Source organism: Gallinula chloropus, assembly GCF_964237585.1.
Source record: "Gallinula chloropus genome assembly, chromosome: 4".
Classification (NCBI taxonomy): domain Eukaryota; kingdom Metazoa; phylum Chordata; class Aves; order Gruiformes; family Rallidae; genus Gallinula; species Gallinula chloropus.
The window spans coordinates 26,835,526-26,979,704 of NC_140088.1; the positions used below are offsets into that span (position 1 = coordinate 26,835,526).

Genomic DNA, 144,179 nt, shown 5'->3' on the forward strand with positions numbered 1-144,179 from the left:
GATATGAAACTCTTCTGGTTTTCATCTTTCTTCTTGTCTGTAGAAGCCTCAGTAAATGGGCATGCTCAAGAAGTATGCAGCTTAGTACCAGGAGATAGGATCTCCCTCCTGCAGCTGCCTCTCATGGTAATGCCCCTGCCTGGCGGTGAAGCACACTGCTCTGGGGTGGGCCTGACTAGAAAGGAGGTCTGTTGAGTCCAGTGCCTGATGCTGCTCAAGAAAGCAGTAAATTACCTTATCCACATGGATATGAGAGAAGTCTTCCTTAAAGGTAAATCTCACTTTGACTTCTGGAAAACATTTAAATTCTGGTTTCTGGCTTTAAAACAAAATAGCCTCTCAAAGGTTTATGACCGTGAAGACTATGGTAACATTTCTGTTTTCTGTTAAGTGTGCCATCTTCTGTTGAGTCTCGCTGGCTTCCTGGCCCCAGCCATGCTCTGCAGTAGTGAACTCGACCAGTTACGTCTCCTGCGGTCTGTTCTCAATTTGCTAAACAGAGTCCTTAAACAAAACCTAAAAAGAAAGTTCTGCTGCTCTGCTCTGTTGTTTCTAGACACTTGCATTGAAAGTCCACATCTCTGTTTTTTTCACTCTCAGCTCAGATGTGCACCTTCCTGCAGCCTAATCATTCATCCTCCCGTAGGATTCCGCAGTACCTTGCCATGAGATAACCTGTCCCATCCCTTTCTGCATGAGTTCACACCTTCAAGCAGAAGGCCAACGTTGCAATTTGGGGAAGGCTTAGGAGGTCAGAGCTTCCCGTATTTGTCACATAGGTGTCCATCTTGGGCTTTCCAGGATACTGTGGGTGCCACATGTAACTCTTTGGTGGTTTATTCCACAATGTCCATTCTGTGCGAAAAGGTGACTTCAGCTACCTCCCAGCAGCCTTTTGAGTATCTCCTCCATACACAGTACAAATGCTACCTACAACAAAACTTCTCAGATACCAGGGGCCACACTGCCATCATTCAAAGCAAATAATGGTTACTTTTCCATTAATCCTTATCTTTCACTAATTCCGTCAGGTCTTGGGGGTTTTTTTTCCAAAAACCAGGAACTGTTTCTACAAGCGTGTAGCCTGACAAGGGCTAATGGTGGGAGGAGGAGGGATTTACAAGGTAAATGGTTTAAATGGCCTTTACTTTGGCTGTAGAGCTGGTCAGAAGACATCTGGGTAGTGACCGCTGGGCTCTGGTCTTGACCAGCCTCCTCAGCCTTGCACCCCAGCAGAGCTACTGGTGCTGACAGCCATTCCAGGGCAGCAGAGGTAGGCTTGGCCACAGCGTCCCAGGGGCTCTGCCATCCCAGGGCCGTGACAGGCTGGTTCCATGTCAGCAAACACAAACCTTGATTTTTCCCTTCAGGGCTGCTGCGCTAGACCCCAGGCCGTGGCTGGTCAGCCATTCTGGGTCAAGTTATTGGAATGTCAGGGCTCGGCTGGTAGGGCTGGGCTGGGCTGACCTCTCCTCGCACCTCTTCCTTGCCTCAGCCGGCTGCTGGGGCTGCTCGGCAGCCGCCCGCCGCGGGGGCGACGCGACCCGACCCGAGCCGTTCCCAGTCCTCGCCGGCCGCGGCGCTCCGCACATGCCCAGTGGCGGCGCGGCTGACGGGGCAGGGGCGGGCCCGGCGCGGCGAGCGGCTTGGCCCGGCCCGCCTCGCCCGGGTGATGCCTCAGCGCGGCGGCGACGGGGGGGTGGTGGTGAGCGGGTAGCGGCAACGGGGACGCGGCGCTGCTGCCCTGCCTTTCCCTGCCCGTCGCTGGCCCTTCCTCCGCCCCCTCCCGCGTCCCCCCTCCCCCGCTCCGGTACCCGTCTCAGCCACCGCTCCGGGCAGGGAGGAAGGGCTGGGAGCCGCCTCCCGCTGCCCCCGGCCGTCCCCCTCCCCATGCAGCCCGGCCCGCCGCTCGGAGCCCTCCCCGGGGGGATGTTTCTGCGGCCGTTGCCGGGATAACCGGCGCGCCGAACGCCCCCGCCCCGGACGGAGGATGCTGCCCGCGCCGTGGCGGGTTCCGACTCGGGCAGCAGCGGCCGCGTCCCCCTCCTCGGCTCTGGGCAGCGTCGCCGGGGAGAGATGACTTCAAGGCACCAGGCGGACTGGATCCCTTACAGGTAGGGAGGACCCCCGCCGGGTTGGGCGGCGGATAAAGCGGTGCAGGCGCGGCCGGAGGAACTGGGGCTGCGTCTGGGCTGGAGCCGCTGCCCCTCCGAGGGCTCGGGAGGTCGCCGCCGGAGCCTGTGCCTCGGCGGCAGGGCCGGGGCGCGGGCGGGGAGGCGGTGGGTCCCGCCTGGGGGAGCGGGTCGCGGGCTGGAGATCGCTCTCGGAGGGGGACCCGGGTTCCGCCTCCCAACTTTGGGCCGGTCCCGCTTGGCGAAGTTGAGACGCCGGTCTCCGGGGAGAGCTGTCAGGCCCCCGGCGAGCGGGAGAGCCGCTGGGAGCGGGGGAGCCGCGCTCGCCCCGCGGCGGGAGGGTTTTCCTCCCCGCCTCCGCCGCGGGGACCTCTCGGCCGCGGCGACCCTGGCCCCGCCGCGCGCTGGCGGGCGCTCGCCGCCCCTTCCTCTGGGCGCCACCGCGAGCCGGGCGGGGGGCGGCGGCACGGGCAACGCGCGGGCGCGGCCACCGCTTCCTCGCAGCGCGGGGCGCCCGTGGCCGGCGGTGCCGCCATGGCGAGGAGCGGGATCGCCATGGCAGCGCCCGGCGGAAGGCTGCTATTGGCTCCGCCGTTGCCATAAGCTACGGGAGCCGCCGCGCGGCGGCAGCCGCCCGAGAGCTCCGTGCGTCAGCGGGCGGTGGCGGCGGCTCGGCGCTGCGGGGGTCGGCCCCGGACCCCGGCCGTGCGGAGCCCCGCTCGCGCTGCGGAGGGGGCCGCTCCGCCCTCCTTCGCCCTGCAGCGCCGGGGTCGGCTCGGCGGAGCCTGGTCCGTGCGTGCCCCGAGCCGCCCGGCTGCGGAGCGGGAGCGTTTGCCGCCGGAACACGGGAACAGTTTGTTTCTGGCTTGCCGGTACGAGAGGAAAGCGAGCCCGAACGGCGGCCCGTGCCGAGCCGTGCCGCGCGGCGGTAACGGAGCCAACCCCGAGCCTGTCGCGGAGGGTGTTAGTTGCCATTAAAGTCTGTTCCTGAAACCGAATTGCCCTAGAAATCGATCACGGGCGAGTTAGGGAGGTGGTGTGGGCGCGGCGGCCTCGGTGTCTTGGTTGGCTTGGCCGTGAATACAGCGGGTGGACACAGTAACGTGAACTTCTTTCGTGAGGGTGTCGTGAGACCGAGACTGTTTACGGGGAGCATTTAAAGCCGAAGGTAGCTGTTTAGGTGGGTGGTTTGCCCCGTTCCAACTGGCAGTATTTGTAGCGACCATATGCTGCGGCGTAAGTGTGGATTGCTCCCTGATACGGAGAGGGGGAAAGCCGAAAGCCAAGCCGGGGGATGCGTGAGCGGCTCTCTGCCGTGGCAGTCAGTGTGCGTGATAGTTCTGATCAACAGAATAATCAGGGGTAAAGAAATCTGATTACGATGAACCCAAGAATATCGCCTTTTTCCCTCCGACAGCTCCTTCGGACCACGTGTTCGAAAAGACGTAAGGAATTGGCAGTCAGGCTTAAAAAATGACTAGCGGATGCCTTCTGATGCAATTTGAAGCCTGGTAATGAAGGCAGAAATACCAGAAGAGCAGCTGTTCGTGGCGCGTCCCAGCAGCGGAGGAACTGTTTCTGCGCTCCCTCGCAGGACGTGGCTCTGCGGAGGCCGCTGCCAAAAGTTTGTGGAGGGGTTTCGTAGCACCGGACTTGCAGGAGTAAATAAAACATCTCTCCTGTTTCTGCTCAGTGCGGTTCTGAGAAGCAAAGGTAGACAAAGCAGTAGATCATCAGAGAAACACAGATCTGGTGGTGCTCGTGCCTGTCATAATACTTGAATTGTGCTTGAATGTTAGCTGTATGTTTATGGCCACAAACCGCTGAGGACTGCCCCAAACCAAAAGTCAAACAAAACGCACTCCTGCTTGGAGGTGTCTTTGGTTTGACTTCTCACGTAGAGTTCTCTCAAGGAGCCAATTTATTTTTTGGTCTTGGGAGCTAAGTCCCGAGTTAGAGGGGTATCATTGCAAATCTCATGGAACTCCGTTGTTTAAGGCACCCTCCAGCGTCCCCTAACACACCAGGAAAAGCATAGTCTCTGAATGTGTGTGTGCTGGTATCACACATGAAATCACTGCGTTAGTTGATTAGGTCAAAGTATGATTTTGTACGCAAGGAGAGGCCTCATATGCACCCCTTGGAGTAGTTCATCTTCTCTCTGAGAGTAAAATGCCCCTTGCTTATCTGCTCCATTGTTTCAGGTTCTTGTTTGCTGTCATGAGTTTGATGGTTGCTGACTCTCAAAGCTTGGAGGCATGTTCCCCACCTTCTTCACGGTCTGGGGTGGCATGTGACAGGCAGCAATGTCACTGCTGCTAGCATGGGGGGCAAAACATGGGCTGCTGAGTGTGCTGTGAAGATGTATGGGAGATGTAGCCTGCGACTTGACTGTGTGCGAGCAAATCCTGCAAGCCCTTCTCTGGGCATGGCAAAGCTGTTTCAACTTTGGCACGGACTTTAAAATAGTAGCATGACTCCTGAACCTGTGTTGTTCCTCCTAGCAATTGAACACGTGTGCATCTGTATACCTGAATTAATTCAAGCAATGCTGTTGGTTTTTTTGTCCTTTGGTAAAATGTCATATTTTCCTTACAAGTGAAATGAGCCAGAGGGAAGCAGTTCTGCATGTGTCGTGCACAGCTCATTAAGTAATCTACCTGTGTGCCCGAAACTCACAAAATAGATTCTGCTTCCAAGTTTAAGAATCTGAGAACATTTTGAGTGAATTAAAAAAAAAAGAAAGTAGGCAGTTCTTTCAGTGCCAGCACTAGTTTTGTCACACTGAAGTAGATAAAACATTCATGTTATTTGTGACTTTGCAATTTCAGCATTTTGCCCTCAGTGTCTTTTTTTTTTCTGATGTATTCTGATTTTGAGACACTTAACAGCCATAGGCTGAAGAGATTTGAGTTTGCTAATGTTTTCAAATACAATCAAGGAAATTATTTTTAAAAAGTAAATATTTTGCATTTGTTTTCATGAAACTATTTCATGGATAGAAACTTGAGCATGTGATTAAGTGCTTACTCATATGAAGCTCATACCAGGTAAAACAAGCTAGGAATTCTTTTAAAAATTGAACCAATTTTTAACAACATTTCCATCCATTACTACAAAGCATCAAAATAGCTTTGGCTTAAGTAAAAAAAACCAGTTGTGGTTCATGTAGCTGCCCCCCGGTTCCTGACGGTGCTGAAGAGTGAGATGTAGCTTCTTGCAGAATTATGTTCTCAAGCACAGGGGTGTTTTCCTCTGGTACCCTTTACCAGCTCTGGGTAGAAAATACAAAGCAGAAACAGCTGGAATCATTAGAGAGTCACGGGATTTTTTGTTTTGTTTTGTTCAAAGGTAGGTTTTGGTTTCATGTCTTTTTTTTCCCCTAAACTATTTTTACAGGATTTCTGAAATTAACATATTGATTTTTATTTTATGCTGGTGTGTCTTGAATAAGTTGAGCACGTTCCTTGTACTACATAGCTACAGCTTAGTGAAACTGCTGCTAGCCAAGGTAAAAGCTCATTCACAGCAAGGACCTGCTCCCTGTTATTATTACTTATATGTTCAACTGCTTCTCTAACAATAAATCTTAATACTGTAGCTTAAAAAGGGGCACTTACAGTGCCATCTAGCCCGTTTAACAAATGTCAGCCCCAAAGCGCGATCCGCATAGGAATACCTTTGCTGCAAGTTCCTTGGAATTCTTTGTAAAGAGTCTGTGCTCTTCTCCTGAGACTTGGTTTGGGGGGATCAACCTGCTGTAGTCCAAGGGGGGCCCATGAATTGTGCTGCAGGGGTTGGGGTCCGGCACTTTGCACCAGGGAGCTCTATAAAGCAGATAGCACAGCATGCCTTTGCAATGGTGTAATAGGTCTTGATATGTACATGATGGTGGTAATAATATACATCATTTCACTGGTGATTTTTTTTATTCTGCTCACTCTTTTGTAGCTTTTATGAATTTGCTCTGGAGTTTTAGGGCTGTGCTTAGATATTGTAGCTATAAACGCTCCATAGCTATTTATTTGCAAAGCTGGGTGAGAATTGTGGAGCAGAGCTGTGCTGTAAATTCATGAATCATGGCAATTAGAGCAGATAAGAAGAAGATTTCTGGAAGTGTGACATGTAAACAAGTCCTGGAACAGGAATGGGCTTGAAGACCAAGGGTGTCCCACACTTGTTTCTAACACACTGACACCTCAGATAAATGCACATCTACCTTTTAGCCTCAGCTTTCCAAGGGCAGCAGTGCAGGTAGAGTGCTTGCCCCGCTGCAAGGTATGGTTGGCAACGGAGCGCATCGCAGTGCAGGCTGTAGGGAACAGCACTGGGAATTTATGAGAGCTGCTTTCTCTAAAGAAAAAGGTACAAAGAGTGTGCATTTCCTCTGCTCTAAATGAAGACATGTTGTCTCAGCTTATTGTGATGTATAAAATTAGCCTAGTCGGGTCCTTTTAAAATGTTTATGTTAGAGCTCTGCCTTAATGGGGGTCTGTGCTCTCCTATCAGTTTTGCACCCTGTAGTGCTCGGAGGCTCCAGCTGAGATCAAAGTCCTTTTGTGCCCAGCATCAGTGTTAGGGAGCTATACAAGCAGGTTGTCGGAGGCAATTGCTACCCTGAAGCTGATAGCCTGACTCAACCAGGCAGAAAAAAGAGGAGAGGAAAATAAAGCATCACTTCAGCTTTACCAGAGAGGGAAATAGAGACCGGTGGAAGTTGGCTTAAATGGAAATGGGACAAGGCTCTAGGGAGATCAGCAGCAGAGCTGGGAGTGAAACCTTGTCGTCCTGTGCTTTGCAGTGTGACAGAGGTGGATTTAAGTAAGGGGCTGGAGGGGCTTTGCTGCCTCTTGCATGGTCATATGGCAGATAAGAATCTGTGCCATCCTAGAGCATTGGGATCCTGGACCACCTTTGTGATACCACTATCCAGATGAGGACTGAACCTCATTTCAGTGTAGGCCAGTGGCTTTCTGTCAGTAGCAATCATTTGCAGGCTTCTGGCAGTGACAATCATTTGCAAGTCATCTCTGCCAGATTTGGAACCCAGCCAGAAAGTGGGTATGAAATGTTAGGTCTCCTCTAGCAGTTCCCTCAGTTGTCTTATGCCCAAGGGGTTTTGAACTTTCCTTAGAGCTGCATCCACTGAGACATGCGTGCAGCAGCCTTTCTGGAAAGTGGTACTTCTTAGTAGTAATTAAAAATTGTCATTCTAGAGAGCTGGAACCTTGTTACACCTCCTCCTTGTACCTCTTCCCCTCACAGTAATTCATGACTTGTTTTCTAATTCATGCTTTTCTGTTCTTTCTCTTTATGAACAGATTTCTTATTGCCACTTGTCCCCGTGCCTTGCTCCCTGTTCCTCTTTCTGTGCCTTCTTTTCTCCTTCCCTCTGAGATTATTCATGAAAATAGGATTCTGGTTTGCTGGCTGTATGATATCTTTCCCTGTAAACGTTTACTCTTTAACTTGTATTTTATTTTTTGTAATTGAATAAACCTCTCCCAGCTTCTCATTGTATTACGTAAGTAGTTAGCACTGTTCTCAGTTTTTTAAAGATGACTTTTTTTTACCCCAGATTATCCAGAATTAATTTCAGTATTTGCAGCAGATTATGCAAAGATTATTGCTTTAAACTTGGGTGTTATAAAACAAACGCTGATCTTATCTCACTTCTAGGTGATGGTTTTGTTACGGCAGTCTGTGAAGGCGGGTAACTGGGATTGGGAGATGCCCTTCTCGATGACAGTCTGGATCCTGTCAGTGGGGACTGGTGGGGAACTAAAAAAACTCCTCTTGTGCAGTTCTGCAATCTCTTTTGTCATGATGTAGTGGCAGGATGATACCAGTGAGTTCTGAGGGCTCTCAGCTGAGAATGTAACACCTCTCTGGGCTCTGTTATCATTTGTATGATGCTAATAGCATGCAGGTGTACAGCAAGGCAGGCTGGAGACTTTTCAGTTTAGAAGATAAGTACAAAAGAAGGGCACAAGCTAGGAGTGGAAAGATCGGGGTGGTTGTTGGCATATATCTTGTTGCCTGCATTTCTGTTACAGATGTATCATTACCAGCTTCTTTTGGCTATCCTGTGTTTAAGAAAATGGGAAGGAAAGGGATAGTGGCTGTGGTGGGTTGACCTTGGCTGTACGCTGGGTACCCGCCAAACAACTCTATCACTCCCCTCCTCAGCTGAACAGGGAGAGGAGAAAAGAAAGATGGAAGAAAACTCATTGGTCAAGATAAAAGCAGTTTAATAAAGCAGAAGGCTGTGCATAGAAGCAAAAGAAAAACAAAAGGTTTATTCTCTACTTCCCATCTGCAGGTGATGTCTGGCTGCTTCCTAGGAAGCATGGCTTCAGTGCCTGTAGCAGTTGCTCCAGAAGAGAGATGTAAAAAATGAATGCATGAATGCCTGTCCCTTCCTACTCCTTTCTCATAGGATTTTTTTTCCTCTTTTTGATTTTTTTTTTTAAGGCAGATGTCATATATTATGTCCCCTCCCAAAATCTTGTCTCCATCTGCCTACTGGTGAAGGGGGAAGTGTTGGAGAGCCTCCAGCTTTGATGCTGTGGGAACACTGCTTAACACTTAGCCAAAATCCTAGTGTGTTATCAACACCTCACTAGCTACTAATACCCAGCACAGCTCTGTGAGATCTGCTACGGGGAAAATTAACTCCATCTCAGCCAGGCCCAATACAGTGTCTTAACTAGACAAGGAAATGTGCTCAGAGAAGGGTGTACAGAGCGTGCAAAGGTAGCTACAGGAGAAGGTGGAAAGATTGGAGTAATTATTTTGGAACAGTTGAGTATACATGATAAAAGATGAAACCATTTTTTTTCCTGACATAGCTGGTTTACACCAGCTTGTTTTATCTCATACGTGATGGTAATGTGACTTTTTTGTTTTCTACACGTTCTGTAACCATGGACGTGCTGTAGGTCGTCTACTGAATAATTTTAGCTTCTCTCTACTTTGTGGCATTTAGGAAGGTCTTTAAATGCTCGCTTTGCACTGTAATTAAATTATTTACTAGATGTATTTGTATTTGCCTGTTTTACTTTAATAAGAAGCTAAAATATATCTTTACTTTCCCTCTCAGCAGTTACAGCAGAAGTAGCTTTCATACTTTTGGATTGCTAATAAGTTGGGAGATGACAGATTGATCTATTATTTATCCTTAAAGGGAAAAAGTGACCCAATTTAAAGCACTCCCTCTGGTGAGATGCAGCAGGGCCTTATACAGCAGAGGATAGGAACTGCTTCAGCCAGTACAAGAACGCTGCAGGTCTCGGTTGCCGCTTCTGTGCGGTCAGACTGCTCCCCGTACACCTGGAGGTAGGGATGCCGCAGTGTCCAGCACCACGCTCTGCCTTACGTGTAGTTGTGTGGCTGCTTGCAGGAAGCAGTCACAAAGAGGCGCCATGAGAGCCTTTCTATTGACCTGAAAGGGAGCTGGATTGGCTCCATGACCTTTCTCTGAGCTCATGTTTTAGCTGAGCAAATAATGGCAAGCGGTCTATAATGCATTAATACGACTGTGCGAGTGCACTTTGTTTCTGAGCGACAGGCTTATCTTGCTCTCCAACAATGCAAGTGCCTGAGTCATTCTTTCATGAAGCTGAGTTTTATCTTGAGTTCTCAGTGGTTTGCCAAAATTTCAGATTTCAGTGGAAACCTCGTGGTTCCTGTTGAGAAGCATGTTAACACAAGCCTGTGAATATCATAATTTGTAATTAATATAACTCATTTGACACAGGTAATGAAACCACAGCATGAAGTTTTTAATGGTAATTTTAATTGTAATCACAGTTCTGACTACCTGCAGGTGAGGAATTACAAGATGATGAAATTCCTTGATTAACTTAAAATGATGACTAAGTTGGAAATTGTGTCTGCAAGTGAAATACGGATACGTCAGTATTTGATCCATGTTTAGGGATGGGATTGAAGCAGGTCTGTCTTTCAAGTTTAGTATCAGTTGGAAAGCAAAATGGGTGAAGTTAAAAGCTCGATATTTCTATTAATGGTACTTGTGCCACAGCAAGAAGCATAAGGAAAATTGGTCCCTGTTTCTTCCAGAGCAGGTTGTTGCTAACCAGTACTATTACAGAAGCATTTTCATTTGTCTGTGGTAACAAAAAACCCTCCACATTGCATTTTGTTGCAGTTCTCTCTTCTGAAATTTTCAGGAAATTATCTGGCATATTGCAGAAAGTAAAGAATAGATAACTTGTCTGGACAATGACTTGAACTAATGGCTCAGGCCAGGTTGAGTGGCAGTTGGAAGGCTAAGACTTACTGTACCTTGGAATGCATCCCACTATTTTTGGCAGATATAAATCCCAAGACTCAAGCCAGGAGTGTGAATTTCCATTAAACAATTTTTTGCAGACGCAGGGATTGTGTGAATTCTTCCATGCCTGCCTAAAACTTTAGGTCAGTTATGTGGGTAAATAATGCATCTTTTGGGACACTACACCTGTAGAGCAACGTTAAATAACACTCAAGATGTCTCTATGTACCTGTGAGTCAGACCTTGATAATTGATTTTTCCAAGTTACTGAATTTTAAATTATTTCACTGGCTGTTGCAGCAGCTTTAGGAGATGAAGTACAGTGTTTTAGGGAAAGCTTCTGTGCTTGTGCTAGAATAACACCAGCTTTGTTTTATTGCCTGTCTTTAAGGCAGAGCTCAAGTGCCTCTGAACGTTGTGTATGGTTAAATCTGTGCAGCGATGGAGATGCAGAGAACCCTGTAGCTTTGCTCGGTGTTGAATTGGTTAAATTCTTTCCTTCTGTATTTGATCTCTGTGGTATGTCCATGCTGCATACTGCAGTGCAGTAGAGAGACACTTGGGCAAGCTGCATATGAGCTAACACAGATACTGAAAGTCATACAACAACATCAACAACGCAGAGGTGATTTACTCCTTTGAGGAGTAGTGCACTTCAGTCTGTGAGGAGCTATACACTACCCTAGTTAAGCTGTTTCTGGTATATGGGTTAAGCTTGTTTGCAGCTAGCTGGCTATCTGTCATAGCACAGGTCAGAATGTGAATGTAACTTTTAATTTAAAATTCATTATTTGGTCTGCAATTAATGTTTGGCACTTAAGAGCACTAGCCACCCATGAGCAACCTAATCTAGGCGCAGGCTTTTCAGAATGGTGCAGTAATTCTTCTTGGATATGCCTGATATGGTAATTACAGAATACTGTATTATTATCCAGAGAAACTGGGCCTTAGTATCAGTGCAAAAAGATGATGACATTGCAAGAAGTTTGAGACATCCTGGAAGGTGCCTCTCAAATGTTAGCTACTTCAAATGATGAGATAATGCAGCTTTCTGGCACTATTGATGCAGCTTGAAAAATAGTTAATTACTTCCTTGGGACTTGAATATCACTCACAGATTTTAAAGATCAAGAAAAACCAGGACAGGATAAATTTAAATGAAATGAAAGGTCATTCCTTCCTTCCTTCCCTCCTTCCTTCCCTTTCTCATGCCTGTTCTGATTCTCAGGCACCTTCTGTTATTTATTCATTTAATGCTATGTGCTTTAGGCTTTGCAAGATAGAGGTTGTTCTGAGTAGTATGGAAAGGAAAAAAGTTTTCCTATCGTGTGCACCCTGTGTCAGAATGTTTTCCAGATTATTCTCCTGGAAAATATGTGAAATTACGTCTGCCTAGCCTGCAAAGTGGGATGTTCAAGTCTCTGCTCTGTGTGTGGTGTTCCTTAGGAAGGTATTTCTAATACCTCAGATAATTTGTTGGTGTGGGCTCCACTGCCCTGGAATTGTATCTGGGAGCTCTGGAGGTCACTGAGTTTACAAGATTTGGATTTGATAAATTCAGATTTTGAAACAGGAGATTCAAGAACATGTGCAGAAGAGTGGTGGGCTGGTATGGGCCTTTCAAAGGATGGGACGCAGTGGTGCACAGGCAGCCTCCACGAGTCTACGGCTGGATTTCCAAGAGTGCTCAGGGTCACTGATTCTCTTCCTAATCATGAGCCCCTTTGAAAACCTGAAGCTTCTGTTGAAAATATTAATGTGTTGGGGAGAGAAGGGAGGGGAATGACTATTGTGCTGCCTAGTCAAAATGACAAACAGCATCTAACACGTTGCAGTTTTTATGTGTTCTTTGGCAAGAACAACTCATTCTCATCTGAAAAAAGCTTATTCTGAAGAAAAATGTAAGATACATTAAAGGCATAGAACTTTTCACTGCATTGCATGATGAATTGTAAATACGCCCAGCTGACAGTGTGAGGAGTCCTCGAAGTATTTCCCTGTGCATTGGGATGAAAATTCCACCCAGGGGGGTTTAGTTCACAGCCAGCTCTGCAATGTTGCATTTACTGTAGACTTGGATTAACAATGCCAAAGGTGACTCTGTATTGCAGTAAATAGTGCATAGAAAGATGATGTTGTGTGACTTCGCTTTGCACTTTGCACTTGATGATTTCTATCTTGCTGCTATTTTTTCATCAAAATGTCTGTGATACTGTTTCTGTATTTTACTCCATTAGAATAGTTCTAACAAGGATTGATTCACTATTAGTAATTCCCTGAAGTAAATACTTTGTGATGCGGAAAACATTTGGGTTTTTTTAATGTCATAAAATACCTTGATACTCAATACTTTAGGAAACGTACTCGTTTCTGTGGTTCTTTCCCTTTTTGTGTAAGTTCTCTGTATCTGGAAATTTGCTCTGCAGCATGCTGTCAAATGGCTGATGTTGGTTTTGGGGAGGACTGCTGTGAGAGTACCTGAGCATAACATGGGTTGAGTTAAATTTGTAACTCATCTGCAGTATTTCCTTATTATCTTCTGTCTCTTCTTAAATGAAATCTTTTAATAATCACAAAGCAGAGAAATATTTAATTGAGACTTCAGGTCTGTGCTCCCATCCAGGAAGTGACATCAAAAGTCTCTCTGAAGTAGACTTCAGATTCAAGTGAAGGTCCTTCTATCAGCATGTGGGAGCAGGGGAGAGCAGCTGTGCCCCATGAGGTGCAACATGGTTCATGAGCACACATAACTTCAGTGGTGAGGGAGAGCAGTCTGATTTCCCCTGTGTCACCAATGAGATGCTGGTGGTTCATTGAAGCACACTATGTGCCCCCAGCTCGCTGTGGATAAAATGATAAACACTTTGGAATGGTCATGTAGAGGAACCTGTTGCTCTAGCTTGCTTCTGCCAGCCAGATTTCTTTCCATAATTCCTGGGCTGAGCTCTTGCTCATCCTGTTCCAGTTTTGGCTAGGTCCTGAAAAAGAGAGAAAAAGAAGCCCTCTGATTCTGAAGGAATGAAGCTGACTGGTATCCAGTGGCTGATCCTGTGGGCTGAGCGTCTTTCCTTGTATCCCACAATAAACACAAACTCATGGGCTTTGCATTGAAATATTAGAGCAATGAAAAATGTACAAATAACAGTGATTGTGTGCTACATCAATTAGGACATTTTGTGCAGTGGGCAATTAGTGTTCAATAAAGAAACCAGAAGATACACAGTCATATGTATTTATCTGAGAGGAGTAGAAAAACATCTGCTGGTGTGTGAGTGTTGATTAGACCCAAAGGGGGATTTATTTTCAATCTTTTTTAATGGTCCAATAGCTAAAATGATACTTTCTGCCTTACTCAAATGCATTTGGAAATGTGTTCCCACAGTGCCAGAAGTGCTTTAATTATATCTGATACAGTTGAAAGGGGTCTCCTGCTTTGCCTGATGCTGCTTTGTCTATCTAAGACTAGGTCTGTCTGCTTATTAATGTTGTTATTCCTACTGTTGTCTCCTTTCCTGATGCACGGAGTGGCCACAGCTTGAGAGCTCAGTGTGAGAGGTCCCTTGGTGGTCTGGATGTACCTTGATGTGGTGCTGCAGTGCACTGCCCAACTTGTTTCTCGCCCTCACATGCTGCAGTTTGTGTGGATTTCTGGGAGCCGTTGCAGAGGTGTATTGCCCCTGTAATGCATTGAAAGCATGGCTTTTCCAGGATAAAAACTCAGTAGTGAGATCAGGGAAGGAATTATATATGTTTTATTGCCTACTTCCATCCTTATTGCCTTTGAAACAGATCATCTGTTTCATTTCTTTTGTATTTCTGTTCATCTGCTTATAAGATATCAAAATTAAGATAAGGCCTATGCATATGTAGACAAGAAAAAATGACCCAGTAAACTTTCTCCACAATGTGTTGGGGCTGAAAGTGATCTTCTCTGGATACCTTTAAGAAGGGATCCAAGGATCAGCACAGCTTTTGAAGCCAGAATTCCTAGAGCTATCATTCATCATGTTTCCCAGTGTGGATTTTCATTAATAGTATTATTGACCTGAGTCTGAAACCTTCCTTTCCACAGAGAGGCTGTTTAAGGTCTTTGTTGCTACCCAGCCACCTCTTTCATCATTAAATCTCTTGGACTTAGAAAGATTTACCCCTCTTTAATTTTATTTGCAATTAATCAACTGAAGAAAAAAAGTACAGCCTGGAATGGGCTGCCCAGGGAAGCCACTGTGTCCCTTTATTAAAAAGACGTGTAGATGTGGCATTTAGGGACATGGTTTACTGGTGGACTTGTGCTAGGTTAATGGCTGGACTTGATAATCTTAAGGGTCTTTTCCAACCTAAACAATTCTGTCATTCTCAGAACGCCCAAGTCTGTCTTTCTTAAGAAACCAGGCAAGCCCCGTCATTGCACAGGCACTGATTGTCAGCGAAAGAATTGGAAGTTTGAGTGCTCTGGTCAGTTTTTACTACAGCCCCCCTGTGAAGGAGAATTCTTCTCGACAGGTGCAGAGGTACATTTGTTCGCCGCTTTGTCTGGTGCTCTTAGCGCAAGATGCAGCATTCACAGACAGGTTCCACGTGAGGCAGAGAAGAAAGCGTAAATACTTCTCTGACAAAGACCTAAATGTTTTGAATTTAATTTTACTTGCATGGTATGATTTGCTTCCTGTTCTAGAAAAATAAAAATCAACAACCAGTCTGATGATCACACGTTTCTAATTCACATTTTACTCACTTTTTAAATTGAAACTGTTTGATCAGAGGGCAGCCTCAGGCTTGGAAGGTGCCTGCGGGCAGGGCTGGGTAGGGTGCTCCGGTCCCGGGTAGAGACTGTTTCTGCTAGAGTTGTTGCCAACAGGCATCAGAGCAGGTGAGGTAGAATAATTAAAGTGGCAACTTCAGACACAAGTTTAAAAGAAAAACAAAACCAAAAAAGGATGGTGACAAGCCCTTTCCTGTAATGGTTTGTCACTGATGGCACAGCACCTGAACAGCTGTTTGTTCAGTGAAAACTCTTTACTTCCTATTCTTCCAGCCTTCACTTTGCAACAAGTTAAACACAAGCTTCAGCCAGCCTCCTGACAAATAGATCTGTGTGTTTTACTGTGCTGCTGTATCCACAAAAAGTGCTGATAAACTTTGCTGTACTGTTGGTCAACACATAGCAGGTAATCTGATCTACTTCAGCTGCGATCCGTTTAGACACACAAAACCAAAGATGGTTTATCTCTAGACTGCTTAAGACACATTGGAGCAAATTAAATTATGCTTGATTTCATTTTTGAAAAATAGAAAGCACAAAATCCAAGACCTGTAATATCTTGAATTACCTCAGGACCTGTTTCTGCCCTGCTTAAACAAATCTGCTGCAAAGAGTGTGGCTCTCAGCGGCGATGCCTCTCTAAAGCTGCTTCAGCTTCCACATGAGAACTGGAGGTGGGTTTATACAGACTTGTAAAGTTTTATTATTAAAACATTCAGGACGGTAAACAGTTTGCACTTTTTCTAAATACATGTAAAGTGATATTTACAAAAAGCTTGATTCTGGTTGTTCTTTCTGTCTTGAAGCTCTTTATGTCAAGTTGTAAACACATAGTACTTCTCATAATATAACTGAGTGTTGAAGATATGCTTAAACTCTGTGGGTTGCACCCAAGGGTTCAGCATGAGGCCATCGTTCATTTATCCTTTAGAAAAGAAATAAGGGAATAAGAAAAACAAAAACCCCAAACCCAGTGATACCCATTCTTCTGTACATCGGAATTATGTTTTATAAAGGAGAGTTTATCTAGGCTATGCAGTAAGTAGAGACTCAGTAGATTTTTCCTGTATTATTTCTAGCCAATTAACTTATCTTTGTCTTTCTGTGGTTTCATAATATGTGCCAATCTTCAAGAAAAGCAAAGAAAAAGACAAGAGAAACAATTTTGGTCTTAATTGGTAAATGAACTGCAGTGTTCTCAGTATCTGCATTTAGCATGAAAACAGCCATTAGAATTGCAGATTTTGCTATCCATTTTGTTTCGGTGAACTGACAAATGGACGGTTTGTAATCCTATACAATTATAATCCGATTCTAAAGAACTGTAATTTCTACTGATATCTAAAAGTATATCATTTGAGTGTAAATTTTCAGCACGCTCTGTGCAGGGATTAATGGCACAGCCTTAATGAGAATTAAGGATTCTGCTTAAATCCTTAGATACCGTGCTGTGATTCTCTCTTTCCTCTATTTTGAAAGGTCAAATTACACTGAAAATCTGTAGTAGTAAATGACTGGCAAAGAATGCTGCATTGCTGTGTGACAGCTCTTCTTTGGTTTATAAAACATGGAACCCTGTTTGCTTAGCAATTGTCACATTGAGGGAGAAGAATAATACTTAACTCAAGTAAGATCAGTTTAAAAAAACAGTAGGTTGGATAAATGCTGGGGGATTTTTTGTGGGGTTTTTTTTTTTTGTTTTTAATCTAACACCTTTGGATTTTTTGTTACAGTTAGGGATGGCAGCTGCTTGCCAATTTCAGAAAAAAACTCAGCCCTAACGTCTACACATATTTTTAAATCTAATTATCTTCTGCATGCTTTATTTTAAAGAAAAGCTTGCTCTTTTGCATGTAAAATATTTGTGCAAATCCTAGGAGTTTTCAAATCCATCAGAAAAAGCATCTTACTCCTTTTGTCCTCTTTCTTTTTTTCTTTTTTTTTTTCTTTCTCCTTGTTTACTATTTGATGGAACCAGTAAATATTTGACAAGCCGTTTAAAAAACAAAGATAAAAGTAATGTCTTGTCATTAGCCTTTTCTTTTGGCATTCACGATTTCACATGTTAAAGCTTTAATTTTGCAGATACTTAGCCAATTGAGCGATCCACCTGCTCAAATGGCAGTATTCATAGCCAGCAATAGGTTTATATTAGTTTGTTCAGGATCAGAACCCTAAAAATTAGGTGGCTTGCTTGTATAAGACTGGTTTCTGCTTTCTTGTAGTGAATGTAGTGAAAATATATTTCTAGTCTGTAATCTATTGCATGGAGGACCACTGGGGGGTCTCATATGGTACCATGCGGTCTGTTCATGGGAAGATGCTTTTTGGTAAAGGTAGTTGCAGTTAGAAATATGAATCAGTTGGGTCATGATAATTAGCTCTTAATTTTCCAGTTATTTGATAACCATGTCAACTCTAAGTTGTATTAAATGTTTTTTTTTCTATTTTTCCATTTATCTATCACTACAGTAAGTCGTATCACACAGCTCTTTGTAGCTTCATACATATATTACAAAGTATTGAGAGAGCAATCCAGAGTAGTAATTATTAAGCTAACATTGGAGGTGGCTTGACCAGAACCAAAGACACTTGTTAATCTTAATCAGTTAGAGGTTGCATTGCCAGGTTAGTTTGGGTTTCACATTTGCTGAAATAGTAATGGCTTATACTGCATCTGGAACAACACTGGGGGAGAATCCCAAGGTGCAACCCCTTCTCTGTATTGCATGTACTCTACCTTCCATAGTTTTGAATAATTTCCCATTTCTGATGTACACGTGCTTTCTGGTTGCTGCCCTTGTGAACTAAGAATTTTTCAAGTGTGCTGCATTGCCATGAGATTCTGATGGAAGATTTGATTAAAGACTTCCTGGCTTAACATATTAGCTTGATAGTTGATTTCAACTTAAAATTTTACCCATCAGGTAGGTAAGTTTGTGTGTTTTCACGATTCGTGCCAGGACCGGTCATCCTAGTTCCTGGGATCTTTCTTACATCAAGACAGACAGTTGCAACCTTGGGAACTAAAGCTTTGTGTGAGGATGTAACAGAAATGGAGTAGAAAGATCACAGGGTACATTTCCAGTAACTGCTAGAGTTTTCTGAGTGGACAGGCATTGTTTTGCACTGTATTATTGTGACAGAATTTTGATGACAGAAATAGGCAATTTGAATGGCTGTAGTCTTGCTATTGTGTGGCACAGGAAGAGCCCAGGCCTGTTTTAACTTCCTAATATCATTTCCTCCAGCATGCTTACTTGGGTAAAAGGTGCTTTGTGATTGTCAGATGTAACAGAAACAGTCACCATGTAGTCCAGAAGAAGTTAACAGTCAAGACTGTGGTGATTCATAATGAAGACGGAAATAAAAATATTCTGATAACAAATATTCGATCTGTTTTACATTTGACTAATTTATTTGAAATACTTAGAGCTGATATGCTAAACTAGGTAGATAAATTCAAATTGGTGAGCACAGTGAATATGTATGAAAATAACAAATAATTAAAATTAATGCAATGTACATATCTCTGTTGCTTACTAAGAACATTGCATAACAGTACTGAGATAGTTACTTGATGTGACATTTCCAAGTATTTAGAAATGCAGTGAATGCATGTTATTATTAAAAGGACTATTTTTTTGCCAATTTGAAATGCAGAAATGTATGCCAGCATATTTGGGGTTAAATAAAGTATGGCCAGAATACAGAGGTGTGGTATAATGGCACAAGTTTTTTCCTAAAATGTGTTCAAAAGTAGTATTTGTTCATTTTCCTAATCTGTTTTATGACATGAGATTCTACATAGTATTATTCCTTGTTAAGCTTTTCCATCCTCCTGCTTATTTTCTCTCTCCCACTTTTTTTTTTTTAAACTAGAGAAAGTTGGAAACTGGCATAGGCTGATATTTGCAAGGAGGAGCTCAGCTTCCTTGGCTGATAAATGTGCAGAGATGGAGGAAAATCCCTTCTTGTTGCAAAAAGGGGGGAAAAAAGGCTGATATGAGAGATATGGATTTGATGTATAGACTGCTTGATGGATTGAGGGGCTGGATGGTTGCATCTTGAGAGTAGTGGTCAATGGCTGTGATGAGTGGTGTTCCTCAGGTCTGTATGGGGACTAGTGTTCTTCAGCATCTTTACCAGCGACAGAGGCAGTGGGATCGAGTGCACCCTCAGCAAGTTTGCAGATCACACCAAGCTGTGTGGTGCAGTTGACATGCCTGAGGGATGGAACACCATGCACAAGAACTTGGACAACCCCAAGGACTGGGCCCATATAAACCTCATGAGGTTTAGCAAGGTCAAAGGCAAGGTCTTCCATGAGGGTTGGGGCAACCCCCAGTATCAAGACAGGCTGGGGGATAAGGGAAATGAGAGCAGCCCTGAGGAGCAGGACTTGGGGGTACTGGTAGATGAAAAGCTGGACATGAGCATGAGCACATGGCAATGTGCACTTGCAACCCAGAAAGCCAATTGTATCCTGGGCTGCATCAAAAGAAGTGTGGCTGGCACGTCAAGGGCCTCTCTCCTCTGTTGTGGTGGGTCCCCACCTGCAGTACTGTGTCCAGCTCGGAGATCCTTAGTGCAAGACATGGACCTATTGGAGTAGACCCAGAGGAGGGCTGCAAAAATGAAGACAGGCTGAGGACACTCCAGGGAGACCTTATTGTGGCCTTTCTTTTGCTTTAAAGGGAGATGATGAGAAAGACAGGGACTTTTTGTAGGGCCTGTAGTGATAGGACAAGGAGTAAGGGTGTTAAACTGAAAAGGTAGAAGATTCAGGCTGGGTATAAGGAAGGAACATTTTATGGTGAGGGTGGTGAAACATTGGAACAGTATCCAGAGAGGTTGTAGATGCTCTATCCCTGGAAACAAACATTCTGTTACAATGTATACCTTTCTCCTCTGCCCATAGAGAATAATATATAATGGAGATAATTTTACCAGCTGTGTCCTAGAACTGTTGGACTTTGCCTGACAGTAGTTTCACTTGTGTTGCCTCCTTTCCAAAGCTGCACTCTTCCATCACAGTGCCTGGACTGAATAATATCTTTGAAAGGGAATTGCTTGCAGGGAAGAAAGGTCTTCTTATGGCTGAAGGGAGGAATTTTATTTCTTAATAATCTCAAACATCCAGAAAATCTAACAAGGGTTAGAGACTTTATTTGCTGTACTGTAGTTTCAGCAGTTTCCTATAATAATATATAGTAATATTGACATAATATTATCACCCGGTTATTTTGCATACTGCTAGTGAAGGGAAGGGGGAGAGATTTCATTATAATTTTCTGATTTATCGCCTGAAAATAATTCATGAAGAAAACTGAATCCTAGAAAAGTTTTATCAGGCAGAATTCCTCAGGGAAGTTCTTCGGTTGCTTACCCACCTAGCCCCACAGCAGCCTCCACAATGGAAGACCCATCTCATGGGCTTCTCACTCTGTATTCTGTAGCCGCCAATGCTCCTGGGACCTTCCATGTCACCGATTTTGGCAGTCAGGCAAGTGGACAGGCATAGGATTAGAGATGCCAAGGCTGCTGGGGCTCAGTTCTGATAGGTGTCTTTTCTATTCTACAGAAAAATCTATTGCTTTTTGTTTTCTTTCTGATTTATAGATTATGTGAATTTTAGGATGTCAGATTTCAAAACCCTGGGGGCTGATCAATATAATGGAATTATTTTTCTCTGACCAGCCCTGCCATTGTCACAGGCAGGAGCCTGTAGCGGTGATCTGCCACAGCTTTATGGGGTAGAGCCCCCTCCAGTTCTCCAAAGACCAGAATTATTGAGTGGAGGCCAAGAGTATAGGATGGGTTCAATAGTCTCATTGGTGTTTGCTGTGCCAAGAAACCTCTGAGTATGGATGCCAGTCCTCGAGTGGTTTCCTACATACTGGATCATGTACCATAAAGGAATCATTTACTGTGCAGCACCATCCAATTACCTGTCTTCAGGAGTTTATCATTAGAAATTTCCACCTCAAAGGGTTTAGTGGGAATACTTTTATGAGACTGAATTAACATGGTTGGGGATCAGGACTCATGTGTGCAGATCATACTCTGTGGAATACCTTGTCTGCATAAAGCGCTGTTAGGAATAATGACGTAGTTGTAATTACTAGGTACAAAATCTAGGGCAAATGGTGTTTGCAACTTTTGCCAATCTTGAGACCCTTATCATCTACTCAGGCCCCAGGATCTGACAAACTCATCTTTCCACTGCAAATGTTGCCCACCGTTGTCAGAATTTGCTACTTCTATAGAAGGTAACTGCAGAGAATGAGCTCAAACTGAAATTAAGTATCTGCTTTCTTCAGTTCCAGCAAAAGAGTACTAGATTGGACTGTAAAGATGGTGTGTGTGGGGGGAAAGTGACAAAATATTTTGTTTCAGGGTTAGTATTTATCATGAAATGACACATCTTCCCTTAGAAACTATATTCCATAGAAACTGTAAAATCACCTGTAAAAAGGAAAAGTGAGCTTGGCTGTTTAACTTCACTAGCATTTCCCATCAGAGTTGTAATTCTTACTGTATTTTTCTTCACATTTGATTGCTCTAGCAGCTAAGGGAGACTAGGTAATCTCTTCCACCTTTACATTTTCAATAAATTGCTATCTTAATTTTACTGTTCCTTTAAAAAATCCAATAAATACAAGTGTATCTTTATCCTATCCTCTCCTAAATGCATAGGTAGGCAGTAGGATCTGATAGTAAGTTGCTGCACTAGAGAACTACCTCAGATACCATCTGTTTCTGCAGCAGTGTATTTGATATACGCATTTGTGCCTGTGTTTACACGCCTTCTGCAGGGAGAAGCCTGGCTGAACACCTGCGTTGGGATCAGTGTTTTGTTTATTAAATACTTCACAATAATACTATTTCTTTAAAGGCCAGCATTGTTTTTAGGTTAGCTACTGTACCTGCAATGCTTCATTCTTGCATCACGAAGGTGTTTCAAAGAGGAGTTAAGACTTGTTTGTTAATCTCATTTTACAGGTGTCTTGGAAGGTTGTAGTGTTGGATGTGGAACAGGTCCGGTAGGCTGCCAGCTGGACAAAACCATGTGTCATAGAACAGGTGTGAGAGAGGGAGGGAAAGGAGCCAGCAGCCGCCTTATGCAGGTTTTCTCTTGGTTGCAGTGGTTCACAGTCTTTTCCACATAAGAATTGCAGAGGTCTGCTCTAGGTGACACCTTTTACCAGCGGAATGGAAGAGTCGTCGTGGTCCTCTGAGGTCTAGGTGCAGAACTCATTGTGCAGTGTATGTGCAAGTGCGCTCTCCTTATCCAGGAAACACTTTTCCTTAGTTTCTGCTTATTTAATTTACTGTTTGTGGTGGTCAGATGCTCTCTACATTAATGGCTTGGTGCTTGTGCATGTATTTTGCTGTCTTAATGGTTGAGTTCAGTCAAATTTTGGTGCTGAAGGAGAAATCAAACTGACTGTTAGGGCTGGATCTTCCCTGTGGCTGGCAGCAGCGCCTTCTCAATAACCGCACTTCCTGAAAGTCAAGTCATTTGTCATCTGGATCCATCTGCATTGCAGGTAGTGTATCTCCAGGTCAGGGTTTGTTTTTTCCTTCCCAATTCGCTCCTATTCAGGCACTTCTCATCGATCTACTTTAAATACAACATTAGCATAGCTCACTTAATACCCAAAGGCTATCGTGTGTTTGTGCTCCATCATTCCTGTTTATTAAATTCACCTTTCTCTTCTGGAACATAGATTTTCTTTCTAATGTTGTGTTCAGTTTGTGTCTATTGAGGGAGGGCAAGAAATAGCTTGTCCATCCACCCTTCCCTTAGGTGTTATTTTCATTACCTGCAATTTACTGCTTTGTCTTATCTTATTTACCTCTGTGTAATTGCAGAGAATGAATCTATACAAACATTAGTTCAGCTGATCTTTCCAGGGCCATAGTGGCAGCTCTGTAGTTCAGGTTGTTGTTTTAAACGTGCAGAGTTCTTTAGAAAACAGTTTTGCTCCTCTTCTCGTTAGATCTCTTCTAGACCATCTTTGCTGAAAGCTGTCAGCCTGGACACTTCAGGTCCTAAATTGTAGTTTCTTTTTCCCAGCAACTTCAGTTTTGTTACTGGAAAATGAATAACGGTTTTCTGATTGAACTTAAGGCTGGATCTCATTAACACAAAGCAGATCTACGTTATCAGTAGAGCTCCTGTTGTTCTCTTCAGCGCTGAGAGTCTGTTGGGCTGTTTGTTCTTGGTGAGTGCTTGCTGTATATATCCTGTAATACACATCTTCCAATATATTTGAACTCGACTCTGATGATATTTTAAATAACGTATTATGAGTGAAACATTTAGAAGACTTGATTTGTACCATTTCTGTTGGTTTCTTGTACCCCTGAAGTTGTAGCAACTGGAGATCTGTTTTGGTGAACTGGGCTAATTAAAATGGAGCAAAAATACAGTTACATGGTCATGATGAAGATTTGGTGGAAGTTTAGCTCAATATTTATGCAGAATTAACTAAAAATTATGAATCTGTGTTCCTGTTACATTTTCTTTTACTTAATCCACTTGTATAATCTGCCACCTAGCTCGGTTGGGGCACTGATGTTTAAGTTCCATGTGACATCCGAAAGGAGAACATTGTTCACAGAATCTGGAAGAGGACTCTGGAGTTTTTCAGTGCAATGTCCTGTTCACAGCACGGTCAGTTTGGAGGTCAGGCCAGGCTGCACAGGACTGTATTCATCTGGGTCTTGAAAATGCCAAGGACAGAGACTGCACAACCTTTCCAGACCGTCTGGTATTTGAATGCTGTCTTTCCAAAGCTATCCCTTTTCCAGGCTGAACAAGACCAGCTCCCTCACCCTCTCCTCACAGGAGAACAACTCCAGCTCCCAGACCTCCTTGCTTGCCCCCCTTTGGGCTTGTCTCCAGATGATCAACATCTTTCTTGTACCAAAGGACACAAAGCTGGGTGTAGTTTTCGATACGGGGTCTCACAAGTGCAGAGAAAAGGAAGGATGTTAAATCAGTTCCCTTGACCTAATGGCCATGCTCCTGTCAGTACAGGCCAGGTTGCTGTTGGCTGCCTCTGCTGCCAGGACACACTGCTGGCTCATGTCCAGCTTGCTGTCTGCCAAGAACCCGGGTCCTCTTTGGCCAGGCAATCCCCAGCCTGTATCATTGCAGGGGAGTCTTCCTTCCTAAGTGCAGGGCTTTGTGTTTGCCCCTGCTCAGTCCCACAAGGCTCCTCCTGTTGGCCTGTCCCTCCAGCCTGTCAGAGTCCCTCTGGACAACAGCCCTGCCCCTAGAACATTCACTAACCCTCTCCCAACTTCTCATCTCTGCAAATGTGATAAGGGGGATCTTAGTTGTCTCCTCCAGGTCCTTGAGAAGGATGTTCTGTCTTGACAAGGTACAAGTACTTAACCGTATGACAGAGGAGAGATGGAAGAGAAAAATACCAACAAAGACTGTCTGCGTTGACTTACTGGAAAAATAAGTGCTTAAAAGGTGCAGTTTTTTTGTTCTTTTTAAATCCCCAAAACAGAGCTGTTGAACAGACCTGAGTGGCATAGATCTTAGTTTACAAAGGACATTTAGACAAAACTTACTGAAGCAAATAGGACTGGGAAGGTCTCATTCATTTACTGACTTTTAAGCTACTTTGCCAACCAGGATTTGAAAAGAAAATAAAGCACTTGGTTCTGTAATTATTTGTGTAGCTACAAATTCAGCCTCTGCTTTTAGCCATCTACCCTGCAGGCATTGCTTTTAGTGCTGTTTGGATCGCTGGCACAACGTGTGATCCTCTCTGTCTTCCTGGGTTTTGTGGCTGGCTCGATGCTGATAATTCTGATACAAATATCTGGGTTCATACTCCTGCCTTCCTCCATCCTAATTCTTTCTAAGGGTCTTCAGAGCAGCTGCATGGGCAGGAGAAGCAAGCTGTGTTCCTGTACAGGCGTGCTTCCATTTACTATGTAAAGTAGGAGTGATTTGGAAATGAAGAATTTCCCTCTGGTTGAGGTAGGGGAGGTCCAGGAGTGGCTCAAAGGGATTAATGCACAGAAATCCATGGGCCCAGATGGGATGCATCCACGTGTGCTGAGGGATCTGGCGGAGGTGATTGCTGAGCCGCTCGCTATCATCTTCAACAGGTCTTGGAGAACAGGAGAAGTGCCTGAAGACTGGAGGATAGCCAATGTCACCCCGGTCTTTAAAAAGGGCAAGAAGGAGGAACCTAGTAACTATAGGCCAGTCAGCCTCACTTCTGTCCCTGGAAAGGTGATGGAACAGCTTGTTCTGGACGCCATCTCTAAGCAATTGGAAGAGAAGAAGGTCATGAGGAGTAGTCAGCATGGATTCACCAAGGGGAAATCGTGCTCGACCAATCTCATAGCCTTCTATGATCTCATCACCAGCTGGGTAGATGGAGGGAGAGCAGTGGTTGTCATCTACCTTGACTTCAGCAAGGCCTTTGATACTGTCTCCCATGACATCCTGATAGCAAAGCTGAGAGAGCATGGGATAGATGAGTGGACAGTGAGGTGGGTTGAGAATTGGCTGTCAGACTGAACCCAGAGGGTTGTGATTCGTGGAGCAGAATCTGACTGTAGACCTGTGACTAGCGGTGTTCCCCAGGGCTCAATGTTGGGTCCAGTCCTGTTCAATATCTTCATTGACGACCTTGATGAGGGAATAGCATCCACCCTCAGCAAGTACACTGATGATACAAAGCTGGGAGGAGTGGCTGACATGCAGGAACACTGTGCTGCCATCCAGACAGACCTGGACAGGCTGGAGGGCTGGGAAGGGAGAAATCAGATGAGATTCAACAAAAGCAAGTGTAGAGTCTTGTATCTGGGAAGGAATGACTGCTTGTATCAGTACAGGCTGGGGGATGACCTGCTGGAGGAGAGCTCAGTGGAGAAGGACGTGGGGGTCCTGGTTGATGACAGGTTGGCCATGAGCCAGCAGTGTGTCCTGGGGGCTAAGAGAGCCAATGGGATCCTGGGGTGCATCCGCAGGAGTGTAGCCAGCAGGTCAAAGAAGGTGATCCTCCCCCTCTACTCTGCCCTGGTCAGGCCCCACCTGGAGTATTGTGTCCAGTTCTGGGCTCCCTGGTATAAAAAGGACAGGGATCTCCTGGAGAGAGCCCAGAGAAGGGCTACGAAGATGATTAAGGGCCTGGAGCATCTCCCCTATGAGGAAAGGCTGAGTAAATTGGGACTGTTCAGCCTTGAGAAGAGAAGACTAAGGGGGCACCTAATTAAAGTCTATAATTATCTTAAGCAGGGGTTGCAGGGGGAAATGGCCAGCCCCTTTTCAGTGGTCTGTGGAGGCAGGACAAGGGGCAATGGCTGCAAGTTGGAGCACAGGAAGTTCTGCACCAACATGTGGAAGAACTTTTTCCCAGTGAGGGTGACAGAGCCCTGGGACAGGCTGCCCAGGGAGGTGGTGGAGTCTCCTTCTCTGGAGATATTCAAGACCCGCCTGGACACCTATCTGTGCAATATGAGCTGGGGAGCTGCTTTGGCAGGGGGGTTGGACCCGATGATCTCTGGAGGTCCCTTCCAACCCCTACAATTCTATGATTCTATGATTCACAGGGAAACAGTTTTATTCCTCTGAAGCTTCACATGAAGAAATGCAGTAGTTGAGGTGCCTGTACTGTGCTGGTCAGCTTAGGGGTAACTGATGGGTGTACCAGTAGTGGCAGGCTGTTCTGTTATTGTCTCCATGATACGAATATGGTGTGGGAAAAAATCCATGAGTTTCTGCTGTTGGCAGAAGAAAGGCAATGTCCTTGAGCTGCTCCTCAGTGATGGCACAGGAAAGTAAGTTATTTTACCATAAAGATAGTAACTGCACATTTTGCTCTAAATCAGATGACTGAGCAATTGCTTTGGGATCAGAAAACCTTCATGATTCCTAGCATGAGGGGAGCCCTCGCAGTCTTTCAGAGCAATTTAATTTAAAAGTCTTTGATTAGAGTGTGTGTCTGATATAATAATGTTCTCCCAAGAGGCTTCTGGTGAGCTCAGCATATGGTGCATGTGGGGGAGCTGACTTCATTTTATGTGGGGACTTGCATGTGGTGGTGCTTTATAGAGACTGCTGGCTTTGCTGGTGAGGAATTGGTTGAATTTCTCGTTTGAAGAACCTGTGTGTCATTCCCTGAGGAGCATGACTTCAGCCTGCAGGGCTCTGACACTGTTACTGGGCTTTTACAGGAGCGTTTCATCAGTGCTGCTGGAAAGCTTGTTCCTAGCAGCTTAACAGTAACATTATCCAGAGCACGTTAGCTTTATGGAACTACAGAGATTTTATGTAAGTATAGAGATTATAGGGAAGTGTAATTGGGTGAATATGACAGATGGTATCCAGTAAGCCAAGTGCTATCTCTGCAGGAATTTTATTTCGTATGTTTTTAGAGACTTTGTAATGTTCAAAAGGCACATTACACCCATTCTTGTCCTTTTGATTCAGCCTTGTTCTAAAAGATCCTGTAACCCCCTTCTACTGATAGAGCAACATACCAACTTTCTTTAGAGCAGAAAGTGCATGGAAAAGATCTGAGTTATCTTGAAGCCTGGTCTGGTATGGTGTATTTTATTATTTTTTCCTATCTGGTTTGGTCATCTACTGTTTCTGAATTGCAGCTGACAAAATGGCAGAAGAAACTTGAGATGAACATATCTCTTCTAATTTTCCATTGCATCTGGTTTAGTGTTTTAAATGGAAGTTATGTTTTCTTATCCAATTCCTCATCTTTTTATAACGCATACAATTTTCCCTGACTCTGTAAATTCAAAGTGGTTTAGCTCCAGCCGGCAGCGAAGCACCACGCAGCAGTGAGAGGGGGAGGAGAATTAGAAGGAAGAAAAGGTAAAACTCATGGGCTGGGACAGGGACAGTTTGCTGAAGCAGCAAAGGAGGAGGAAAACAACATGAGTACTTACAAAAGACTATACAAAGCGGATGATACACATCGCAGTTTGCTCACCACTCAGAGCCTGATGCCCATCCAGTCCCCTTTCTATACTAAGCGTGATGTGATATGGTATGGAATACGCCTTTGGCTAGTTGGGGTCAGCTGTCCTGGCTGTGTCCTCTCCCAGCTGCTTGTGAAAATTAACTCTATCCCAGCCAAAAACCTGGACAGAAAGTTTAGTGGTAGCATATGTCTGTCTTTGATCAGGAACACTTCTTAGTGCAACTACTGCTGGGCTGCAGAGTGGTGATAGATGTGATTTTGGACCTTTGTCCTGGCAAAAAAAAGTTATTGGCATGAAAAATGTTCCTTTATGAAGCCATGTCAGGAAGGAAAAAAACATTGTCCTATTTGTCAGCAGAGACAATAGAACCGCTTTTCTGTGTCAGGCTTTTTCTTTTAAAAAAACAGATAAAATCAGTGACTACATGCATCATGCACATCCTAATTAAAAACTTTTCTTCTTAATTCTTTTTTCTTGCAAGGGTTTACTGAAGTGTGAGCAGTTTGTGTGTTCGAAGAGTAAAGGTGAAGTACTTGCTGTGAAATGTGTTATTTGAATTAAGGCCTTTCTGATTTTACTTAAATTGAAATCAGTCCACATGGTGTTACAGTAAAATGTAGGAAGATGTTGATTTACAGAAGCTCCTGCCTTCATCTCAGAAGTAAGTTGTAGAGCTGCCTGTAATCATGAATCTTTGTCTTTAAAGCCCGATTGGTCTTGGGTTTCTCCCTAAATGATTTTTAAGGAATAAAAATTATGAAGAGCTTAAAATACTAAAATGCTTGCTTACATTTTTGTCTTGATAACAGTATAGAAGGCCTGGTTATATTTCTGTAAATTGAATTTAATGTTGAAACTGTCTCTGTAAAACAGATTTTGTGTTTTTTAAAAGGTGGTATGAAAAGCAATACTTTGGCAAAAAGTTGATTGTTCATTTAATGTATTTCCCTTTAGAAAACAGGAGATGGGATATTTGAATCAAATCATATGTATAAAATGTGAAAATAATGCTACCTAAATTTAATATGAAAGTCTCTGTTGGCATTGCTCCAAGCTGTTAGTATGAATCTCTAAGGTATATAACTATAGGTTTAAGTCCAACATCCAGTAAACTCTGAGGAGTGGGTTTCTCAAGTTGTGCATAGATCTGTGGGTCTTCCTTGGATAATTATCTGCAAGGAAGTATGCACCAGCTCTGGTTTGTTAAATGAATTTGGGCTGGACTCGCTCTCTATGAGATTATCTGCTGTGGTGGTCCTGCCATGGTACAGCTGTAGTTTTTCTACTGTGCTGGGCCTTTGGTCTCTGACCATCCCAGTTATTTGGACCGCTGAGTAACAAAACCATGTCCACCTCTGAAACTATGCAGAATAGGCTGGTTCCTCTACATTTACTCAGCTCTTCCAGAGGAAAGAGCAATTGATATCTGTTCCTTTCAATGACCAGGAAATGCAAAAGGTGCACTTCTGCTCCTAGACTTTTGTGTTTTCCAAAGAAATAAAAGGAGGATTCTCTGCATTCAACTCTTGAACCCAGGAGCATCTGCCAGGGCGCACAGACTGCCAGATGCTGTGGCAAGATTGTCTGCTGCCTCTTCCTGCAAGCCTTCACTCAAGTTGAGAAGGGGTCAGAAGGATCAGTGGTGATAACACACTTGCATCTCAGACCCTGCTGCAGATGTTTTCTTGAGGCAGTGAGAGTCAGGACCTGATGGATTGCTGTGGAAACAAAGCTCATTATTTTCATTATTTGTTTATTTCCAATGTGATAGCCATTTATGGCACATCTTGGGACTCACCCAGTCTCCAGAGAGCTCTTCCATCGAAAGTCAGGGAATGTGAAGTACTGGCTGCCAATCAGCAACTCCAAGGTCTTCCAATCCCGTAGAAAACATGAGCAAAGCACACACAGTCTGGAATTAGAGTGCTCTGCTATTCCAGCAGAAGAGTACACAGGCTAACTTGGACCCTTGTGTAACAATTATTTAGGTGTGAAGAAAGGACCAACCTGCAGCTTTTCACTGATACTGTCATTGCGTAGCTGTTAAAATAGACAGAGTTGGTGCTAATCAGATTACTTTTAAGGCCATTTTTACACTGTGAAGGATTAATGAGTGTGGTGTATCTGTCTGGTGGGAGTAAGGCCATCTAGTACCAGACCAGTAATCTAGAGGGGGCGAGAGTTGTTGAAGTAACTGTATTCATCTGAACCTTGGTATCAGTGAAGAAAGCTGGAGTTCAATTTTAGCTGTTGAATGTTATGGCTTAAATAATGCAAGGCTTGTAGCTAATGCATATTTACAAAAGGATTGTGGAAAACAACTGAGAACTTTATAAAATATGAAGTGAGAGAATGAAGAGCCTGGAAGTTCCAGACAAGCTTGTCAGACGGTTTTCAAGACATGCTGCTTTTGGTGTCAGCTTTGATTGCATATATTCAGAGGCTTTACAAACAACGTCTTGCAGTAGAAGGGCAATATGGAGAGGTGTTTTAGCATTACAGCACCCGAGTTTTTTGGATGGAGGTTCATTTTTTGGCGGTCCTTTGGCACGTCTGATAGTTTTGCATTCGTGGTGTGCTGAATCAATGCAAGTCACGCCCTTCCTTTGCCTGGTGTTTGCTGTGATGTTACTTAAACAGCCACATTTACCATGGTAAGGTTGGATATAAAGAGACCTGAGGGAGCTCTGCTTCTTTACCTGAATCTGAATTTAGCTGTTTGTGGCTTCCTAGGGAGTCACAGAGAAGGTTTAGACCCGACCGAGGACGGTTCCCTGCTCCCTTGTTCCACGCAGTGTTATGCCAGAATACGATGTGGTGGGAAAGCAGAGGAAGAGCCACACGTGGAGCAAACCATGTTGTGATACAGAATTTAGAATTATAGCCAATCCATCATCATGCTGAAAACCATTATATCTATGTAAAGATAATTACTGAACTGGTGGTTTATGGGTATGTCTGAGAAGTGCAGATATATGGCTCGTATAACATCTGAGGGAGTCAGGATAGTTGATTTATACAGCAGAAGATGGGAAGAGATCAGAGTTTTCTCCTTCCCTCTGCAAATGACTGTTGGAGTGAAGCAATATTGGGTCCTGAGCTCTCTGGGTAATAAGGCTGTATATGTGTTGCTGCCTCTGTATTGGCATTGTTTTGTGGCTTTGGCTTTCTTAAAACCTTGTCTTAGCTGAGGATCTGTTCAGGCCATTACTTGGACATCTTCTACTTGCTCGATTCTTCGACCAAAGATACCCTTTTGGGTAGTTTTACTTTCTAGCAGTGAGGCTGATAGGTATTGCAGTTGCAGTGAAGCACTCTTGAAAAAACCCAATATTGTATGCTGTGGGGGAATGTGTCTACTTTTTATAACTTGTTTCTGTAATTCATCAAATGAAGAATGCTTGGTGTAAAGCAGCACATTTTTCTGAGTGTGAGGGCTTTGGTTTTAGTTGGACTTTCTTTTTTTGACTTCGAGTACTGCATTACCTAAGGTACTTGTACTGCATAGTTTAATTCTGTGGAACATCTGCCTTTTGGAACACCCAACCTGAATATAAATTATAAAAGGCTGATGCTACCAATAATGCCTAATTAGGCCTTTGATAATGCTAGCATTGGAAAGGTGCCTGCATTTATTAGCTGTCCTCTCTAACTCTACTGTAAAGTCACTGTCTCCTAAAGAGAATGTGTTAATACATGGGAAGTCACAGTCTTTATGGCATTTCCATTGCAATACAGTTTGGTTGTATGTAGGTCAGAATCCAGGTTCGCTTGTCCTAGATTTTTTCTTTTTTTCCTCTAGATTGTTAAGAGTGATTATAAGAAAGGGGCTAATCTTTTCTAAAAATGTGTTGCAAGGGAGAGAAAATTAATTCTACTTGCAAGAGGCTATTTTATTTTCTATAGCACTATTTTCCTTGTAGATGATATATTACAGTTTAACAGATTTAATTATCTATGTTCAGTGCTTAACCATAATGTTCTTATAATAGAGACCTTTGTTCTCCAGAAAAATAAAGTATAGTCAGTAGTCTGATAAAATACTTCACAAAAATAATTTTCTGATGTTGATGTCATTAGTTTTTAACATCTAATTAATGAAAATGATTGAATTTGCAGGAGCTAATCTCCGAACTAGCAACAATTAGCTGACAGAAATATGTCAGTGTGCAATACTGTTTGCCTTGCTGGTCTCCAAAAGCTGCAGTGCGTGGCCGTCAGTGTGACTTTTCAGATAGTCAGGAATAAATTCTTGTTTTCAGTGTGCAAAAGATTAGACAATTAATTTTCCTAAGGTAATTTTAAATACTGCTGAGTTGCTAAGCAGCTCTCTTACACTCCTCACTTTTTATTTGCTTTATATGCAAATTTTTAATCAACCTCCTGCTGTTTACATTGACATTTTGCACTAGAAGACAGTGGAGAACATGAGCTTGCAGACCAGGGATTTCACATTTCTTTGTGAATTGGCCAAATATATATTTTTATTGAAGATATGTAAACCTGAGTTGTGCAGTGTTTTGTGGGCAGCATTTAATTTCTCTTGAGACAGCTTCTGCAGGTTAGGGCAGGTAAACTTCCATGGATCATGGTGGGAGTTTTGTATAAGTGACTCACTGGAAGAGTTTGCTCCAGTGCTTGCTGCTAGGTGTTATTTTGAGTGATGAATTTGTCCCAATTATGTACTCTTTGTTTTGCAGTGTTCTGGACGATGAGGGGAGCAGCCTGCGTCAGCAGAAGCTTGACAGGCAGGTAAGATTTTGGAGAGGGACCTTCTTGCTCTCTGAAGTCTACATCTTGGAGTAATTAAATCACTGATGTATATCTTGTAATTGATATAATATTACATCTTCTGATTAGGGAATGCGAAAGAGATGTCTGTGAAGGTTATGGCTTACTTTGAGGCATATCTTCCATTGAAATTTTTCTTACGACTCTCTTTTGAGTGATTCTCATTTCCAGTGCTTTGGACTTGTTTTAAGCTGACTTACTATCTATTTGTTACCCCTCTGAGGGACCAGAAAGAAGGTTCTAGCAGACATGCCACGAAGTTTTTTTTTATATCTTTTCCTTTTAGGTCCACGGATTTAGCCCTTGTGGCTGTAAACTTAGTGCCATTATGTTCTGTGTTGCCTATTTTGCTACTGTATGCTATATAACTTGTACAAGGAAGTGATTCGGAATCTCCTCCATGAAGTCTTACAGAATTTTGCCATCAAGTTTTAATGGTGTTTGAGGTTTTTCACTTTCCCTTTGATTTTTCTTTAGTCCCTTTTCACAAAACTTTTTTGTGTTTATAGCTAAATCTTGAGAGTTTAATTTTATGTTGTTCTATACGTTTGTTCTCCCGTGTCTGCCAGCATCTCATTTTCAAATTCAAATACTTTCTGTTTATGATATAATCTTGTAGTTGATTCTGATTGTTTTGAAGTGATGTTGAGGTGTTCCACACAACATACAGAGCTGCAAGAGCTCTCTCACCATTCTTCCACTTCAGTTTTAGTGCATCTCCTTCTAAAACAAACAAAAAAAAAATCACTGTGTGGGAGCACGGAGGTGGTAAGGTAATGGGTAATTACAATTAGCAGTTCAGTTCTCTGAGGCTGTGGAAGAGGGCACAAGGAGAGAGGTACCTATGGTGCCATAAGATGCTGACGGTTTTGATATTCAGCAGGTCTAGCTGAGAAATTCAAGTGTTTAATTAATGTTCATCTTGTGTAGTTGTTAAATTAGGCTTGTGTCCAGCCTCATCACTTAATTCTATTTTTCAGATTACCTGATCTTAATTTACAGAAATTTAAATTGGCATCTCTGCCTCATGCCCTTGCTTTACCCTCCCATTGCTTCACAGCCACCGCTCTCACACTCTTGTTTTCTCAAGCAAGATTTGAAAACTGGCCGTGTGCTCAGAAAGATCTATTTTAATTATTTGCTGTTTTCAGCAGAAGGTTTTTTAGCAGTGCGTTGGTTGGGGTGGGGTTTTTTTTGAAAGATTTCCTGTAACCCAATATCCCACTTGCCAACTGCTACCACTGGAAAACTAGAGCAGGTGTAAAGATACCCATTGTTTTTCATCACAGCTTGCTGCTGTTTGGAGTCCAGTAACAGATGCTTTTCTCTGTGTTTTCCTCAGCGCGCGCTGCTGGAGCAGAAGCAGAAGAAGAAGCGCCAGGACCCGTTAATGGTTCAGTCCAATGTGGACAGTCGCACAAGGACACGCAGAGCGAAACATTCGGAAGAACAAGCGCCCTTGGTGGAATCGTATCTCAACAGCAACAGCAGCACCATATATCATGGTATATGAGCGTGATCTGTTGCATGTGTAGTGCCTGCAAATCACAGGATGTTGCTCTCCTGGTTAATGCTAATGAGAACAAAGGTGGTTGGTTTGGGTTTTTTTAGGAAATAACTGGGGACCTGGGGACAAAGCCATCAGAACTTGGGATGCTAACCTAACAGGAGGGAGTGAGGTAACTGCCTGCTGTTTCAGTGCTGTGGGGAAGAGTGAGTGGCTTGTCCCTTCTGCCATGAATATGAATATTTAAGCATCTTCAGCCTTGGTTCCAACTGGAGTAAAGCATACGCTGTTCTACTCTGTGTGTTCCTCCATATGTAGTTTTGCTTAAACCTGACAGTGTTGATAAATTTAAAACCTGTTAACTAATTTCAGCTGAATTTCAATATAATAATTTCAAAAATACTGTGTTCTGCAAGGTGAGTGGGTAGAGAACATTTCAAGCTTGTACAACATGGTCCACACTTAAAGATTACAGAATTCAGAAAGAACAGAGGCACTTCAGGTATCACAGCCATAGGGAAAATATTACAGTGCCATTTCTGTATTGTTAGACTTAAGATAATTTAATCATCAGAAATAAATCCTAAGGAAACCAGTCATTATTTAGGTCTGTGTCCATAAGGCCCATGCTTTTTGGCCCTCTAATGAGGGTAGGTGCATTTTTTTTCTTCCCTCAGATTTTCCCTGAGGGAAGCTTGGGTAACCCTTGATCTGTACTGTGTGTCTTGTAGGTTTCATTCCAGGTTGTCGGGGAACTATAGAGGATGGTAGTTTTCAAAGTTTCTTGTTTTGCAGATCATTAGGACAAATTTGATTTGTGAGGGATTCATAAGCCTAAGCAGCAAAAGGTTTCCTTTCTCTGAGTATTGATGGGTATGTGCTACATGGAATTGGTATAAAGAAAAAAACATGTGGAAAGCATGAGCTGAAATCTACTGGTAGTGGGAATGCAGTTGGCTGTCTTCAGATTGCAGATTCTACTAGGAGACAGAGTTCTTCAGGTTCAATGTGTAAAACCCCAAACCTAAGATGTTTTTGTGATTCTACATCTGAAAAATACCCAAGCCAACCAGTATCCTAGTTTCAAACAAGCAAAAACTTAATTCATCATTCAGTTCAGCTCTCTGTGTAGTATGCTGCTCGTGCTCTAATTTTCTTTTGCCCTGTCATTTCACTTTCGGTTGGCAGTCACATCTTTCAATAAGTTGATGGCAGGTATTTTCTGGACTAAGGACTCATACTGTGAGCAGTGCAGGTTTCAGAGTCTCTAGCCCAGTTTGCAGTTGGTAGAAATTTTTGGTGTGGTTGCAGCTACAGAATTTATTGTTGGAAACTGGAAATAATACCAATTAAATGTTAAGGCTTCATTAATAATGGACTTTTTAAATCTTGTTTCTACAAGCAGGTAGGCTATCATAAGTGATTTCAGATGGAGAATTGTTTTTTCTTTTAGTTTTCTTTTAATTATGTTTTTCTAGTAAATATTAAAAACATTAGTAATATTTCTTTCTCTTCTGTCTTTCTTGCAAGGTCTGGGAAGAAAAACACTTTAAAATGAAACTAAATTTTTTTCCAGTCTGACCTAAAAAAATTGATTTATCATAGGATTTTGTTTGGGTTTTTTTTTTTTGTTGTTGTTGGTTGGTTGGTTTTGTTTGGTTTTTTAATGAATTAACCTGTATTACCAGTTGATAAAGATTTTAATTTTAACAGATCAGAGAAAAACACATTATCTTCTCTTAAACGACAGCAAATTTCATATCTGCATTGACTGAGATAAATTTTGCCACATTTTGCACCAGAGTGGACTTTCTGATTTAAGTGAGATTAACTGTGCTCTTAAGGTAAAAGTGACCTTTCCTGTAATGTTATACCACACCGTTTACTGGAATACTTACTAACTTATACTCCTTAACGCAATTTGTTCTAAATTTGTCTCTGAAACCCTTTCAATATTTCACAAGGTTTCAGAGAAGCAAAAAAAGATACAGTAATGTTTCTCAAATTCAGCCCAGAGTTTGTTAATCCCTGGGGACAGCTGTCCTCGTAGTAAACTGTGCAGTTAGCAAAAGCCAATTTAGGAGAATTTAATAACCTAGTAAAGTGTTTTATTGCCTTGTAAAATCCTTTGCTAGGAACGTTGCTTTTGAAAATATTATAAAAACTACAGAAGTGTCCTTTTTTGGTGTGGTCTTCTCTGGGAATGTGCTCAGTGTCTTAGGTAACACTGTTTGCGTGGTACACAGCTAGGTTTTGATGGCCTTTTTTAATTACAGGATTCAGCTTCAGGGGTGGCACTTCTTTTCCCCTTCAATGAAAACATTTGTATGTGGGAGTGTCGGATGCATGAGACAGCTGGGCTGTTTCTAAAGAACTATTCTGCTCTTTTCCGTTCATTTGTTTCTGTTACAGGCATGCTGATTTTAAGTTAAGAATGACTCTTTGATGGGAGTTGACGGTCTGCTGAATGAACTGCAGTGCTTGGATGAGCATGGTGGTGAAATCAATTCCTGTACTGCAAAAAGCTACAAAAAGAACACTTCTTTCCACCTATCGTCCTCTAGTCTCTTTTTTCCCTTGTACTAATTCTGTGTAGCACAAAACTACTTGTTGATTTCAACAAATAATTGGATGCCTGTGTGGAGATATGTCTATGGTACTTTGAGCAAAGTAGGTCAGCGATAACATCTCAGTGTTTCTGAGGTACTAGGCTTTCTGCATTGGGAATTTTTCTTTCATATGCTGCTATAGCTTATTCTGATGCAGCTATCTCTGCTGCAGTGATTCCCTGATGGGCATCTCTGTTCTGGAATAAAAAACTGATAAAAACTCAGAATAACTGTTGAAGTGTGGAGTAAAAAGTCAAAGTAACTTCTGCTCTGGAATAGAACCTGGTCCAGTGAGCTGTTTGTAGATGGATATAATGGAGCAGAGTATCTTGCTAGTTAAGCTGCTAGTTAAATTTTCCCATATAAGCCCATTCCTTGGCTGCTTTTGAACCTCTGCAGGGAGCTGCATGATCATTGCTGCTAGTCCTCTGGCTGCAGGTGGGTATTGCTGCTTCCAGCTTGGAGCCAAAGGGACAAACAAATAAATCGGAGATGCAGTAGGACGGAGGGATGTTAAACAAGGGCCGTGACTGAGATCAGTTGGGGCAGCTCACAAAGGGGATAATGCAGACATGGCTTTCCCGTACTTACGTTGTTCAGGATTGAAGGTTCTGGGAATGAAACTCAGAATGAAATTGAGCAGGTATACAGGAGTCTTGAGGGGTTTTCTTTTGTTAGTTTAGTAAATTACAAAATAGCTTTGTTGAAAGCAGAGTAAGGAAGAATATTGCCAGGATTGCCGTACTTTTTCCTAAATACCCTCAAAACGTTGGGGTGACACATTGATAGGATGAAATGGTGTCCCTGCCAAGTGTTACCAGCAATTCCTCTGGGTGCTGTGAGACTTTTAAGGAGATGGGTGCCCTTCCCCTGAGGAAACGGCTCTGCAGAATTCACCATGCAGAAATCTCCAGACAGATCATTTTGTCTCAGTTCCTGTCCATGTTCCAGCTACTGTAGCTTGTGAACGACTTCCATGTAATATATATATTTTAAAGCCTTTTTTTTTTTGTTGGCATTATGCTTAATTAACTCATAACAGCAAAGGTATTTGAGTTATCTGTGGCAACTGACATGAATTAGGTTGAGCAGGCCACCCTGAGAAGGAAGGAATCCTTGGCACTCCAGTCCATGAGTGGTTGGTTGAGTATTTGCGCAACGCTCACCGTCAGCATCTATAGGTCAGGTGATACCAAGCATGCAGGAGATTGCTTTTGTTACTTGCAAAGGATTATGGAGATGTATGTAGTGGGAACAGGACCTCTTGTTCTGCACATCAAGGAACTCAGGCACGGTAGCTGGAGAAATAGATTCGTGCCAGCATTTCTAGAAAAGTCTGGGGCAAAGCTGAGTATATGGAGGTATATGAGAAAAGTATTTATGCAAAATGATGAGCGCAGTGTCCTCCCCCCGTCAATTCTCCCCCCCCCCCCCCCCAAAAAAAATAAAAATGGAGTCATTAATTTAGTTTCAGGACCACACTTGTAGATTAGACCCTACATTATCTGCCTGCTGTTTCAAGCAGTAGGTATCCTCCCGTTAACTTCCACAATTTTGGTTTCAGTTGTTACTGTTACAAATAATGCCCCTCTCTCTTGTAACACCAAGCACAACTTCGTTGCTATTTCATCATAAATAGTAAAATAAGAACCAATAACAACATTTTGTATTGCTATTGCATTTACATTGTATATAAAAGACATCAGAGTCACTGGAATAAATTTAATCCTTTTGTGTAGGAGAGATCACTTACAAATTGCTTTGTCTTTGCTTTTTCTATATTGCTTATTTTTGATTTGGTGTCCTTCATAAGGACATACTGCTATCTGTTTGTTTATAAAGATTTTATTAAATTTTGGTTGCCATTCAGTAATGCCTCACAGTACCATCTGCAGGGTTGTTTTCATGTACCACTTTCTTCGTGAAGTTGTTTGAAAACCTGGACAAACATTTTGGCCTGATTATGACATTGCAAAATTCTGCTGTGAGCATAGTTCTTTTGAGTCTGGATTGCAAACACATATTGAGCGTTCCTGGAGCCAAGTAGCATGCAGAGATACACTAGTTACTGCAACAATTTAATTACTTTATTTGATTACATTTAATGCAAATGATGAAAGCCCGTTTTTACGGAGAAGAGTAATTTTACTTCTGTGAAAATGGTGAATTTCCATCGGGGAGTGATTTTTCTTTTCACAGCACTGAGAAAGGCAGAGATTTGAATGAGTGCCAGATATGCTTTCATTAATATTGCCATACTTTGTTGCAGCTGTGGCTTTTTTTTTTTAAGACATAAAATTAAAAATGTTTTCAATTAGATACTCTCAGGGTAATTTTCATGGCAACTTCCAATTTAGAGATTTAGATTAACCATGTGTAAAATGACAAAATTACTTTCTTACTTTCCTCCTTTGACATTTGGCAGCACATCTAGATGTAATGGTTGTGTGGTGTGTTGATCAGACTTCTGATGACAAGTCATAGCTCTGGATTGTTAAATTTGATGTGCCGTTCTGCTCCGTACCGTGAATGATGGGGGAGAGTTCTCTGATGACTACCAGGCTGTCAACTTTGTAAGATGACATCAGTTGACTTGCAAATATATGGCTTTTTTAAATGAAAGGTTCATCAAACCAGCATCTCGCCATCCCTGTTTTCCACTGACCTTGAAATGAGAAGGTATTAGTTTATTTTTTGAAGATAGCAAGGAATGTTCTGTGCACAAGACTATTAATACTGAGAGATCAGGCAGCACTCCAAGTATCATGTGGGCAAAATACTTAACTTCCAATAAGCATATATTCTGAAATCTCCCTTTCAGCCGCAGCTTCTTCACCTTAAAGCATCTTTGATTTATCAGCAATCCTTACTGTGCTAGGACATTTCCAACGTAAACAAACTAACCCAGCAGCAAGGATCAGAGAGCAGCGGGTAGCAAGTGGCTTAAAGGCCTTTTTGTGCTTCTTGGTACTGAAAGATTTGAGAAGGAATGTTAGGGGCAATTGCTCAAAATTGCTTGAAAAACTCTCTCTGCTATAACGTTCTAGTTGAGGTATCTTTACTTTCAGTTACTACTTCACAACTAGCCATTATTTTCTGCCCACAACCATCTTGGTGCCTGGGAGCAGCAGGCGCCAGGAGGTGCAGCTGCCCCAGCACAGGCAGTGCCCGCGCAGACAGAGCACCATCCCACATCTCTCAACATGGCGGACAGAGCCACACACTGATAATGGGATCCTTGGCAGTCCCAGATGCAGTGACGGATGAACCGGGTCCGGGCCCCTCCAGGGTGCTGCTCCAGGTAGAAAGGAGATGGGGCCAGGAGACATGGCTGCAGTGTGTACACATGGGGGTCCATCAAGCAAACAAAGTACCTACAGCATATAAGCTTCCCCTGGGTTAGACACAGCCAATGCCGGTCGGCTCAAAGATCGGACCTGCTGCTGACCAAGGCCCAGACAATCAGTGACAGTCGTGGTGCCTCTGGGATAACGTACTTAAAACAGGGGTGGGGGAGGAAAGGGCAGGGGGCTGACATCCCCCTGTGCTGCTGGGGGTGAGTAGGTAGGGAGACCTGGAGTAAAGCTTAGCCCAGGAAGAAGAGACAGGTGGAGGGAGGTGTTTTAAGATTTGATTTTATTTCTCATTGCTCTGCTCGGTTTTGCTTGGGTAACAGATGATTTTTTTTGTTGAGTTTGTTTTGCCTGTGACATTAATTGCTGAATGATTTCTCCTTGTCCTTATCTCTACCCAAGAGCATTTTGGTGTATGTTCTCTCCCCTGTTCAGCTGAGGATTGACAGTGATAGAGCAGCTTTGGGGGCATGTGGCCTTCAGACAGGGCCAACCCACCACAGGCAGTGTGTGGGTGGAAGCCCCCAGGGAGCTCATCAGGGCAATTGAAACCTACTTGTGCCCTTAGGGCCCCAATACACAAAATAATTAAAGAGGGTTTTCATGGGTAATTTTAGCTTTCCTTATTAGTTGTCTGCTTTCCCAGAGAGTCTAATGCATTGCTATTGACCCTTCATTTCACATGCTCGGTTTCCTTTCCCCGTCAGACGGCAGATATCTGGGGGTTAAGCAGACTCTCTTGTTTAATTCGTTCCTTTGTTCTTTGAGATCTCCATAGAGCAGAGAGCTTTTGCTGATGCCCTTAAGCAGCACCAGGTTCTCGCAGACACGTGCTTCCTTTTCCTCAGCTCACTCCCATTCAGTTCCACTTAGGGGTATTTTCATCTTTGCAAAATCGGCCTGATCAACACATCCGTGTTAGGTACAGAAACTGCAAGAAACCATAGGGAACTTATGGGCAATATAATATTTTGGGAATCTGGAATCTGACTGTATGTTTCTAGTTGCGGGCATAATACTTTTGATTATAAGCATTTTGAAGCAGAATTTGAATCTTCATATGGGATTAAATAGCACCTAATGTACCAGGATCTTTGCACTAATTCAGGTCCTGGTATTTAACTAACTTTATTTAAAGCTAATAAAAATGCTTCGTTACATTGTACAATATATGCTGGGCTTGCCCAGAATATTTCAGAACACTGCTTCAGAATGTTTCTAATACAATCCAGTGTCTTTTAGATGATTGTAAAAGTGCCAGGCTGGTTCAGAATCTAAGCTGATTAAATAAAAGTGAGAATGAACAAAAGCCCCAACAAGCAGCAACATTCACTAAGGCTAGAACTTCACAGAGTAAAACAGCAAGCTGCTCTTACAGTGATACACAACAGCGTCTTGTGCAACAGTGAAAAAGAAAACCAGTTTCTGTTGGTTTGTTGAGGTACACCCTGACAGCACTGCAGTTTGTCTTTCTTTGCGTGATACACATTCTGGATATCAGTTCTACTGTTGAGAAGGTGTTGGTAACAAGAATTAATATTTGCTTTATACAGCCGAGCCGATGATTGCATCACATACCTCCTCATCGGGTTCAGCCTCTTTCTACTTGAGATGTTTTCCAGACAGACTGCACACATTTTTAATGTATCCATTCAATTATTTATTTTGGGGGTAATTTTTCACTCGCTTCATTCTTCGCATAATGTACTGTTCAAAACCACTTCTTTTAGCACATGGCATTTCTAAGTGATAGGGATAGTGAAGGGATGATTCATGGAATACTTTTTTGTTGTTTTGTGTTTCTTCCCCTAGGATCATAGGAGTGTGCGACCTCTGCTATAAATAAAAATGGCCATGGAAATGGAACAAAAAATGTTCTGCACTTTCATGGCATGCTACTTTGAAACTAATTCCCCCTGTGAACATCTCATCTTGCAGGCTAGATGGACAGCATGCTTTCACTCAAATACGTGGGGAGAACTTGCGTTCAGTAATTTTTTCAATTCTGTATTGTCAGCATCACAAACTATTCAGTTACTGACAAACTGCCTCCTGTCCTTTGATTGTGAGTTGTAGCTTCGTCCTTGTAACGTGCAGCATTGTCCAATGCAGAGCTGGTTCATGGAGAGACTCCTTTTTCCTGCTTCGGGCAGTCAGACTGTGGGCGATGCGAGGCAAAGACAGGACATTGCTCTTCAATGCTTTGATGCAGCTGCTTTTACAATTGTACTATATTAGAAGACCGCTTGTTTGTTGTTCATCTTTTTGCTCAGATCCCAAGCTAAATAGTGTAATCTGTGCTGTTTTCTGTCTCCCCAAAAGTCTTTTTTTATAATACCATATTGAGGTTAGTAATCGGTACTTGATTTAATGAACATGGATGAATAACACTGAAATTAAAATCATGTAATCGTTTTAATTGAAAGCTTTCCATTTATCACAAAACTATTCCTTATAATTTCTGAGTCCAAATAAGAATGAAAAGTCAGATCTGAGAGCCCATTGTTATTTGCTGTTTGGACTTGTGTCTCAGCGCAACACATACTTCTCCATTTGTGTCTTGTCTGAATGCAAATTCTGGTACAAACAAGTAATTCTTGCAGAGAAGGAAAATATGTTGGCTTTTTTAAGTGAAGGTTTTCATATCTTGTGCTGGGGCATACAGAGTATGCGTCCAGATTTTCAGGTGTAGTCTCCTCTTGGCTAAGATAACAATCAATGGGCATTTTTAAAGTTACCTAGATTTATTTTTGCAGTGAAATGAACGCACTTTTGAGTGGCAGTCTTTGAAATGCCATCCCTGTATAGGGTTCTTAATGTATTTGTCTTGTAGTACTGCTATCACTGCTTTTAACTGTTCAGCATCCAACCAAGGACGTAATCATATTGTCCTATCAGGGAATATTATCTAGGGCGGTCAGTTTATCTCATTTTCTCTATTCGCACATTCTTGTGGGGAGCTATAAATTGCTTCATGGCCCATCTAGAGTCTGGGGAGAATGAAGGTGAGAGTTTGCCTCAAGGTTCCCATCCTGCTGAGAAAGGAAATTCCAGTCAGACTGTTACCTTGTGATCCAAAGGTGTGGCATGGGCAGAGAGGAGGACATTTGGGTTCCTGAGGACATGGTGGGGGACAAACATTGCCTCTATGAATTGTTTCATCTCCACAGAGACAGACTAGCTGGAGTGCTGGTTGGGTAAGTGCAGAGCCAGTACAGGGAGTGTCAGCAGTGATCCCTCTACAGCTCTCCAGGGCAGGAGAAAGCACCACAAACAGAGAACAGAAATTTTCACTTTGCCCCATAGCTAAATTTGTTGGACCCACTGAGGAAGGTAGGTCCCCAGAGCCCTCTCTGTAGGGCAGCAGGCTTCAGAAGGCAGCCCGCTGCCCATGCCTCTGCAAGGACCAACAGGACTGACCTGGTAGGCAGGAACCACCGTGCTGCGTTAACTTCAGCTCCTGCCACGCTGCAGCAGGCAGCACTTGGGCGTGCAGCATGCAGGGCGGTTAGTGCTTAGGGGCAGGGGAAGGCCAGTGCCTACCCTGTGCACGTATGTACCTACAAGGGCATAGCCAAATCCCCTGGAATTCGGTGCTGTCCTGTAACGAGTCTGTACAGTCAGCAGCAAAACAACATGATTTCTTTGATATGTGCAGGTAGAGGAGAAAACGTTAGTGAGCGGGTGAGCCTTAGCCAATGTCTGCTATTTGCTGAACAGTTAATAGCTAAGAACAAGATGGTGGGGTTTTGTGGCAGAGATGATATTTTGGGACTTGATTTGGATTTATTTTAGAGGTAGTGCTTTAAATATAATGCTAAAGCTCAGAAGAGCATCCTTTGGAAACAGGAAACTCTGCTCCAATTCCTTTCATGAATCTGGTTGCACTATCTGCACATTGCTGGTTTAAATCTTATTTTGCAATGTCCACTTATGTCTAAAAGTCCTTTGTAGCGCAGAGAGCAGCAGTGGTAAATGCTCAGAATTGCTACTGGGCTGGTTCTCTGCCTTATAAAGCAGTGGGAATGTTTCCCTCTCTGTCCTTCAGAGCTCCATCACTGTACTCATCACCAGATACCCTTACAGAAAGTTATGAGACAAAAGTAATTCAAAAAGCTTCAGTCTTTTGTTTGTTAGATCAAAGGATGGCTGGCAAGTTGGTGAAGATAAGCCTTTAACTTTTCAATTAACAATGTGGGAATGTTTCATACTTTGTTGATTGTTTCTTTGGACCAAGTAAATGTTGCAAATGATGTAAATGAGTGAATACACTGTGTTTTAAAGGATTTAGATAAATATCTGGTCATTTAATGTAGGTGACTTATGAAGTACTAAATTTAATTATAATGGAGATTATCATCTTTAGAACAATGGAAAAAGCACACCCTAGCTTTTAAAGAGCGGCTGTGCTACAGATACAGGATAGGTTGCTGGGTTGGCAAATCACAGCTACTTAAAGACTGGGGGGACTATTTGGTCCCCTGCTTAGTGTGGGGCAGCCATGCCTGTGGAAGTAGGACCCAGCATACTGCTTGTTGTGCACCATTTTCCCTGGCATCCTGTGCACTCTCTCTGTTGGCTATGTCATCTTAATTTCCAGTGCTCCATAACACTCGGCAAAGGGACTCCAGTCTTGTGACCAGCACAGTCTTGTGACAGGCATGAGGAGCTGCCTTTGACAAGCTGTTTCTCTGAGCTTTTAGTCACACACTCCTCTACTAATTTAATGTATATTGTCTGTGAAACCTGAACTCTTCCTCTGCGTAATGAGAGAGGGAGTGTGTGTTTACTGAGTGCCTCAGATGCTCTCTGTGTTGGGAATGTTCACCACAGATTGCTGTGCTGGGGAGGGTAGCTCTGGTGTGAAAGCTGCAAGCCAGACATGGTTAAATCTGTTTCATCTCCCTTCTCTGAGAATCTCCTTGAAGTTTCTATTGCTATTCATGTGCATGTCAAATTTGCTGAACGGGACCAGAAGCCTAAGGAGAGTCTCATCTTCAGAGAGAGGTTGCTGGCAGTCCGCATGTCACTGAGCATCACTTGCTCTTTTAGGGGTCTATGAAGTTTGTCGGGATATTTTTAAAGTAATATTGTGGGCAACCAGTTCTTTCCAGTAAGGCTCCTCACTGCCTTTTAAAGAAAGTACTTCAGTTTGGGGAAAAAGAGATGGTAGGAAGCACCAAGGGCCAAGGTGATACTCCTCCAGGATAAACTGGAGTTACCACATGAAGCTGGTGGGACTCAGCAGATCACAGTGACCAGCAGCTGGCACCAAAATCTTTTAGAGCCACCTATGAGTGTGAAGTTTGACAATTCTGTTCTCGATTTCAGAAAGGTACTTGCTTTTATCCCTTTGTAAACTCAGTATGGTTTCACTTCAAGGCTTGGTCTGGCCAGAAAAAGGAGTTACTGTCTGTTTTGCTTTCATATATTCTAATAGTGATCTCAAAGTATGTCATGCTTTTAGAAAATTATAAAGCCTCATTTTACTTTGAAAGCAACTAGCATTGCATGAATTATGTTGACATTCACAGTTCATAATGCATTGAGACTTCTAAAGAATTAATTAATTAGTATATCTTACAAGTTAAGGGGAGTTTTTCATTTCAGCTTGGGTATAGTTTCAGGATAAAACGCATGGCTTTTCTACTTATCATATCATGATATATGTGATGGTGCAAGAGGTGGTTTCAAAAACCTTCCCCTGATTCCTTGTTTACAGGTGTAGTGTTAAGCATAGGCACTGCAAAGTTGAAGTAAATTTTTTGTGCCTTCATGCTGCCATTGTTGGTTATCAGTCTGTCAGAGCATCAGTATGAGGAAAAGTGCTTCCTACAATAGCTCAACAACACATTAATACTCTGATGTCACTTTTGGCCTGAAAGTTAGGACCTGATTAATATTGGAAGGAGGGAAAAAAGTTAGGAAATACATCCCAGCTAACCCAATGCTTTCAGGTTTTTACTGTAGCTTTGCAAATGCTGGTTTATTTGACTCTCCTCTGCATGAATTGTCTGCAATACCAAACTCTGCCGTGCCTGCTTACTCTTTTATGCCTTCACAGAGTTCTGAATTCATTCTCTCCTCTCTCTCTCTGTTTCTCTCTCCCCTCTCTCTCTCTGTTTCTCTTTATGACTGGGTACCCTGAATCTCTCAAGCAGTGCAGGAGGCCGAACAGGAAGATGTAAAGGTGGTAGTGGATGCCCAAGCTCCGAAACCAACTAAAAAAACCAAGGCAGCAGCTGCGAGCTGTCAGACTGGCAGCGCCAGAAAGGAGAAAAAAGGGAAGCACAAAGGTTAGCTGCATGCGGCTGAATGCCAGATGTTGAATTGACTGCAAAATACCTTTTTATTATTATTATTATTTCTTTGGATTTCTGAAAATTGCCTAAAAGTAATTTCTTGAAATTTTGATGAGGTTGAAAGATGTGGGTGACTTGGTCCCGTCTCAGCATGTACAACTGGGGAGTGAAGGAGAGCTAAAATGTGCAAACTCAATCTTTTCCGAAGGAGTGTGCTTGTTCAAATTGCAGAGGAGGGAAAAAAGTACTGATGGAAAGATCTTGGTGTTTTCCTGCAGTGGTAAAGAAATGAGAATCATCTTGCACCCATGTGTATTTTTTAGGCTATCTGCATGTAATGTAATTTGGAGAAACAACCTTAAATTGCAGTCATTTCTGTCAAGACTCTTCCTGAGGTTTCAACTCTGTAAAAACTACAGGTTAAGTGGGGCTTTTGAAAATCAATTTAACAAAACCGAGATAACATCCTCAAAGGGGTTCTTCAAGTTGTTACTTCTATGTTCCTCTGTCCCACCTGGCTGACCTACAGGAGGTGTTCACATGAAAAACTTTTCTGCAACAACATTGGGTAAGATCAGGTAGACAAAAAAAAGAACCCAGCGCAATTGATAACAACAGAAGGGTAGGTAGAAATGATGTTGCCATCACTAGATTTACTATTTGAGCTTTGTAGAATAGATTATAGAAGTAACATGAACTACTTTGGAGGTATGCAGATTTATATATATATATACACACACACATACAGAAAAAGAGAGATACTTTTGTATCAGAATGTACAGGGTTTTTTTTATTTGATGGTGAATGACTAATGAAATTAATAAACAGCTTTCCAATAATTTGCAGCTCTTGGATGACTCCACTGTAACTCTGTCGTGGACTGTACTGTATTCCTGTCCTGTATATGTGTCTCTATTGCTTCTTAAGTGAGATAATAGTCTAGATACTTGACAAGTCTGTTTAAAGATAGCAATGACTAATAAGGGTAATTATTGAGGTCAGAGTATTGAGGCTTATCTATAGGGATTTTGCAGGAGTTGAGCCTGCCTTATCAAAATCCTTTACACCATATCACAGCTTAATTCTTGAGATTTGAATCTGCAGCTTCTCTCTCTGTAGTCCCTCTGGCTGTTAAAGAAGCCCTAGGTTAGGCAGGTTTTAGTCTAGTCCTAAGGTAAAGACTTTATTTGTATATTTTTAACAAAAAAAAGAAGATGGTGTGTGTCAAAACTTAATAAGTGAAAGTGAAAGGTAAAATTTACTGAATGTAAAAATTGCTGGCAAAACAAGTGAACAGAAAGGTGATGTTTCTGAAATGATGGCAGAAAGCAATGCTGCTCCAACATAGTAATGCAGAAGCCAAATTTTATTTGGATGTGCATCTTGCTATAGAGTAAAAATTCATTTACTGGTTTAAAAGAAGACCTGCCTTTGTGATGTAACTGAGCATTGTGCAGGGTAGCACTTAAATCAGGGTTACTGCACAGCCTCGAGGTTCTGCTTCATCTCACCCAGCGCCTGTTTTCCTTCACGTGGTGTCAGAACTCACAACACCGTGCTGGCCACTCACTGTGGGTTTGACTTGACGACTCTGCGCTGTGTCACCCCAACGCGTGCGTACATCTGCATGATTTCTAGGCGGCTTTCTGATGAGTTCTTGGCCCAAATATTCCATGAAGAAACTCCTGGCCGCAGAGCTGGCGAGGCACGTAGCAAGAACCAGTCGTCGTTGGAGTGTGGGTTCCCAGGGCTGCTCTGCGGACACGGGGCAGTGCGAGCCGGGGCTGCGGTGGTTGGGTAGTGCGCTCTGAACTTACCTCCTAGATCTGGGCAAGCCTGTGCTGACTCTGAAGGAGTTATGGAGCTTTTTTATTATCTCAGAGCAAGTAACGCTTGGTATTCTTCTTGTGTGTCAGTACTCGTTTTATTCATTTCCTGAACAATTCCCCAAACAGGAGAATGTTGGCACGTTTCAATGGAAGCAGGTTGTGTCGGTAAAAGTAATGTCACTACATGTAGACTGAGAACTTCTGCATTCTGATCCTGCTCTAGGTGTTGGAAAGGGATACTGTCAGTTACAGAAACTGCTGCTGCTGTTCCTAGTGCTCATCCTGCTGTGCTATGCATGGCCTGCCCTGGCATTCAGCATTTGCCCATCGTTTCCATCTTATGCATGTGTTTCCATGGAGCAGATGTGTTATCATTTATACTAAAGAAATGTTTTAGTGCCTCCTCTCCTCGAGTTTATGTTGATGATTAGTAACAAAAATCAACTAAATATCCCTGTCAGTTAGAGTGGGCTCTGAGTGTACACATAGCACCTTCTCATTCAGCTCATCTACTTTTCGTTGCACACCTGTATTTAACTGTTCAGACATGTATAATTTCACCCTTGGAGTCCTGTCTACATTACTTTTGATAGCATTGTAAATTTGGAGTGCTTGCAGGGGGTTATATCTGGATTTTCCTTCTCAAAGCTGAAAAATATTTTGTGATCAGATGAAAAATAAAACTGAATGTGACTTTCAAATTCAGAAGGGATTTTACTGGTCAAACCACTACAGACATAACTAATTTGTGTTAGGAATGAAGAAAATGCAAGTGGTAGCAGAACCTTGCAGTGGAACTTGTATCATTTTTCAGCTACTTTTAAGAGTAAGTGTGAGTCTTCAGATTTTTCTAATAATGTTGAATTGATTTGTTAATAACTTCATAGCTCCCTAATGAAGATTGATGAAGTTTATACCATTTTGTGGCACAAGAGATTTTGTTAGAGGAAATTCACTGGTAATTAGGCCAAATCTTGGAAGTTTTAGATTCTTTTTAGCTTTGCAGTTGCTTCTGGTTTTGTCTCCACTCTGACTGGTCTGTTACCTTTGTACAGTCCTATAAACAAGCAGGCTGAATGCACTTTGCTTAAAATAGCATTTTAAAGGTTTCTCTTAGTATTTAGCTACAGTGAGTGTTACCTTTCCAAGCATAGCCAAGTTCTTTGTGCTTTAAGAAAAAAGAACCTTTAGACCAGATCCTATGAATAATAAGCTAATTCAGAAGAAAAAAAATTGTTGAATTATACATGAATAGCTCTTGAAGCTGTAGAGTAATGATCATACTCTGGTCTTAGATGTGTAATGCTTTTTTAAGTGGCTCGTAGAATGCTGAAACTATGATCAGAACAATGTCCTAAAGACAAATGCAAGGGAAATATTAAGTTTAATGAGGTTATGCTGAGATAAGGCAAGAAAAGAATGTGGCTAATTGCTCATGTAGAGCTGATTGTGCCTCTCAAGTTAGGGGTCAGTACATTTTGTAATTCCATGATGGGTAGTATGGTATTCAGCAATTTTTTCTAAATCTGTGATTATTACTGGCATTTCATTCTTAATGACAGTATCTAGTATATATGCCTATTTAAAAAAAAAAAATCAATTTGTAAGAGCCTGTAAATGCAGTAAATTGATGACATTTTGCTTCGCTCATTAAGCTAGTATATTTGAAAGCTTTAGTCTCCCAGTTTATTGTCTGACCTGATACTCAGTATTGGGGGAAAAACCCCAATGAAAAAGTAACAAATGAGAATGTAAGAGGGTTGTCTTTCCAGTGGAGGTTATGGATCAAATTCGGGTTTGATTTGGGATGGTAGCAAACAGTGATTAAGGAAATTGGTGAACCTGCTGTACAGTATCAATAGATAAAAAATATTGAATATATCAATTGATAGAAAAACATTGCAAATGGCTGAAAATAGTTGCAGCAGGAACCTATGAAAAGTGTGTACCCTGCAGAATAATGCAAATACAAAACCAGAGCATCTTTTGATATCAAGATACTTTAAAAGTGGTGATTCCTGAAAGTAATACAGGTACATAGTGTGGTGAGGTTTTCTGTGTGGTGTTTCCCCCCCCAGCCCCTGCCCCGATACAGGTTTATGCAGAAGTTGGAGAGAGATATGTGTATATATAGACACACACTCAGGCACATGGGATAAAGTGCATAAAGCACTTTGGCCGTGTGCAGTGAATGAGGCAAAAACAAATTGGGGAGATAAAATGGAACCTTTAAAAACTCCAGCAATCCTTGCAAATCCAGAAGCTAATTCCAAGAGAAAACTGATTATGAAAATCCAGGAATCATTCAGTGAAAAGCTGTGGGGGTTGTTTTTTTTGGGTTTTTGTTGTTGGTTGGTTGGTTAGTTTAGGTTCTTCGCTAGCACTCTTGCGCTTACGGCATGTGAGTAGATTTTAGGAAAACTCTGCTCTGAACTGCACTGGTTCCCTCACGGCCGTGGCAATATAAAAGATGATTTTTGACACTGAAATCGGGAATCTGGATGTGTTTAAAATGTTTAAATAAACAAAGCCTTCCCAGCAAGGTTTCTTTTATGCTGTACATTAAATGTATATCTCATGTTGGGTATTCCCTGCTGTTTTAGTGAGAGTCAGAAAGCAAACGAGCTGCTGTGACGCACAGCGCTTTTTCTGCCAGGGTGGCTATTTCATCTCGTGATTGGGCTTGCTTCTTCCCTGTTTCTTTTCTGTCTTTCACGCCTGCCTGTCTGTTTTGATCTGTGCATCCTGTCCCATTTTTATATGTAACAAGCAACAGTGTTAATGCTGTCTAAGAAAGCCAGCACCATTTGTCGGGTAAGAAGCATGGATTCTCACTGTAACACTTCCTTTCTGATGGGGGGGGGGGGAGGGAGATTCATGTAGAGTGAGCTTGGCTTCCCTGTGCATTAAAGAGAAAGGGTGGGAGGAACAGCGAGTGAGTTTCCACCAAGAAACATCCTGTAATTTCCAGATCTGACAAACCTTTCAGGCTATGCTTTGGCAACACGTGAACTTGATTGTGAAGAAGTCCTCAGGGCAGAGATTTATAAAGTACAGTTCCTGCTAGAGTTTTCTAGATTTCAGCAAGGAGAGCATACAGCTTGGTGCTCAAGCACTCACTTTTAGTGACCAGATCTGGTGTTGGCAGCAGTCTTCCTCCTGATGGAAGTTTGGACTAAATCACTTCTAGAGGTCCTTTCCTAAAAAAAAATTAAATATGTTCAATTTGGCACCTTTCCCTATAAACAAACCCCTCTGTGAGTTTTGCACCACTCTGGAAGTAAACGTTGACAGCCTCAGTGGTCACTTCTTAATGAATGCAGATTTCAGAAATATAACCAACTGTTGTTTTGTCTTTTTAATTTAAAGTGTGGATCACTTGAGCAGGGTTTGCTTTAAGCCAAAGACAGACACTCCTATTAGTTTTGGTGTCAGTCTCCTAAGGACGGATTTCTCTAAGGATTGACTCACTGTCTTTGATCTGGGAGGAGGCCAGCAGGCCTTTGAAGGGTTCTGCTGCCATCTCTGAATTGGAGGGAACAGCTTCTCTGCAGCATTCTTGAAGAGGAATTGCAATAGCAGTGGTGCTGCTGCCCCCACAGCCTTTTTGAGAGTGTTTTAAGTGGATATAACTCCTCTGTCTGGACAGTGGTTTATGTCAACCTGGTACCTTGCCTTTGAAAGCACATTTGAAAAAATAAGAGGGAGGAAGTTTACTAGTGTGCTGGTGTTTGCCATCAGCATGTTTGTAGAGGAGGGACGTGCTTGTTGTAGATCCACATGGGCTTCAGGGTATTCCAAAAACTTAGGCTGTCACCAGTGTGCCTGACTTCCTATGTTGAGTTTGTGCCTTAAATGCTTTATAAATGAGAATAAGAAATTCTTATTCTTAGTTCCTAATTTATAAAGTAGGTACAGAAACACTTATTTTCTATGCTACGTTCCCCTCCTTGTTTGCCATTCAGTCACTGAGCCCAATTAGTTCTCTCTGATGTACTATACTGTTCTTTTTTGAGTTTCTTTCTTAGTTTGCAAATGTCCTGTGAAGAAATTCTTAATTTATTATAGCAGTTATTTTCAAATAACTTAGAAATCTGTCTTTGCTGCACTTAGGACACCATGAAAAGACTCTGTAAATAGTCAGTTAATCGTTCTTTCCTGTATTTACAGCTTCATGTAAAAGAACCAAGAGGAAATAACATTTGCTGAAAATCCTTTCACAGCAAAGTGTTTGCATGTATAAATTCATGCAGAGAGGAACATGATGTATGTAAATGCAATTAGATTCTTTTCCTGCAAGATCCCATTACTGGGGATTCATGTAGTAGGTAGTCAAATACTTGAGTAATGTTTTTGAGAGCTGACTCACTGTGCTGATGCCTGAAATCCGCTGCTGGGTAGTTTGTCACATATTTTATCTGTAGCTATTTTTTTTCCAGACTACCATTGTGCATCGTGCACTATTGTCAGGTAGCAAAATCTTTCCTCCTCTTGGTCTTGTGCTCATCTGTAAGTGGTGGCCACGTCTGTCAGCTGCCCCTCTGAACTTCCCCTGGTCAAACGTAGCTTGGTAGTTACATAGTCATTTCCTCCCATTTGACCTTCGCCCCTCACCCTGCCACCCCCTAAAAATTTTAAATACTCTTGTTATCTCTTAAAATCTTGGTTCTGGCCTATCCTCTTTAATTTGATTTCTGCTGTGATATTGTAATGTCATTAGACTGTGATGACTTGAGAATTTCTCTGATAGGGTGTCTAGCAATGCTTAATTGCAGTCCAGTTTTGAGAGGAAGTTCTGCTCAGATAGATTCTGGGCTTATACAGGAGAATTCAACAGACTAATCTAAGCCAAGTGTTCAGCATGAATATTCCCTTAGTTTTCCACTTGCAAGTAGGGTTAGGAAGTGTGTTTCTTCTCTGCAAAATCATTTTAAAGATTGTGAAGCTGAAATAAAAATGCATAAGGCTCAAACTAATACCCACAACTGCACTTGTAATGCTCGACTAGTGCTGCTGTTGCGGGGTGAGTGTGTGGAAAACCCATCCCCAGACAACCTCTAGGTCTGTGGGGCCAAAGAGGAGGGATATATTTCAAGACCTATAGTCTCCACCCCACAAAGCCTGTACTTGCTTACTTTGTCAGAAAGATATTTGATAGCTGCACCTGGTGGAACCAAGACAGAGCATCTGTAACCATTCTAGCATCTTTCTATCAAAATGGTAGGAAACTGTTCAGCAGAAAGCTGCTGGGGATGTAGGATAGAGGAACATATGCCTGGTGACCCTCTGGTAAAGAGATTTCCTTTAATCGCTTGATTGGAACAATAAACCAAGGTCACAGCTTCACATCAGTGAAATGTATTGTCATCACTCCAGTGAGACTGAATGGATTTGGGGTTGTTGGTTCAACCTCTACAGGCTGAAGTTTCAAACAGGCATAATGTGGTATCATACCATGCACAAAAGCTTAGATTTGTTCCCCATACATCATGAACACTCAGGAGATTTTGCCACTTTGTTCCTTTCCTGAGGCTTTCAGTACCAGTTCTCTTTGTTATTTATTTCATTCCTTTTTCTTTCTGCCTGCGTTCTAGACCTGGATCTTGTAAACTTTTTGTGTAGATAGTAAATGATGAGTATTTAAAGAAAATGAAAATATTAAACCTATGTAAAAATCCCATACCTGAGATGAAGGTTAAGTGCATGTCTACCCAATGTATTTTGAATTTCTTAGAATTTGGATTAATTCAGGTTATTAAACATTCTATGTGTTTAGCTTATCAGCTTTTAAGAGCATGCTGTTGTCTCTTTGTAAATATTGTCTAGAAGACAGAATAGAAAATGTTCAGTTGAAAGGTTGTCTAGTCCAACTGGAAAATTTTATGTGCTAACAGAACACAGGCATCAATAAATAGTAGTTCATAGGATGGAAATGCCAGGGAATGCCAATTTTCTGTTACATTTTTTTCCTTATCTCTTTGTTTAATTTCTGGTACCTCTGGGTTTCATCTCAGACACGACCATATCAAAGTTAAACAGAAGGTCTTTTCTGTAGAGATTGGTGTCTGGGGGTTGCTTCAGTCTTCCTCTTTGCTCCCTGCCCTCCTTCACGGTTGCCTCTCAACAATTCCTGGTTTTAGCAGGTATTTAAGGAGATCTCCACCAGGTTTTTTTCCTACCTGTTTTTTGGGAAAAGCTATAGAAAACGCTGACCGCAGCAATGAAGATGTTCCTTTGGCACAGCTCACTCAGCTCCATTGCCTGTTTTGACCTTGTCCTTAAACTAGGAAGCTTGTAGACATGAATGGTTTGTTTTATTGCACAGTGAACCATCCTTCCACTAAGTGGGTGGAAAGGAGTCGGTGAGGGAAAGAAAGCGAGAACGCAGGGAGGGATCCAGGGTTACACAAGCTTGGGAAGTGTTTTTCTAGACGTGAGGTAGGTGATGGTAAAGGCAGCTGCCTTTTGAACAATGACTTAAAAAGGTTTATATCTCATGATATAAAAGAAATGTGTGTGTATGCTTGCATTTAATGCCATTTTACAGGTGCAGATACAGCTACAAAAACGTGTGCACACAGACCAGTATTAAATAGTGAATGCTGCATTTGCCACAAGCCCTAACAGTACAGTATTCTAACGCAGCAGAGGTTCTTATTTTTTCCCCTCTCTGGCCACATCTTCCATTCCCTTAAATAGGGTCACCAGTGGAACCATTCCTATAGCATAGTAACACACTCTACCAACTCTTCAGAATACTGAAATGGATTTTTCTTCTCTAAAAGTGGTGACCTGCCAGTGCAGCCTTCGTCCTGACCCCTAATGACATGCGCTGCTCCTGACAGGATGGGATGGGAGTGCAGATGTTCTGCGGACACCGGGAGAAAGCAGCCTCAGTGCAGTGTGAAATGCTCTCAAAGGCATTTCCGTTGCTGCAGATCAACGTCTGCTTTGAAGTAGAATAATCAAGGCGTGTTGTTCCTTTTGAAATGGGTCCTCAAAATTAGGTTTGTATCATCCAAAGCTTAATTAGGGGCAGATGCGTGAAGCATCTTGTTAAATTTGTAGATGCTTTGGAAATTCAGATTGTCAAGGTAAGAACCTAACGTGAGGCAGCCACTTTAATGATGATGGTTAATATGGTTAAAGCTGTTACAAATACCACAGTGGATCTGAACAGCTGCCTGTCTGTTCTAGAGCACCTTTGCTGTAGTGCTTATCCGGAGATAACTTGTAGGAAAAAAAGCTCTTCTGTTCGCTGCTGTATTATACCTGCAATGTAGGACATTATGCTGTTCTGTTCGTTCTGCAGAGCTCCTCTCTGAAACTGTCATCCTGCCGAGACCAGAGAAACATTTTCATGGACTTTATTTAGTCCTTGAAGGTTGGATGGACAGGCTGTTCATTTGCTGTTAGTTGTTGTTACTTTTACTGTAAATAAATCAGAATTTATAGGCCTGGTGCTGAAATTTCCAGGTGGGGTTCTGTGTGATGCAGATGAGTCAGTAGTTCCTTGTGATCTTGAACTATCTGTGAATTTAATACCTCTGCAGCATGGGACTGCACCTCGTTAGGTAGCTGCACAGCCACTGCTGTTCCTGAGGGTGTGGACCGCTCTCTTCTCCACTTAGGCTTTGCATTGCGGTGGCATTGGCAGCAGGTATGGCAAAGTACAGCTAAGCGTGCTGAACGTATAATCCAGTTACCTTTTAATGCGAGGTGACAGCTGCTGGCAGAGGGGGTTGAAATGGTATTCTTGGAGACTTCTGCTGCAGATCACAGTCTGAAAAAATCCCAGTCCCTACAGCTCCTTCTGACACGATTTATTCAGCTCTGTTTGGTGTGAGAAGCACCACAGTCTCTATTGAACTAGCTCATTGCGATGCTTGCTCAGTCTCCACAGTGTTGCTTGCTTATTAACAAAAATTTCTCAACAGCAACAGTATACAGGCTTGTGTTATGTACTCCATCTATAAAAGATAATATTACCGGTTTTATTGGTGCAAAAGGTAATTTCTATATAGCTAATTTAGTAGCATCTACCAGCACCAAGTCTTAACTAAGAACTAAAGTACATTTGCAGTCTGATGTTTTAACTTGCTGTCCTGCAGAAAAAAAGAACAAAGTTAGCTTGTGGTAAGACCACACCACACACCACATTTTCATTTTTCATTCTCCGGAGGCAATTTCCAGCTGTAAGGATGTAAATAGTTTCTGGCTGTCATCAGAAGGTGCAGAGTCCCAGCCTGGCTGAGGCTGGAAGGTGCCTCAGGGTACTTACTGTCCCCATGCCCCTGATCACAGGAGGTTGCCCAAGACTCTGCCTGGTCCTAATGTGAGCATCTCAAAGGACGGAGGTTCCAGGGACTATGTATTATCTTTATAGATTCACTCTGAGGTTTTAACTGTGTAGCAATTTACTAATTTAGTAGGCACATTCAGGCTTGTTAACTCGCTGCTCTCCCTGTTGTATACGCTGCTAGATTGACCTGGGAATTATCCAGGTTCCAGAAACTTTGAAGCATCAGTTCATGTTACAATGTTGTTTATGAGAGTATATGGCATAATCTGGGACTCAAGCTTATCTGTTTCTGGTCTAGTTGTGTGTCCTTATGAAAGCTGCATCTGCTTCTCTGTTAGTCCTCTCCAGGGAATTTTTTTTCCCCTTTACATTATGGTGCACAGATGGGCGTGCTTTGGGGATTAGGAGGGCAACAGGGAAATCCTGGAGATCCTCTGGTGTGATGTGTGGGAAGTAAGATGTTTGCCTCGGAGGCTAGCTTAGTCTTCTTTAAGCACAGAAATATTATTGAATACAAACTTCTGATCTCTGTTTCTTAGAAAAGATACTTTTTGTGAGCATGCAATTCTCTTTTCAGTAACTTCTTGACACACAGACAACTCAGGCTTTTGTTGTTGTCTAACAGGGATTGATGGCCCAGCTGCTTTTCAAGATGATGTTCAGAAGATAGGAAGTCAAGTGCAGATCCTCACTATTGGGCAGTCTAGCCATGATGAAGATGATGGAGAGAAAGTGGCTAGTGGCCAACAACAGCAAAGCAAACAAGATCTTAGAACAGCAATGCAGAAAAAAGGTAAGTCGACAGAGCTGCCTTCATGCTTGCTTTATGTGTTTTGATTTTTTTGCCTTTTCTGACTCTCAGCCCTAACCTAAGAAGAGATTGTCACTCTGTGTAAGCCTGTTAGACTCTCTTCTATTATCTCAAAACAAGAAAAAAAGAAATTTTTCTCTCATCCCAAGGAAAGGAGCTCTCCAGGCTCTCAGGGATGTGGCTTTCCCATCTGCAGCGCAGTGCTGCTGTTACGGTACCAGGCAGATGCTATTGCTCACATCCATCTGTTCACATTTCTACATTGTACAACTCCAGAATTCACTGAGTTGCAGGTTAAAAAAAAAAGAGTACAGAAGAACAACATCCAAACTAGGTTATTAATTTCAGTTGCGTTGTCAGTTAAGCATTTTTCATGTCTTCACAATGTGTGTTCATGCTTGTGGAGGTGAAATTTACAGCACCGTATATTTCGCAGCATTTCCCATGCATTCCACTTCCTCAGATGCTCTAGAATGTTCGTTTGTTGGGTTTTTTTATTTTTCTAGAGGCATGCATGATTTGGGAGATAAGTTGTGTATGTACACGTTCGGGCATCCGTCTCTTCCTTCCTGCACTGTTCTTATTTCTCATGAGATTTTAACTGTAGGAAGGGGGACAAAAATATTCTAAAACTCTCACAAAGCTTTTTCTGAAGGCATTTGCTTGGGAGTTCTTCTTCAGTGTACAGCTTGTGAAGCAAAGATGGCTCAGGCCAAAATGCTCTGATGCTTTAAGAATAAACCCTTTGTGCATAAAGAGAAAAATGTAAGTGCAAACTTGACTCATCTAGAATAGGCTATTCATACCTAAATGCCCCTCTCTTGTCTGAGGAGAAGTTCTCACTAAGATTCATTTTTTCTGGGACGTTACTCTGCAGATGTGAGCAACTTCAACTGAAATGGGCAGATTTTCTCCAAGTGTTGGCATTTCCTGGGCATTTGAGTCGGAGGGATGTTGGCATGACTAACAAGTTCCGATCTGTGTGGCGATTGTGTTGCCTTAGACCGTGGCTCAGAATATTTAATCATCAGGCACGCTACTTAACTAAAGCTGATTGACTTAAAAACTATCAAGAGACTTCTCAAATTAGGTCAGAGCACTCAGATGTTTACTCTGGGTGGAGCGGGGGAGGGGGGCACATTTCTATTTTTGATGATTTTCCAGGTTAAGATGTATTTTTATTCTCTCCAATTTTTTGTTTATTGTTTAATAGAAGCAGTGGGTGGATTTTTTTTTGTGTTTTGATTTGATTTTGTTTTGCTTTGTTGCTTTATATTCTTATATATATGATACAACCTGGTTTTTACCCGGGTCTGAGCATGCTCCTGATCAGAACAGACACTGCTTAGAGCAGTGCTTCAAATCTGGTCAGGGAGGCTTGCTTTTTTAATGGGAATTAACAACAGAGCTGTGCTCTGAGAGGCAAAGTATCAAGACCAGACTGCAACCACCAGCATCTCCATAAAATATTTTTACCGTGCTTGGATGGTTTGCCACTTGATACTGACAGAGGAAGCTTTTTAGAAAGTTTTGAGCATGAGCAGGAGTTCATGGGAAACTTTCTGTAGAGCTAAGGCTTTTCAGGTGGATTCCCACTGCTGCTTGACTGCTTCTGTCATGTCCTTACTGGCATGTCCCCGTTGGTCTGGAAAGCATTTGTAACTGCTGTCTCCCATCCAACCTTCTCTTACATGGAATAGGAGCCAAAGGAGAAGAACACAGAGATAAATGCTAACTGGCCTAATCAGGAAGGCTGAGCCCCATTAGATTTGCATAGCCCTGATGTGTGTCCATCCTGGTCTTTGACTCTAACTTTGTGGAGAGAAGCCTCTCTCAGCATGTGTCTGCTGCCCCAGCAAGTCGGGTTCTGTTACAAGAGGGTATAGGCTACTGGAGCGTGAAAGGAATATGCTGCTTGCAGGAAAGTGCCAAATACTTCATTTGATTTCCCCATCTGTTGGAAACTGCCATACTACCATACCTCCTGCAGGAGGAATGCCATTCGCCCTTCCGATTTTGAAATCTTAATACGTAGAGATCCTCTCTGGCAAACGAGTCACGAGGGCAGAGCCAGACTTCCTTCAGCTTTAACAACGAATAATGAACATTCAGTCTTTGTGTATATCAGTTTCCCGTACGTCTCCATAAAAAAGACTCGGAGTGAGCAATTGGGTCTTAGTTCTTCTTCCCCACCTGAGTTTGCAACTGCTTTGACATTTAGGGAAGGGATAGATCTGATTTCCGGGTTCAAAACCAAACCAGGACATCTCTGAAGCATTCTTCCCTACAGGTCTCAAGTGCAGACTTTCTAAGGCTGGCACAGAATTCTCACCACTGACATATCGGTGGTGCAGTAGCGAGCAGGGATGTGGAAATGAACTGATTATGTCTGTGTGGTGCCACTGTGACATTACTGCACAGCAGCCAGTTGAGGAGATGGATCGTCTCTATCACCCTGCGTGGCTCACTAGAACGTGGCTGTCATTATTAAGAAATAATGCTGGTGATTAATGAGCGTGTGATTAATCATGAGTGAGTTCACAGGTCAACAGATACTTTCAAAGCCTGTAGAACTCTGGCTTCCCTTGTGTAACCAGGCCCTATTGAAGCATTTTGCTGTGTGCTGTGTGGCGTGTGCCCGGGCTGGGGGAACTGCAGAAGTGGGGAATGAGACCGATCACAGTGCAGCTCAATGCAGTGCAAGCTTTGCATACGCCTTGGTTTTACTTTCTGCACCCACTCCTACTGCTCTGGTGGTGTTTCGTTATCCCAATTCTGGTGTCAAAAACTATTTTTAAAAAATATTGAAGTTTTACTGGAAACAGCAATAACATAAAAAGTATTATGATGGTTTTTTTGGTGTCTTTTTTTTTTTTTTCCTCATGCCATTCCAAAATTTGAGCTGAAGAAAACCATTACTGATGCTATCTCTAACGCTTATGTTTCTTTACGTTAGTGTGGTTCAGTCTCTGCTTGCTGCAGACCAAGCTCTCATTCCCAAAACCTCCCATGCAGGGCACATGGTGCACAGAAGGGTTCGTGGCACAGCCGTTTAGTATGGATGAAGTTTTCTGAAGCTTCAGCTCTGTGATCCAGAGCTTCTTGACTTTATTCAAAGCACTAAAAAAGAAGGTGACAACAGATATAAGTAGGTAGAAGGTGAATTTGATTGTGCAGAAAGTTGAAATGTCTATAATTGAGAATTCTGACAGCATCATTATGGCCCCATCCAGTAAACCTTTAGCCCTGTATGGAGTCCTGTTGAGAAGTTAGGCTTGTTCACTCAATTAAGGGTTTGCAGAATCAAGCCCGTGGATTTTTTCCTTTCCCAGATCCCCATGCAAATACATCCTGGTCCTCTTCCACCTCCCAATCCAGTCTTGTCGCCCTGGATCATGTTCCTGGTAAGTACAGAAGGAAAAAGTTAATTATGCCCATGCTGCTTGGCTCTGGAAGTCTTTGCATTTCATTTATCCTTCTGCATTGAACTTACCGATAGTGGAAATGCTGGACCAAGTGTTTGGGGTTCTTTGGTTGGTTTATTTTTTCCATTTTTAGGAAGATATACCAGGTAGTTAGCCTCTAATATGTGGAATTTAGAGTTTGAGCCTGAGTACAGGGTGGCTTCATCTGCATGATACTCCTTGAAAAACTAGGCCTGGCAAATGTCCCACAGTTGATGCTTTCTGCTAAGTCCTATTTTATGTTCAAAGCTGTTGTTTCCCTTTGAAATGTCTGAGGTTTTGAGTTCTTGTAAAGTCAGACTTCTAGCTGCTCTAAGGCAGTTCCTTTGGCCGAGGCTGATGCTGGTTTTTTACATGAAATAAATATACATGAGAACATTTCCTTGATGTGACTGTTTCTCCCCAGCTTAAGATCTGCTCTTCTTCATATCACACAGGAGCAGTTGAAAGTGTGCTGTAGAAGGGCTCTTATTTTTAATTGTTAATGTTTCCAAATGGCTGTGATAGGTTGTCTGCTCAACTCCAATTTCAGGTTTAAGATTTTGTGTTGTGTTTGAAGTACTTGATTGGATTAAGAAGATCTGAATTTAATTCCTAACTGGATATTGCTCCTGTATCACTGGGTAACTGTCCTTTTTGTGGAATGGAAACCACGATATTTCCTTTCCCATTTGCTGAAATGTTTTGGGTGCTCAGGGCAGGTACTGTCTCACCCACGTTTGTACGATGCCTTGCACTGTGAACCCCCCTCAAACACACCCTCTCTCACCCCTGAGCCTAAGGATGCAACAGTATGATTAAGAGATGTTGTACAGCATGTATGGGCAGCCTTAATGTGCTTGTGTTTCATGTAAATGCACTACTTTCTCTTCAGGCATTTCAAGCAGCATGAATTTTGATGAGGAAGAGGATGAGGAAGATGAAGATAGCTCCAGTTCTTCACAGCTAAACAGCAACACCCGGCCTGGTTCTGCCACGAGCAAGAAATCCAACAAGGTAAGGGATGAGTGCCAAAGGAGCACACGGGCTGCTGTATTTGGTCAGAGCAGGCCTGGCTTTCTCATTTTTAATATGCACTAGAGTATCTCCAAGGTGATTTACTGTGTGTGGTAGCTCTCAGGGTTCACAGGAGCAAGCCATGTAAATAATGACTTGGAGAAAAGAATAACAAATATTGCCTGAACTTGAATGAAGAGCAAGGTAAACAGTAAATATTTACCTTACTCCCTCTTGCAGGTGGTCAGAAGGATTGTTTGTTTCTATTGTCTTTTTCTGAGCATCTTCCCAGCCCTATCTCACTGCTACCTTCCGAACATAAAATAAGACTTCGGCTTGTTCATGTATTTTTAAATATGCCATATCACAAGCTCTTGCTAAAGATGTTGATGGTGACCCATTATAAACTGCACCGACTTCTCCTCTCTGTTATATCTCTATGTAGCTTAATCTATCTGTCCCCAGACACTTCTCCTTTCATCAAAGACCATCGCTGTCCTTGAGTGTGGCCTTTCTGAAGAGAGAAGCGTGCTGAGGTGGGAAGGTGTGAGACAGGGTTTGACCTGTAGCAGCACTGCAGCATGCTGCTTGTGCAGCTGCCCTGTTTGGCTTGGCCAGCCGTGTCTGTACATTAGGTATCAGCGGCAGAGGGAACGGCTCCCAGGTCTTAAGTGGCCAGGAACTTGACCAGTTGGGTGGGGAGAGATCTTAGCTTGATAAGCTGCCTTCAAAGCTGCTGAGGAATCAGAACAGGGCAGACAATATGTCCCCTGAGTGTTTTGGGGTTTTTTGGGGGGGTTTTTTAAGTGCAACTTCCATCAAATGTGATTCCTTTGTACTTATGACCTCATAAATCAAAGCTGATTAAACCTAAGTTTTGCTTACTGTTTTAGGAAGCGGCCTCAGCCCCCAGTCCTTCCACAAATGAGCCTCTCATAGCTGTCGATGACCTCGAGGAATTTGCTGTAAGACCTGCTCCTCAGGGTGTCACTGTCAAATGCAGAATCACAAGAGACAAGAAGGGAATGGACCGAGGGATGTACCCTACTTATTACCTCCACTTGGAAAGGGAGCATGGTAAAAAGGTCATAAAATAACTTGAATGGCATACCAATTGAATATTAAATAACTATTAAGAGTCTGAAGAAGTCTTACAAAGAAAATATAATCTTAGATTTTAGATACATTTTCACTTTCACTGATATCTGTCCTGCAGTCTGCCAAAAGCAAAACAATTGTATCACTTTGTTCTGCTGCCTTTCATATGTCTGATCTTTGGTTGTAAATAACCCGTGCATGGCACCTTTGTGCGACAGTCAGCAGTTGGGGCGCTCTGCGTTCTGTGGCTGGAAAAGCATCTATTTTCAATTCAGCTGGAACAGCCAGAGCGACTTAGAATGAAACATTTAACAAAATAGATCAAATTTAATTATTTAAACCATAAATAATGGAATGAATGTTTGAGAAGTCACTTTCCCTTTCCGGATTATCTGGTTTTGCTAAGTCCCAGGAGACCTTTGGTTACTTGGCTAGTGATGCTGGAAGACAGAAAAATTGCCTATGCCTTCCTTACCTCAAAGCAGGAAGTGGTGTGTCCTAACCCCTTTGGCATTCTAGAATATGTTTTTTTGCACTGCTTAGGTGTTTCTGTTAGCTGGAAGGAAACGAAAGAAGAGTAAAACCTCAAATTACCTCATCTCCATAGACCCAACTGACCTGTCTCGGGGTGGAGAGAGTTTTATTGGAAAACTGAGGTAAACGCTGATACATCTAAGAATTTCTTTATGTAATATAAAGCTTGTTTGGAATTAAAGAAACCACTATGACTTCTTAATCAGAGGCTTGGCTACATCTTGTGATAATGGTCCACAGTTCACTAGTATCCAAGGCATGTTTCCAAAATGTCTTAAGAAGTTATAAGTTCACATTTTATTGGAAATCAGCAAGACTGAAGCTCTTAAATGCTCAAAGGCCATATTCTCAAGGGTGTATGAGCACAATTTAGCTTAGCAGGGTTTCGTAAGTGCATGAGTAGATTGCATCTAGCCCCTGTTGTTATAAATACTTTGGAAAGTAAGCTCCATCTGATTGGTGATCTGAAAACCTCTTTAGCTTTGTCAAGATCTTAAGATCCAAATTAGAATTATTTACAAGTTGTGGTATTCATTCAGAACCACTCATTTCATTTCTGCCTGTCACCCCATCATACACCGTTCTGTTATTGATACCTGTGTGGAGCCTCTCAGTGTGCACTTAGGAAGGGGCTGGTGCTGCTGATGGACATTTGGCCCTGTGGGTCTCAGAATTGATATGCTATTTCTTGCAGTGCAAATGCAGAATGAGGTTTTAGTACGTTCTGAGCAGCATTTTGCACTCCTCGGTGTGATTTCCATTTGAATAGGAAAGAAAGGTCTTACTGATAACTCTATGAAAGTCACTCTCTGTATTTATCTAATAGAGTTAGGTGTCAGGTAAGAAAGCAGATGGTTTGCTAGAGAGTAAGTATATTTCAGAAACCAAGCAAACAAACAAAATAGCCTCACTCCAGTGCGTCCTTATTGATTTCTTGAGTAAACAGTTTGCAAGATGGCCTGAGAAGTCTCCAGTGTAATGATAAGGGCTCTTTAGCATGCTCTGCTGTACTGTGCCTTTACTGTTCTGTTCTGGCCTTTAATCCAGGAGTTGCCATTTAGTTGGGATTAGAATTAACAACTATTTGTTTTCTGTATTATCCGTCTTTGTTTTGGGGCTGCAGCGCAGGATAGATGTCCCAGGCACCATCATTGACAAACGGTGATTGAATTTTCCTTTTTCTGATTTATTTTTTTTTGACAGATCAAATCTTATGGGAACTAAGTTTACAGTTTATGACAATGGAGTAAATCCAATGAAAACAACATCAAGCCTGGAGGCGAGTATCCTGCGTCAGGAGCTAGCTGCTATTTGTTATGTAAGTACTGCTTACAGGCAGAATATGCAAGAAAGGACAGTTCAGTTTCTGAAATAGCATGCTGGATTTCCTTCTCACTTATGATTATGTAAATCAGTATTCATACTTTGATGTAATCAAACAGCTGATGCTCACTAGAGAAACCAGGAAATTCGGTGGAAAAAGGAGATAAAAAACACAGTACCATGGAACCCGGTTGCCCGGTTGTACTTCTGATCAGAAGGTGTTGGGAGTTTTTATGTAACCCCCTGAAAGAGCTTGGCTGCTGAAGAGCCTGCAGGCACTGTCCAGGGGTTCCTGAACTGGAACGAGTTGCGCACATGGAATTACTGCACCAGAGTATGAGTGTTTGTTATGGCATTTTGAAGGAGGCTTCTCTGATCCAAAGCACAGGTAGCTGGAAAGCAAGGTCTGCAGCTTTGGCTGAGATGCTGCAATAAAAACTCTAAACCCTTTTTCCAGGGAAGAAACCCAAACAGACCCCAAACAAAATCCAAAGTTCAGCTAAATGCGAGAAGCCAGCCTTTGATAGGCCAGTGAATAGCATTTGTGTGGGGCAATGCAGACAGTCAAGACATGAAGTGCAGGTGGTGGTGTTCCGTGATTACTGTATGAGTGACTCTTGTGGTGAGGGTGTTCTTTCTGTCCAGAAATCTCTGGGCCCAAGAAGCTCTTCCATTCAAAATTGGTGCATACACTGCTGCAGAAAGTTTTTTGTTCTCACAAAACAACAACTTCTTACAAAAATACCCAAGAACTGCTTTTCCACTTTTCTGAAAAGCTCCTGCCCAGCTCTTACCAAGGATGCCTGGAGCTCCGTCAGATGGAGATCCAGCCATCCCAGCATATGCCCTGCGCATGCACAGAGTGTGCTTCTGGAAAGATTGGCCTCATGATGCGTGGGGAGCAATGCATCAGGAAGGTTTTGGCACATGAAAAGGAAAGCAGAGACCAATCCTTTATGTGCGAAGTGCTGAGAGTGCTGAGGGCTGGCAGTATTAACTGCTAACATGTTCTTTTCCTGTTGCTTAGGATGCAGCTTTTTGTGGATGTAGTATAAATAATGTGTTTCTTCGCTCATGCTGTTGTTATTCAGGCACGAGGCCTGTGACTGCAAACAGACAGACACACACCACCACCACTCCACCTCCCACACCCATTCCTGTTGGATTTGAAACTCTCTGAGCTGTATTTTCTGAAATTCTAACAGGATTGACCAAGAAAGTCTGGGACTTGATATCAGTTTAAAGCCTGAGAAGAATTTCCATACTTAATAATAGGGTTTTTTACTGGTTAATATAGGAGGGCATTCCCTGGAGTTGGACAACTAGTCTTCCAGTGCAAACTGGAAGTGCAAGGTGAAAACAAAAAAATGGTTTAAAAGAAAAAAAAGGTTTGTATATTAAAAAAAATAGGCATTGCTTGTGTAATTCAGCAGCAATGAGCCATTAACATTACCAAATATACAGCTTGGTTATGGTCAGCAGAGGTAATTAGGAGCATGAGTGAACAGAACCATGGCCACTGTTTGGAGAACGTGGTCAGATCAGCTGCTGCTGGTTGAGAGATTAGCAGTTTAAAGCTTGTATATCTGTATGAGAAAAGGACTCATTCCCTTGATATTTCGATAATGGTGGAGGAAGGCAGCAGGCTTGCAGGTGTGCTATGGCCCAGAGGACTAAAGGAGGTCAGAATGGTATCTCATTACTTGCCAGGTTTGTTAAAGTGAGATTGTTGCTCCTGGCTGCGGCAGAACCCCAGCAAAGGATGCCAGAAAGAGCACTCCTGAAACACCCTTGTCCTAGGGTAACCTTTCAATGCCTGCCTCGAGATTTTTCCTGCAGCAAAAACTATAATAAACAATACTTGGAAATCACCACTGCGCCTCTCACTGTCTCTCAGCTCGTCTGATGGAACAACCACCCGTCTGAAGAACAGCCGTACCCACTCCCACCAACTTACCAAGCCCAACCTGCTGAATCATCTCAGCAGGTCTAGTTTATCCAGGGAGAAGCCAGCGCTGTGTGTCTTGTTAACTGTGGCAGAAACGTGTTGAAAACTCCTGTTCTAGTTTTTATCGGGTGCCCTTAACCATGTTTGCTCTCCTGGCTGATGGCAGGCTGGTGGATTAATAAACCTGCAGCAGCACCTAATGGCTGATTTCAGAATCGCTTGGCAGAATTTACTGAGAAGCGGGGAGAAGCTTTGTGCCGGGGTTATCTGTGCTGGGTTCCTTTATGTCCGTAGTGCCTCACAGTGCAGTTTGCGTCAGATTCTGCAGGCTGATGCGCTGAGGTGTTACTTTGGTCTCGGTAAAGCAATCAAATGCCGTGTTTCTACACTGGCCGCAGTCACTTGCAGTGTGCTCTGGTGTACTGGGTCCGTGGTTAGGGCTTTTGGTGGCACGATAGTTTCTACAGGATGTGTTAGGGCCAGGGCACAGCTGTGCGAATCAACTACAGCAGGAGAAGCGGCTCAGGGAAAATGGGAGTAATTAAATCACCAGTCCCCTGGGAGCTGTTGGGATATGGGCCTTGCAGCTCTGATCACCACAGTGAAATGCTTACGTAATTTCATGAAAGTGTGTGAGATTTTAAAAGCAACCCAGGGGGGAGGTTGGGTGCTTTTCCAGCCGGGTTTGTTGCGATGCACGCTGCCGGACAGCTTCCAGGCAGGGCTGAGGCAGAGTGCAGCTTCAGTGAAATGCTGGGCCAAGATTTAAATCCCTGGAGTGCTGGTTGATCCAAAAGGGCTCTGCCAGCAAATAACCCTTATTTTGAGCCATAAAACAAGGCCATCAATGGCACTAAAATGGTGTGAAACCAGAATCTGCCCCATGTTTTCCTAATAATGCCATTTGTACCCTTGAATTTACACACACAGCATTGCAGAAGAGAGGAAAAAAGAAGCAGGGCATGAGATAGGAGATAAGGGGAATTAATTTTATTTGGATGCAGGTAAATTGGAAAGGCCTGCTATTAATTAAAGCTCCTCTTCTGTCCCTACTGTTTTCCTCAGAAAACATGTATTTAAACTGTGTACCTTGATTTTAGCAAAAGGGTATGGGTGCCTGATGTAATGTGCAACTAGAAACCGTTCCTGTATCATTTAGCAGGAGTATTGATTTTAGTGTTTCTGAGCAAATCCAAAGACTATAGTCCTGTTCTTTCAGAGTGATAATACCACTTGTTGGTGGGGGGAAGTGATTCAGCGCTCTTATTGAATTTTACCTCAAACAATGTCTTCAGCCAGTCAGCACCTAAATGAATTGCATGTAGCATAGCTGTGGCTTGATGAGAAGAAAAGCTCGGAAGGCATCGCGGAGAAGACCAAAATTGTCAGTAGTTAGTGGAAAATAAGCATAGGCATGAATCTTTTCTTAGAAATTGCCCTCTGCTGTGCTGAGTCTCTCTAGTGTATAAAGTCTGCTGGCAGTCGTTTTGGTTTGAGTCTCACCGTGATGCAGAACCAGCTGGTTTACCCTGCCAAAGGCCACGATCGAAGCAGTTCAGGAAAGAGGTAGAATCTTCCCGTTAATGTGTATAGTTATGCAGATATATGAGTAGACCTGGATTGCTTCAAGAGTGTTTAGTAAAATAACTCCTGCATGCATGAAAACCTCTAATGACTTCTTTAAAATCTCCAGGTGTTTTGCTGAAACAATAAAGTTATTTCAGAGGTCTGATGGGTGACAAAACTTGTGCACGAGTAAATTTTAGGGGGGTATTTCCAGATGTTTCCAGTGAGTTGAGATGTATTTTTGCTCATAAAAGTAGAGATGTTTTTGAAAGTTTAATGTTCCTTAAAATCAGGACACTTTTATTAAATATGTAAAACCAGAGACTGAATATGTTGCTTCTGAATGTCCCAGTGGTAGAGCCACACAAGCTGGAGCCTGGAGGTGTCCAGTCCTTGGCATCTTGCAATACACTGCTGGGAATAGCGCCAATGGGAATTTCCTTCCTGTGATTCCTTATAGGGTGACCACAGCCTTTCACCTGGGAAAGGTAGAGAGAAAAAAATTGCACAGAGCTAGGAGGGGGAAAAAAAATATAAAAAAAGAGAAAAGTAGCCTAGAAGATGAAGAGATGGACTTTCGGAGGTGGCACTGCTTCATTTGCTGGAGTGAATGCTGAAATGGGCAATCAGGTTTTACTGAGTGGGTTAGACAATACCGCCCTTCACTACTTCTGTTTCAAAAGTAGACGATGACTTCCTGAAATATTTGGCCCCAGTTTCTTCAGTGGAATATAGAGCACCTCAGATACAGATAAGGTTTAGGCCTACCTAGATGTTACGGGTTGTGTTTTGAGAGGAGAGGGCAATACTGGTGTGCTGGTGTGCAGAGCTGGTCAGAGGGGCATCAAGTTTTGCTTAATGGAAGGAAATGTGTTTTCCACAGATTTTTCTGCCCTGCTTTTATAGCTCAGAAATTTGCATTCATACCAATGTGTTTGGTTCTCTACCATGCTCCTCTCTAAGCATAACGTATCTGAAGACTTTGAAACTCACAGCACTGCTAGCAGATGCTCTTACTGGCAGCTCTGTCTTGTTTGCTTTTGTGCTGGCTCTGGAATAAATGGAGTTGGTCCCATGTATTTAATTTTGTCTCTCATCAAAATGTGTGACTACGTTTTATGATTTTTAAATTACAGCTATTTTATTTTGGGATCTAGCAGTAGCCAAGCAATCTGGTTAGTTCATATCCTTTTTTAACAAAGGGATTTATTCCTTTTTAAATTGTATTATGGTTGCTGGCAGCCAAATGCTAGGAGTGGTTTTGGAAACCTCTCTATTTTAATTTTTCCTGTTGTCGGAGCTTCTAGGACAAAGCTAGAATGTTTGGTGGTGCCAGTGAAGGTAGGGATTTCAAGATGTTTTTTGAGTTGACTAAGAAATAAGTTCCCAGAGCTGCCACTGTGTCTCCCTGTTGAAGAAATTAACGTTAAAAATATGGAATGTGATGAACTCTTTTCTAAATATTTTTAGGAAACAAATGTCTTGGGGTTTAAAGGACCTCGTAAAATGAGTGTGATCATACCAGGAATGAATATGGACCACGAAAGAGTTTCCATCAGACCACGAAATGTAAGTCATACCGTCAGTCAACCATAAAAATTACTTGAATTCTTTGTCAATTAGAGTGGGTTTTTTTGCATTTCTGAAGGTCTAGAAGTTAAAAAACCCAGTATTTAAACAATTGCAGAACAATGGGATGAGTGAATAGTTCTGTCACTCACAAAAGCACTACAGCTTATAATATATTTTGATAACAAAAGATACAGCTAACCTTTTCTGAGCTGTGCAAAGGACTCAGATTCACTCAGAGTTCTGTTTGATTCATGAGAGTTGAGGGTGAGGGTTTAGTCTTTGGGCAAGGATTTATGAATGCCTTTTTCTTCTGTGAACTTATTTTCTGTCTTGAGTGCGAAGCTGAAGTGTGTATCTGTGGTGTGTGCAGGAACATGAGACGCTTCTTGCAAGATGGCAGAACAAAAATACAGAGAGTGTCATTGAGCTGCACAACAAAACACCAGTCTGGAATGATGACACCCAGTCCTATGTTTTGAATTTCCATGGTCGAGTCACACAGGCCTCGGTGAAAAACTTCCAGATCATTCATGATAATGATCGTAAGTATAGCTCTCTGCCTGCCCTCTATAGAAACAGCACCCTGTACACAGCCTGCAGGGATTCCACCATTACTGTTGGTACCTGAACAAATTCAGTTTGGTCATGTGGGTCGGGCTTAATGCTGCTCTGCCTTGTGGCTGTGACGCTGATGCAGGCATGGTGTTTAAATGCTCGTGCTTGAGACCAGTGGTTCTGCTGTGTGCTTCCTTAGTTTTCTCCCTTGGCTGCCCAGCTTGTGAGCTGAGCATCAGTTTAGAGTTGGTTCTGCTCTCAGAGCTGCGCTATGTCCAGGCAGCAGGACGTGGGGCAATGTCACTGTACTCAAGCACATGTATCACACAATCCTTCCTTGGGGGTTTTTTTCTCCCTCTGGTCTCCATATGCTGCCCAGCTGGAGCTGGTGGCAGTCAGACCCGTCCCCCTGCATACCCGCTTTGCCATTAACTATGGCTTTTTTAGCATTAGCCCTACAGAAATGTGCTGCTTGCTGCTGGCAATGTACAGCCCCCTTTTTTCTCAGGCAGAGGTACAGTTTTCTGGAGCAAGGATGAACATAAGCACTCGAGTGGAGCCATGTTGCCCCACTTTAGGCAGGCATAGTCACTAGGCGCTGAGGCGCGCTGGGCTAAACCAGAGCCATGCTCGGACTGCGGGGAAGAGTGGAAAGGAACTGGTGAAAGTTGCTGTGCCAGTCCTGGAGAGCAGTACTGAGTTTGAAGCATTGGTGTATGCATTTGCTGCATTTTATTTGTTACAACGATTCCACCTGCTTCTGCAGTGAAATATTTTGGACTGTGAATGAGGCTGAGATTTCCTGGTGTTGTCAAGGAGTACGACAGGCAAAAAATGCTGAGGAAGAATTTCTGAGTATGATATAACAGAGAGACATGATTAGGTCTAGAACACAATTATGCCTTCTCTTCCCTCATTAACTTTCCATAAGTTAGGTAGTAATTGAATTAATTGGTTCTTGGTACATGTGAAACTCAGTGCCAGCTCTGTATAAGAGGATCAAGCATTCTATACGAAAGCAATTTTCTCTCCATAATTGCAAAAAACCATTTTATCTGTGTAATTTTTTTTTGAAGACAGTAACGAGTCTTGCAATCCTTTATCACTCGGCTGGTCCTCACTCCATATATCCATATGTCCATATATGTGCGTGCATAAGCGTTGTGAAGTCTGCTGAGAAAGCATGTTTTGTGGGTACTTTGTTAAGCTGGGCCAGACGATGCTGCTGAATGCATGCTTCTCTTAGTAAGGGCTGCAAACAGAAATAACACGACTTCTTGTGACCTCTCTTGCAGCTGACTACATAGTGATGCAGTTTGGCCGCGTGGCTGAGGACGTGTTCACCATGGACTACAACTACCCAATGTGCGCGCTACAAGCCTTTGCTATTGCCCTCTCAAGTTTTGACAGCAAGCTGGCTTGTGAGTAAAGGGGCATGGGTGAGAATCCTCTCAAGGGAAGAAGTTTGCCATGTGATTCCCAGTTCCTGCTGGTGTCGCTTATGGTCCATACTAAACAGGTCAGGGAAAACGCGGTTTCAGAGGACGACTCTGTTGCTGAAGAGAAAGTAAAAGGAATCCTCTAAAAATTCAGGACATTCAGGAAATCATGTTTTCCTTTTGTTCTTTTTTTTTTTTTTCCTGTCATATTTTTCTGGAAGTGTCATCAAGTTTGTGTAAATAGGAGTTCTATCTCATGTCCTTGGTTATGTTACGGAGATGTGCCATGATGTACTGTTCCGTGGCTCTAGTAGCACCATTCTAACGGTGTCTTTTTTAAATCCAGAAAGGGCGTGCACGCTCGAAAAATTCCTTTTTAAATGTGAGAGTTACTCCCAGGCTGCAATCGTACCTCAAGGTTGCATTCCTACATCGACTAATCCGAGCTTCACATCATACGGCGTAGAAGAAAGATCACAAAAAAGATGCACTTCTTTGCTTTTGCAAGGATCTCCTGTAGTGCAAAGCCAAGTCTGAGGCTTGACAACCTGTACTGGACCGAACGTGATGCGTTGCTGTTGTGTACGTAGAAGGGCATGATTAATTTTAATTGCAGTAGGAAGAAACGGAGAAGTAGAAAGCACAAAACAATGTTGCACAAGTCACTTGAATTCTAAGCTGTCATTCTGTTTTAACATCTACATGCTTTTAAATTTGTTTCAAATGAAAATGTATTTGGAGTATGGAAAAGGAAAACGTCTAGGTGCCAGGAAAGCATAACTTATGTTGAATTTGGCATGTCGTGTGTTGGGAATTTATATCCTTGTATTGCTGTGGTAATTCAACCACATATTTTGTATGAAGTGATATAAACAGTTGGATAAAAGGCTCTCCACAGAGAAGCTTAATATTTTGAACAGGCTGTGTAAAGCTGAGGAAGGTAAATGGAAATATTTTATTAAATTTGTCTGGCCTTTTGCGATTTTACAAATTTGTTGACTGCATTTTTTGAACTTTCAGCAACGACCACTTTCCATATTTATTTCCCATTGTAAGAATGCTTGAAATCGATTGAAACTGTGTATGATGTTCTCTAATGTAAACGTGCCAGCTACTGAGCTAAATCCTTCTAGGCAAATCTAGTGTATGCTGCATACAAATGAGACACTGGCAGGACACGGAGTAGCTTAAAATAGTATGGAGTTTTTGTTTCTTTTTCTTCTGATTTATCTGGAACATATAAACAAATACCATTTCAAAACACAAGCCAAGAACAAGCCTTTCTCCCTCTTCTTTCTTTCTGCCTCTCTCCCTCTTCTTTCTGCCTTTCTGCCTTTCTCCCTCTTCTTTCTGCCCTTCTCCCTCTTCTCCCAAAAGCCAAGAGCTGCCATTGAAAGCACACTGTAAAACACCTGTAAGCATGATGAGTCTCTCTACCATTGTTCTTTACAGCGTTATCCTAAATGGCACACAAAGTAGTACAATGTATATGTAGTTCACCAGAAGGTTATTGAAATGTGAGTGAAGAAGCAGTTGTGTTTTATACTGTGTGTATTCAGATTTTTACTCTTTATAGACTCCTGCACTGCACAACCAAAGATTATGTAATGAGAAAATGAGATCAAATCTGCTTGTCTCAAAGCTGTCAGTCCCTTTTTTTGACTATAGGGGACAGGCCATAATGAGAGGATGTGCCATTTGGACTGTGTCATTTCAACTAATAAAAGAAATATGCTCTCTTCTTCACATTTCCCTTCAAGTCTCCTTCCCAGTATACAGCCAAGGAAATTTCAGATGAGATAGAAGTAAGTAATTGCCAGCAATTTTTCTAAATTTATTATTTTTTAAAAAAAAACCCTATGGAAAAAAAGTCTGCTGGCTTTGAACAGTGTTTTGTTGATGGACTCAACCTGTCAAATGTCATCCTCAAATCACATGAGGCTCTGTCTTTTCTTTTTATTTTTCCCTAATCTTTTTGCAAGAAGTATTTCCACACAGTGGTATGGAGTTGAGAGGCACCTTTTGTTCGAGACAGGTGAGCAGTCAGTACCCTCAGTGAACAGTCAAGATGGTGAGTCACGAGCTGCAGCGTGATCTTCAGCTTTTGCAAGTGGATGCTTTGTTTTCCCCTGCGGTTGGTGGTTCCCACCACTTCACATCCCCATCCGTGATCTCACTTTGTGTTGTAACAGAGCAGGGGGCCCTTAGGTTACCTCATGGCAGTCTTTAAACACCAACCTCCAGTGGTAACCAGAATTTTTGGTTCAGGCTGCTGCAAAACCAGGCAGGAATTCCCACTGCTGGTGTTCAGCTGTGATGTGGATTTCAAGAACTCTGCAGTGTGGGAATGGTTGAATCTGCGCAGCCTTTAATTCTGTGGCTCACCAGCCATATGTTTTCTTTAAAGGCTGCGAAAGCAGCACCTGACACAGTTTTCTGCCTCTCTGCACAGCACTGGGTCAAAGGACCTGCGTGTCTTACAGTGCAAATATATAATCTGTTGGCTTTAATGGTGGAGTTGGCTGAGGAAGGGTTGTGTTTATTGTGGATCCTAACAATGGTCTGACTCGCACCCTGACCCCACAGGGAACTGGCACCAAAAGGCAGCTCCTGTGCTGCGAATTCCAGCGCAGGGGTGAGAACAAGGGGCTGGGGAATGGCAGGGAGTTCGGCTTTGTGAGGCGGATTTTTCTGCCAGCACATTGTGTAACTTCATTCTCACTGCATGTTCTTCCCAGGCTAGGTATTTTTTTAACCTGTAAGCACGCCAGGAGGAAAGCAGTGGCTTAAATTCTCATCATCTTAGCAGAATCAGACAGGGATATCAGCCAGCAAGCTGCAGAGGAAAAAAAAAATCCCCACCATAAATTGAGGTCACCAGAGGGGGGTGTTAACCTGGAACTAAGAGGAATGAGGAGCTCTCATTGAATCTGGTTCAGTTACAATAGGATTTGCTAAAACCCCTGATCCCTCATTGCTGTTGAGCAAGGTACATACTGGGTTCTCGTTGTTCACTTGATCGCTGCCATCCGCTCCAAAAGCGGTTTCTTTTCTTTTGGCATCTGTGTTTTTCCCAATGGGCACTTTCTGGTGAAGGGCACCACTGTGTATCAGTGTGAGGTGATACCCCAAGCTGTCCAGCACATCTCCAAATTCTGTTTTCCTAACTTGATAAAGTTGTAGCACATTTTGTCTTAACGTACAGTCAAACCTGAGATTGCACAGACCTCACAAGGTTTGATGTTTTTTCTTCCTCAGCAGCAATAAAAGCTTGGCACAGTATATGTTTTTGGAAAGACAGGCACACTAAAGTAGCTGGAGAATAGTGAGTGGCATGCTCATATTAGTAGCAGCTTCTGCAGGGCCTGCATGACAGTGTGCAACAGGGCATAACCTGGTTTCGTTAGTGTGACAGAGAGTACGATGGCAACGAGCTGTGCGTTTCCTTCACGTAGTCCCAGGGAGTGTTTGGATACAGTTGATTTAGTATTCTTTAAAATCCCAATATTGATGATTTTTTGCATCTACTGTTGATTTTGGGAGAGAGTTGTAAACAAATTCCTTCCCTGGATTGCCCATAGGCAAATAACTGCATGCTTTAATGAGAGTTCTTAATCTGACTTGTCACTCTGTTTACATCAAACAGTTTCTTCCTGGCCCTTTATCTAATTTTCTTCATCTCTGATGGTTCTGTTCCTTCTCATTCTCTTCACAATCCCTTTATCTTTTCTTCAAGGATGTGCAACTGCGAAGTGTTTATTTTGACAATATTAGGCAGTGATCTCTCTGCAGATGAGTAATGCCCTCAGTGCACATCCAGTGATGCTCCTACAATAGAAGCCTTATCAGAGGGATGAGTTTGGCCCTTTGGCTTTTCAGTAGAGTAAATTAACACATTAAAAGGTAGCAGATAAAAAAGCTTGCCTAAAATATAATCAGAATTTTTCTCAGTAAACATTCAGTAACCAGAGCTCCCAAGCCATTGGTTGCAGATCAATGAGCAGAACTGTCCACAAGCCTGAAGGCAGACTGTTAGACACATTCCCTTTGTAGTGCTGCCTTATTTTTCCTTTTCAAAAGGTAGAAAGTGATTTTTGTGAGCCTAAATGTGTTGCTGCCCTTTTGGGGAGAGAGTTTATTTTTTAGAAGCTAGGCAGCTCTCCACTCCTTTTGTAGGATAATACACAGCACATGAAATAGCAACGTCGTAGGCCATTGTTACACATTCTGATGCTAAGAAGTCTGTGTGAATGATTTTATAATAATTACTGGGCAAATCTGTCATTATTCAAGTTGCCTTACAATAGCTCTGGAGTTCCCAGCTGGCTGTTCTCATGAGGTACTAGAGCTGAAAGAGCTTTGGTGAAGAGGGCTCTGCAATAAAACCTGGTAGCTGCACGATCGAGAAACACGATTTGTGGAATCAAATGACACTGCTGAGTTTTATCAGCTGTGGTGAGCCAATGCCATCAATTTGAATTTTTTGGACTTTTGCTCCCTTCTGATGAACGAGAGGAGGGGTTCTCAATGAGCAGATTCCAGCGAGGTCTCTGGGAGTACTAAGCATTAGACCTCCTTTCTCCCTTATAAAACTCTTACCTCTACCTGAGTGCTGCCCATTGAAAAATCAATCCAGTCCTTAGTACAGGAAATCACTCCCAGTTCTTGTACCTATGCTTCTTATAAATTGTATTATTAATTTATTAGTGATTTCACATAAGGATACAAGAAGGACTGGATGTCACATGGCATGCAAGTTCTTGCCACGAAGATATGATGACTCTAGACCAGTATCAGAACATTTTTTCTTTGGATTATTTTAGCACCATAAGGTAGTGGGTGTCCTGGTGTTTTGAGGAGAGAGTTTCTCCTGATGTGTGGCATATGTCAGAAGGAAGAATTTGGGGTTGATCCGGTGGTGTCCTAACTAGTTCCCCCATACTATCCCATTGCTCTCCTGTAGTACCATTCGCAAGGTTTTTCCTGGGTTTAGAGAAGCATGTGCTCGCCAATAAAACATCTTTGCTTGGCTAATCAGGACAGCACATACGATAAAACACCGGTCACCTGTATTTGAGTTACAGGCTGATGGCCCTTGGACTTCTCAAAAGGCCTCATTCTGATTCTGAGAAGTAAGTCGTTTTACACATAGTGATCTTGCACTAGAATTAATCTAACTAGTCACAGGCTGCTCTTGTATGTGCTACTGTGAACCCGGGTTTCTGTTGTCATTGGTGTATGAAACGCCCCTTCTCGAGTTCTGCTCTGCAAGTGTTTGAATTTAACAGATAGTTTCAGGTCTTTCTCCTGCTCGCCAAGGAACTAAGACAAAAGATTTGCACAGCTATCGCCATACGTTGGTATTTTGCTATGAACTATAGCTCAGTAGCTGATACTCACAAATGCCTGTACATTGGATGAAAATGCATTAAAACTTCTTTTGTATGTTGTATTTTACTGAACTGCCTGGAGGTTTTCAGTGAGGGTGTGTTCACCCACACCTTCGCTGCGAAGGCCTGAGTTAACTGGCTCTCTCGAAACTGTTTAATGGAACCAGTACACGGGTTTGATTGCTTTAGGCAGAGGACACGGTTCAGAAGAATCATGCTTGTGCTTCCGAGGAAAAAAGCCCCAAAACCCCAACCCTTCCTATTCACTTTGTAAGTGGATTACTCAATAACAACACTGAGGTTTGTGGTGGTTTTCTCCAAGTCTACAACAGCAGTTTGAAAATCAGTCTGACAAAAGCTCACCAGCACATGAACTGGAGTGGCAGCCTACTTGGGAGTCAGAACCTAGCAAGCACCAGGGGACGGTCATGCCTCTGCTGTGTGCTTAGGTACTGCTTGCATGCAAAAAAACCCCCAAAAAAGTCCTGAAGAGTCACAAATTTGTGTTAAAATCAGCCTAATTGGATTAGGCCGTCCAACAGCTGGTACAACACAGGCCTGGGGATCAGGTCACCTGGGATTTAATCCCAACTCACTGTATGACTTTGTGCAAATCTTGTAACCTCTTTGTGCTTCAGTTCCAATGAGTTGAGTGGAAACAATAATTCTCGGACCTGCCTATGTCCCTGTTCCTCTGAGAGGCTTCTCAGGAGTGTTTTGAGGCTGGTGGATGGCAGGTGGTGGTGGTGTGCTAAGTACCCTATTCAATTCTCACTGAGGGAACTGCAATAATACACGAACAGTTTTCTGCCACCAATGTAGAAACTGAACTGCTAATCAACCTCTTAGGATAAAACCTCAACACTTTGAATGCTGTGCAAAACTTGCCAATGATTTCAGCGAGGCTTGAATTTTTCACCTTGTGTCGGTCTTGGTTGCTAAGTGTGCAGAAAAATCAATAAGAACAAACCTCCCCATACACTTTTCTTTCTCACAGCGGGATGATGCTGGTTTTGTTCCAGTTTGTTGTTTGAAAACCCTAATGCCTGAACTCATTGCAATGGTTCAGTTCCAGGGACGGGACTCCGTGTTTAGGCTTTTACTTAGCGAACCCAGACGCTTGGCGATTGTGCTGCAAATTACCTTTTTGTACTTTGGGGATTTCTTGGGCGGGACTCAGCTGTTCGAAACTGGTGCTATTTGCAGAGTTTGACTCTGTAACACACACACCTGATTTAAAAACAATGAGTCTCATGATTTACGGCCACCTTTATACTCACACGGGATGTTTACACAGCGGTCTGCTGCTCACATCTGACTGCGTATTTGTGGCTTCTCACCGAGGTTATCCCATTGGCACAACACTGTTAGAAGCATTGGTAACTTATAAAGTGAGCACTCTCAAAGTAACAGTTTAGTTTATAAACATTTCAATAGATTTTAACATTAAAATCTAGATGATTTTAATGCTTGAAGATTGGGTGAAATTAGGAGGATATTATTTGTTCAAAGTTTTCTTTCCTTAAGTTTGTCTGGAAGTTTGGGCTCTCATTTGAGCAGTAAGCTCCTGATCCTGCAGCTCCATCAGTGCAGAGTAGTTTGGGCTAGGCAGGCTGCAGGAATCCATCGGGATGATCAGGGCATGGTAGGCGATGGGATTTCCAGACCCCTAACAAGACTGCACTTCCTGATTCTCTTGGGCACTCTTAGACATCAACTAAGAAGTCACGTACCTTTCCTGTGTTGACTCACCAAATGACCAAACAACAGCAGGAATATTTTCACTCCCTTTGAATTTTTTATATTTTAAAGGCTATGCTTGCTGTCTTGACAAGTGTTGTTTTATCAGGCATTTAGTCTTGATATCTTGGAAAATGATGTCATGAGACTGCTTCTTTTTCCAGTTTAGAAAATCTCACCATCTCAAAGAACCAGAGAGTTTCATGACAGTGGGCTCTGTCATCTTACACAGGGTGTGTAGACAAGTTTGTGAGCTCTGGCACCCCGTAACAGCAGGTTTTCATTCCAGGCTGGGGGCATCAGGAGATAACCCAATTATTATCACCCTAGTTCTCTTCCTTAGGGAGAATTTCTGTCCTCAGTGACTAGAACTATATATTGATCCTGATGTGTCTTTAAACATTCTGAAGCTATTTTTTCAAAGTTTTTCAGAGATGTAGTTTGAGCTCACAGAAAATAGTCTTTGAAGCAGCTATATGTGTGCAAGTTGATTCAGTAGAGAGGCAGCTGCCCTCTCCAGCAATTTCCTGCCCTGCCACAGTCCAGGAGCAGCAGGTAAGTATTACTGTGCTTTTAACGGCAGTGAAGCTGTGATTTGCACTTTATAGAAGTAGGCAGGCAAACAGACAGTTATTTTTAGAGCTGGCACTAGACCTAAGGCCTTAGTCCCTAAACCTGTGCTTTAGCGATTGCCATGGGTGACCAACTAGTAGGCAGGCCTCTGTTTTGAGCTTCATTGTGAAGACTGGTTTTGAGCTTCAGTTTGGAAGACTGGAAAACGAAACCACATTCCCACAGGGAGTTCTCATCAGGCAACTGAAATTACAATGAAATTGGGTTTCATGCATAGTAATTTATGAAGGGGGCCCAGAACAAACAGGAGGGTACTGTGCAAGTGTCAGGAATGTGGAATTTGCTCAGGAAGTAACTTAAATCAGGCCCACTGAGTTTTCCTAAGTAAATATATTTAAAAAAAACAGGGGAGGACGGGCTATATTTCATTCCTAGCAGGATTGATTTGGAGAGTCAGTGTTTTATAACGTAGGCTGAAAACACACAAATGCTGTGTACTGTTGATTCTAACTTCTGGTTTAAAGTGGGGCTACAGCAGCAATGCTTACTCTTACAAGATTTTTAACAATGTTGTCTGAAAAAGATGATTGTGGAACATGGTTCTGGGACTGTGATGGATTCTTAAAAGTTACTGGTTCCAATGATGCAATGACAAGGGTGTTTTTGTTGTTTGTCTTTACAAAGACCCCATAAAATCAAACTGCTTTCAGGCACGCTGGTTACTCTCTCTTTTGGACTACCCAGCACAAGTCAAGGGGGATGAGTTTCCATTGGGTGTCACTTCAGATACATTCCTGCAGGTGATAGATGCTTTTCAGCTTCTTAGTTACCTGTGTTACTACAATTTCTTCTTTTAAGCTCCCTGATTTTTTTTTTCCATCTATAGCTTTTGTTTCAAGCACACAGAGGTTTTTACTTATGGGGACACTCCAGAAAGCTAAGTCAGTGAAACCTCTATAAATTTAACATCTGCAAACTATAAAGTGTGTTAAATCCCTGCGTATATGTTCTCATTTCGCAGCAGGGTGGCCTTCAATCCTGGTTGCATAATCCTCCGTGGGGGGTATTCATCCCATTGTGCAGTTCAAGGTTGTTGGTGAATAATTTTAAAGTGCTGAATAAGTTCCTGACCAAGGTGCTGGAGAAGGTATGTAAAGGGCTTCACCCTTCCGTTTCCTCAGGATGTCAATTCAGACTTGCAGCACAGCATTTCTATTTGTACTTGCAAGGCTCAACACCTACAGACTAGAGGCCACGTTTCTGGAGTCCTCTTTTCTTACTGTGGTGGTCTTAGACCCTCTCTGATTTATTGACAATGGTATGATGAATTTAACAGCTTCCTGACAACAGTGTTCTTTGTTCTTTGGATTTTGTGGATGCTCAGGATCTGCTAAAAACAACCACATTACTAGTATAGCAGAGCTTGATGCTAGGAGCATGGGATAGGTGATGCCAGCACAACTAGGTTTGTTTTTACAGTGCCCACCAGAGCTTGTTGCTCAGAGAACAATCTGCCCTTCTCCTTCTTCATTTATATCTGCCTGGATGTGAGAGCCCCTTTCAGCCTTCACGCACACAGCCACCATATAAGAGAAAACACCTAACGGGTCACTTAGGGGCAGGTTCATTGCTAAGCAACGTCACCGTTACCTGCTGACTGCCACCCTGCTCTGTTACCGGGCAAGGCTTTCCCCGTGTGCCGCTTCCCAGCCGTGCACTTGTCCCCAGGCAGAGGACACTGCTCCAGAGACGCGCACGGAAGCTTAGCAAAGAAACCCTAGAGCTAAAGCCTTGGAGACGCAGCCCTCCTGATGCTGAAGAGGGAGCTCCTCCTGAAGGCAAAGAAAGGCACCTGTGGCTCTTTGTGTTATTTGAACTTTTCACACGTTTGCATTGCGCACGATCGCGCTTTTCTCTTACGCTTGCGCTGTGTCGAGCCCACAGCCCAGAAAAGGGAAAAGCACAGACAAACAAGCTGTGTGCACAGATGTGGGGTACTCCAGCCTGCAGGCAAGGCAGCAGGACGTGCTGGGGAACCGCAGTGGGGGGATTTCCTGCCAGAGAATTAGCAGGCGGCTCGGCATCGCTGAGAGAGAGGCGCGGATTTCAGGATTCGTGCACAGGCCCTGATGGCCGCTGCTTCCGCAGCGTTACATTGGTGAGAACGCTGCCCACGCCATTTGTTTCTCACCTGAACAGCTTGAGCTAAGTGCAGATTTCTTCATGATGAGTTTCACGGGTTTACTTCTACTCTGGGCCGAATCCAGAGCCTGATGGTGTAACTGCCAGTCTCTAACTTCTGTTGTGCCTCCGTAATGCCACGCTCGCACATCGCTGCGAGGCTCCGGATGTCATACTGTCTTTGTTTAAAAGCAGGCTCACCTGCACCTCAAAAATTGGGCAGTGTTGGCATGGACACTTAGGAAGACTTTGAAAGGGAGGACAAATTCTGCTCTGACATACATCCCATGAAGCCTTGTTGGCACTCCCAGGGTCATCTGAAACACCTGTCAGGGAAGAAGTTGACCTTTTCTATTAAACGGGCTGTCAAATTTTATGATGTCATTACTGTGACTAAACAGGGCATTTAGAAAACCAAAACCACGTCTGGAGTTTCCCTGAAAAACAAAGTCTGTAAGAAAGAAATCTCTTACAGGGGGTGCTGTAACACACATGTGGAAAAAAAGACAAATATTGGGGCTTTGTTGATTTTGTTAATATCTTAGAAGTGTGAAATTCTTGGGATTGAAACTAGCAATTTCAAATAAGAAAATGTTGTATTTGGTGACAGGAAAATAAGGTCACCTGGAGTGTGTATACACATGCATGTGGTATGGCAGGAGTCTCACTGTTAGGAGTGGGGTTAATTTCTGAGTTTCCCATTTTCCAGTGTCAGGTGTACAAACTGGGATGTGTGTGCGCACACACCCACCCACACACATACCTCATGTGTGGTCTTAAAACATTTCCTTTGGTGATACCTGAGGATGACTTGGTCTTCTTTCTTTATGGAAATCTCTGTGTGGAAAAGGTTAACAAAATTCTCTTACATGGTCTCCATGTAGCTGCCTATTAGAGACAGCTACCCGCTTTTCCTTTTCCTTGGAGATGACTTTTCAGTGGATTGGTCCCTGCAGAGAGTCAGTTCATAGTCCATGCTTACCAGACTGGGGCTTTTGTTTCTCTTTTGAACAGTTCCTTATACTCAAGAGTAGGGGAACAAGGGAAGAAAATACCTGCAACATCTCTAGAAGTATCTCAGAAAGTAGCTACTTGTGCAGTGGTTAAGTTCTGGGGTTCCTAGTAGACACTTACCTGGTTTTGTATTTCTCAACACTGTCTTCAGCCAAGTAATGACAGTCTGAAAGATCTGGTGTTTGGCAGCAGCTGAGAACTACCCACCCGTTCAGAATGCATTGAGACTGTATCTGCTTGTTTCTGACTTGTTTGTTTAAAATTAAGTAGAAAATGTAGGTGCTATATGAATGTTTCTGCCCCCATAAAGTGAAGAAAAAGTTGAGTTAGAGTCTTTTTTATTTTTTTTATTCCCATCTTTTCGCCTTTCTTAAATAAACCAATGATATACAGTAGAATTGGAGTACGTTATGGTCCAGATTTCCTCTAAATCATTTAAAGTATATGGAGTTTAGAGAGGGGGAAATACCAATTTTGATTTTAAAAGAAGGTTTTAATCCTGAGAACTAATATTTAACAAGTCATGTTTTTTCCTAATGCCTGCAGTACACTGGTTGCTTGCACACAAGACTGTCTTGACCTATTTTGAGTAGTCAGGCATCTCATTTTTGTTGAGACCTATATCCAGTTTTAGATAAACCTGCAGGAATGTGCTTTTACAAAGTAAATTTTTAAAGAAAGCCTTTGCTATTCTGGAGTAAATGTATTTATTTACCAGCACGTGCAGCAACTTTCTTTTTTGTTGTTATTTTCACATTATTTACCTTGTGTGTGTCATAGAAGATTGTAAATACAGGCCACTGTGCAGAAATACTAAACTCAATTTGTTTGAAACAACTATGTCTTTCCTTACCCAAGGTCAGAAATACCTTGTTAAACTACGTACACAGCGTGTAGAGGTTATTGAACGTAAAGTGTTTCCAGTGCCATTTAAGCTGTATTTTTACCTGTAATGCTAATGTGAATTCAAACCAAAATACATAGCCATTGAAAGTTATACTCTCAGTCCCAACTTCACCAGATCTATGGTGATTTTCAGGCTGGAAGTTTTCTCTAGCTGAGCTCAAAGTCTTGAAATTGGTGCACACTGCAGAAATATTCCCCATACCCATTTTTGTGAAGAGGACTGTAGAGATTCCTCATGAACACTGGCTGAGCAGAGGCCCTGTTGTTTGCTGCCTCGTGTCACTAGCACCCAACAATCGTGTCCTGTTCCTGCTACCTCACTGCTGTTTGCTGTGAGCTAAACTGATTCTTGCCAGGTCGGGTCATTCTTAAGGACTGAATTTTTGCCCCACTCATTTCTACCAAAAGTAGTCTGGAAAAAGGCCAGGAAAACCTGGGATGTAGTTGAGTAAGGACAAGAGCAAGACTTGTTCTTAGGCAGGAGTGATCAACTGACAGTTACAAAAAACCCCCAAGCTTCAGACATGTCAAAAGCTGTTGGAAAGCAGAAGAGAAGCATCCATATTTCTGATAGGCAGAACTGATGTAAACTTCAGTCTGGTTAAACATCAGAGAATTCTCTGAGTACACAGCTAGTGAACCTTGGCACAGACCTTTCTATCTGAGAAACTTCCAGTGACCGGAGACTCACAATTTCCTCTGCCAGGACCAATACAGGTCTGGTTAATCTTGCATTGGACAGGTGGTTGATCTCAACGGCAGTTACCAGCAAGGAGGAGAAGTGGTCTCTGGGCACTGTCTGAGCCATTTTGGGAAGATCACCGAGGAAAATGAGCATATTGTCAGGTGTCTCTAGGAATCTGTGCCTCCCCTGAAAACAGGTGAAGCTCCAAAGCTGGGAGAAATCACTTAGCTAGACCAAATCATGTATTTGTACATGGGATGCTCAGTCTGTCTGGTCTGATGTTGCATTAATTTGCTTTGAAGTATCTCACTGCTATAAACCCATTGAAAAACAGATTATTTTCTAACTCTTACCTGGGTTCTCTTGTCTGGTGTTTTTAATACACGAGGTTGGAACCAATTTTTATTAGGATGTACAAGTAAAAAACATTTAAATAGAAGACTATTGTGCTGGGTTGTTCTGTCACCCCCAAATTAATAATTTTCTTAGCTAGAAAATAAAAGAATCCAACATATGAGCACTACTTGCTAAGGCAATGAGTTAGGTCACATGTTTATCTGTTGTTTATCTGTTTTCCAAATGCTATTTGTTCTCTAATATTCTTTACTGTATCTTTGGGACCAGTGCCATTCTTATGCTTTGTACTTTCTGATCCCATGGAAAGCCTGTAACCATTAACAAATATCCAGGAAGAATTAAGCACCTTTCCAGGTTTTAAAATCTAATTTCATCATAATATAAATTTAAACAACACACATGCTGTTTCTTGTAGTTTTAATAAAAAGTACAGCCATTTAAATTGCAAGGTAGGAAGGTGAAGAACACTCTAAGTAAATGAGCAGGTGCTTTTAGTAAGTCCAACTGCTTCCACTGGATGTCCACCTGAGCATCTACCATTTTTTTCCAAAGCTCCAAGTTTGCTGATGTTCTGACCTATGATTTTGATTTACTTAAGTACCAACTTACTTAGGTATGTTCTCCTGCAAATCACAGATTCTCTCTGCTGAGCAGTTGGTAGCTGAGAATGCTGGACACACCTGTGAGATGATTCTTTTCTAAAATGCTGACCTAAACAGGTGTTTCTGTTTCAGAGGGGGGAAGCTGGAGCAGAGAAATGAAAGAAAGTGTTGTATAAATGGGAGGAACATCAGTTTGAAGGCTGCTGGTGAGCTGCTGCACAAGGTATTTCTGGCTGTGTTTAGAGAGCACTCGCTGATACCTGGGTTGGGGCTGCCATGGTGCCTCAGACCTCAGGACTGGTGTCAGACTGATGCCACACGCTCAGCCTGCACCGCTATCCTTTTCTCCTGTTGAAGCCACAAAGAAATACAGAGCCTTTAGCTCTACTGCCTCTACTGAAAGGGAGTCCAAGCAACTGGTCTCTGTGCTGGCAAGGCAAAGCTCATTAGCTTTTTCCCTTCAGTTTGTTTTTTCACTAGTGCTGCCATAGGATTATCTCTGGGCTCTTGCTCTGGTGCACTGTGTGCACGGTGTGCCTGTAGGGCCATGTTGGCCCTCCAGACTATCTCGGGACACAGCTGGATTCTGTGGTTACCTGTGCTAAGGGGCCTGAAAAGAAAATATGGACTTCTATTTGTCTGCCAAAAATAACCTTCTGGGAAGGACTGTAGAAGGGTGGAAGACAGCAAGGTCATAAACCGGACTGGACTCAGGAATTAAACTTCTGTTATTTATTGGGAAGTTTATTGTCTCACAAAAGAATTGCTTTATATTTCTCTTGGTGATACAGGAAAATTTAACTCCCAATGCAACGTGGAACAGCTCCAGAGGACATGCTGACCGACATCAGCCAACAGCCTCCTGGTCAGGCCACCCCCGGGAGGCAAATGAGGGTGGCGATCCTTGCTCCACACTAGTGTGAGGATCTACAGATCCCTCCCACCACTGTAGAGCAGCAGGCTGCCTTCGTCCGACCGTTACACCCGCCTGTCTCCATATCCGGTGCTGCGGGCCTGGTCACGCTGCTCGCTCAGCGCGGAGGCCCCGGGCAGCAAAGGGCCCACAGGAGCACTCACCCCAGTCCCGCGTCGGTGGGTGCACGAGCACAGCCGCACAAACCACAGCCCGCTGGGTGTTGCCGCCAGTCGAGCTGTCCTTAGCAAGATGATCTGGATGCATTCTGTAGTAGCCTTAAGATTGTCACGCTTCAGAGCACGGACCTTGTTATTCACAACCATTCACTGCATTTTAGCTCCATAACGTATGAAAACAGCTGGGTAACAACTCTGCCTTGTACTTCACTATCAAGGCCATTTTGTCATGCATTTATAACAACCTGCACAACATTAAATGCACAGATTTTCCCTAATGAAAATGATGAACTTACCTTGAAAATTTCACAAACCTTTTTAAGCAGCAGGAATTCAAGTACATGGTACGTTGCTATTTCTATCGACAGGTAAAACGCCCTGGGCCCAGGCTTCTGTTGGGTGCACTAGACCCGAGAGAGCAGTCTTGTTTCTTGTGGCATTGGGTGGGACTGCTGCCGTATCTGCAGCAGCAGTGGTACGTGGATGTCATCGCTGGCGAGTAACATGTAAGGGCTGTATCACCGGCAATTCCCACAGCTGTATCAATACACCTAGCCTACTTCTACAGAAGAACCAGAAGTGTTCGTCATCCCATTCTTTGCACCCGGTCTCTCTGCTCATATGGCTTTTAGGACTGTTTAAACCATGACAGTGTTTGTTCCCCGGGGACCGAGGGCTAGAGGGGTGATGCTACTTGCAGTGGAATGAAGGTGGCCCTTTAACAGCTGTCTCTGGCATTAAGGTATTTGCTGACAAAACCTGGCATGCAGAAATGCTGCCTATCAGCTCCCAGACACCATAGAGGTGCAGCAGGGTTCCCAGTGAAGCAAAGACTAGCCCTGCTCAGAGAGGTCAAACTACTGGTATGGTTAAAAGTGAAAGACTGTGTGGAAAGAGTCCAGACTATGTTGAAACAAAACCAAAATGAATGTTGGTTTACAAAATGATTCACAAAGAAATACACTCCCAATAAAACAGAGTAAGTACTCAACATTATTTTCCCTATTTTTCTCTTTTCCTTTAATATGAATTATTTTTTGCTGTACAAATTCTTTATACATAAGCAATGGAACATCAGGCTGAAGTTAACAACCAGGAAAAATAACCAGCCAAAACAAAATGCAAAGAGATCTCTCAGAGGCAGCAACCCATCAAACAACCCCAACCTAAGTGTGAAGGGCAAGATGCTCTTTTTTCTTTCGTTTCGTTTTGGGTTTTTTTCAGGAAAAAAAAAACCAAGTTACATCCTGGTGAGGCAGGAGGAGAGCTGGTCCACAGTGATTACCCACAGATGCTTTAAACAGGTAGCCAAGCATTGGAACAGGATGCCCATGGTAGTTGTCACCATCACCAGACAGTATGTAGGTGTGGCACCTAGGGACATGGTTTAGTGGTGGACTTGGCAGTGTTAGGTTTATGCTTGGACTCCATGATTTTAAAGGTCTTTTCCAACCTAAATGATTCTATGATTCAAATGACCAGTTCAACATAGTTCTAGTACTTACCAAGTCCCAGGGCTCATCGTAGAATGATAGAATGGTTTGGGTTGAAAGGGATAGTTAGATGACATCTAGTCCAACCCCACCTGCAGTGAGCAGAGACATCCTCAAATCAATGTTATGTGGCCATATATGGCTGTTCTGGCAGCTGGGTCCCTGTGGCCTGAAAGATGTAGCAGAAGGAGGAGGGTCGGGGGGGCTTTGGGCCCCTTTCCTGGGGGTTGCTCCCCTGAGCCCTTCTGCTGCCCCTTGGGCACAGGGACTGTCCTCCATCTACCTTCATGCGCCTGGGCTCCAACCCCCCCTCTTTGCCCCGTGCTTGGGCTCTCCTGGACACAATGGCAGCAACAGCACTGCAGGAGGGTCGGGGTCCTCAGTGACCCCCCTGACATGGCTCCCTGCAAGTGTCACAGCCTGACAGTGGCTGTGAGGGGGCAAAGCATCCAGACATACCACCAGTGGGAAAGGGACACACAGCTGCCTGTGCAAGGTCTCCCAGCACTTGCTGATTGCCTAGTGTTGCATGGACTCTTCCTGCACAGCCCCTGGCCTGGCCCCCTGGAGCCTGGGGATGGTGACATCTCCTTGGCATGGAGCCCTGAGAGAGAGAGGAGGTAAGGACCACAGAATCCTTTGGATTGCTGTGCTGATGCCACAAGAGGGGTCTGTTGATGGCCACTGTGGGAGGTTGAGCCAGCAGTGTGCACTGGTGGCGAAGAGAGCCAATGGGATCCTGGGATGCATCAGGAAGAGTATGTCCAGCAGGTCGAAGGAAGTGATCCTCCCCCTCTACTCTGCGTTGGTCAGGCCCCACCTGGAGTACTGTGTCCAGTTCTGGGCTCCATGGTATAAAAAAGACAGGGATCTACTGGAGAGAGTCCAGAGAAGGGCCACGAAGATGATTAAGGGCCTGGAACATCTCCCATATGAGGAAAGGCTGAGTAAGCTGGGTCTGTTCAGCCTGGAGAAAAGAAGGCTTAGGGGAGACCTAATTAGTGTTTATAAATATCTTAGACTTGGGACGCAGGGGGATTTGGCCACCCCCTTTTCAGTGGTCTGTGGGGACAGGACAAGGGGCAATGGCTGTAAGCTGGAGCATAGGAAGTTCCGCACCAACATGTGGAAGAACTTTGTCACAGTGAGGGTGACAGAGCAGTGGAATAGGCTGCCCAGGGAGGTGGTGGAGTCTCCTTCTCTGGAGATATTCAAGTCTCGTCTGGATGCCTATCTGTGTAATATGAGATAGCGAGCCTGCTTTGGCAGGGGGGTTGGACCCGATGATCTCTTGAGGTCCCTTCCAACCCCTAAGATTCTGTGATTCCTAAGATTCTGTCCTTGGAGCCTGAAGGTGATGGGGTTTCTTGTCAGCCTGAGGTTTACCCTCAATGTCTTCTCTACTTTTAGGGACAAACCTTCTCACTATTTTTTTTTCTTTAATCCCCAGGAGTATTTTTATTATTGTTCTCTAACAGAAAGTTGGTCTGATTCCTGCACTCATCTGTGAGTTTCATCAAGATGTTTCACCATGGCTATGGCAAAAACAAAGTGGGCTCATTTTGGCTGGGATAATTTTCCTCACAGTAGCTGGTATGGGGCTGGTTTGGGTTTGTGCTGATAACATGGGGACATTTCTCTTCCTGCTGAGCAGCGCTTACACAGAGCCAAGGGCTTCTCACCTCTCACCCACCTCACCAGTGAGTAGGCTGGGGGTGCACAGAGAGTAGGGAGGGGACACAGTCAGGACAGCTGGTCCCAACTGACCAAAGGATATCCCATACCATGTAATGTCATGCTTAGGAAGTAACGTTAGGGGAAGAAGAAGGAAGTGGGGGGAAATATTTGGAGTCACGGTGTTTGTCTTCCCAAGTACCCATTACATGTGAAGGAGCCCTGCTTTCCTGGAGATGGCTGACCACCTGCCTGCCCAGAGAAGTGGTGAAGGAATTCCTTGTTTCACTCTGCTTGTGTGAGCAGCTCTTACTTCATGTATTAAACTGTCCTCCTCTCAACCCACGTGTTTTCTCACATTTTCTGATTCTCTCTCCATCCCACTCTAAGGAGTGAGTGAGCAGCTGCGTGGTGCTTAGTTGCCAGCTTGGGTTAAACCATGTCAGACAGAACAACTTGTAATGCTTCAGTCTCACTCATGCTCTTTCTGGAACACAATGTAGATCAGGCTACTGGTTCTGCGGCGTGGAATAAGCTGGGAAATGGGTTGTGCATTGGGGTAACATGAATTCTGTGGATTGTAGTGACAACAGTTTTTTGGGCATACCACAGCAATGACACAGTTGAAAATGAGTCACAGGTGTGACTATGGTCTGTTCTGCTGATCAGTTAACATTCAGGTCAGAGAAAGAAGGCATACTTTCTCCTTCGGCTTCCTGGTAACGTGTGGATTTTGTTCATTTTCATAACTGGTAGCACATAAACATGGTTTTGAGAAAGTCAGAAGAGACTTTTGGCTAACTCTGGGATGACAGAGAGCAAACCCAAGGATGTTTTCTTTAGACTCAGAAAGAATCACAAATGGAATAATGCACGCCAAGATACTGGTCTCCAGAAAGCAAGGACAAAGTGCTGCTGGCAACATCATGGTAAGTCATGACAGGACTGCATGAAAGAGGGCTTTGGGCTTCCAGTCCAGGTAGATGACCTGACTCTTACCATGGGAATGAAATTGATACAAGGAGATGAACACAGAGAAGTCTTCATCAGGAACAATGACAGTTTATGACCTCTTCCTTCACCATCCACTCCTGTCCGTGTTACTCAAGTCCTTTTGTGTTGCGCTTTCTCAGTGTGCCTGTTCCATCCAAATCACTGGCTTTTTGCTCTCTCAGTGCTGCATTTTCATTTTCTGACTCCACAGACTGGTCCTCTGGGGTTGGCTCTTCTGCTTCGCTGCAGCTGTCAGAGTGGAATCCAGAGTTCTCTGCTATGACAGCAGGATCATCATCCTGGTAACAACAGCAGCACTCCTCAATGCTTTGGCTGCGATGAAGGTCCTTCTCCTCTTTACTGGTACCACTTACCTCGTCCTTTTTCTCCATTAAATCATGACCTCCCCTTCTCATGGTGAGATCAGGTAGCAGGATTTCATTGCACAGATGCTCTTCATCTTCCATGCCCTCCATTCTTTCTGCCAGCTCTTCTGCAGAGGGCTGGCTCAGGTCAGGGTAATCTACAAGGATTGTGTCTTGTTTGCGCTTGAAGCAATCAGAACTATCATAGACAGGAAAAGTCTCTTCTGGATAACCTTAGGAATAAAGTGATAGGCAGCTTGAAGTGTTACCAGCATTTAACAGTGGTACTGACTTCAGTGACGGATGCACAAGTTTGTTAGGACAGCTGTTTATAGCACTGCCAACAGATGACCAGTGTGTCATCTATTTAATGCCATGTATGTCACAGTATGAAATCCATGGCAAGAATGTGCAAAACATGACATCTTGGGAAATGATGAGAAAACCCCACCTATTTTTAGGGAGCCAGAATATGAACCCTGACTTTCAAGAGTGAGCTTTTGTGATCTTTGCTGAAAGCCATGGGAGCTAACAGGTGAAAACTGCATGTACTTGGTCTTCAACTAGATCAATTTTTGTTTGCTTGTTTCTGTCTACAGATTGAGTGTTCCATGTTTGGAAGACTTATTCTATAAGCAGTGTTATTTATAAAGGGTGAAAAAACAGGTATGTCAATGACTCTGTGCATTTCAGTTTAGAAAACGCATCACGAACTTGACTTAAGAAAAGGCCACTGTTTATGCTTTGTGTTTTGGATCATTTTTGAAAGCATCTTAAAGAGCAAGGAATTAAGTCTGCATTTAAAATTACGATAGTGAGCAGCTCAACAAGGATATCTTGAAAACACATTTATGTAACAAGTAAACACCAAGGAGTAGAAAGAAATTATAATTAGAATTTTTAAAAGCCAGACTTCCTGGAGTCAGCTTTTACAACATTGGAGCAAACAAAGAAAAACTAATCAAAGTAAAAACTGTAAGTTATCCAAAACATATTGATTCTGATTTCCAAGGGGGTCTATGATTTTGCATGAAATCTAGCCTGGCAAGGAAAGGGAAAGATATAAACCCACAGCAGCCAAGACCCAGCAGCAGATGGAGCATCTGTGAATATTCATATGCCACTTTTGGCAGCAGATACTGTAGTGTTTACACTAAAGAAAATGCCGGATGCCTCAAAATCTATTTTCTTTCTATTATGGCTGGAAAAACAAACCACCTTTTGCAAAGTTTTGAACACCGACTTCTGAAAAAACAAGGATAAAGTTAACAAAACATTTTGAAAGGAGCTGCGACTATAAGTAATCCTTTATTCAATTTTTCTTGTAAGGGAGAATTTTCTGGTAAGAAAGGCTCTTGCTTACCTTCCCAATCCTCCATGTAAGGAGCTTCTTCAGCTTCCTTCTCAGGAGAGATGCCATCTATGAATTTTCCTTCTTTCATAACTCTAGTAATTTCTCGGAGTTGCTGAAGCAGCCTTTTTTCCTGGTCTGTTGTAACATTTTGAGTCCTGATATAGAAAATATTAGACACCAGAATTCAGTCCACTATTATTACAGATTATTGTCAGAGTTTGAATCCAATAATTTGGTCTGTCCCAGCAGTACAGTCTGAAGAAATCTGGCTGCAGTATCATCACTATTCAACAGCCACACGTGTGCTTCAGCTCAGTATAAAAGTTTCGCCCTAGAGCGTGACAAGTTAAAACAGGTAAGGAAAGGCAGGTACAGCCAACGTGAGAGCAGTATGAGAGTGACAGAAAAGCAAGAGTTATGGTACAACAGACACTACTGAAATTCTGGCCTTTAAAAGAGCGTTAGGTGAGAAGGAAAGGGCCATGTCTTCTTCAAAGCATTATAAGAAAAAGTAATTCAAAACCTCTGTTGTTACATTTAAAACAACATGTAGGGCTGATTAAAATGCCTCAGACATCAGTCTCAGATGTCTAATAACCCCGAATGATGACCATTAAAGGTATTAAATTTGCAAGGTCTCATTAAAAGTCAGTCAGTTGGACACATCACATTATTATGCAGTCAACAACTGCTTCTCTCCTGCCTGGCAGGGGGCAGGAGAGAAGCAGGAAGTAAGATGTAAAAATGAAAAGGTGTTACATTTAACTTGGCCTTTAGAATCAGAGAAAGAGTGGGAGAGGACTGAGATTTTTATCAGATTAAGTGAAAACTCTAATATTGACCAGTTCTACACTGCTGATTCTAGTAATTACTACTGCTCAGGTAAAACAATTACTGAGTGTTGTAACAAAAATGCTTCCAACAGATAAGGTCATGTAGTCATTATATGTTATTTTTCTCTGGAAGAAAAATAGTCTCCTAAAAATCTTCTGGACAAGAAAGAAATATTTGGAGGGTGGTAATCTGAGCTCCACAAACTCACCTAGTAAAGTCAGAATAAGAAAGACACTGGTTGTACTTAGAGGTGAAAATGTTCTAGCTGTTGTGGTTGTTTCATCTTGAGTTTCAAGCTGCTCTTGAGCAGGCTCTTGATCTCTGTCTAAGTGCCAGTTCAAGCCGCTCTGGGGCCCGAGGCCCTGCTCTGGCTCACTGTTGCATCTCCTGTGATTTAGACCAGTTCTATTGCCTCTGGTTACTCAGGGAGGGTGGCCCTTGCTATGCTCCGAATGCTGAACTACAGGCAGTATGTGACGTCAGACAGACAACCTCTGGTGATCTCCAGGCCATCAGACCGACAGATAATCTCCAAGATTAGACAGCTGCTCAGGGAATCTTAGGTGTGAGATGGGAAGGGGGAGCTGGAAATAGATTATTTTTAATTTAGGTGATTAGCATCTATCTAAACCTTTTTCCAGGTACCTGAGTATTCATACTGACGATATCCATCTTCAGTTTTTCCTCTTACTGACTGTTGTGAATAGAGCAGTTCTTTAACAGGTACTGTGTGCTACTCTACAAATACAGGTCTGATGGTGACACAGCAGTTACTCCACTAAAGGCAGCAGAGTCATACAGGTTTAAGGCTGAAAAGATTAGGTACGTTTTTGCAATTGACAGCCTGGTAAACAGGACTTTAAAACCATGTAATAGAGCTGCATTATTTCTACATCTTACCTAATTACCAGAAATTGAGATTTTTTTTTCAGAAGAGAGTATTGTACGATACTCCAATGGAGAAAAAAATATTTACAAGTATTCTTCAGTTTAAAGTGGTTTCAAAATACTGAGCATTACAGGCAGTAGTGAAAAGAATATGGGTGAGACAGTTGCAAAAATGGGTCTGGAAATCTTTTGTACCTATTATATCACTGTCCCAACACTGAAACACTCTGCCAAAAGCCTAGGAAAAGGCAATATGCATGCTTTTAATGCAGAGTTCCCTATGTAACCATCAATCAAGTCTTTACACCAGAATCATCAAATTCCCAGCAAGACTCCTCATCTCTGCTGAGAGATACTAGACTACAAAGGTCTATGTTCAGAAACTGGAGATACTGAGGTCCCCTTAGTGATAAGATATGATGATAAATTACAAAACTCTAATTTATAACCTGCTGAAAAAAAGTGGAGGAACAGTGCTGGATTTTCTCAGAGCTGCGAATCATTATATCCTTAGGTGCTACACACTACCCATTTAAGTGTGTACATTAGGTAACAATTATCTTTGTAGACCTCTCAGTTTAGGCTTAGTTACCTTGCTGAGAAGCCAGACAGGTAGTTCCTTCTTCCTCTTGCTTTCTTTACCTTGTTTCTAAGACATGCTAGGCCTTATTAAAAGTACCTTTACCTGTACTTTTTGAGAAGTTTTGCATTTCTGGAAAGGAGTTTCTGTATTTAAGGCTGTAGCAATTCCAACTGGTCTGCTGGTTTTATGCCTCACAAAAAAAAAAAGCGTATCAAAGTTCCTGACAGCCTACCACAGGGCTGGACAGTACTAGCTATCCCATCTGAGAAAAACAGATAATAGTATTGAGAGGTCTTCCAGCCTCACCTCATTCAAATGCTATTGAAAGAAAAGGAAATGAGAAGGACAAGTCACAGCAAGAAAGCAACACATACACTTGCTACAAAAGAAAGCATAATAAAATCACAGCACAGCATACAGTGTTCCTTTGAAGTGGGATTTCTTTTTATGGTACAGCATTAATGGAGAATAAACTCTTATTCCAAACTCATCCAGATTTCAAAAGCAATGTTTTCTTGAGGAAAATATACAAAATTATTATGTCTTTGTATTATAAGAATCCTCAGCAGGAGCAAGCCAGGAATCCGGAAGCAGTTTAGCCAGAAGAACAGCTTCTGAAGTGAGAGGTCACAGTGTCACAAGCTCAGATCTCACCACTGTTACAAACACTGTGTGTCACAGTGACACAATGAGTGTTGTGACAATGCAAAATACGTCCTTTGGTTTGGTTGGTAATGCTTCACTGGGGAGCCCTTTTGCCATTCCTTGTATAATGGGCCATGGTCTCACTTGGGGTCTTTCAGCATTAACTTAAATTGGACACCAGCTATGTCTTTCTCTGACTTTTCTGCTGTAAGGACTTCTGTTTTACTGTGCATTCATAAATGGAGCTCAAGTAATTTTTGCTCTCTTTGTCTTTCCTTTTTATTTAAATTTATCAACATTCAGACTGAACAACCCTAGCACTATATTCTTTGCTCTAATTACACTTCCTAGCCACATGCTTTACTTTAAGACATTCATCCAGTATTACTGAACTTAATGAGTGTCACAGCGTAGATTAAGGAAGCTTTCAAGGCTGAATGTATTTTAAAAACCAGCTATTTGCTCCACCTAGAGGTGCTTTCCCCCTCCTCTTTAAAGAGGCTACATAGAAAATTCTTTATAAGGTTCTGATTCTGATTTCCCCTGAGGCCTTTAGATCCATCTATATAAATAGTTTGGTTGAACAAAGAAGGGAAGTTCTACTACATAAAGGCTCTGAGCCAATAACACAAAGAGGATAAAATAGTGGCTCAGACCCTAAACCCATTTTCTCAGTAAAAAATGGCCTGTCCTGAGTGTCAGCACAATACCTAAGCAGCTCGTAAGCCCGTTTCTGCCAGCCTGCAGGGACGCGTGGAGCAGTGCATTAGCTCTCCAGGACAGAGATGAGTAATAGCCAAAATAGCATCCTTCTGTGTCACTGACAGACCCAGGGGAGCTGAGGGGTTCTTCTCCTGCCAGAACGTGGCCTACGGCACGTCTGGCACCTCGCCTTGCCGAGTCAAGCCCGGCTGCCATAAAGGGCACTGTGCAAAGTGGACAGAACTAGATGCTCAAAGAGAATTGGGGTTGGAAGTGGAAATGAGCGTGATGTGCACGTTTGGCACTGAACTGCTCCTACAGAACGGGTTAAAAGAGGCATTGGCTGTTCCAGACAACGTTAACAGGCGTTACAACCGGAGCAGCTATCTTTTTCGCTTGCACACAGTACGTTAATATTCATGGTATTTAAATTTTCAAACACTGCAGCTCTGTATTGTCCCATTGATGTGTTGTTCCACTCCTTATGAAAAACATAGACTTGTCTCCAGTATTTCTTTATGATGTAGAATTGTGATCTCAGATTTATAGCAAACATTAATAAACATAATAAATTTTAAGATCCTGATTTTACAACCCTTTTTCTTTTGTATTTAAAGACAAATGCATGGATTTACTGGTTGCAGGATGGAACTAAGTTATGGAATCAGATTATTATATAATTCTGCCCTTAAAGAAATATTTTATGGATATTCTAACAGACATTTACATAGATTATAACAGCTCTTCTACCTAGGAAAATAACCTGTAACACTAGAAAATAACATAAAACAAATGGGTCTCTTAGGAATCATTCAGAATATTACTTTGGTCATGTAAGACAGGTTGGTTTATATACTTTAAATGTAAATCTTTTCTTTTCTGTTTATACATACCTGTCATTATCTTCCATATCACGTATTATACTAAGGGGGAAGGTAGGGATAGTTGCTATTCTGTTTAAGAAAAATGAAGTTGGAAAAATTATTTATCTTAAATATAGGAGCTGAAAAAAGTGTGATATGTAAAATCAAATTTCTACAGTTTGAAGTAGTAATAAGAATGCTATTTTAATACAGCAAATGCAGGAAAGTTTAATATCTAATCAGATCAGAATTTGAAACATACCTCTCACAGTTAGGGCCTACTCTGTTCATTAATTTTTCCATGGCTTCTTCTGTCTCTCTCAATTTTTCCTGGAGTTGGGTGAGCTCATAGTCAGCTGTAAAACAAACAAAATCCCAAGATCTGTCAGTAGAAGCTTTGAAAACACAATCCTTCTCCCTTTATCACAGGTAACATATCCTGTACCAAACCAAAGTGGCTGTGAAGAAACTAAAATATGCAGCTTAAAGAGTTCTGCATACTTTTCCTGGTATGAGAAGGTAAATGCCCTGGAGATAAAGCTAGGGAAGAGAAAATATTGTCCATGCAACAGCATGGACATCAACAAAAATGCTTGACTTTCTTGTTTAGTTTTTGTAGCTCACACTCAAAAATCCTATAGCAGAGACCTTATTGTTCCCCACTGCAGAACAAAATTAAACCAGGCTGAGCTATTTAAACAAGTGATAGTACAAGAGGAAATGGCTTCAAGGAGGTTTAGCTTGGATAGTAGGGAAAAAGTCTTCACCAAAAGAATTGTCAAGCCCTGGAACAGGCTGCCCTGGGAAGTGACAGAATCACCATCTCTGGAGCAATTTAAAAGAGGTGAAGATGTGGTGCTTGCAGACATGGTTCAGTGGTAGACTTGGCAGTGTTAGGTTAATGGTTGGAACTGATGATCTTAAAGATCTTTTCCAACCTAAACGATTCTCTGATTCTAAATATTCAGGTGTGACAGACACATCTGTTTAAGTAGAACAAAGGCTCATTGGAACTCCCAACATAGAAGGAATGGAGAAAGCTATCCACAGACACCCTGGTTTTGGAAAAACACCTATTCTGCAGGGAACATCATTATTTAACGTATCACTGAGTTCATTATTTTGCATGTCAGAGACTTTAAAAGTTGGGAAAAGGAAATTGGCAAACTAAAAGGAAGTTACTCCCTCCAAGTCACCTCAAGTTCTGAGTACGGCGACTTGCCTCCTGCTCTGCTGCAGCTCGCTATGAAGGCTTTAGGAATACAAAGAAAGAGCTCTAGAAAAAGGCAGAATAATGTTCATCACCAGTTCTTTGGGGCATAATGACGGTAAATATTTAACTTACTGCAAAGTTAGTTTCTCTTACCAGGCATTAGAGAAAAAATTACAATTACAGTTGCTAATAAATTGCACAAAATTGCCAGGCACAATGCAGTACAAGTGCACTGAAAATACAATCTATAGCACTGAGTACATTAGCTATTCCTAATATACACATTAATGTCAAGATAATTACAGCTATGTTAAGAGAATTACCTTACTGCTAGCACTTTCTATAAAGCCCTAAGTACTTTTCTTTCCTATTACAATTTTGCCAGCTAAACATTTAAATACTGTTATGGTAGCTACTCATCCAACCTTTGATACTAAACTTATTCATTTATCTAATAAATGTTTTTAAGTAGCTGAATCTACCCCACTGATGTTTAGGTAAAATCACAATAACAATTCAGAATACTGTTTCCTTTCTTTATGTGCTCATCAAAACTCTGTTAATTTCAAAAAAGGAAAGGAAAAAGCAGGGAAGTGCCTGGTGATGGCTAGAAATTAATGAATTTTAAAAAATGAAGCTAGCTTCTAATAATTTCTTTTTATACTATTATTAGACTATTACAGATTATAGAATAATTATATACTGCCATCCTATTATCCATTTTTAATCATTAGATACATAGCTTTTCAGCAAATCCATAGTTAATTCAGTGAACCCTGTGAAAAGCCATTGCTTCCAGGGGAGCCTGGGATCAGGCTACCATTGCAGAGTCTCATTAGCCGAAGGAGATCAGACAGTAATGGTGCAGTAATTCACTTTAAGTCTTGCTCATTCCAACACAGAAGCTTCTGGTTTGTTTTTTACTGGGGTAACAGCAGCTTTACAGTGTGCACAGAACCTCAAGAACCCGTTCGGACCGTGGCTCTATGGAGTCAACAGCTACCCAGGTATAACTCAGAAGTCATACTCACTGATTTTCCTCTTCATGTTTCCAGGTGCAGCAGTAGGGCATTTCCGCTCTCCAGCAGTAGTTTTCCCCTTGGAAGCCAGCTTATGAGTGAAAAAAGATGAGCCTTTTATCAGTTACAGCAATAGTAATATGTAACTCCCAAAGGCAAGAGGAAAAAGAAAAAAAGGCAGAAAAATAAAATTATGCCAGAAAGTAACCACAGAAAAGCATGCCCAGCAGCAAAACAGACAACCATGAAGGATGCCTGGGAGATCTTGTCCGATGAAAATTCCTAAAAGACACTTGGAAAAAAAATGTATTTTTAAGCACAGTGAAAGCAGAACTCATCAAACAAACCTTTTTTGTTTTAGAATATTTGTCTGTTACACCCTAATCCTGTAATTCCTCTGCCTGTAACAGGGAAAAAAAACCCAACCCAGTACATTGGGCAAGTATTGTGAAATGAAGACCAAGCTCTGAAAGAATTATAAATGACCCTACTTGTTCCTCTTGCAACATTTTCTGCCCCTATTACTCACCAATTCTGCACCTGCAGCAAAGATACTCTATACAGGAGCTGCAGGCTATCCATTTCTGTCAACTTTCCCATGTTTGAGCAGTTCACCCAATTCTTGTTCTTACCTCTTTCTGTCCAGAGCAGGCTCAACTGTTTGGACACTACTCAGCCTGGAGTCAGACCCCAAAGGAAAAAATATTTCCACAAGCCCCACTTCTCCTTACTCCCATACAGCTGACTGCCACCACCTATATGCAAGTCATGTCTGTGCAACAAAACGCCATGAAAAGTTCAAATCACATTATGAAACACCTGAGGTGAATTTGGGTTGTGCTTTTTTACAGTAGCTTTCAATCAGTTCCTCAGCTAGGATAGTTCCAGCGTGGGCAATATGACCTTAAAAACTCCTATTCTCCAACAACAGGGTGCTTTTGTTCCAGAAGGTATGCAATAATTGCACTCCCTCTCTTCCACTTTAAATGCATAACACACACAGTATGTATAATGTGTACTCACACAGAATAGAAAAGAACGCTGTGTGTATATCCAAAATAATCTAACATTGTTCTGGACATACACATTTTCCAGGGGGAAAAAACCCCAAACCCAGCAAAAAAAAAAACTTGAAAAAAATTCTAAGAGGTCAGAGCCCAATCCAGATGCCAGCAAACCATCCTTGTGGCATTCTTAGCCAGTCTTTGCAATAGGACAACCCATGGGGCCACACCAATCTTTCCACCACCTGCCAAAGGTGCAGCATAAGCATTCTTTTTTTGAGCAGGGCTGAAATGCAACCACATAAAGAAATGGGAGGTTTGGGTTTTTTAGTTGTTATTTCCCTGACTTTTCAGTTTATGATGGTCTTACCTTAAATAAAATGTACAAGATATATAGGAAGATGCCAAATCCATATATAGGGATAATCTGCCCCACGAGACCTCTCCCAGTTCCACCAGTGCTTCCACCACCTCCTCCACCTGCCTTGGCTTTGGCAACTGCTTCAGTAAGGTGAGACCTTGGAAAATGAGGGGCAGCTCGGCTGTCGGGAGTGGCTTGGTAATGCATCCTTGGTGGAAAGCGACCAAGCTTACCTGCAAAAAATACACAAAGTTATTCTTCTATTACTTTTTACCCTCTTGCATGCAGCCTAGCACTGCAGCAGTTGTGGCTCATCTTCCTCTACTTTAATTGCACCACCACCGATGAAAAAAGTAACTATAAGTAGTAACTCCATTAAACCCAATCCTCGGCCAGTTACTATATGCAGTGCTGAGAGTTAGGAAAGAACAATTACTCTCTTGATTTTAAGAAGAGAAAGCCTGCAGGGCAATACATACAGAGTTCAACAGCCATGTACTTGTCCAAAGACGCCATGAATCAGCATCCCTAACAGGATGAAAACCCAAACTCTTCCTTATGGTTCTCTGCTCAAAAAAACCCAACAACATACTGGTTTGTTTTTTTTTTTCTGTGAGCCTGATCTTTTAGTACTACACAAAGGCATGTTAATGCATAAACCACCACCCATCTAGGATCCTGAAACACAACTGCAGGGTTTGCTCAGCACAGATTTTCCGCTATTAATGTTCAGAGCATCCAGGTGTCTTCTCCAAGAAAGCTCTCGTGTTCTACCTAGTGGGGGTTAGGACTTGCTAGAGCCTAACATAACTAAAGTTATTTAGACCTAAGTTACTGTACAATTCAGCAATGCTCAGTCTAGATACTAAGTCTTTCTGCAACATCTGACCAGCTGTAAAATGTTGGGATACATACGCACACATGTAATAGAAAGCCAGTTTGACATACAGGAAGTACACATGGGCTGTGGCTATGGTAAGTCTGCACTCCATTCATCAGGAGATTTGTGGTTCATGGCTTCAGTTATAAAATGTGCATGTTCCTTGGGAAGTGTAGGAGGAGGGTTAGAGATGGGAAATGGATGTCTGGGAAGCATGTGTGACTTGTCCGAGCTGACAGTAACACCAAGGACGCTGTTCTCATCATTCAAATCTCAACCAAGCCGCTCCTCAGGAGGACAGCACCCACAGTTCTGCCCATGCTCTGCAGCAGGCACTCTGCCTTTTTTCCTTCAGTTCCATCCCAAAACCATAGTTACATTACTTTGTTTTGGAAATGCTAAGATTAAGTGTGGTTTTTCTAAGTAAGACATTTACTATGCCTTACTGTGCATGCAAAACCAACCAACCAAAAAACCTCAGACCAAGAACAAACCAGCTTTAATTGAAAAAACATGTGACAGTGGGATACAGAACTATCCTCCTGCCTCAGCCACGCAAATTCCAGTCCTCAAACCTACCAGTGCTCAAACTGCACTCTGACACCCCGCCCACACACACACATTTAGGGATGCTGAGGTGCCATTTACATTTTCCTAGTAAAATGTTCGTTGTGGTGACTGGAAAAGGAAACCACTGCTTTTTCAGGCAGTCACAGGGATCAGAAATTAAATAAGCTTCTGTGAAAGCCTGAACTCAGGAGCGTTGTACATTTTTGTTGGACTTGATATTTAAAGAAGACGTGTGCTCTAAGCAAAGCTTTTCCTAGGTAGGATATGCAAGACCTCCCTGTCTGGTAGGTGTCAGCAAAGAGGCATTTCTGCCAGAGCCTTCCTGTCAGGACACTTGAATCAACCTTTAGCCCCTCTCCCTGTCCAATGAGATGAACTGGCCAAAGGGTTTTAAAGCTGCAAATGGGAACACGATCTCACAAACTCCATGATAAATTTGATCTCTAGACCGAAAGTGCCCTCCTAAGTTTTCTCTCATAGCTCCCATGTTTAGTATAATAGCTTAGAATAATCTCAACACAAAGTCTTTTCTTGACATTTAATCTAAATACTCTTTCAAGCCCCTCTATCTTTCTGCTGCTATTATTTAGCATCTCTTAATTTCCCCCACTGATCTACCCAGAGAGAGCCCAAGTAATTAATCCTTTTTATAACACTACAAATTCATATTTGGCTCACTGTTGAGGCCACTGTCTATTTCAGTGTTGTACACTGTCACAAGACCCGTAGTTTAGATTTTTTACATGTGCAGTCATTTGTATTTTTCCCTTCTAAATCTTTTTATAAATATTTCTGATTATGACAGACAGTGTAACATGGAGATGAACCAGACAAGCAGTATGCATTCATCTAGTTCTTGCTCTTTTCCTGACATTTACAAAATAGCTTTGGCTGTATTCCCAACAACACAACTTTAGAAACCCACCCAAAAAAGGTCAGAAGGAATGACAATTTTGAAATCCATACTTTAAACCGCTGCACGGGTGGTTTTAATGCTTGAGCATTTTTAATGCTTGAGCATTTTTTATGAATATTGCAGGTGGAGGTTAAAGAGGAACACACAAGAAGTACCCAGAATGGAAACATCTTTATCTTCTTCAATAAGGGCACCTGCAGGCACCTGATGTGAGCATTGCACCAATCCAAGCTGGGCAGACGTGCTACGTGTCACGTTATTTTTCTTGTAAAGCTGATGGCACTTTATTGTTCCTAAGAATGCAGACAGACTATAAACCTATTGCCACGGAGCTGTAAGGCTTTTCTCAAACTACCAGCGTAGAGAGTAGTTTTATAAAACACATATAGCATGTATTTATGAACATTAGACTTAGAAGTATCTTTTAAACTGCTACTAGCTAATTATTTCCCCTTTTCCATAAGATTTTAAAAAATCTAACATCTGTCCATAAAGTAATGTGATACATTCACAGTGAGCTCTTTAAATAAAGTTCTTTCTTATACATGGAACTATTACTGCAAAAAACAACCACCTTCCTGTCTGAAAGTTATTCACTTCCATAGGTCTATTCTTTTTTCCTAAGAGGCCTCTGAAAACAGCTTTATTAGAGAAAGTGCCATTCCCATGCTTAGTCTCTTTCAATAAAAAGCCTTCTGATAACATTGACTTTTAACAAATGGCAGTAAACTTTAAGGATCTTTTATTCTGAGGCATTTTGCCCCCAAGACTACAATAAGCCCTTTATTAACTCCAAGAATGATACAATTACTTCAAGTCCCTGAAACTTCTGTCAGGTAACTGCAGTTAGTTCACTGAAAAGGTAGGACGACTAATGACAGCGAACTGTTCAATCAAGATTTATTCTCTCAGTAAAAAAATAACTTCAGATCAAATAAAGTTTGGTCTACAGAGCAGGAGTAATGAAACTCTTGCTATCAAATTGCAAATATGGGCTATAAATTCTCATCTGAAATGGGCCAGCTGAGATGCAGTATTATATCAGCAGCTGAAGGCAGGTGCTGGGGCGCAACAGAGGAGCATGCTGAGCACGTGCTCTGCACACACTAACTCGTGCTGAACTCTGATCTCCTGCAGGGTGATGGAAAGAGCACCTACGCTACCTGCTGATGATGGAAAGAGTATTTGTTATCTATTTTAAGCTTTCAACTGTGGCTGTGATTAAGCAGCTTGATAGCAGTGCTGTGCTAAAACAGCTAATAATAAAACGTATCAGACAGATGTCACTGAAAATTATTTGGTGGCAAGTTTTTGAGGGGTTTTTCTAAGCTCATTTTCTGTCAGATCAATTCAATCCAGTCCATCCTGCAGCCAAAGAAAGCAGCACCAGAGCATTAGCTGACAACTGCTTAAGACTGCTCTACTGTGGGAAAATGCCACCTGGTATTAGTGTGGGATGGAAGTTGGGAGCTGTGCTGGGGTAGAAGTTAATGGAGAGACAGGCACCACCTCCCATAGGGTCTGCTCCCATCCCTGCTTCAGGCAGGTGACTCAACAGTCCTCACCAGGAGCCTGTGCATTCTGCTGGGTTTTTGCAGAGCCCAGCACAGTGCCCTCACAGTCTGCTTTGATGTTGCTAACAAGAAAAAAGTCAGTTAGCATTTTGGTTTTTTAAGTGCTACAGGTTATGGAAAGAAACTAGAAACCTGCAGATCTACAGTGCTGATGAACTCAAGTCCTTAAACACCAGAATACACCATGGAAAGGTAGCTGTAAGATAGAAGTCATGTATTCAAGTTCAGTGTAATAACTGCTTCATCAGTAGCTTCAGCCTGAATGTCCTTGGTCCATTTCATTGAACTGCACGGTCACATTAGAACCAGGCTGTTGAAAGGAAGCAGAACATACAGTGGGACAGCATCAGGCACAACCTGCAAGTTCTCTGTATTTCCACCAGCCTGAGCTCTGGGTTGTGGGCAGCCCTGGGCAAAACCCTCTTCTCCTCCAAGACCTGGGGCTATGATACCAGCGACTTTTGTGAAGTGCCTTGGGGAGAAAATACATACCATAAAAGGCAATGGGCATAAAAAGAATGGGAGATGCTCAAATGAACCCACGCCTCTAGAACTTAAGAGGTGACATGCAGGATGGGAGGGCAGGCAAGGAGGACATACATAACTCAAGGGATTGCATAGACAGGAGCTGAGTCTAAGTGACTCATCACGTGGCACGTTTATTATGAGAATCTGTTGCATGAAAGCAAAGTTTAAAATACTGGAGTAGAAAACTAAACAATGAAAATTATTCAAATGAACTTTTATTTTATATGCAGCAACAAAAGCATTCTGTACACAAAATAACAAAACGATGCTGTCAAATAAGTGATGTATCATAATGAAAAAAAAAAAAAAAGTGGTGTATCTCCTTTCAGCAGCTTTAGCGCTCCACTTACATAAAACAAAATGAAATTTCTAAGATTTTAAACCATCTTTTTTGAGAGTAAAACAACAAGGTGAACGAACCACAGCAAAGATGCGCTTTTGACACTCCACACGCCATTAAGGAGAGCGCATGAGAGACTGATACGGTTAACGCTTATGGGAAGGATTAACTACGCTACGTTTTCATACCAGGCGGCAGACCACCTTCCAGACGCGCCGTGCAACCAAGAACCGCTCACAGAGCCCGGCCGCCGGCGGCAGCATCCCCGGGAGCAGAGCTCACAGGCCGGACCGGGCCGGGCCCGACGCGCAGGGCGGCCCCGCCGTACAACGTCCAGCGAGCCGGCGGCCACAGCCCGCCCCGCCCCGGGCTCCTCGCTGAGCCACTGCCCGCGGGTTTACTCTCGACCACCGAGCAGTAGCCGAAAAACGGACCTCAGCGTCCAGGGGCGGGGAGGAAGGGGGGGACTGGCGGCGAGGACCGACCCGCCCTCGCCTCAGCGGAGCGGCCGCCGGCGGGGCCGCGGCGGCCTCTTACCCTCGGGCGGCGCGGGCGCTGCGAGCGGCGCAGCCCCGGGCTCCTGCCTCCCGCCGCCCCGAGACAAGAAGGTCCGTGGCAGGAGGAGGGAGACGCAGAGCACCAGGCAGGAGACCATCGCCACCCTACAGCACGTCGAGTACGCCATGGCGGCCACCGCTGTGCCGTCAGGGACCGCTACTGCACCGCTCGCCTGCGCGCAGGCGCGAGCGGCTCGGGCATGCGCCGGCGCAGCCTGAGGGAGGCGCGGGGCGGGGCCGGCCCCGTCCCCGGAGGGCTGGTGGGGCGGGGCGGGGCGGTACAGGCAGGACGGCCCGTGCGGAAAACCTCCTCTGGGGGCGGGGGTCGCCGGGGCAGCCCGGTCCTCGGCAGGGGGGGCATTGGGGAGGGCGTTGAATCCGAGCTCCTGTGCTGGGTTGTGTGCCTATGGAAGGCTTCGCCTCAGAATTGCGGGGCGGGGCGGGGCAGGGCGGTGCACTCCCCGCGCAGGCAGGATTTTTCAGCGTGTGTTCCAGACTCGGTGTCCCTGCCTTGAGCACAGGACTGCGGATCCACTGCGGGGAAAGAGACACACACACAAAAAAGACGACATTGCCCCTTTTTTCCGCACCCCTTGAAAGGTTTCAGTGCCGCATCCAGCCACTGCTGGTGGCAGCGATGGCAGCACGGGGCAGCTAGGCCCAGGATGCTGAGAGGTCTGCCCTGTCTCGTCAAGGCTGAGAGCTAATTTCATGGTTACTGGTGCTCTCCCCCAGCCCAGGAAGGGGCCAGGCCCTGGGCAGCTGGACTTGCAGGGCAGGGCAAAAGAGCCAGCCGAGGCTATGACTTGTCAGGGGTCTCCTCATGGAATTGCTTCCCCCCTTTGGGCATATGAAAAGGGCATAGAAAAGTCCAGGCTATGTTTAAAATTTATCCAATTTACTGCAGCTATCTTAAGAAATTTAAAAATTACAAATGTGTGTATGTTTTCAAAATTGAGTTTGGAATCTCCATATTGCAGGTGCATTTCTTCAGGTTGCTGCCGTGCAAAGTCATCCTGAAAACACCTTGCCACTGTACTAACAATAAAAGATGGGAGTTCATTGTTTGTACTCGTTCATTTTCACTGACTTAAGCATAAAACTGCCAGTCATGTCAAATTAAATTATATGGGTTTGTATTTCCATTATATTTATATTACACTGTATTACTGTAGTTGAATTAGACTATTTTCCATGGGGTCTGGGCTGTGACTACTGAATTTAACTCACTTTACGCAAGAGCTACCCTTAATTAGACTTGAGCTGAGAGCAGAATTGCTTTGACTAACACTGCAGACCGCTACAGCAACATAATACCACAGACTCTGAAATTACTGCAAAAGAAATATCCACTGTCTGAAGAGCTGGAACTGGGTGGACAATCCCAGAAATCCTCCTCGCTGAACACTTCTGCCCTAGGGAGATGGCAAGCCTTGGCCAGGTCCCCCCAGTCATTATTAGACTAACCTGACGGGGCCATCTCCTTCCACAGCTTCTTCACTCACTGCTCAGCCACCAGCTCTCAGGCACTTCCCAGTAGACTCCTGGGACTTCCCACTCAGCTCCTGGAAATAACAATTGTGGGAACTCCAGGTTCAGTGTCTGAGCCTCTTTCCTAAACTTGCCAGCAGCTCTCAATGCCCGCAGTTGCAATGTTAGCAGGTAGGGGCATCAAAAGGAGCATCTCCCTGATCAGAAATGTGTCATCAGTCCACTAACAACAAATAATACATTCAATCCATTATGAAAAATATACCACAGAGCCTGCGTAGATGAAACGACTCTGTTTAGCATTCAGTCATCGTGAGTTATATTTTTTAAAAAAAGAGAACTTGAGAAAGCCCCTTTTTCCTCTCCAGCCAAGTACAGAACTCCTGCTGGGGAAGCCTAGGGTATGAGTCTTGGGCTTCATGAAAAGGACAGGTCTGGCCCGTTGTGGAAGTCGCAGGTGAAATCCTTCTGGTGCAGCTTGCTGCAGAACCCGTATCTAATCGTACAAAACAACCGTGAAAACAGCATCATAACAAAGAAGATCAAGAGGATGTTTTAGATGATTTTACCTTCTGGAAAGGGAAAATACTGTAAATATATGCCGATCTTAACATGTATTTTTCAGACCAGAGTCTGAATACCACAAACGCACTGGTTGGCCTCAAAACGGTCGGCCTCCTGAAGTGGACTTTGTTGTATTCAGATTGCTTTGAACTGTGTTTGCCAGCATGTAGAAAAGGATGCCTTCACAGAATGATGTCCTCCTAAGTGCTAGTATTCACAAACATCCACTTTGATTTATGTTTCCAAATTGGTATAAAACCAGCCTTTATAGTATTCAGAAACAACACTTGCATAGCGAAATACCTTCCAGGTAGCATAACAAATATTTAGCAGGCATCAACAGCAATTCCCATAAATTATTTCTTTTGAACTTCTGGAACATTATAAATTAATTTAATTTTATTATTATCAAAGCCTGATGTTCTCCCACTTCCCTGCCTCTCTGCTATGTTGTGGTTACTTCTCCCAGGCACACATTATTGCTGGGCAAATGTAACTCAAAGAGGAAAGGCCAGTGTGAGTCGTGGAAATTGTACACATTCTTGCTACTATCCATGCTGGCAGTATCAGCACCGAAACAACCAAGTATTTGCACAACTATTTGCAACTTACTGTAAGTTTTTTCCTTTCATAAGGGAAGGTTCATCTTCAGAAGCTGGAACCTTTCATATGTGTGGGTAAAGATCTGCAAAAGGAGCAACTACTTGGAGCCACAGTCTCTGGTTTAATGAATACCAAACTACAGATTACATGCAATAACATTCAACAACTCTGAAAAACAGGAAAAGCATGAATGCTTGAGTGTGATTGCTTATATTAGTGAAGAGAAAATTAATGGGAAAGAAGTTGAATTCATCATTTTAAGCCTGCCTTTTTTTTTTTTTTTGTAAGCTAAAATTGCTATGAAAATGAATGGTCTTTGATATAAATGTGAATTAGAAATAAATCTCTTAACATAAACTAAAAAGTGACTGAAGAATTTCCTCATATGTCTAAGCCTTGCCAAAAGGCGTCACAGCTACACTTACCTAACTTAGGAAGGGGTCTGCATGCATGCTATGAGCACACTCCTCATTGCAGAGTATCTTGGTAGTAAAGGGCCAAATGCCACAATCACAGATTAAGTGCAACCAGCAGTAGGAAGCCTGCGAGCTTTTTTTCCTGAGGAAGAACACAACACCCTGTTGATTCCAAAACTCTGTTGATTAGCAGACAAAAATCATAGCCAGTGCTGCCCACTGGTCTGCAGTGAGGACTTTGTGCCCAGCACCAACGCTTGCACAGTTAGCATCCTGCAGCGTGCTAAGCCCGTGCTGTACCTGAGCGCTAAAAATGGGTCACATCCTTTGTGCCTTCTGTGGGGAGCCTAGAACAAGGAGGTGGTTTCTTGTCTAATGTGTGTAGGCAGGCATATTTGGCATTGTATCTTCGGGTCTGCCCTATACTGAGAACTGGAGGATTTGCCCCAGTGTTAACTAGAGGCTGCCTGCGTGTTTTCCAACTCTGTGGTAAGTAGGTGAGGTGACATCGGGTAACAGATGGGATTGCATTGTGATCTGGGACACAGTAAAGGGGATGGTTTAACCAACAGACCAGGTGATGCCTTCCAGAGCAAAGACCCTCTCTCTGCATCTTTCTTGCTATCACTGATCAGCAGAAAGAAAGATCAGACTTGAATTCTGCCGGCCCTTCCATCACTAAAAAAAAACATAAGGGAAGTAGTATTCTGCTCCAATTAATTAAACAAACTGATATAAATTCCCCGCTTAAATTGTACTTTGCATATCCATAATCTCTGTACTACATTTTATGTATACTTTACCCTTGGGTAAAAATTTGTGAGCATATAAATGCTTTCTCATATAATCTTGCTAAAGCACGCTCTTGCCTATAAATATTCATACCACTGCCAAAACATTTGCAAGCTTTCCCCAAAGGTGAAATATGTGTAATGTACTTTGCCTTCTGGGTATAAATATTATCCAATACATTTTGGTTAATATGAATACACTAATTATTCTTGTAACCCTTTTTAAAAGGGTCATCCTCATGATGTGAATTTTTTAAAAATGTAATTACAGTAATTGGATACTTAATCTAATTAAAATTGGCTTTATCTTTAATGGGAATTTTTCTAAAGAGGCAGAATGACAATTGACTTTCTGATAATCACTGTTTTCTTTCAGCTAGAGGATGCATTTAGTACAGTTGGAACCAGAGAACATGGCCTCTTTACTACATGCCAGCCACCTTTAGAGCCAGTTAAACTGCATTTTTATCCACTACCAGGAAGAACTTTTACTTTACCTAGAAATAAAAGTTCCATGTCCATCCTGAATCGATTTCATTGTGGCTCAGGTACAGGGAGTACTGTGCTGACTATGACGCAAAGCCTCCCTTAGAGAAGATGCTGTGTGGGAGAAGGTGTCAGTCTCACAAACCTACCTCTTTTGGTGGCTGTAGGCACAGTCACGTGTATGATGAGCCCCACCAACTTCAGGGGGTGCATCTGGACAGGCCCCATTATGCTTGGGTACATGTTCATTCTCAATTAATTCAACAGCTTTCTAGTACCGAGATAATTGGGATTATCTCCTGTCTGTATAATTGGGATCAGCATTTCTAGCTTGCTCTCAAAAGGCGCGTTCCTTGCTCAGTGTGACTGGCAGGACTACTACTGTTCAATAGTGAAAGTTATGAGTCCACCTTGCCAGTCACAGGGAGTGTCCCTTATTGTTTTCTAACACCACTGAATACAAAACCAAGGTGAACAACGTGATGGAAGAGCTAGGTGTCGGGTAAGAATGAGATGGAGAGATGGATTCATGGCCCCAGCATCAGATACCTGTGGCATACGTGTGTGTCAGACACCTTTGTATTGGTTGGTGGGAAATCAGTACTTTTAAGGTAAAATTCACCTGATCATAGGTGGAGCTCTCTTTTCACATGTGCTAGATCACACTATATTTTGCCTTCTTGGTGATAAAGGGTGTGTAGGTGGGCACCCTGTAGAAGTGAATATTGAGTCAGATGAATGCCACCAACTGAGAAGCAGCACAAACCCGTATCTGTGAAGTGCATCAGTTCACTCAGGAAGTGGAACAGAAAGTACCAACATTAGAAACCAAATGAGGTTCAGAAAGTTTTGCTTTCTGGATGTCTGAAGATTCAGAAACTCAGCTGAAAGCTGGGTTGAAAGAACTTTAAAAAAAAAACCAAAACCACCAAACTTGAGAGAAATGAAAATGGAAATTCTCTGGTAGTGAGTGATTTGGAACTGTCATTGTGAAACAGTTCAAAATTGGGGGCGAGCTTCCCTTAGGAGTTCAACTAATGAAAATCTGGCAAAACAAACAGCAAAAGCAATTTCTGCCAGCAAATATGACTGACCCATCCTTTAGATATCACAGAGAAGCACTGCCAGCAGAGGCACTTAGACATCAGAGCGGTGCAGGCCCTTGACTTAGGGTTTGATTCAACCATCAGGCTGAATGGACTCAGGCACAACCAACAACAACTTTTCAGTTAAAGGCAGGTAGTGGGAAAAGTCAATTATAAAATAAGGGCATACATTCCAAACAGCAGCAAAAATACCACGGAAAGCCTCTAGTATCATTTGGGAACTGCTGGTGGTCTAGACCTGTAACTTTCAGCTTAATTTGCCCTGTGAAAAAGTTGGTGCTGAGAATATTGAAAGGCATGACATCTCCCAGCAGCTGATTTTACCCAAGCGATATCTTTGTGTAAGCTGAACCATCAGATCAAGAAGTTATTACATCATCTGGTATCCTGCACTACATTTAAAGCTTCCAGACTGACGTTAAACATAAAGGTAATACTGACCCATTCAACAGGGGGGATCTTTTAGTGGCAAAAAGCCTGTGCATTGGTAGGTAAGTGGTCCTGTACCCGAGACACACAGAAGTGTGAATGCAGTGAGGTTCTGCTGCTATTACAAGAAATGTGTTTGTAGGTTTAGCAGTACTTCATAAGTGTTGTGGGAGGTGAGAAAAGGGAGTGTTGCAGTGGTCAGTAGCATAAGCTGTCATATCATCAGAGCTGGAGATCCTTCTAGTTAGGTTTTTTGCTTTGGGGGCACTACTGGCTGCTCAGTACAGAGAAGCTGAGAAGATAATGTCTTGCTAGACAAATCTGAGCTCTTCAGAAATAAGTTTTTGGACTGTCATAGGAATTCCTGTCCCTATTTATGTGGCCAGTTCAAACTGCAGTTCTTGCAGTAGCTCATGACTGAGGAATCTTGGCAGATGCCTGTCTGAATGCTTAGAAAAACAGAAGCAATTTGGGTTTGCAATCTGTCTTGGTTAAAAACTCTGCATTGCTGATGTTCTTTCCAGATAGGCTTATTGGGAAACTAATATCAAACATTGCCCTAAGCATAAGAGAAAAGTATTGGCAGCTGAAGGGAATAAATGCATTTGGGGAGGGGGAAGTGAGGGGAAGTCTGTTAACTCTCTTGTTGCAGACAAGATGTTCCTCATCCTGCAGTGGTACTGTTGTAGGAAGAGACCACCAAGTAACAGACCTTCACATGTGCATATCCAACACTACCACTTCTCTTGTCTAAGAGAAAACATGGAAACATTAGAGTTCTTTGTAGGTTGGGGAAAAATCCTATAGATATTGGTACCAGTATCAACTGATTATACTGAATTTACTTAAAAGACAATAAAATCCTTATGCTATTTCATGATTTCAAAAAGGAGTGACAGCCTGGAGTTACAGAAACTTCAGCAATTCAGACAAGATATGATACAAAAGTCTCACAAAGGATTTTAGCTGTTTCTAATAAAAGAACAATCCTCAACAGACCAGACGTGACTTCTGCTTTGACCACAGTCAGGAGAGTGGGTGCTGCTTTCCATACTCCTGCCAGCCACAGCATTATTTCGGAGAGCAGGTTGCCACTATGCGCAGTAGGAAGCAAACAGGCTGGGGAACTGAGCCCTGGTGACTTCATTTGCAGCAGCTCTGGTGTCTTGCATGCATCAAAGGCAGAAAAAAGATTTGAATCTAAAGTATTAGTGAAAGGTTGTGCAATTTCTAGATGTCCATGAGGCCAGCATCCTGGCAGCATGAAGGAGGGGGACCATTCAGCTGGAGCTGTGTGTGGCTGGCTGGCCAAGCAGCTACCATACCCATAGCCCAGCACTGTGAAGAGTGGAATGGGACCAGCTGAGGCAGCTGTGGGAGCAATGGGATGTCATTTTCACAGAGTGTGGATAATAAAGCGTAGATAGTTCAGACATAACCTCTTCCCAGCAGAGAGACTCTAATTGTAAGAGGAATTTGGGTTAAAAATCCCCTTGGTTTTGACTGGAAATATGAAAATACTCTGAAAACAAGGCCTGGTAAATTTGAAAATAATACGTGTGTGTGTGTGTAAAATGTATGCTCTCACAGGCTACCCAATAAGTGCAAATGAGGAAAGATTTCATCTTTTGTAGTTGAACAGTTCCATAATTTGAGGGAGTAGTAGGAAACTTTTGCTGGAACAAGAACAGGCTTCCCACAGCCCTATGGCTGTGCAGACAGATAAAGCTGCACCAAGTAGCTAGACGTGGAGCAGATTTCAGCCCTGCTTGAGAGAGAACACTGCTGAGCAGCTATGTGCTTCACCTGCCTGTCTCCCGAGGAAGGGCAGCCCCACATGAGATGTGGGTGCCCATCTCCCACTCATTTCCAGAAGAGGGAGCTGACGCAGGGAGAAGAGTACCTCCTCCACTGCAGACAGAGAGACTGCTTCATCCTCCAGCTGGTCTTGGACTCAGCCTGAAAATCTAAGCCCGGGAAGTACATGAGAGGCTCTTACTACAGTTCCTCTTCAGGATGAAGGCCATTCATAGCAGCCAGAGGTCCAAGCTAATCAATGGAGAAGCTGGTGTTGGGGCAGAAGACGAATGGCAATAAGGACAAACGTAAAATCTGAGTGTCAAAACTAAAGCAGTGCCTAGAGACATGGGTGGTGTGTTTGGAGTTGGGGGAAATCCTTCAGCAGCAGCCAGAACCACTGCTTAGTAAGTTGGTAGGATGGTCAATTCTAATTATCATGGGGTGACTCAGAAAAAGCCAAGAAAGCAGCCAATGAAGTAGAATACATCTCCTTTCAGATGAAAACTGCAATGTAAACCTCTTTACTCTTAAAATTCCATAATCTGGAAGCATCTGTTTCTGGGTCACTGACCTCTGGGGGCATTAAGTTAAACAGTATGGCACCATTTCTTGGTAGGCAATTCATGATGTGTTTAGGGAACTTAAGTTTGTAAAGAAGCACCAGCCCACTGGAGCATCGAGCTACTCTCACCATCTCCTTTTGATAGCAATACTCCACAATGTTCCAAACATCACATCCATTCTTATTACTCAGGAAAATCCTTTGACAACAAAGGGCCACACAACCATTTCTAACACTGAAACCAGGTATCCTCAGCGACTCTTTAACCCCTTAAATTTAAGGGGTTATCAGCTTTTGTTCTTAACCTCTTGCTCTTGAAAAGTTTCTTACATCTCAAGGTGAAAAATTTGGACGCACAACTTCGTTTTTTCCAGGAGATGGCAGTACCACTACAGAAAATAGCAGAGCAGTTGCGCTTCCGAGGTGACTGTTCTGTAATTTGCCAGCTCAGAACTCATATATAATAAGTTTTGATTTTTTTTTAAATAGATGATCAGATAATTATACTTCAATGACTGTCAAAAGCAATAATGATAGCACTCATTACAACTTTAAAGTGTGTCTGCTTTCCCAAGGGCTCACAACAAACGTTAATTCATCTGAATGGAAACAGGAGACATAATTAGGCAGTAACTCATTTCTATCACATACAGTGTATGCCATAATTAATTTTTGCTTCGTGTGTTCGCGCTGCATGTTGAACTGCCCTCCTAACACCCACCTCCTATGCCCCTACCTGGGGTAAGCACAGGTGTTGAAAGAGTTGCAGTAGCAGGCGAGGAGATGGTAAAGCCTGGATTCAATCCCAGCAAATGGCATAGCACATCTGGCAGCACCTGGCAGATCTGAAGGATAAAGCAGACAAATAAATGTATTGAAAATTAATAAGGAACACAGCACTGCACCAGATGCAGTGGTATGCTAACTACATTCCTAAATAGATTGCAATATGCTAACTAGACCGTCTAAAATACATTCTTGCTTTCATGAACTGTGTGAGCTGATGCCTTTAATTTTCAGGTTGAGCTTGATTTCTGATTATTTTTGTCACATCATATGTCAAGGATTTTGAGTTATGATTACATGTGATTTACTAAAAATAACAGATCAATGAAAAGATGCAGAACTTACTGTCCTTCCTTTTCTGTTCATTTATTATATTTTCGTACGTCTTTCATTACCAAAAAAGGGCTCTATTCACACTAGAAAGGCTACCTACCAGTTCAGCAGGAAGAAGGCAAGCAAAGAGTTATTCTACACCCTGCTAACATATTCATATAAAACTCATCCAATATTGTTAAGACCTTTTGTGGAGAATCAAAAGTTAGCGAAGATTGTATTGTAATTCCTCTTCCTGACCTGAAAGTCACACAGCTGGATTCAAGTAGGCCAGAGATATGTGCTTTATAGAAACACCTTGTGGTTGGGGTTTTTTGGTGGTTTTTTTTTTTGAAGCTCTGAAAGTTTATACTGCTGACCCTGCCCTCCGTACCAACAACCGAGTCTCCTCTAGGAACTCACGGCAGCAGACGATTTGTCGCAACTGTCAGATCGCTGGCGGAAGGAAGGATCCACCTTGTTTCATCAGCGTGTCAGCCTCGGCGTTTTCCGGCTAGTGGGGCAGGAGTTACGCACTGCTCATTAGACCGGAGAGCTTCTAGTTTTGCAGTCAAAATTTAAATACCCCGGGGGAAAATAATTTGCTGCTTGATCCAACAGCACCTTTTGAAGTCAGTGTAAAAATGTTCATTAGCATCAATGAGATTCAGATTAGATCCTTGTTTCCTAGTCGGCGGTAATAGAACGGAATTGGCTGGTCAACATCATCTTCTGCAAGTCACAGGAACTTGTGGCAAGCCATGTCAACAGCAATCTCATTTACTGTAACAGCAGCAGTGGCAGCACCCCAATGTTCTTTACAGCCTTACAAACATGCACATTATATATATCATTTTCACCCCTCCTAGAAGGTGCTAAACCCTATCCCATTCTACAGTGGGAATATGTTGCAAAATACTCACCACGCATTTCATCGGTGGGTGCTGGTAGAAGGGAGTGTAGTGTTTGGGATAATGGAAATAGCTGAGATACAAGAAGGAAATGCAGGTATTGCATAACAGCATTTTATATATCAGTTTTAATTCTCAGCATTAATGATGGTAGTGAAGTAACTGGCAATGGTAACTTGCATTACATGATAAAATCATCAGGAAATTAATGTGTGTTGTGGAGAAGCTCCTCAGTATTTATGCCTTTCAATTTATTGCATAGACTTTATAATGAAACATATAAACAAGGTATTCAAATAACAACTTTTCAAATACAGCATTCCACATATGAAAGTGTTCATTGGATGGACAGGTCAACACTAGGTGCTAATTAAAAAGAAGCTCAGGTCCTATGATTGGGACCCATCATGTTAGGAAAAAGAAAAATGTAAGTCATACTCATTTCTGACACCAACAGGTGTCGTGGACCATATTGTCCAGAGGTGTTACTCTCTACACGTGAACAACAGCAAGCTAATACAGGAGCATGTTTTAGTGTGACAGCAGGGCAGGTACATGCGAAGTCTGAGGCATCAGAACTAGCAAAAGGAGCACAGTAGGTTTCTGTCACAAGTGAGAAACAGCCAAATATCAGGGGTAAGACAGCACGCAAATGCACAGATGATAAAACTCCAACAAAACCCTGTAGGACCCCTTCCTTTCCCCATCCCCCAAATAATGGGGGTAGAAGCAAACTCGAAAAGTAGGACTGATAGGGGGTTCAGTCATCCATTACCACTAAGGTAGTTTTCAGAAGTGAAGCCCAATGCCTCTGAAAGCACATGCACCTCCCACACAAGCTCCAGTGCAGCCTACTCTGGGGTGTGATCCAATGAACATCCATCCCTCCACTGTGCCAGGCAGGACTAGTCACCGATGACAGGCAAATCAAAGAGTAGGACATCCACCAAGGTCACAGGGGTTTGTATTTCTGGTGCCATTACTTACTTTCTACGTGTCTGAAGTCATCTTTTATTTTCTTCTGTGTCGGGTTCCTCCAGTTGCTACCAGGACCTCAGCTGTGGTTCCCATTTTATGTGTTTATAGCTTGGTTGTATCCTCTGGACACAACAGCATTGTTCCTGCTCATACATGATTCCCACAAAGGAGGAAAGAAAGAATGACACAAGTGCATCTTGCTGTAGAAAGTCCTACTCAAACTGTAAGAGGAGGAAACAGCCTCAAGAGACACCGCAGTTGCAACAGCATAGGGATGAAGGAAGAATCAAGTGCTTGGTGAAAAGGGTAGAAAAGATAGCTTATGATTTTCAGTGATAAAGAAGACATTCACGTTTAAATAATCTTTGAATGTGTAGCTGTAGGGACAGTTAATACAGAGTTCCCATTAAAAATCTCTCAGGAGATCTTGTAAGATTAAGTAAAATTAGCCCAAAGGCCCAAATTCTACCTGCAAATCAGGCATCATCCACTGAAATTAAAAAGCCCCTGAAGACCGTAAGATCTGAGCAGCCACATGGTCTTGCAGTCACCCTGAGCTCATCTCTTCCCCAGACAGACCTCCCCACCAGCACCTCCGCTGGGCTCTGATGCCAGCCACCATGGCAGGTGACACTTGAGCTTGCACTTCTGCTCATGTAAGCAGGTACACTTTGAAAAACACACAAAGAAAAGGTCGGTAGCTGATCCCATGAGGACCAAGGCTCGCACTAACATGCCATGCCTGTACCTTATACAGCCATTCTTGAAAACCTGGGAAGGCCAGGCACCCACCTTTTGGCTAAGTACGGCCATGAGGGCTGGGACTGTAGGCTCACGCACCAGTGACAAATAACTATAGTGCTTACATCTTGTGTTTCCCAACTTCTTGTGACTAAAAATTGATGTACCCCCAAAAGTCGGTGCTCTCAATTTTACATTAAGTGATACAAAAAAGAAATAGGGGTGGGGTAGGGAGAGAAGAAAAACACAAGAAAAAACCCAAAGAGTTATTAATGAGTATAAGCTGATGGTACAGGTTTTCCTTCCTTTCCCAGTCATCCCTGTCCCTTAGGCTGCGCAGCAGACCATTGCATGGTGCAGTCAGGGTGCTTTTCAGGTTGTTACAGCAATGAGGCGCTTGCCCTGACTGCAGACAGATAACCAGTGGAACTGCTGCTGATCTAGGGGCAGGAGATCTGCAAGCCCTAGTGTTACAGCATGCCCAGTTCATCTAATACACCCGCCAAACTTTTTATGCCAGTCATTACTGCCTGCATTTGGCAAGCCCCGGGCATTACCAAGTACCTGCACCTGCAAGTAATTCCTCCAGAGTTGCTGGCCTTGCCGGTGCTACTTGGAGCTCAGCAGCCTCACTGCTGGTCCATTAACTCTGAGAGATGTTTATTCTGAAGCTAAAATTTATTCAACCGAATCTCAGAATGAACAGGAAGTATAAAATAAATATTAGGGCTGCACTTGGTAGAAACAGTACAGAATACACTGTTTACCAGGGTAGATGTGAATGCAGCTTCATTTGTGTTGGAAGTAGCTGCAGGGGAGACCTCACTACGTTGCAGCAAAGCGCAGCTTTTAAGCAGATTTTTCCTCTCTGACACTTAAGAATATTTATGTGAACAACTTTTTTTTTTAGCTTAGGAGGACTGACGATCAGTACATTTTCCTTTTAGTAGCAGTTTAGTCTCCTGGTAGTCTGCAGGGCAGATGAGTGGTTAAAAACAGACTTTCAGCCAGCAGCATGAGCCAGTGCTCGGTGCAGATCCTTAAAGTTAGGTAACATCCAATCCTGATAAAAATGTGACAGCAGTGGGAGGCACTCACTCACCTGTGCTGCAGTCATCAGAAATGCCATAACCAGTTAAAGGCAGCTGGACACTTGGAGGGCTACAGCCTGAAAGCCAGATTTTCAAGCTATTGATGTGCCTAGCTAATTTACAGAGCACCCAAGGGCAGTCCCACACTGGCTGTCACACCACCTCAGTGTGGCTGTACCACTCGGGAATGTCAGCAGGACTCAGACCCTCCTCCACATCTGCCTGTTTTGGGAGCACACCCTCACATTTTTGGATGAGGGCACCAGCAGTGGCCAGATGTTCCAGCACTCATGAAGCTGCAGTGATCTAAGGACAAAGCAGGGGCTCTTAAGTCTTGCAAGATTGGCTAAATAGCCTTTGTGTCTTTGAAGGCATTCAGGTGTCTCAGTCTGGCTGACTAGATAGTTGGGGCTCAGGACAGAGTGTCTATCCATGGATGTGTCCCACTGTCCTAGCAGATAGTCCAAGGCACAGTGTAGCTTCTCCAGGAGTGCATCTGTACACATCCATCATCAGTAAGGGACAGTTTAGAGATCAAAATGGAGGATAATGGGAGGGCAGTAATTTAAATCATAGTATTTCATTGGACATAAGGATTCCCAACATCCTCTTACTTTCCTAATTGCTAATATACTTAACACTGATTTTATCAATAGTCCATGATATATAAAATTACTTCATATCAGCTTATTGGTTAATTAATTAGGAGGAAGGGGGGGGGGGGGGGGGGAACAAAGCCAGAAGCAGATTGAGGACCTGAACTTCTCCTTGAGTGAGAGGAACAGCACTGCCTCCAGAGCTGTGGTGCTAGTTCCCTCTGGCCTGCGTGGTTTTCAAGTACGTATTTACAGCAGTGCAGCTTTGCAAAGTACAAGTAAGAGGCCAGCACACCAGAGAAAAGAAAAAAAAATGCTTCTTCTCAGCTTTGAGACTTTAGGGAGAAAGAAGATCCCAATTAAACTGCAGCCAGCAGAACTGTGGCTGAATAAGAGAAACCACAGAATTAAAATTAATATATAGATACCAGTATTAAGAAATAAGATATCAAGTTAGCTTTTCTATGAGTGAATATGAGAGGAGGAGAAAAACTATTAGTTCTAAATACCCAGACGAGCACTCTGAGCTGTGTTTAGTGAATACCTTCTCCAGGACTGGCTTTGTTGAGAAAAAAATACCATATATTTTTCCTACGTTATGCAAGAATTGGGTGAGCTGAATGATTCTGATTCCCCAACCCAACAACATAAAGGCATTTCAAGCCATCACATTCTGTTTCTAAAACAAGCTAAGAGGGGGACACAAGGCTGCTAAACACAGCTCAACTGATGTGCAGCAACCCTCTACATAATGGTCTGTCTGTACCTGGAGGTCATCTTGTTTACCTACAAGCAAGGTTAGGTAGGGTTGGTCCCTAGCTGTTTTTCTGTTGTTTTGTTTGTTCCTTTTTTTGATGGTCAGATTGAGGCAGGAAATAGAAAGAAGCCCCTGCTCCAATCCAGGGGTTTCATCACACACCAATCTTCCTTTTTACTGCCCAGCAAGCCAAACTTTGATCTGTTCTCCATTAATAACATTATCTACTGAACAAAATGGTCACACATTCTTCCCAACACTGATAAATGGATGGTTTCATTTTCCTGATCTAGGATCTTCACGTATGTGCCATTTACTGGGCTGGAGACCCCTCTGCCCAGCCTGCTCTTGGCCTTTTTTCCTTCAGCTTCTGCCTGTGACATAGATAAAAGCATCCTTACCACTGAAGAAAACGAGACCACCCCACTAAAGTCAACAAGGTGAATTTTAGACTTGCAGCCTTCCAATTTATTTACTGCAGCGAACCCCAAACTCCAGTGTTTTTGCTTCGTGCTGATTATCCTTCTGGGGTTATAAAAAAATCCATCAATTTCCCTTTTACTCTCATTTCTCCACCACTTCTATGCAGGCAGTCTATAGACACTGTTACCTGACTTTTTCCTCCTGCTGAAGACAGAAGTGGAGACTTTTTTCAGCCACAAACTGTTACAGCTGCCCCTATTTGTCCCATTCCCCCCCCAGCAGACACTTACACCTCTGGTTTCGTGTGACAATTCATTGCTAAAGAGCGTATTTTCCATTAGAGGAGGAGAAGGCGGGGGAGTACCAAACAAACTCCAGTGGACATATTCAAAGTGTAATGCTTCTTATCACTAATAATTTAAAAAATGCAAGAACCCCAATTTGCAGCTAGGAGGCCCACTTGAGGGATCAGTTAAAATTTACTCCTTTATACGCATGCCAACTTTGACTTCAAAAAGACTTTATTCCCAAGGATAAACAACCCAATATTTGTGTAATATAATTAAGTGAAGGCATCTTTAAATGTCATACCAGCTTGTGCCATGCTTTAAATTGTTATGCATCAACAGAATTTAACGAGATGGCCAAGGATCCTGCTTCCTGCGTGAATGCGATAAGCCACAAATACTGTATAGCTCTTTAATAGATTGCCAAAATAAAGCATTTTGTATGCAAATTATTCATGGAGTGGCAAAGCTAATATAGTGCCAAAATTACGCCCACTGGTCCTCTGCAATTAGTAGTTAAGTTGAAGTATCTTCAAACTGCAGAATTTCTTTCAGTGTCTCCCAATACTTGAAACATCTTTTCATTTATGAAAATAGGAAATAGAAGCTTTTATTTTCCTTTTAAGGTTTAGGGTTTGCGCACGCTATAGCAGAGAGGTGGCGAGCAGGATCTAATCAGAGTAATTGCACATAGGCTACCCAGGAAATAAATATAAAAGTCCAGAGACTTGCAAGAAAGTTGAAGGAGAGAAAAAAATTGATTTACCCCTCCCTGGCCCACACCCATAAAATAAAGTATGTGAGCCTTGTGAAGTTGGGCTGAAAAAGCTAACTAAAAGCTGAAGAGAAAATACAAGCATCCAGCTGACGGCTTGGAAGAGCTGATGGTGGCCCCCATGAACAGCATCTAATCCCCCTACCCCAAAATATTCCTGTCCAAGAAACAACCATGTCCTAGCAGCTCTGGGGGAAAGCTTCATCTGGGTGCATCAGGCGGAGGAGCCCCTACTATGAAAGGCCAACACCTCTAAATCATTTAAACTACAGCTTTGCTGGCAAGAAATCACCTGAAATGTTCTCAACCAGCAGATTTGGCAATAGGCCATCCATAACCAGGAGTCTCTAGTTTCTAGCTAACTACACAGATAGCTAACAGGCACCTGGGAAATACTTGCAAACTTTTGAAATTTTCTTTTTAAATAATTATATTCTCCCTATAATACTGGTGACAGGGGTCCTTTGTGGGAAAGGGAGAAAGAAGGAAAAAGAAAAAGGGTTTCCCAGCCTCCGAATCTCCAGTGGAAAACATCTTTTGCTCTTCCTCAGCTCTCCACAATCAACTCCCAGACAAACCTAGGGCCGGTAAGGGAGATGTGCAAAGTTGAAGGAAAGCAGAATTGCTCCTTGACAGAGAAGTTTGAGAAACTTTTAACAGTTGAATTAAGCAACTGCAAAGTATTCAGGCAGCTTTTACCCTCTTTGGTGTCACTTGCAATAGTGTGTGGAGATGAAGCTCAGTGAGGAACTGGAGGAGCAGGTAGGTCCTGTAGATCATGTCCCCATTCTGTAGAGTTAACACCAACTGTATTTTTCATTTACAACCTAAACATCAGAAGAGTATGGTAGACGTCAGAGGCCTGGGGCAGTGATTTAAGGAGCCTGTGTCAAGCTGCTTGGACCTAGATGGCCTTTCTAAGCTAACCCGGAGGATTTACTACCAGCTAAACAACAAATGTAATTTCAGTCACAAACTGGTTTATGAAATGTTTTGGAATACCATAAACAACGGCATTCAGCCCAGTGAGCTCCAAAAGCTGTAATCTACAGCTTTCTCTTAGCCTGGAGGGCAGCAGGGGGACCCAAACCCAGCAACCCCCTCTTCCATACTTGGATCTCAAAGGAAGGAACAGATAGCAGGCCTTACAGCAGAAAACCACAGTCCCTTGGAAAAACAAATAAAAGCAGCTGCCACCATTAATAACATGCATCTTGTATTTGGTCCTTTTTATTGTGATGCTGGTTTAAATGTGCCCTTTTTTATAGTGATCCGGGTTTAAACGTCCACCCCACAGAGGCGAGCATTACCACAGCGTCTCTCTGCCAGACAAGATCTGGCAGAAGGCATGGGGGAACATGCGGCCCCAGCACCTCTGCGTGTGCCCAGATGGCCAACAACAGCCCAAGCACCGTGGGGAGGACTCGCCAGATGTTATTGGTCCGGGTCCCACACTGACAACTTGTCACTGATTTTCTTTAAAAACCAAAAAAAACCCACCCCAGCAACCAATGAAAATCAATCTTCTGATGCTCGGCTGCCTTAAATACCAGTAGAGCAAACAAACAGCCCTAAACAATACAGCAGAACCCATATATCAATTACCCTAAATGCTCAAGCATTTTTACTTCACAGCCTGCAACATCCGACTGTGGTACCCGCACCCACTGCGCTGAGATGATAATGGTGCGGCATTGTTCCTGGGCGCCTGGCGGCCAGATAAGGGCTGCCTGCGCTTAGATGATAATGAAAGTGGGCAGACTTAACATTGTGATTGGAAAATTTCTTGGGTCTCAGAAAAAGGTTCTATTAAGCCCACTGACCCCAATTGAATATTAATTAGCTAATTAACAGATTTATTGTTCCACGCAATTTCTGGAGAGGCAATTTTTTTTCAAGTGCCATTATTTTTTTAAATTATTTTTTGCATTGTGTATAATTGAATCTTTGCAGCTGCCAGCATCTTCTGCATGATTTGGCAAAAAAAAGAAAGAAAAAGCACTTATAGCTTCCCCCTTTTTTTTTCAGGCCCAAATGTTTCCAATCGCTTTAGTGAGGGTGGGAAAGGGAGGGGGAGGGGGAAAAGAGGCAGCTGATTTATGTCGCATTCTACAGATTTATTTATTCTTAAAAGCTTAACTTAAAAATGTCCACACTTCTTTTCCCTATTATGATTCACTGGTCTATCTCTTAGCCTGAGGTTACTACTGCTGCTCCCAGGAAAGGCGCTGAGGTCTGGCCCTGCCTCTCTTTATATGTCCTTTTAAGCATTAGGCATCTTCCTTCTCATGTTACCTGTTTGCTTCTGCCCCTTTCTGCCATGCAACTACCTTCTGCCCAGCTGAGGAGGGCAAGGGTCGGCTTCTGCCTTTCCTGCAGTGTGGTCTCTAAAGACCAACACTGTTCACAGTTTTTTCCCCACAAAGGACTTCTCTAAATACTGAATTATTGGCAAAGAGAGGGGAGATGATATTTTACCATATGGGTGATTTCTGGCTGTTCCCAAGTAGTTTATTTCACACCGACCACCCCAAGAGCTTCATACTTAAGTGAGCAAGAGCCCACAGTAGCCTGTGCAGGATGCTATTACCAGGGTAATACAGGGCAGGGGGGGCTCATTGTTCTTACAAATCATTTACTGCATTACATCTTTTCCTAAAGAAGCAGGCACTCTCTTAAACAGTGATATCATTGCAAGCGCTGTCCACAGGCACTAATGTGAGCACTCTAAAGTTAGAATTAAAAAAATTGAGAGATTCTCATGTTACGGGCTGTAGTGGAAAATGTCAACAGAGAACATCATTATCTCATTAAAAGTAGAAAAGACAGAAATAATCTTGCCTTAGAGAACAGAAAAGATGCAATTTATATGGGGCAAAAGAGCATGCACATCTCCTGTCTGTACACCTGGGCATAGGGCTAGTTCTTGTGTCCAGATCCAGGATCTCAACTATCTGCTGTCCCAAGTGTGGCTCAAAATGGAGACCTGGATCTATCCATGTTTTCTTCAGGGTATATACCTTCCTTTTCTGACCATCATGTAAATGCACCAAGATGGCTATATATTGAGTATGGTTAAAAATAATGACAAGAAAGGACCCACTGCAGGGGCCCATGAAGAAATCATCAGCACCTACAGAAGTGAACCTGCATCTGCCTCATTCTCCATGCACCAAAGAGACTACAAGAGGGACAAGCTTGTACCTGCCACAGGTACAGGTGGGTCCAGGGCTGGTGAGTGCTCAGATTGCTTCTCCTCAGTTTCCTCTTCAGACTCATGAGTTGTCTGTTATTTCTCTTTTTTTTAAACAAGCTTCCAGTGTTCAGTAAAATAATTCATTTGTAGCCTTATAAATACTTGAGGGGTGGGTGTGAAGAGGATGGGGTCAGTCTTTTTTCAGTAGTGCCCAGTGATAGGACAAGAGACAATGGATATAGGAAGTTCCACCTAAACACGAGGAAGATCTTCACTGTGAGGGTAACAGAACACTGGAACTGGTTGCCCAGAGAGGCTGTGGAGTCTCTGTCTCCAGAGACATTCAAAACCCCACTGAATGCTGTCCTGTGCAGGTAGCTCTAGGTGATCCTGCTCTGTCAGGGGGGTTGGGCTAGGTGTCCAGAGGTGCCTTCCAACCTCTATCTTTCTGTGATTCTCAAGTCATATTTCTACACCTTGGAGTCATGCTTGGGAAGATGTGGAACAGGTCCTTGATGACTCAGGACACTGTGGATCCACAGAAATGCTGTGCTGCCAAATTAAATGAGACAAAATACATCCATCAAGTATCTCTTCCAACTGCTACAGGTGACACTGGTGCAGATTATGAACTGTACTGCACAGTGATGTAACAAAAACAAGCTTGTAACCCCATTTGAGGGGTAGGCACTTTCACTCAACATCTAGAACTAAGTTGTACAACCCAGAAGACGACAAGCCACCAGAGTCAGCTCTGGGCCCTGGCTAAATTTTGATCCAATCAACAGTTTTACCAGTCACGGGGAGTAGTGTTGGTTTCTGGATGCTTTTGTCCATCAGAGAGATACAACTGGATTTAAATACTCAAATCTGGATACAGGGCCCATGTTTACAATGTTTTGCCCAGAACCTACCTCAAGTCCCACGTGATGATCTTCACAAGATTAGTCTAGGTGAATCAAGGCACCTTAATGAACTGCTGTTGTCATAAACTTTTTTTATTTAGAGTTCTCTACCTTATACCCTATCGTGAAATAAGCTAGTCAGGGAGACACTGCTTTAAGCCACATGATCATTTACTTAATATTAGATGAAATATTACTGCGGCTCCAATTGAGAACTAATTAAAACCACTGAGAGATGTGATTTCTGTTTAAGTATAAAAACATAAGGAATAGAGAAAGAGAAACACAAAGCTTGCACTAGGATTATAGAGATATGTGAACTGTGTCAGTGAACAGCCTGGACTAGTCTCATCAAAAGGTTGGTGGATATTATTTCATATTGACTTTGACCTTCTACTCTAATGTAATTACTAGGAACAATTTAAATAACTTTCTTTTTTTTCCAGAAAAAAAAAAGGAAAGCATTTTCCATTGCTTAAAACTGGAAAACAAAATGTTTGATTGAGGTCATCTTGACATCCATTAGTGTGATAAATGAAGTGGAATTCAAGGCTGCTCCATTATCAAGGTTCATTTTCGTTGTTCAGATCTGGTTTCCCCCCCTCCTCTCTCCCTCCTTTTTTTTTTTTTTAAACAACATGGCCTCAGACTCAAGGCTGATTACAATAATTACATTTTCTACCCATAATAGTACAAATGATTCAAAGAGTTATTCAGAATGTTTCAATGTCAGCACTTAGATAAATGCTCCTTCTTTCCCAGGGATTGCATTTTTTATGCAGAAGGTTAGTTAGCAGCAGCAGTAACGGTATAGCTGTCAGAAAGCCGTGAATTTACGTGCCCAGTAACTACATTCACAATTGTTTGGGACTCGGCGTGGCAACGAGGCTGAATGGGATACCAGATAATTTATAACTGCTCCCCAGTACAAGAAGAACAATTATATTGTGTGCAGTATAAAATGGCCATTATTTAGCTCAATTTTTAAAAATTATTTGAACAAAATGCCTATCCTTTGCAGTGCTATTTTCTTCTTGGGTCTAATTAGATACCCGAGGAATACAGGATATATAAATTTTAGCCAGCAAATATATTTATGGAATTTTAATTTGCTTCTTGTATACCTCTGCCATAAACCTTGTAAGCCTTCTTTGGGAGGTTTTTAATTTTAAAGGTAAAAAAAAAAAAAAGAAGTAAAAAAGTGAAAGAGAGCAATCGTCGTACAAAGGTAGCTGCCATTTTTCTGATGAGCAGCGAGACCCTGGCTGTATGTCTCTCCTCTTGTACCATAAAATTACTGCTGCATGTTTTATGAGAACAAGTTTGTTTCTGCAGACTTGAAAAATTGCATGTCCTCCTAGGGCAGAGCGGGGCTGGTGTAGGACAGAGCTTTCAGAGAGCCTTGAGCAGGTCAGGTTCTGTGGGACCCTCCAAGGCTTGAGCCTCCCTCCATCCCCAGCCTACATCCCCTGCCCAAGCCTCCCCTTGGCTTCCATAACGATCAGACTCAGTTGCTGGGGAGGAAACCTTTCTATGGGAACCCTCCACAGACCAATTTTAGCATCTCACAGAAAACGAAACAAACCCCAAACCCCCTTTGAGGCAGAGAGGCTTCAGGGCAGACACCACACCTGGCTGCAGCTGTGATAGCACACACTTTGCCAAACACAGAAACTCTAGTCTAGGATGCAAAGCTGAACTCCATTAACAAGGGAGGCACTTCTCATTTTCTTCCGAACTGTTTCAGGTATCAACAAAGCATCTAAACCAAGTATGAGTTGGAGGAAAGTCAGATTTGAACAGTTTCTGTACAATTTGCACCTAAACCGGAATTCCAGTGGACAAGTGACAGACAGATGTCAGAAAGCTCAGACTTGTTAGTAGCTGGGCCCAGTTTAAGACATGGTTGAAACTTAAATTCCACCATTTTTTAAAGGAAATTAACTATGCTTTTACCAAGATAGGCTTTCAATCAAAGTCTAAAATTAGACTTACTTCTCTTGAACGAGATCTTAAAATATCTAACACATATTAATCCCAGCCAGCTGTCTGAGCTGGGATCTCCCATCACCGCATAGCCAACATTGCATTAACCCCTGCCTTGGGAAGGAGATCTTTTAGGAGATTGCATCTACATCCCTCTAACCAGTCACATCTAAGGGGGAAAATATACATATATATATATATATATCTCTGAGGGAGACAGGGGTGGCAGCAGGCAGGGAAGTGGCTGCGGCAGTGTCCTGCCAGCATTGCAGCAAGGCTGTGCTGCTGCAGCAACTCCCACCTGCCCTTTCCTTCACAGAGTCCAAGGGTACGGATGCAGGAGAGAGCTGGGATGAGAGGCTGTGCTGAGTGCAATTAATTTATATCTCCATTTAAATAAAACCCTCTTACAGTCATAACTTGGGAGGAGACAGCGCCACTTGGCAAACAAAATTGTATTAAGTGCACTCCACTAGAAATGTTTATACTTTGTCCCTGAGAAATGTTTATGCTGGAGTACAGTATTTAACTTATCAATTTGAAAATTAATGACGAGGAGAAGTACAGAGGTTTTCTTATTTCTGAAACATTTGTTAAGTGCCTTTCATTTGTGACAGATCCAAAGTCAGGGTAAGTCATCTCTGCCTAGATGAGGCTGCAGTGACCTGAGCAATCCTGGCTGTGTTGGTAGGGACCCTCCAGCAAACGTATACCAAAAAAATGAATGATGATTTGGGAAAGTGTCTTCATTTCTGACTAAATTAATTTCTTCTCAACCTTTCCTGGTGCTAACTTGGACTCAGGAGCCTAAAAATCACATTAGAGCAGCCGGACCAGGGCTTTGAATTGTATCTGTGAGCATGAATTTCCAAAAGACTCCCTCAAATAACATCTCCTGGTTACACTCCAAATTCCCAAAGGTCAATGCACCCCCTTCACATCCATCCCCTGCCTTTCCAGCACAGGGTGCCGTCACACAGTTATCTGTCCGCAGGGGTGCAGGAGAGCCTGCAGGCTTCCCAAGATGACTTTTGCCAAGGTGCTCAAGGTATTCTGGAAAGGCAATGGAGGGTGCAGCAGACAGTTCTCTGCAGATAAGATCCAAATTAAATGTTTCATTCTGCAGAAGCACAATGCAGAGGTTTCCTGTGTTTAGCACTTTCAGGAGGCTCAAAACCAGGATTATCATGTCCACCCCACACAAACATCCAGCTGGCAGCTCTAACAGGAGGGACCCAAATCATGAGCGATCCCAGCTGCTGCACAGGCAGATTACTTGGCTAAAGGCAAACCTGAGCAGGTGATGTGCAGCAATGGTTTAACACTCCTTCATGTGCTAATCAGGGCTAACTTCAGACCCAAAGAGCTACTGTACATAAACCCTAGCCACACCTCTCCCTACACTGATAGTATATAGGTATCAGGGCACCCCAGCCCCACAGCCCTCTCCAGAGCCAGGCTTCTGAAACAACCTGTGGATAGCCACAACCAAACCCTCTACCAGGACTTTAACTCCCCCATCACACACCAGCAAAGCCACTATCCCAGTTGCTTTTGCTTGGTATAGTGAGGATGGGGAAAAGATCCATTGGAGAGAGAAAAAGACTATTTAAAAAAAAAAAAAAAGAAATAGAAGCAGAAGAGAAAGGAGGAGCATTGCTCACTCTAACCATCATCTGTAGTATCACATTTGAGCTTTATATGAGACTCACAGAGACAGAGAAAGATGGTGTAGGTATGAAACCAGGAACAATGAGCACTTGATAATCCTCATCACATGAGGAAGTACGACACTGACATTTTACCAATGCATCTTCAAAAAGTATTAGTGACAGAAAGCCTGCCTCAACCAACAGCCCAGAACATGCCAGACAAGAGAAATAGTTGCTTCCACAAGGCAAAGAGATCTAAAGGAGTGCAAGAAGAGGCACAGAACAAAACCCCCTTGGGCAACTGTGCGAAGTTTCAGCACCTAACAACAAAGAGCAAAAAGGGAGGTAACCTGGTGCAGGAGAGAATGAAACAAAGGACATTCAGCTACTCATGGAGGAGGAGAAAAGCCACACCTTCTAGTAGCATCCTCAGCCTTGGACATAGCATCAAACAGACTTGTCCTTGTGTCCCTACCATCAGTCCCTGGTATTTTTTCTCTCCTCAAAAGCCTTGCTTTGGAGTGTACATGACCAGTGTGCATGAATCAACACAGGAGCAGCAGCATTTTGATTAAAATAATAGTAATTAAAACAAAAAACATGCCCATAGAGAGCAAGAAGTGTGCCTGACCTCTGCTTTCCCCATCATTCCTCTGGTGTCCTCCCACTAAGGGATCTACACAAACAGAAGTGAAGAGCTCGGAGGAAAACAACACACCTTGGCCCACTTGTTCCATACAGAATGATATGGATTTGGGTAACTGTAATACCAGCAGCTTCAGCCTTCAAACTTACTCTCCACCTGCAGTTTCCATCACATGACATCACCACGCAGCTGGGGAAGAGGAGGGACCACAAACAGAGCTCCTGCTCAGACCTGATTTTTTCATTAACTAGCACTATCCTGAAGGGAAAGGCTGCACTCCTCATTGAGAAGAGAGGGATTTAAAAGAAACAATATTTTAAGGTTTGCATTAGATTTGAGATGGCTCAGTTGAAGTACTTAGTTAAGTAATTAGTTCAATATTTTCATAATGAGAACAAAGAATCTCTTTAATATAATGTGGTAAGCTACTGTTTTGACAGACTGCAACAAAGTAGGAAGCTGTGATGCCAGACTGCATTAGCCCTGTCTGAGCTGCCCCAGTTCATAACAGCATAAGCCGGTCTGTCCTCAAAGTTTATAGCCAGGCAATAAATGCATGAACTCTCATTTGCAGGATGAGTGTCCTGACACCCATGTCCCCTTACCGAGGCCAACAGAGCTGCTGCCTCTGGGAGAGCTTGGTCCAAAGGTTACTTTTTTTTTCCTCCCTGATTTATTTTAGGAAAATTATATCTCATGTTAAGAGTAGCGTTCCTCACCAATGCTTAAAAGCACATTTGTTAGCCTTGAACTACAGGAAAAGTTCCCTGCTAATGGCACATGCTCCCAGGGATGAGACCTCATGGTCATGCATGCCCTCTGGCAATTATTCCTGACCCTCACATGCGGTGAACTATAGACCTGGCATAAAAGCTCTTTTCAGCATATCGAGGAGGTTGACTGGCCATCCCCAGGGTTTTCCAAAGCAGTGAATCCCTGTGCAACTCAGGGGGTGTCCTGGTGATGTCCCTGTTCCTAGCTATGGTTGCTTGCAATATAGCCTAACCCAGCCTAGTTACTTATTTCAGGCCCGCTCCATCATCACAAGCAAGATGGCAAGTGCCCCAAGGAGGCAGCCCAGCCTGGGGTGCACAGGGCTCACCCCGACTGACTCCCAACCACTTGGAAGCTGGCCTTGCATCAGCAACTGCAGGGCTAAACAAAAGCCCCCCCATCCGTGCAAGAATCCCCAAACCCAGACATTCTCTAAGCCCATCTCCCAGACACATGGCAGTGAGACACACAGCTTGGCAGCAAGCACAGCCCTGTGCCTGCAGAGTCCCCAGGGAACACAAGCGCTGCTGCTCCCCCGTGCCAGTGGCTCAGCCACAGGAGCAGAGACTCGCAGTCAAGGGAAACAGAGAGCGATACCTGGCCTTCCCCTGAGCAGGGGAAACCTGGACTTTACAAACACTGCCTGCTCCCAACCGCAGAGACTGCAGCATCCCTCCACTTACACAGAGAGGAGATTTATATGGCAAGAGGCGGGGGAGCGCTAACATGTGGCTTGAGCAACCAGCTACCCTTGGATTTATACTCCATTTGGGATGATAATGAGGTGGTTAATACAGAAATACAAGACAGTAATAAACCACTGACTTTTATAGATCTCGGTGTGAATCTGAATCATCATTTGGCAACCAGGAGATGGGTGATATACAGCAGCCCATCCCGCCCTTGCAGCTCCCTGGGAGAGCAGCAGCACAAGGGACCCTGCGGGAGCTGAGGTGATAAATCCCACCTGGCTGCGAGAGACAGTGGCCACTGGACAGGATTTGTTAATGGAATATGGGTCAACTAATCTCAATTAAAAGCATGTTCTTTTTACATAGAGATCCCTCTTCCTCTGTGCAAGTTAGGCTCATTTTTAACCCCCTTAATCCCATTGGAAATGCGCACTGATCACTGAAGGTAGATTTAGCTTTAAAGAGAGGACTATAAACAACTTTTCTGATGGGTGAGGAGGAGCATTATCTACCACTAAATGATCTACTTCCAGGTTGTATAAAGTCATCTAAGCTCACGTTAATGTGCTTATAACTTTGAAAGGTTACAAAACCATGGAATAAGTGCTGCAGATACCTGAGAGATCATGAGTTCAAAAAAAAGCAACTGGACAAATTCATGGCAGAAAAGGTCCCTCAAGGGCTACGATATGACTCTTCCTTGCAGCTGCCCCTGAAACACAGACTGCCAGAGGCTGGTAAAACATTGCAGGTGGATGCACAGCCCTGGATGCTTGCCTGGCACTGCTGCAGGACTGCTCCTGCAGATGCGCCCCTGGCTACCACTGATGCCATCGACCCACCACACTGCTCCAGTCCCATGGTCCTGGTTTGGGGAAGCCACAGCTCTGGAATGTGCTAGGAGAGCCAATGAGCTTCATACAAATACCTTCCAAAGTGAAATAGCAACTTTAGGGTACCCAGCTTTAACAGAAAGCCTAATAGCAGAGGGCACACACATCACCAGCTCCCAGCAGCAGAGGTGCCTGCAAGCTGTTGCCAGCTGGGCTTCCCCAGCAGCAAGGCAATGAAAATCACAAGTAGCTTCCAAAAGTATTCCTCTTTGTGCATGCATTTTTCTGTGAAAGAGACTTAGGAGCTGGAGTGATACTTCATTAAGGTAGCTGGAGCTAATCCTTCCCATCCCTATTCTTCTCAGAGGCCGTGCTGGCAGCAGGGCTGGGGCGGCAGCACTCCTGCTGCCTCCAGACCCCAAACCTGCCTGTTCCTCCAGGAGCAGAATATATGAGGATTTATACGATGGGGGGGAAAAAAAAGAAGATAAAATGTTAGAGGAAATGGTCCAGAAATGCTGAAATAGAAATGAAGGACTGAAATAATCTACCCATACTTTATGCAGTGGTATAGATATAAAAATACCTTTTTTTATTTATTGAGAATTATTTTTCTTCCCAAGAAAATTGTTTACGCAGAATCTCCCGAGAAGGTTCATTTTTTATTTATATGTCCATATATATGAGTGGTGGTAATTTGAAGTCCTCCAAACAATCACCTGTAACTTACAGTCTTTCTAAGCAGCAATATATATCCACAAATCAGTCCCAGGACACTGAAGCTGTATATGAAAAGGTCTATTTATGTCACTCCAGGCAGAGAAAAAATTTGCTCAGTTTTATATAAAAGAAAATTTCTTATTAACATGTATAGTTAATTGGATAATAAAAAAAGAAGAGCCCTTTAAAAGACCTGGGATGACTAGAAAGTTAATCTACTGAACTCCTGAGCAGCGTGATTTACCAGGGCAGTAGCACTCCTGCCTCTCCTTGCTCTGCAGATACAGATTTATCTGCTGCACAGCGCTGAGCACAACCCCAGGCACAGCTCTTGTGCAGCACACGTGCACTGGGAGAGCTGCCATGGTGCTGGGGAGGGAGCAGCCATGCTGCTGAGTGCTGGTCCACAACAGACAAGTCACCAGGAGTGACTCTGGAAAAAACCCAGGACAGAGACAGCACAAGGGGAGGCAGGCTCAGAGCAGGACACTGAGGGGACAAGACCCCTAACCCCAATTTCCCCCCAGCATCTGTGGTAGGTGAGCAGCCCTGGAGCCCACTGCCATGTCAGCCCATTGCCAGCCATGGGAAAGGCGTTTGAGCTACTGCTAACAGCAATTAAATCTGAGGTTATTTTAGTTGCCCAGCGTGGTCAGCCACCACCATGTACACAACTAGGTCTTGCCTGTCACACCTTGCTCCTGAATAAGCATCTGCCCAGGCTACATCTTTGGGTCTTTGATCTGTGATGGGGCAGGGATTGATGGCCAGAGTTAACTTTGCACAGCTCAGCACCAGCAGTGATCTGCCTGACAGGACAGGACAACGGTTCAACGCAGAGCACATTGGTACCTGCAGCTCTCACAGGCCTTGTCCAACCCACCACCATACCTCCCGTGGTAAAGCAGCACTTTGGGGGGTTGGGAGGCACGTGTCAGGAGTGCTGCACAGTCATGTTAGCAGCAATAAGGGAGCTGAGTCTCCACCACCTTGAGACTCATCACTTGCAAGATCGGAGTCCAGATCATGCACATGCATTTTTTAAAGTATGCTTTTCCTTGGAACAAGCTTTTGGGAGAAGCTACTCACGAAGCCAGAAAATGACATCAACTGAAAGTGCCGTTCAACAAGTGGGCACTTAAGTGGCAGGAGTACTTCACAGAGGACAAAACATCTGATTGCTACAGCTTTTCCTCTCATAAATAACACTCTTGGCTTCCTTCTCCTCCCACACAGCTGAACGTCACAGAAGATGCAGAAGAAAACTACCACTCTAGTTGGTCAAACACATAAAGTTAAAAATTACCAGGCAAATATATCAGGACGTTTTCTCAAACACTCAAGTGAGTTTAAGCATGAGGCTGCAGCAGCCCTGCTTTAGATGACTTTTTGTCTTCACCTTCTCTTCACAATCGAGGTTTTCCTGCACCATACACTGCACTAGGTGGCTATTGCGCCTGTCCACGCAAGTCTTTGCACTTGCCACATTTTAAGGGAAATGGAACTTTTCTAGGCACTTTGCTGTGTCTGGGCAGAGGAGGGTGCCAGGGTACTCTGACAAGGTAACAGAGTCAAGAATTGGTGTGAGCAATTCACCAGGACAGCCCAAGCACAGCATACTCTTAAGAGCCCAAAACAAAAAGAAAACAAGCAAAACCCATTAATCTTGGACACCAGGAGATTCAGGAAAAGCACAGCACCTTCACAGACACTCAGAAATAGGAGCTATGGTTGTTGAAATTATTCACTCTGAATTATTTGCTCTACTAAACTGCTTTCTCTCCACACCCTGTGTTCATCTTTCCTCCCACATATGTGGGTATCAATCAAGCCTTGCACCACAGAAGTTACCAGAATCACCCAAAATTTACAGTACCAGGGTGAGGAAGCATCACCAGCATTCAGGGGCTGAGGGGAAAATCCCCCAGACCTTAACACAAGCAAGGAGCCTGAGCTGTGGCAGCCTCAGGTTTGGCATCAGGGAACCATGACACCGCAGTGATGCTCTGGAGCAACACCAGAGCCACCTGGTGCTACGGTCTGTCTGCGGCAGTTTAATAGCAGGAAACCAAAGGGAGCATATGCCAGGGGATGCGAGGGGACAGGGAGCAGGATGCTGGTGCTCAGAGCAGGTGGTGATGCCCAGAAATAACCATAAAGCTGACTTTACAGGCAGTGTGCTTCTTTCTACGGATTTCCCAAGCCAGCGGTTCTGAGCATGCACCATCCCCATCGTGAGTTCAGTCCCTGTGGTAGCCCCACTGCCAGGCTGGGGCTGCAGGGCAACCCCTGCGAGACTGCACTATCCCAAGCCCTGTACTCCACCAGGAGCCTGTGGGCAGATGGGCCACATGCTCTCTATGTAGCTTCCCAAAATCACCCAGTGAGAGCCTGCTTTAGCTTCAGGCTCAATTCTGCAAGCCCTGTCCCACACTGACAGCCAAAATCAGCACAGGGCCAACATGTTCTTGGGGAAGTTACACCTAAAAAAATGGACTCTCCCTGCCATAGTGCAGGGGACAGCAGGCACCACCAGGGTTGAAAGGCTTCAATAATTTAAAGGCTTTTAATCTTGCAATAATCCTTTTGCACAGGGCAATATAGAGCAGGCTTTGATTAAGGGATATCTTGTTAACTGATGTTTAAAAGAGAGAGGGTTTTGTAGTTCTTCGTTTTTTAAGAGGGGCTTACTGCTCATGCCACCCCCACACCACACAGCTGGGCACTGCAGCAGCCTGGCAAGTACCAAGCTCCTGGCCATTAATTGCCCTGTGGCTTGATGTCCTCCAGCTCCTGCGCCCCCCTCCAGCTCCAGACATTGATGAATTTTAAGCTAAAAGGCCAGCCGAATTTATTGTCTTCCATTAGTCTAATACAATACAATTTATTTTTAAACAGCTTTGCTCATGCAAAAGCATCCCAAAATGATTCACAGCAGATGACAGGCTCTGCATGCAAATCCAGGCAGCTTATATCCTCCTGCACAACGCAGCACGGGTCATCCCACTGGCTGGACCGCACCCAGGCAAATTTAATTATCCACAAAATGGCACCATTATGCTTTGTCCTGGAGAACACACCATCAAAATGAGGTAAATACAGGCAACAACAGAGATACACAGAGCCAGAGAAAGACCAACATGGATGAAAACACAAAACAAAGACCGAACAACTCACACTGCAAATAAAGCTGCTCAAGTACTTGGGAAGACAGGGAGAAACATAAAAAGTGAGCAGAGTGGTGGGTGGAAACTGGTAGCACAGAAAGTAGGAGCTACTACAGAGGAGAAACTGACCCAAGACTCAGAGGATGAGAAAATTGGGGCAACCTGACAGGAGGTGAGACAAGTTGCACCATTTCAGAGCCTACCCTATTACACTTCCAGAAACAACAAGCAATTCGCTAGAAGTAAGAAGTCTAGATCACACAACTCCTGCATATGCCACATATCCATCATCTCCCTCCCCACAAGGCTCAACCCACCCCCAGATACACCACAAACGCCTCCAGCACATTCTTCAACCCAAAAAGTCCAGAAAAACATCCAGGGACCATACCTGTCCCCAGCAAGTAGTCTCAACAACACTCCCCAGACCAAGCTCCCCACTACCACCTGCAGAAGATGCTTACCCTGAGCATCTTGCTGCAAACAACCCACAGCTGCTCCAGCACAGCCACATGGGATAATTAAAGAGACAGGATAGTGACCTGTGAGAAACAGCATCTCAGAACCCTGCCTTTTCACCCCATTGGCCAGGACAGCTTCATTTAACTTCCCTGGACTGCCTGTCCCTCTACAAATATATGAATAAATACAGTTTAAGGATCACCAGGTTGAGCTATGCTGCTGATAACTCTCATTTTTACATAACCTCATCAGCAAGATTCCCCAGAGACCAGAAGCACATGGGCTGTCAGGCCAATACAGCTGGTCACCTGCTGGAAGTGAAAGCCATGTTGATGGTGGAGTGGTGGCTTGCAGTGAGATGCACATCAGAGTGCTCCCCACAGCCATGCCAGCCAGGAAGATGCTTTTCCCATGGCATCTTGCCTTTGTGCTGTGACCACATGGTCCCTGAGCATGTTCCAGTGAGGGTTGAACAGGTACCCATGCATGCCTCAACGCTGTTTTAGTGAGGTTCACATAGGGGTAGTCATGGTTTTGATCAAGCTCAAGGTAGGTGCTTAGTAGTTTCTCAGGATTTCATATTCCATAATTTTATCCAGCAATGTAATGATCGTGGTGCTTCAGCTGTATCTAAAAAGGACAGTGACTCTGCAAGAAGAGGACTTGTTAGAAAGTTCATTCTTTATTTAAAAGCCTGAATAAAGTTATTTGAGGAGAAATTAAATCATGGAAGTAAAGAGCCATGAAAGGGTAGAAGTGTGGGGTTGAGCAGTATGTAGCTCAGAGCTTGGCTCTCCTGACTAACCTTGCCGAAGCAGGGCCTCCAGAAAGCAGGGGCAGCAGCGCAGACAGGCAACACCACCTGCCAGTGGTGTACAGCATCTGCAAACCCAAAAATAAATCATTTGTGCATAAGCACATACTGTAGTAACAATGCAGCAGCTGGGGAGCCCGTAGAACCCAGCAAGTCATGGTAAAGTCGCATTATACCACCACAAGCCAAAATAACGTTATACCCATGGTGGGTGCCCTTCCATGCCATGTCTTGCCTGGCCACTAGCCCTGGCTGAGCAGCAGCTGACTCTTCCGCTCCCTGGATGCTGGCGACACTGTCTCTGTGCCCCAGCATGTCATGAAAACAGCGCTGTCTTCAGCCATGGGTTTGGGGGTTTGGGGCCCCACTTGGCACACACTTGTGGACTTCACAGGGTTTTTTTCTGGAAAGCGGCACCCTAGGCATTATTTCAAGTCAGACATCCCAAAAATCAAAGCATCCCAGATGATTAATCGCATCCCACATGACTAATCACATAAAAGCTGTCTTGAATGCCTTGATTATTTATTTCTTTCCCCCAAAAGAAACAGACAGCTCGTGCCATGTGAGAAATAAATTTTTCTTTCTGATATTCTCTTTGTCTGTAGAACATTTATAAAGTGGAAAAGCCAGCGGCAAAGTATGTCAGAATTGTCTTTTAAGGGGTTAACATTTGTAAGATGAATGCTGCGAGAACTTTTTTTTTTTAATTAAAAAATATATTTCTGGAGCAAAAACACAAGCAATAAAGAGTGTTTGCCTGTTGGGAGGCTTGTTTTGTAATGCGGTATGAATAACCAGCTGACAATCCAGTTTTTTGTTTTCTCTTCGTACGGGCAATGGCCACGAGCCAGCCAACTTTATTGTCCTTGAAATGTCATGATTTTGAGTATGCACAGAATTCTTAACTGCCCAAATTACTGCATAACATCCCTTTTTATTATATGGCAACAATGTGATCCTGGGCTCAAAGACTTACTAGTTAAGAAGATTATGTGTTTTCCTTTTTCTGTTTTGTTAAAGTGCCAAGTCTTGCATTTTTGGCATCTTCTAAAGAATAAAATGTCTTCTGAAATATTCTCTCTGAGCACAGAAGTTACCTCAGAGGAGCTCGGCAATGCAGGGCTTTTCAGTACTTTCTCGCTTGCTCAGAAGTTCAGACGCATTTCTTTTCCTCAAAAGCTTCCAATTTTTGCCTCTTTGTGTGTATTGACAGCAAAAAAAATTGTCCTTCATAAATTTATGTTGCTTTGCTTTACTGATAATTTATTTCTCTCTTTTTTTTGTGGTTTTTTTTTTTTGTTCCTTCCCTAGTGTTGAATGTTTGTGCTAGTGAGCCTGAGTGGGCAGGCAGCAGGCACACGGGCTCACCCCTCTCACCCTGCCTAGTCTGCATCCCCACACCCACACCACAGCAGCCCTGTCCTGCAAAGTGCTGGCCACCCCACAGTGCATGCTGGGGTGCATGCCCCCCACCCCCATAGCCCTGCTGGTGTCCCCATGGCTCAGCTGTGCAGGTTACACAGAGGTACCAGGAGAACCGGCACAGTTTTGGTCAAATCAAGCCTTGGCACTAGTGTGAAACCATGCGTCTGGTGGAGATGATCCCATGGAGACCAGCACAGCACTGGCCCCGGCAGGCCTCGTCCCCAGCGAGCGGAGACAAGGAACACCTGGAATGTGGGGGTCTGTCACTCCAGCGCTGGGCTTCAGTGTAGCAAGAGATGTCTGACTTTACAGAGCTGCCCTTGCTTCCCGTCTCCTCCAGCAGCTTGTGCTTCCCCAGCAAGGAAGCCTTTTAAATATGTTTTCACCAGCTGACATTTAAGTATGAATAAACAACTATTATGCTTGCACTAAATATTCATGTTTTACAACATTGCCATTATGCTGAGGAATTATTTATGAGGTGACTGCTCCCCACCGGGATGAGGGGACACGGCACGGTGTGGCCAGCAGCAGCCCCTGGGCCTGCCGGTGCGGCCATGGCCCGGCAGTGACTTTGACATTTCCTTCTTGCCAAAGGCCAGGCTTCCCCAGAGCCGCCTCAGGATGTTGTGTCCTGAACCTTTGTGTTCCTGTTGGGACATTTGGGATGTCTTTCCTCCTTCTCCATGGCAGGCAGAAGAGAGGGCACACCCTCAGCCCATCAGGGCTCTTGTCACTGCGCCGTGTGTAGTACTGAGGCAAGGCGCTTCACTGCATGTCTGGGTCATGTTCGGCAAAGATTTAAGAAATAGTAAATAGAAAAATTATGACAGACAAAGATCTGCTTTTTGTCAGAAAACCAAACTGCAAGAGTTCTCCCTCTTGCCTTCAACTGAATTTCAGTACCATAGCGAGATTATTTGAGTGAGAACCTGAGTATTAAACATTAAAGAATCACAGAATCACAAGGTTGGAAAAGACCTTTAAGATCATTGAGTCCAACTGTTCCCATCCTATGCTAAACCATATCCCTAAGTATCTGATCTACCTGGGATTACTTGTGTTAAATAATAGATTATTGAAAAGCCATTCTTAAAAACTAGTGGCAAGGGTGGCATGGTCTCTGCATCTGGCACGATTTCACACAAGCAACATGGTCGTACACCTGTCCTTGGCCCCAGAAGCCCATTACAGCCAGGGTCATGGGACAGCCACTGATGGCAATGTGCACAGGGAAGTGTTTTAAAGGTGAAAAAAGCCCTGTGAGCTGCAGAGGGAGAGGCAGACAGGAGGGAGTCAGTGCTTTCCCTGCCTCAGCATTTGCACCAGTGCAGGCACCTGCTGCTGCAATGCACCTGTGCAGGGCTACAGGACAAGCCCTGGAGGGCCTTTGAACAGCAAGGTTTTCAAGAAATAAACCCACAGCTTTCTATGGTTTCTACAGGGATGTCAAGACCTTTAAGTAAATACCTGATTCTATTTAATAATAATAAAGCTATTCCCAAGGTCATTTTCTTAGTAGAATTGCCCATAAAAGCTCAGGCTGCATTAGCAACAGCTCTTTCCAGCAGTACTACCAGCGAGTGCTAAGACGAGCGGCAAGCCCTGTCTGCCCGCCTGCAGGCAGCCAGTGGGCAGCATTCCATGGGCAGCTCCAGCTGTCCCAGCGCTAGCCTGGCTAGCCTGCACAGGGAGAATGGATTTGCCTGACTGGACTTGCTTTGGCACGGCTAGGTGGTGAGAAAAGGTGGGAGCTACGTGTATTTGCACTGAAAAATAAAAGGAGGCACCCAACATTTTGCTCTTCTCAAAATAAATATGTTGTCCTTACTTCATGTGAACAAGTTCTTGGGACTTTAGCTTCACATGGCTGGCCAGTGGCAAGGCTTACATGCAGGTTTCTGTGTTGCCACTGAGCATGCAAGGTGGCTGTGGCTGTGCATCAGCCCAGGGCATGATGCTGTGCTGTGCCTGCTGGCTGGCAGCTGGTACTGGCTGCACTAGGGGCCTGCCTGCACACCATGGCTGAGGCTGCTGTGCACCTCCTGACTCCCCTGACTGGGCGGAAAGACATCATGCTGGGTCAGATGGGGCTCTTGGAGAAGCATCAACATGGCCAGAGGGCAACTCCCATGGCCCACAGATTTCCACAAGCACATCTGCTCAAGTCTTCTGAGGGTAAACCTGACCCTGGACATCCTACCTCCTCTCACCAGAGCACCCTCACTTTACAGCACTCCCAAAGCTGCTTGCCCAGGTGAGCCTGCACTGTCTCCCCTCTATCACATGGGTGAAAAACTGCCCATGGCTTAGAAGGGGGGAGGTTGGGGGGTAGGGGGGTGGGGGGTGCATGTGCAAGTGCATGTGTATTTCTCTCTCATGAGTCACACTCCTTTTCCAACTTTCAATCCGTTTGCCTGCTTGTTGGTATCTGTCCTTACCTCTTGAGCTAACAGTGCTCCAGGCAACGTTGGGAGCACATCCAGCACCAGGCACCAGCATGGGACTCACTGGCTTTGGTGCTCAGCAGCTTCCACAGGCAAAGGCCCTGGGGAGAGCGAATTTTCAGGCCCGAGGTGGAGGGAGGGCTGGCCATCAGGAGGCACGACAGGCAAGCTATGCAGCAGCAACGGAAACCATCTGCCTTGCAGACAGACCCACCTGCCCAAAGCCTTAGCAGGAGACCACTCGAGTGGCCATGAGAGCTTACACTGGATGCAAGGTCAGGGGCTGTGCGCAGTGCAGTATTTTCATAGTCATATTTGTATTCCTTACAGTCACACATACTAATATCCCTATTACTTCAGAGTGCCTTTGTGGCAAAATCGGACTCCGTTTTGGGCACTTGCCCTCCAATTGTTCATAGTAATCTACCAGTATTTGTTACTTTTGTCCATGGCTGATGCCCACTTCGATCCAGCTCTCTGGCTCCTGCTGCTTCCAGCCACTGCTCCTCCTTCAGCCCTGCTTTCTCTCAGACCTTCACTAAAAACCTTCTTCAGCATCATGAAGTGGCTACCCCGCCAGGTGTCTCAGCCTGGCCAGAGTCGTCCTTGGCATCCTTCAGAGTTTTGCTATTAAAACCAGAACGAGACAGACAGACAGTCATTAAATTCCTGTAAGCTGAGATACCTAAATGGAGCTGTGCAAACCAGGGCTCTCCCTGAAGCTGGAGCCTCCAGCAGGAACTCAGCCCTGCCCAGAGGGCAGCCCTTGGAGGCTGGTTTTCACTACATATGGAGAGCACAGGGGTGCAGGCCCTGTCTTCCAGGGTCAATCCAAACCTGGCTTGACCACAGATAGGAGCACCAGCTGAGGAGAAGCTGGTGAGTGACCTGATGAGTTGGGGGCACAGTGGAACTGGTGGCTGGGGACTAGCATCCTTGAGCAAAATGTCTTCAACCTCTTCCTAAGATAAAATGCCCAGCCCCATCCTACTGCCCTTCCCAGCCCTGCAGCCAACGCAGCTGCTGGAGAAAAGCCTTCCCAGCTGAGAACTGTTGAAAGCGGTGAGCCTGGTCCTTTGGGAAAGCAGCTTTTGAGTGACTGCCTGCAGACTTTGCTCACCATTTCCCCCCAGCAGTTTGGAAGTGAGGCGCATGGCCCCCGCCATGCTGGCAGACAGACCTCGGTGAGTCCCTGGCATGCAGCAGGGGCTGGCGTGGGAGCACCCCCCTAAAAGCCTGAGGAACCCATTGGTGTTGCAAACGTCTGCTGCCATGCCCGTATGTCTGCTGATTTCCATACTAAAGACATTTACTGTATATGTTTGCCACCAGGGAGAACTACTGTCTACAGCTCAGCTATATTACTGGAAGAGCAGCAGCGGGATTTGTGCTGTTCTGAATATTGCATTTCCAGGACCTGCTCTGTGGCTTTCAAAAACCCTCCTTCAAACTCCTCTCATCCACCCCCCTCCTCCCCGCACACCCCCCCGGCCAATTAGCGAGAACGCGTGGTTGGGGTGACGGCCCCTCTTCCGCGTGGCAGAGCCACACCGAGCCTCGTGCCAAACGGTGTGAGCCATCCCCTCTTGGCATTGGGAAGCACGGTTCGCAAGCCAGTGGCGGAGGGATGCAATGCAAATATAGCATTCCTTGTAAAGTAAATTAAGCTAACAACGAGGTAACAAACCGCTGTTAATATTAGATTAACTTGTTTGGCAAGATATGAAATCGGGCGAGCTGGATTGCCGATAGCGGAGTCCTCGGCAGCACTAATGCTGCTCAGGGAAGTGTAACATCCCTCTGAAAGGCAGTCGCACACACCAAAAAATGAAATAAAATTAAGACTAGCGGAGGAGCCAGAGTCTGTGCAGCAATTACACTGGCATTAAAGATGAATGGAGACGGAGCTTGAGATTTAGATTGCCTTTAAACTCTGGTTTGTTTTGTTAATCTCAGAATCAACTGTGCTCTGATCAGCCATTAGCCCCAACTACCAAAAAAAAAAAAAAAGAAAAAGATCCTAGAGTTTGACACGAGTAGTATGAACTTAAAATACCAGCTTGATCTGAGATAAGGAGGCAAACAGCAGGTAATTCGGCAGTTAAAGCCAGTTGTGTGGGCTTGGCAAGCTGGCAACCAACTTTGGGAACGACAGAGACTTGGGCAGAGGGGTCACTGGCAGCCGTGTCCTCAACGTGGGGACCAAGGCACAAGCTTAAATGTCATCCTGTATGCCAGTGGTCACTAAACTGATTAAGCAGTGGTTATCTTTAGCAGTAAAAAGGCTATCTGCTAATACTAAATGATTAGAGTCTAAAATGCCATTTACTCTGCTCTGATTCCTTGAATGAATATTTATGCCAAGTGATGACTATAACACCATCAAAAGGTTTCTGTGCTCTGCTCTGTAGAGTGGAAGTGATTATTCAACAGCAGGTCTGCACTCCAGCACTTGTTTCTATTAAGCAAATTTGCAGCGTTCAGAC

At 43.4% G+C, this 144,179-nt stretch overlaps 2 protein-coding genes across 2 annotated transcripts; one reads left to right on the top strand and one right to left on the bottom strand.

Annotated features, from left to right (window-relative positions):
- Nucleotides 1-2,076: 2,076 nt before the first annotated feature.
- On the top strand, nucleotides 2,077-72,160 carry TUB (TUB bipartite transcription factor; the record flags this gene model as incomplete). Its single annotated transcript, XM_084263419.1, has 13 exons — nucleotides 2,077-2,114; nucleotides 32,872-32,923; nucleotides 34,305-34,467; nucleotides 46,593-46,727; nucleotides 57,490-57,657; nucleotides 61,008-61,079; nucleotides 62,014-62,135; nucleotides 63,029-63,220; nucleotides 63,777-63,889; nucleotides 64,971-65,085; nucleotides 70,075-70,173; nucleotides 70,547-70,718; nucleotides 72,027-72,160. 13 exons carry the CDS (start codon nucleotides 2,077-2,079, stop codon nucleotides 72,158-72,160), a joined length of 1,575 nt encoding a protein of 524 aa, XP_084119545.1.
- An 18,817-nt stretch (nucleotides 72,161-90,977) lies between these two features.
- On the bottom strand, nucleotides 90,978-106,194 carry RIC3 (RIC3 acetylcholine receptor chaperone; the record flags this gene model as incomplete). The annotated part of the gene is made up of 6 exons (XM_084263095.1): nucleotides 90,978-91,468; nucleotides 92,599-92,744; nucleotides 97,367-97,460; nucleotides 99,349-99,427; nucleotides 100,711-100,934; nucleotides 106,047-106,194. 6 exons carry the CDS (start codon nucleotides 106,192-106,194, stop codon nucleotides 90,978-90,980), a joined length of 1,182 nt encoding a protein of 393 aa, XP_084119221.1.
- Between the last annotated feature and the right edge of the window lie 37,985 nt (nucleotides 106,195-144,179).